The following is a 119,963-nucleotide window of genomic DNA, read 5'->3' as shown; positions in this document are numbered from 1 at the left end:
TCAGTGATCATATCTATGACGGTAATGATAATTATAATGATGATAATGTCAGCGATAATAGTCAGGATGTTTACGATAATCAAAAATAATGATGACTGCATTGAAAATGCCAATACCTATGACAAACAACAACATTTCACTGCTTAAAGTCACACTCCGAGTTCAGCTTTCTGTCATTCTGCTCTTCCTTTAACCACATTAACCCTGGCATTCCTACATTTGGTAAATTGACATACAATATTTATTTTTAAATTCTAAAATAGCTGATCTAAGAGCTCGTAGGTCCGCTATTTTCAGATACAACAGAGTATAGGGCTATAGTGGAAGTTTATCCTTAAATGCGTGGGAGGTCTGATAGTGATGGACGGCCCGTGCTAGAGCTCCGCTAGCCCTTGGCCCAGTGGAGATAAGAAGAAACAGCAACCACACAGCAATCTGTCTGTCATTGATATCGCTGTTATCTACCACCATTCATGGGACAACAACTCTTCCCTTCTAGTAGTCAAGGGACCAGTGATTAACATGATGACAGAAAAGGTCATGCTTACTGCAAGGCATGTATATAGTGGATGCTGTGCGGAAGCCTTGTTGTTACAGTACCTTTCAGATTGAAGATAATCTTAGGGCAGTAGTTCTCAAACATGTTCGTGGCAAGGACCCCCAAATCGATTTAGATTTGGCCGCGGACCCCCATCTGAGAATGTTTTGTGCCAGGGACCCTCAAAAGAGAAGATTTGTGTTAAAAACAATGAATGCAAAATTATTCAATATACAAAAAGAGAGTAACAGGAGAGACATCACAGCACAATAAATTCACCATAGGTCATGAATGATATCTGAACCCACACCACTGTGATTAGGTCCATGTCCATAATAGTGATTGACTGAGGTATTAGAATGTACTGTGCAAATATGCTACTTTTTCCAACAGCTTGCCTTACACCCTACAGCAGGGGTTCTCAATATGGGGGTCGCGACCCCTCGGGGGGATCCCTAAATTATTTTTGGGGGTCCCCAGATTATTAAAAAACAAAAACAAAAAAAACATAGTGCATGCATAAACTTTCCTTAATGATTATATCTGGTTTCAGTATTTATTTATGATGTATTTTCTCTATTATTATAAGGTTATTGTAGCGGTCAATTTGTATTGGGCGTAGGGAGGGGGGCGGGGGTCGCAAGACATTCTGGCCAAAGCATTTCCAGGGATCCCCAGCCAAAAACGTTGAGAACCCCTGGCCTGCCCTACAGTAGCTAATCTAGCTATAATATTTTGTTGACTGATGTCTTCGAGGGTCTTCGAGGCCTTTCTTCCCTATCTTCACCGAACAGAGCTTGTAGCCTTGGCTATTTTCGCCAAATGTTCATCCCTGGAATAAGGAATAGCCTAGGCCAGGGTATCAATTCAAAAATATATAAGGTTATCAGTCAAAGGTTAAGGCGTTTGGTCTATCAACAATATCATGCAATGCAGCTTTAAGAGCTCAAGACCAAATTTAGCAATCTTTGGCATTTGGCTGACTGGCATGATTAGATTCTCCTCTCCATTCAACACATTTTCACTCGGAGTCCCAAATCTATCTAATGCGCGGATGTATTTTACCCCCTGACAATGAAACAGAGTGATGTAGAACCGAACCAGGGGCATCTCCGTGCTGGCTCGGCATGTCATGAGACAAGCGATCATTAACAACAGGCCTCAAATAAATTTTGCCTGGAGAAGGGTACGACAAACACAATTAATGAACTGAAATCTGCAGATTCAGCATTGGCTCTCACAAAGATTTCCACATTTCAGGAAAGTGGGAATGAATGGTAGGCTAATCTTGTAGTGTAGTGTGCAACTCTCTTGAGAAAGAATTTCTAAACTGTCTGATGAAAAGCATGGAGTCACTTGCAGACAAGAACAATCTTCAAGCTAACAAGCTAACATACATAACATATTTTTCTTATTCTTTAAAATTTACATTCATTAAAACTATAAGAGAGACTGGAAAATAATGCTTCATGGAAGAAGAGTGATTCATCTTAACTTACATTGAATGTGAGTTGCTGACATGAGACACCAGTTAGCACCAGCAAGGTGCTACTGGGTGCAACTAGACAGCCCATTCATCCAAACAGAAAAGTCCTATCTAATTGTATTAAACGACAAACTCACCAACATTGCAGCTCTAGCTTCAATTATCCTCTTTCAATCTTATTTATATAAATCTGTAAAGAGTGTCAGAGTTTGGGAGTGCTTGTTGGATATCACTCAACAGCCCTGTTTGGAATTTGCACATAATGCAGGATATTCACACTCGTTTTTACTAAAAACGAGTGCTTCACAAACTCCAATAAGCTTTTCGCACAGCTGCAATGTTGGTGAGTTTGACATTGTTTAATACAATCAGATTCAGATAGGACTTTTGTGTTTGGATGAATGGGCTGTCAATGGGAAGTTTTCAATTTGCACATAGTTAGCACCTTGCTGGCAAGATGGCCGCGGTCTGAATATCGTCAATTAAACCAGAAGGTGTGTATCTCTGACCTCTTGACCTCAATCCTGGAGATAATTACAAGTGCTCCTCCTGCTGGCGGGATCCATAATTAGAATTAACCACATTTAGTTGCCCGTGAACTTCGTGAAGCATCTTAAAATATGTATAATGCATGCAGGGTGATGATGACAGCTTAAACAAAAATTATTCATTGTTCAAGTATTGAACTGAAAACTAAACAACGAACTTGTGAGTGACAGTTAATTAACAGCCTTTGTATTGAGTTTGTGCTTGAAATGTACTGTAATTCTGCAAACTGTTAATACATATTTCAATCAATCAATCAAAACAAAGAAAATGCACAGAAAACACTGAACAAACATGGACGTCACATCACACCATAGCCTCACTGAAGTTGGCGTCCCCATTTGCTAGCACCTGGCTGAGTGACACGACACCCCCAAATCAATCACAATATATATAGTAGGTCTACCATGGCTACACGAACACCATAATTGGCCACAACACGATTCTCTATTATTGAATAGTTCAATTTGGACTCACCTGACCTCAAGTGCTGTTGTGTTAATGAAATATTTCCATAATACATTCTTGAGTCATCATCATAATAACGACTTGACTTGTATTATGCTATGACTATGTGTGTGTGTGTGTGTGTGTGTGTGTGTGTGTGCGTGTGTGCGTGCGTGCGTGCGCGCGCATATCTGTCAAAGTGGTGAGATATGGTAATGGCACAGGGGACATTTGCTTCAAGATAAAACAAGTCAGGTGTGACTGACTCCATATACTTATAGTAGCATTCATCATTGGTTATCGCTGAGAGAGAGAGAGAGAGAGAGAGAGAGAGAGGGAGGGATGACCAAGGATGCACTATTTTATGGCAATGCAATGATAATCATAAACTTCAATATAATAGCCTAATCATCATTCATAAATCATGTAGTAGCCTAGCCTAGCCCAAACCTACTGAACAAACAAACAGGGCTCTCGGGCAAACAAACAAAAAGGCGCGACCTGGCACCACCTGTATGTGTGTGTGTGTGTGTGTGTGTGTGCGCGCGCGTGCGTGTGAGCGCGCGCGCGCGAGAGAGAGAGTGGTTCTGGTGGAAGTGATAGTGATCTAATCCTTCAATTAAACAAAGAGAAGCAGGCAAACGGCCGTTTTGCATTATTTTTTGCACGTCGTTAATCACAGACTGGCATGAGTAACTGGCACAGTAAATATAATACTATATGTTAGATCGATTGCCAAAGTATTAAAAGCATTATCAGCCCGGCCCCCGCTACTTATTTTTATTACATGGCAATGTTGGTGCCATGGTCACGGCAAGCCTCATTAACATTTTAATTGGCATTCTGAGATAAAAATAAATAAATAATAATAATCTAAATCCATGCATGTTTTGGCCTAGTTTTCTCTTAATTGAACAGATCCGATATGGATTTGAGATTATGATAATGGATTACGTAATAGGCATCTAGTGTACTGTAGAGCAGGGGTCTGCGACCTTTTTAAATGAAGTGCCATGTTTTTATTTTCTAGATCGTCAGTGTGCCATATCAACATTAATTAATTTGAATGACACCAGGTGAAAAATTCCAACATATTTTGATTTTCCACAAATATAACGTTTTTCTTTCTTTTTTAAATATTCACGTTGTTATAATGATCATTAGACTCAGAGCAATAACATAGTTCAGTTTTAATGAATGTTTTTGATTGATTGATTGAAAAATGTATTAACAGTTTGCAGAATTACAGTACATTTCAAGCACAAACTCAAATGTAGAATGCAGGATGTAATTTACACACAAATGTGAGGGACTTCATTTATTTGACTGCATTTTTTATGAATAGTTTATTTAAAACCAAAAATACTCTCTCACACACTTGCCAGTGTGCCAGTGATCACCCTCCTTTGTGCCAATGTTGGCACTGGTGCCCACCAGGGCTCCACCGGGCGCGTCAGCGTCGCGTCTCCGTCACCGTCAGGGAATGTTCCCTTTTTAATCAATGAAGGGTGGCTCCCCACTGCCCGCGTTGTGTTGCGTTGCGTGACGCGTGACCCGTGCATTAAAATTGAACCGGTGCGTTTTTTGACGCACGCGACGGAGACGCAACGCGTCCGGTGGAGCCCTGGCGTTTTAGGTTGCCTACCCCTGCTGTAGAGCAGTAGACCTTTTGAATTATATTCAACTCTGCTGTAATGCCAACAGCCAATCAAAACCCTTAGCTGCGTTACGGAGCCAATCAGGATGCACGTTATCTCAAAGCGGGTCCTCCGAAAAAGACGGAAGTAGTAGTGTTGTGTTTTTAGTTGTGTGTTGTTGTGTTGTATACAGCGGTGCTGCCTTGATTCTCCTTTTTCTCGCAATTTATTTGTTGAACTTGTTCTACGGTCTTTCAACTACATCCGCACAGGTATGTTTTAAGTTTGTAATCAGATAACTAAGAACCGAGCTCTAAAAAAACCCACTATTTTATAATGCACAACACACGACAGTAGCTACTAGCCCTAGCCACAGTCTGTATGGAATGGTTTACATAACACAACACCAGCCCCACAGAGCAGAACAACATTCATTCAGTAAATAATCATGACAAACAAACAAACACTATTTAACTTTTTTTGTATTTGGGAACTGAGAAGGCGCCTTCCCAGATACAAACAAGGTATTTATTGATTGATTGATTGATTGATTGAAATATTTAACAGTTTGCAGAATTACAGTACATTTCAAGCACAAACTCAATACAAAGACTGTTAACTGTGAGTGGACGACCCAATTAAGCATTACACTTGTTTACAAGAGGGTCCACCATGTTCAATTCATCAATACATTTAGAGACGTACAAATAGACACTTCTATATAGTCAAAGAACAGAACAGGAATTCATCATAGAGGTAAAAAGGGAAAAGAAACGTATACAGTGAGGGGAAAAGGGGGGGGCGGTGGGAGGATTCAGATTTTTACGGGGGCCAGTTTTGAATTGCAGCCGTCCGTAGGTGCCCTTTGAGAGCGGTTTTGAAGGAGTCAAGGGATTCGCATGTCTTAATGACTGTTGGTAGGGCGTTCCACATTTTGGTGGCATAGGAGCGAAAATAATTTAGTCCCTTGTGTGTGCCGAATCTGGGTTGTAAGGTTCAGACTCGAAAGGAGCTAGACAGTAGCGTACGTACGAGTTGTTACTTGTTCAAATCTGAGATGTTTTGCTTGCTAAATAAATAACAACTTTTTAATTTACAAGTAACTTATATGTGGCTTTATAGTTTATGAGTGAATATATGCAAAACTTTACCTTTTTTATTATTTGTCGGTGCTCAGAATAAGTATTCATTTAACTGGTTTTATTTGATATAGTTATACATGTCCTCCAGATGAGTTTTGTTTTCCTGCTATTAAGATAGTTTTTATTCTTTTACAGCATTCACAACGAGTCCACCCTCATGTGACTCATTCATCAGAAAATCCAAGCTCTAGTCATATTATTTGGAGACAACATGGAGGAGCTGTACACCTTGGAGAGGGAGGTAGGAAGGGGCAGCTATGGGGTGGTCTTTGAGGGCCACATGGCTAAAACAGGAGAGAGGTTGGCTATCAAGCGACTGCCCTGTAGCAACCCCGAGTGCATTGAACTGTACCTACAAGAGCTGTGGGCCATGAGAGTGACCGCCAAGAACCACCCCAATGTCATAGCTCTCCACAGCTGCCTCCTGCAGACAGGACCTAGGACCCTGCAGTCCCTGAGACCAGGGAAGTTGCCTCTGGGCCTGGTTGAGAGTGCGTTGAAGGGAAGTGTGGTTGGTGCGCCCCAAACCGAGGGGGAAATTAACTCCCAGTCTGCCGCACAGCAGCGTGCCAAATCTGTTTTGTCCCGACCTAAACTTCAGGACAGGACTAACACCGGCCCTGCCAGAAGCACGGTTACTACTTATGATGCCAAGACCCCACAGAGACCCCCACAGAGGCCCAAGAAGAGGCCAGCCCAGACGGGAGAAGAGCAGCCGAGACCCCAGCGCTGCCTGGCCCTGTGGCTGTTGATGGAGTACTGTGACGGGGGAGATCTGAACCAGTACCTGCTCTCCAGGCCTCTGGATACTGAACAGAATCACAGCATTGTTCAACAGCTTAGCAGGGCTGTGGCCTTCCTGCACGGCCTAGGGATCAGCCACCGAGACCTGAAGCCTGACAACGTGCTGGTCTGTGTCTCACCAACAGGGCCTGTTGTCAAGGTTAGTCACTCAGGAGACAGACAGCTGTGAAGTCTGTGCCAGTGTCGGGTCCTTTATATTGGCTTGTCACACAGTTTGTCCTATCATTCATTGCTGCTACTTTTGGTTTTATGTTCCCTGCACCATGACCTCAAACCAAATGGTAATTGGTGCAATGTATAGCTATAATACCAAGGTTGCATATGGTGAAATCACACAATTAATTGAATTGAATTCACTGTCATTGTGCACACAGTTGTGCACTGGATTGGAAAATGTATTTAAGACATAGTAGCTCTGCAGTTTAGCCCATGTGAAAAACAAATTGGAGTTATACCATATACACTCCTTTTATGCTGTGCCAAGTGTGTAATGAAATGGTTACGACATTTGTAATCTAGCACCGTTTATGACATTTTTCATTATAATAAAAAAATATTTTCCCTTTCATCCTATAGGTGGCTGACTTTGGTCTGAGCAAGATGAGTGAGGGTCTGTTGGAAGGCACCCAGCCCAGGCAACACTTCTCCTCTACCTGTGGCTCTGACTTTTATATGGCTCCAGAGGTGTGGGGCGGCCTATCTTACACAGCCCAGGCTGACATCTTCTCTCTCGGGGTGATGTTTTGGGCAATCCTGGAGAGAATCACCTTCAAGGAGGAAGGCACCACACAGGAACAGCTGGGCAAGTACTGCATAGCATGATCGTGCGACCATGAGTGGTTAGTGAGCCTACCTGGGCAGCTAGAGGTTGTGGTTGTGGTTGTCGCTGGTTCGAGGCCAGGCCAGCAATGCGTCGAATCCGTCGATTTGATCTTTATTTCATCTTGAACAAATAAAAACTTTACAGTAATCGGTACAGAAAACTCCATACATCAACACAATAATGGAGCACAACCAATTTGTTCATCAATCATAAAAAAGTAACACAATAAATACATCCATAAAGTAAAGAATCAACTGTACAACTGGCCATCATTTTGAAAGAGTGACTGCTTACAGCAGCGCTTGAGCTGTTTAATAACATTGCACATTTTCATATTTTTATCAAGATGTTGAAATGAATAATTGGCTGTTTAAAAATGGTTCTTTCTTAAATCATAATTACCATCTCTCCTTTTAAAAATAACGGGGGTGTGTCCGTCCTTTGTGTATGTGTGGCAGGACTCTAATGCTGCATTCACATGGGGGCAAACCGGAAGTCATTTTAGTGGACGGGAGCAGGACGGTAAACGGAACAGGCCGGCACGGCAGCCAGAACCGGCGACGGTAACGGCAACGGCAGACGGCATCAATGTTAAAATATTTAATCTTTTTACCATTCCGTGCCGTCCAGCAGGTTTTGCCGTTTGCCGTCTACCGCTTGCCTGATTCCATGTGAATGCAGCATTAACCCCTAACTGTGCAGTAGCTGACTGCTCCTAGTAGTTATAGGACAAATAGTAAGTAATAGTAATACTTTTATACTATTGACAAAACACCTCAAGGAGTGGAGACAAAATATGGTAATTATTTTGTAATGCTTTTGCTCATCTTTCATCAACGTCCATTATATAAAATGATACAGTAGTGATGTTAAATAAATCCATAAAATTGAATTAATCGAGGCATGGAGATGGCACTAGAGTCATACTCATAATGAAGTCTTAATGATGCATACATCTACCATCACTCATTGCTGAGAATAACTATTTTACCAAGATGCCTAAAAAAACAACTGATTCGTGATTTTGGTGTTTGATTATAGTTTTATGTTTTCAGTTGTACTTTCTTATTTGACCTTGGTTGAAATCCTTTATAAAACGGGAAGGGTAGAACTTTATGTATGGGCTGACTATAGAGAGTGTGAACTCAATTCACACTGACAACACGAGGGAGCTAGAGTGGCATTCTAATTTAAGATTTGAAAGATCTGCACCCACTACTTGTGATGATGGGAGAGACGGACATTTGTTGGATTCCCAATCCACAGCCTACTGGCAGAACATTAATGGTTGTGATTGAAGTGGGGTCAGAGACCGTCAGACTGGCAGATGCTGGTTTATGGCACATTGCCCTGAAATGAATTAATTGAATGCCACATATTAAAAAATGTCAGATATAATTGAATACATTTGTCACAGCAGTTATGAGTCGAAATGGCATGGGGTTTAATATATATTCATGAAATATGACTTGTGATGCTTCTCTGGTGTTTAAACCATTTCTATGATAATATCTTATGATGCAAAAATGTGCTAATTAAAGGAGCATTCAGTGATTTGGGTGATTTGGAGAAAAAAACAGTCCGCCCTGGTAACAAGATGTGCACATGCACACGCTCTACAGTGAGGGAAGTACAACAGACCAACAGCACACACACCAAGGCCCGCCCCACTCGATCATGATTGGAGGAAGGCCTCTCTCATCCTGATTGGATGAAAGCTTTGCCACCCAAAGCCCAAACCGAAACTAGGGTTTTTTGACCCCAGGGGCTCACTGGGGACAGGGAGGAACTCCTTATATGGTCAGCACACTTTATAGTAGGGAGGATTATCCAAAAAATAAGAAAAAATAAGTGATATTTGAATTAAGTGAAATCACTGAATATACCTTTAATCTAAATTTACTAAGAATTTGATTTGATATAATTTTCAAGCTCCCATTGCCTAAATTGATGATTAAAATTGAGTGATGTTAATTCATAAAAGAGCTTGTCAATTAATTTGATCCAAAGGGCTTGATATTCTTTGTTATGCTCAGTGCTGTGATGTGTTGCTTCTAGATTGGCTATTTTCAGTGCTGCTGTAGCACTGGGCAGATGCTTTCATCTCTATCTTCCACCACACAGCTAGGAACGTCAATGGCACACATTTTATTGAATGATTATTCCTTTGATTTGATTTTCTATTCAATTTTGGACAGAAATGTTGAAAGTAAGAATATTTTCCCTATCTCAAAGTCAAATTTATGGAAATGCTATTACAATTCTTAAATCTGTTACCAATAAATAAACAACTAGTTTTTTAAAAGCCACAAATGAAACGCAGTTTGTTGATTCAAATACCAATAGGGCCACCCGAACATAAGTAAGCCTCACTGAGTCATGAGGCCCATAGGGCAGGAGCCTATCTACTGTTTCTGTAGCGTGAGGCAGCTTGATGTATACCCCCTGGACATGACGTACAAGTATACCCCCTGGACATGATGCTAGTATGTTGCAGAGACAGTGCTTGTGTTGTGTGTGTGATGTAGTGTCTTTCCCATGTTGTTGGTACCCCATGTGGGTTGGAGTTGGCTGGATGAGTCAAGTGGCCCTTTATATATATATTTTTTTAATGTTTATTTTATTTGAAAGTGAAACATCCCTTTAACTTGAAAATAATGCATAACCTCTAGCCAATAGTATTTTGATTGTATTTATTAGATCCCCATTAGCTTGCTGTACATGACAGCAGCTACTCTTCCCGACCATCATCAAAACAATCATGTCTTCATGACATGTCTTTACATACACCATTCATACTATACAATTACAATTTAGGCATTTAGCAGACGCTCTTAATCCAGAGCGATTTACATTAAGCAGTAACAAAAGCATGGCATACATCTCATATATAAAAAGTAGTTATCATGAATCATGCGTAAACTAAGAACGTAACAGTGGAGTATCTATGTAAACTATACATACTATACTATATAATATATTATACATGTGTACTATAAAGTGCTATGACTACATAAAGTGCAATTCTAGAGCTGTCTACGTAATACTACAATACAACACAAAACACCTCATAGCATGTCTAATACATTTGAGAGCTAGCTTCACACTTCAGTCTTCACATTAACATCAAAGCAAATACCATCTTATATCGGGATCTGTATATATATAGCTCATATCTCCGTATAAATAATATACAGTGGGTCATCTCGAATATTGTGTGAGAGTATCCTGCACGGAGACATTAAGCCAATGGCTGTGCAGGGCATGGCACAATGGTGAAGGTTTGCAGAGCAACTCAATATTTTCCATATTATTTCCTGTCAGAATCTGAAAGTGGCAAACAGGACATGTCTTAATGCGTAAGTGCAAGGTTCAGCACCATGCTGTCAGCCAGGCAATAATAGACTATAATACGTTTGTCTGGTTTCATTCACAAAAATAGACCTGAAGGAAGGAGCCAGCACCAACGTTTATGACGTAGATAATGGTTTAGCACCTCAGAATCTCCCTTCCTTCACTGAATACAGTCAGAAAGGATGTATGTCTTCTTTGTTTTTGGTTGATTATTTGGACATTTTATTAATAGAAGAGCAATAATTTTCTAACGTTTTATATAATTGAAAAGTGTAATTTTAGTTTTTTTTTTTTGCTTTTCTGGCTTTGATAGTATCAAGTGAAGATGGACAGGAAAGAGGGGGAGAGTCGTCATGAATGGGACACGAACACGCAACGCGCTGTCAGGCCAAAGCCTATATGTGGCATGCGCTTGGACCACTTGGCCAGCGGGCGCCCCGGTATCTTATATGGAAAAATTGGGCCAACACAACAATTCAAAGCAGGCACCCATTAGCGTCCACTTTGTCCAGGAAAAAATGGAGAGAGGAAGTGGGATGCTTTTCACGGTCTGTTAAAGTTATTTTACTTCAGATCTCCCCCTGACCACTTATTTGACCAGTCACAGGAGAAGAGGTCACACTGACCGTAGGCTAAAATGTCTTGCTATTCCATCGAGTGTTTTGTTTAATCCAGTGCTACTCAACCCGCGGCCCGTGGGCCACATGCGGCCCCTGCTTATGTATCTGCGGCTCGTCATCGTCATAAAAATATAATTCGTTATTGTCTCCACCAGGCCGAAGGCATGGGGAGAGAGTATGGCATGGGGAGAGAGTATGTTTTGCACTCCGTCCGTGTGTCCGTCCTTCCTTCCTTCCGTCCTTCCGTCCGTCTGTGAACAGCTAATCTCCGGCACCGTTAACCCGGGCGATGCCAAACTTTGCACACACACTCCCTGGATGCCAACGATGAACCTCTGCCCCACATTTTCCAGAACGGCCTGTTATAGCGCCACCATGAGGCAGCTTTTCACATTTTGTACCTAAAACTGCACCGATCTGCGTGAAATGTTGCATGCACACTCCCTAGAGGCCAAGGACAAACCTTTTACCTGCATTTTCCGCATCTGCCTTTTATAGCGCCACCAGGAGGCCGACTTTTGTAAAACACATTTTTTGATATTACTCCTCCAGATTCTGTCCAAAAATCTCACAAATCGTTACACAGTATCTCTATGGTCATGTGCTCAAGTCGGATCTGTCTGATATTTCATATTCCATCCTAATTGGCTATAATTGGCTTTCACAGTTTGCAAGATTGCCCCGTTTTGAACAATAGCCTCAAATCATGAACGCAGCATGCAATTTACGTGAAATCTTTCACACATTTTCTTACTAGGCTGAGGAATATATCCCACCCTTTTCACATTGGCCTGTTATAGCGCCACCAACAGGTTGATTTTTGCAAAACACATTTTTGGAACAAACTGCCTCAAATCGGTACACATGATCTCTGTAGTCATGTGATCAAGACGAGTCTGTTGGATTTCTCAGATTGTACACTGATTGGCTAAGATTGCCTTCCAAAGTTTTCAGGAGTGGCCCGTTTTGTACAAAATGCTGCACATGTCCTGCTCATCCAGAATTCTATCCTCAGAGATGCTATGAGTGATCTGGCTCTGCATTTCCTCAACAAAATGAAGGAAAAAAAATCCTCCTAAACATTTTGCCAAACATCACACACACTCCTATCCTCCTGGTGGAGACCTGTGCCCGGAAGGGCACTTTTTCTAGTTTTCATTATTTTGATAAGATTGTAGGTATTGTATGTTGTTTGTTCTACTTGCAGATCTACAAGCTCGCACACAGCTTGTAGAGTTGCATGTGAGCTTGTAGACTGGCTATTTTCGCAGGGCACCATTCCACAATGAAGTATAATCAGAATAATTCATTTAGTAGATTAGTACCAAATGGTATTGGAATAATACGATTTTCTTCATGTCGATTCTCTGGTATATATTCTAAATTATTCAACATACATGAGGTTAAATTAGGTTAAAGATTCCTTTTGTTCAAAGTTTCTTTATTATTTTCCAAATCACGTACGAGTCAATAAAACTATAGCATTCAAATGTTAGTCCTGCCAGCCCCAAACTTCCCACTCCGAAAGTGCCACGACCCTGGTGTTTTGCACCATTAAATAGGTTAAAGGTTCTAAATGTCGGTATATTTTCGGTTAATTGTCCAGCCGTACCCCTTGTCTATTTCTCTCTGTGGCCCTCTGGCTCACTCTTTTCTACTGCACCCCCCCATGTACTCCCCCCTTCAGGTGCCTATGCGTGCAAGCGCCATTGGTTGATCCCCCTGGGCGAGGCGTTGTGGGAGAACCCCAGCCTCCAGCTCAACATCCCTGTGAAGTTTAAGAGGGCACCCCCGCTGCCACCCCCTCCCAGCCAGGCCATGTGCAGCCTGCTGCTGGACATGCTAGCCTCTGACCCGGACGCACGACCCTTTGCCGACCAGCTGGAGGCCCGCGTCCACTCTGCCAATAAAGGAGGACTCCCGCTGACGGAAAACATGCAGTAGGGCTTAAAAGTCAAAAGGACCCTAATGGCCTGTTAGTTGTTGCAGCCAAAACATTGCCCCACAGGCTCATCTGTCTGCACTCGTGACCAAAGTATATGAACACAGTATTAACGGCTGTGATGATGGACCAACTGTGGTGTTTGGCAGGGCCAACCCTAAATATTTACGTTTGGTCTACTTAATACTTGATAATCTTATAAAGAACTTTTTGAAGAACAATTTAAATGCAAAGCGAGTAGCATACATAATGATTAATGAATCTTAGTTGACCCCTGGAGTGGAAAACCAGGCTATGGACCCCCTGACTACATTGTCCTGCAGTTAGCATGTAGTGACATTCATATAGTACTCTTATGTGGAGTTCTACTGGGATCTAGTGAAGTCTTATTTACTGCAAGCATCATGCTGTTTCTGGAAAGCTTGATTTCTTTTAAGTTGAATTCAAAGATGTTTTATGTAATAGCGGGGCGGGTACAAAACCATTGCTTATGTTATGGTATAGAATTTTATGAGTTGCTATTCAAGGGTCTGTGTTGTCTATGAAATATTTTGACTGACAAATTTCAGGTAGCAGTATTTGTCATAGTTTGATAATGTTATTGTAATTTGTAGCTGCAGAGGTTTTATTCATTTTGATTAACAAATTCATTTGAGGTTTATTTATGAGTGTCCAAAAAGAACCAAACTACAGAGGTTCATGTTCCCAGTGGAGTGTATAGTGTACTGTATCTCCACCAGCAAGCGTAGCTTGGTTAGAACATCTATGATGTATGATACCATGATATTTGTACAAGGTTTCAGACTGACCTGACAGCCTTTGCTCTCCTTGATAACAGTGCTTCTCAACATGGTGCCCCCCCCCCCCCACAAATGATTTGCCAAATAGTTAATAATTAGCAAAACCAAGATTTGAATATGAAATTAATATAAAAAATTAATACCAATAAATATCACGTAACATGGCTCCCGTGTTAAGTGGTCAGATGGGTGGGCTGCGAACGCTTTCAATATTTTCAAGCATCCAGAAAAGGTTGAGAACCACTGCTTTATAACACTTTATTGCAGTATGTCATGTGAGGATCAAATCATTTAAAGGCAGGTGCTGAACTTTAAACGACAAAACTTGAAGACAAAATAATAGTTTGCACACTGTAGCTCCCTTTTGCATATTTATTATTGATGCCACCTGAGTGGGATCAGAGCCTTATATTAGACAGTTGTGTCAATGAGGGGGCAGAAAAGGGTGCCGTTCATGTAACAGTGGAAATAGTGACGGATGCGCATAGACTCCAGTGCATTCCGTAAACATCCGGGTCAGGGCTTTGTCACTATTCGCCAGTAGAAGACCTGGCCCGATTAAGTGAACGGAGGTGATGCAACTCTTTAATGGCTCTGAGTGGGCTGAGGCTGGCTGAGCGATGTATCTAGCACACTGTTCGTCTTCAGACTAGAAAACAGTGTGGAAAGATCTTTGCACTGATTAGTAAACCGATAACACAGCAAAAACAAAATGTCTTCCCCCTTTGGCCTGGCGGGGATAATTATAAGTTATAGTTGTGGTAATGGGCTGCCCCGGGGAGTGGAGAGAGCGGACAAAAAAGGTTCACTAGACTACAGCCACAAAGTAAGCTTTGTTTTAACTGTTTATATGTAGAATGTTTAAATCCTACACATTCATTTCAAATCTATCAACAAACTTAAGGTGCAGAGCTTTGGATGAATTTTGCACTGCTATCCATTATTGCACATACTCGCTCCTTGAGACAATAATTGACATGAACTGTACTGTATATTATATACAGTACAATTGTACATGTCATATAGACCAGTAAGACGCCCTGAGACAACAGGTCTGGGAATGCCCATATGGAATTTTTTTTAAACATTTTTTGACGTTTTCGGGCCAGGTAGGGCGTAAAATGTGTCCTAATTATTAAGGCCAGTTGGGGCCTTGGGCCAGCCCAGTTAGGGCCAGCCCAGTTTGGGCCTGATGAGAACTCTAGTTTTCGCCGACTGCCGGGCGCGGCTGCGCTCATGACTTTGGGGTGGGCCCGTCTTGAGTTTGAATGGACAGGTATCAGTCAAAAGGGAGACATCGAAGAGGAAGGACAGGTGCGGAAGGATCAACATATGGAATGTCAGAATAGGTCAGCGCTATATATGGAGATCTAAGCTAAGGGTTTGATGAGGTGAGATCAACATGGTGTCCGTGAAGCCAGATGTAGAGTTGCTGGCCGGCTCCATATATGCAGATCTAGGTGATATTGATCCAGCCTTCTCCATGTAAGGCTATCCAGGGTTTGATGAGGTCAGTGTTGAGATCTTCATATATGGAGACGGCCATATATGGAGCGTGTCATGAGGTGTGACAGACTGACACAAGGCTTGACGGACTGACTCACATGAGAAATGATGAATAACGGGTGTTTTTCTTTTTTTTACATTTTATTGCATGATACCCATAGCCTACAAGACGGGAAGAGAAAATGGTATTTCATCAAGTTAACCCTCGGTCGTATGGCAATATGTATTTTCAATGCACTGCCTTATTTTGTTATAATTTGAAAGCTTATTGAATTGTATGAAATGTGGTAAAATTAAACTTGACTTGAAAAATGCAACAAATACCAGCATATACTTTTTGCCAATACCAAATGGCGGTAAATGTCCGAGATCAAATGTTTTAAACGGGTAAAATATGTTGCCCTAACGCGAAACCAGACGATAAAATTGACAATCTAAACGAGTAATAATAATGCATTTTATTTATATAGCACTTTACATTCTTTCGAATCTCAAAGTGCGTACGAGTTAAAAGCATTGCAAGAAATGGGAATAAAAACAGCATATGCAACAATCAATTTTGTGGGACCCAGCTTGGCTAAACTAGAAGGGTCAAGGGAATGCTTTGTAAAAACTTAGGTTTTTAGTCCATTTTTTTTAAAGCATCAATTTTAACCTACCGGGCCAATGTTGTGTGATAATCTATAACAAGTCGGTTCCAGTCGAACCTACTTTGCCAATGTTGTGGGGTGATACTCTATATCATTAGTCATGGATTGACCAGTGTACTTGAATTTAGAGCTCACTCAGATCAGAATCACAGTTTTAACAAATAAAAGTGGGTGAAATTCATTTTTGTGCATACCGGTAGTTCCCATTGTGTTATTCTTTCAAGAAAAGGGGTTAGGAGATCAAGGCCAGAAAGTGAAAAGACTATTTTAGAGGCTTGTTCCACACACAGCACACTCGTAGGGTATCTTACAGAGATCAGAAGTTCAGAACTAGCTGCAGTATGACCACATGATGACGACAACAGCCGATGCAGAGGTCAGATGACAAGTGTAGGCAGGGGGGGTATTATCAGTGAGCAACACCCTTGCATGACATGATTCAGGCTTCCGTTTATTGTCTGACATCTCGTTGTTGGCTCCCCCGTAACATTAAATGTCAATATCTCAAAGAGATTGATTATTGATCTTGTCCCATGCTTCCACTGGCCAGCCAATAACAGATTGGTCTGGTAGATTTATGCAGATCTAGGTTGTGTGTCATGTACTGTAGGTTCCTCAAGTCAAAACCCTGCATCTCACCATCTTCTCAGGCTCCATGTCAACAGGACAGGACCTGTCTGACTTGCAAAATGCATTTTGGACCAAGTAATTTAATCTTCTGCACCCTGTACAGTCCACTTTGAGCATGGAAGGTAGCCTGGTACAATTACTGAAGTAAATTGTGGAGATTGTCAGACTGGTACAGTACTATCTTACTACCCACAACACACTACATCGTACCACTAGTTTTTACATTTGTAACATTGGTTTTGCAACTAAACAATGTTTGATGTGCTTACTTTTACAAACCTTAATATTTATAGTAAAATATAACAAATCCGAGCTGAAATGGAACGTAAACACAGGCTTAACATTATTAGTAAGGAGTGTATGTGGGTTTGACAATTCCAACAAAATACTTGACTGTTTTATGACTCATACTCATTCACTTGAGTAACCTTCAAGATAAGCACTCTTCCTCTCAGTTTTTTATTTATTTTAATGACTTTATAGTTTAGATAATACTCCCTGCATCAGCACAGACTCAGCCCTCTATGAACAGGGAAAAGTATTTTCAGATTTCACAGCCAATAAGCAGGAGTGAACGAGCGTGGAGAGAAATAGCAAAACTGTACTGGCACATTCCTCAATGCGTCAGTACTGCAACACTACCTCGCAGCGCAGCAGTCACGACACAGCGGCTGCATCCAGGAAATTACGCACAGCCTCAATCATCCTGGGCTGAGTGGGATCTATATGAGACACAGGTCGACATTATGGTGTTTCTCCCTTTTATTGTGGGCCATTTTTCAGATGACAAACCGTTTACAGAAACAGAGTGAGGCCGAACTGAGCATTCAGTCATTGTTCAATAGACAGGTAACTGATGAAGATGTAATTGGATCGGCTGTGTCAAATGAGCCAGTAAAACACTCTCATAGGGCAATCACCAGGGGTCTCCCACAAGGGCTGAGACCCTTGACATTGGAAAATGCATTGTAGGAAGTAGCAGTATTGCAGTAAGCCGAAGAGAATATACACTGTACAGCTTATATTCATGAAAACCTGAAGCTGGATGTTGAAAGCTAAAAAACTAACTGTTAAAACTAAAGCCTAATTTATACTCCGTAGTACGACGGTGTCGCTAGTCGAAATGAACTGATCCTGTTGGAAAGCGACAGCACCGTACTACATACTATAAATTAACCTTTTGAGTTTCATGTACACACACAGTAATCTCATCTTTGTGAAATGCATAATTAAAAATAGAATGTGATCACCTTTTTCTAGCACAAATAGCTCTAATTGAAATATACTTTATTCCTTGAGCGTAAACACAAAGTACGGCAATATATATTTTTTCCATCATCTGAAACCCAGCATTCACAACCCAAAAATGGATGACAGAAAAACAAAAAACGAGAGCATCAAGTCCGTTTTTATAAAGCAAATTATGCAACACTAATATTCAATAACCTGCCCTAAATAAGTTGAATTGTGCGCTTATACAACCGCTGCCCAGAAACGACATTCATACACTGCCAACTGTTAGAGAGATCAATAGCATAAATACAACAAACAGTACTGAAAGTCATAGCTGTAGAATAAAGTTGCGTAATGTGAATCATTCCTAGGGCCTTTAAACATAACTTGTTCTCCCAACCATGAGACAAAAAAGCTAACAGTCTTTTTAGGCCAACTGAAACATCTCATACAGTACATACTGTCAAGTGTGTAGTGAACAAAAGTTATAGGCTTGAGTTTGGTTAAGTATGCTCATTGCTGAGGTATCCCTTAAAGGAGAATTCCATGCTAGAAGGCTTTCTTACATTTCTTTGTAGTCGTTATGTCCCCGGCACCAAAGTGGTCCAAGTGTTTTTTTGTGCAAAAACTCCTTATTGGCTATTTCCCCTACCATAAGCCCTCAATGAATTGCATTGAATTGAATGGGGCTATGGGGTGTTCGCTAATTTCCATCGAAATAAGTAGTAAAGTGTGCCGCTTGGGATATTATTTACATTATGAAGAGAGGATATATACAAAAAAAGAATAATTTTGAGCGATGGAAATAAGCGAATTAGCACAACACCCCATAGCCCCATTCAATTCATTTAGGGCTTATGGTAGAGGAAATAGCCAATAAGGAGCTTTTGCACAAAATAACACCTGGACCTCTTTGGTGGGGACGTAACAACTACAAAGAAAGCCTTTTAGTATGGAATTCTCCTTTAAAGCACACCTTTGACTGAGACTTGAGAGGAACAGAATGGATATATCTCTGTCTGAAATCGAAACCTTCTCTCTGCAATTTATACTGCAGTTGCCTCTCAAATCACTGTAAATTAAGTCGGGAAGACACAATACATAATTTATCTTGCCTGATGTGCAAGTTCAGTGGGTGCAGTTGAGGCAAAACCCTAATTTCAAGATATAATGTAGGGGAAAAAAAGGTTTTAATAGGGGCTAATATTTTGTATGAAATTGTTTGATCATGAATTGAGGGTAAGTGCATATACTACCTCTTTTCAAAAACAGCCATAGTCTCTTCTTATGCACAAGAAAGGAATTTACATCCTGTCCCAATAAATACAATAATTTGTGTGTGAATGAATGCATGAATGAATCTTTATTTCCGTGTCTTGTCGTTAAGACCCATCCCTTACCGGATTATAAGACACCAAAAACATAAATAAACAATATCACATTCACTTCCCACACAGAAGCTACTGTGCGTGTGTGGTTGTGTGCGCGCGAACGCACACACGCTGTGTGCGCAAATTGTCCAAATAAAATAAAAGTGGTACAATAAAAAAAAAGGTCGGGGGTAGTCATGGCTCAGTCCATTCCAGGTTCATAGAGGTCCTTCACCATATACGGCCCCTCCAACTCATAGCCCATCTTCCTGTAATAATTCCTAGTTCCTACCCCTGTAAAATGGAGAATATATGAGTATCACATATTAAGAACAAAACTCAATTCAAACAAAAACAAATCTATGGCCAAAGTATTTAAAATTGATTGCAACAGTGATGTATTTAGCAGCCGACACAGCAGCAATTTCCCGGAATGGGTGGCTATCAAGTGAACTTTGACAACCATACACTAGATCTTTCCACCATTGATACATTTTTTTGATGATGCCTTATGTAGTGGGTCAGTGCTCAGTGGTTTCGACTACTGTGGCGGCTGTGGCTCACGAGGTAGAGCCACAGCCGACCCAGGGATCGTCCAATGATCCCTGGGTCGGCGGTTCGAATCCCGGCTCCTCCTGTCCACATGTCGAACTGTCCTTGGGCAAGACACTGAACCCTACATTGCCTCCAATGAGTCCACTCCAATGTGTGAATGTGGGAAGTGAGGACGCTGGCGTCGACTGTTCGCCGCTTCACCTCCAAATGTATGAATGAATTAACCATTGTAAAGCGCTTTGAGCACTTGGAAAAGCACTATAAAAATGCAATTCATTATTATTATTATTACTGTATCACGATGGGAGAAAATTAAGTTCTCCTATATTATAGACTCACCTGAGATGACGGCCAATTTTACAGAGCCATGCTCCTCCCTGGAAATCCTCTCTGCTTCCTCCATCAGCATCATACCAAAACCCTACACAGAGGGGGAAAACATCAGCATCATACCAAAACCCTACACAGAGGGGGAAAAACATCAGCATCATACCAAAACCCTACACAGAGGGGAAAAACATCAGCATCATACCAAAACCCTACACAGAGGGGGAAAACATCAGCATCATACCAAAACCCTACACAGAGGGGAAAAACATCAGCATCATACCAAAACCCTACACAGAGGGGGAAAAACATCAGCACCATACCAAAACCCTACACAGAGGGGAAAAACATCAGCATCATACCAAACCCCTACACAGAGGGGGAAAACATCAGCATCATACCAAAACCCTACACAGAGGGGGAAACATCAGCATCATACCAAAACCCTACACAGAGGGGGAAAACATCAGCATCATACCAAAACCCTACACAGAGGGGGAAAACATCAGCATCATACCAAAACCCTACACAGAGGGGGAAAACATCAGCACCATACCAAAACCCTACAGAGGGGAAAAACATCAGCATCATACCAAAACCCTACACAGAGGGGGGAAACATCAGCATCATACCAAAACCCTACACAGAGGGGGGAAAACATCAGCATCATACCAAAACCCTACACAGAGGGGAAAAACATCAGCATCATACCAAAACCCTACACAGAGGGGGAAAACATCAGCATCATACCAAAACCCTACACTCTGAACTAACCTTAACACAGTTGCAGCTAATAAAATAATCAGAACTAGATTTAGGTGTTCTAATGTGCAAGCAAGCATTGACAATACTGTTGGCTGCTGTCTATTCTTTCAGCTACAGGGGATGGGAATCAATGTTACGTGGGTGTGTTGGAGGTGCAAACAGGTGTTTATTTGGCTCCTTTTCATGCCTCAGGTCAGGAGCGAGGAAAAACGAATATTTGCATATCCCATATTATTTTTTTTACAAGATGGCGTTTATTGCAGGTCTCTGCAATACAATACAAGACAATTAGGACAGCAAAATATAGCAAGAAACCATATGGTCTTGAGCTTCAGTAGTTAGCTTGTCACAATATTAATTATTTAATATCTGCAGAGTTTAGCTAGTTTGGTTAAATAAACAGACTTTTGATGCGTTTATCACTTGCAATGAACGCTTGTTGTATGATTGCTTTTGCCTTGTGTACCTTGCACTTTGCAAACATAATCTCTTTAGTTACCATGGTCCTGCTGGCTTCGGGTCTATGTAAACAGACAGCCCATCTAAGCATCTGAGTCTTTCTAATGCTCCATTCTTAGTATAATGGACCTGTGTTACTGTACTGTACCTTACTGTACTGTACTGTACTGTACTGTACTGTACTGTACTGTACCGATTATTTCTTCTACACCAATTTTTTACTGTAGATCTACTTTCTAGCAGATCTGCTGTTTTTGGCAAATGTTCTCCTCAGAATATGGATGCTGGGTGTTTAATCCACGGTTGAACCAATTAAATATCTTCTACAGGTGAGGAAAATCATGTGTGCATGGTTGCATGTGTGGATGATGGGCTTATGGGTGTGAGAGCGTTTGTGTGCATGTGTGTATAATCGGTCCTGTGTTTGTTTGTTTATTACTATTAGCCAGATGACTAATAGACTGTAGCACCCACAGATGCATTTGTTTAGTTTGCTATCATTATCCCTAGACGCAAGAACTGATATCATATCAACATTACCAAGATAGTGGATTTTGGACTGATGACAGGGACAAAAGTAACAGACACACAAGGGACTGTCTGACTTGTAAACAAAAACTCCATGCGTCGTGCGTGCAGCAGAGCTACCGTCCCATCGCCTGAAGGCCAAGGGATGCAACGCTTTGATTGGTTCAGAAACTCAGAGCCTGCCGTTTGAGGCTGAAACTTCTAAATAAAATGCCCAAATTAACCATTTCACCCCGTCTTTAAACTGCGTGTTCCCTGGCACCCCTAAGTGAGGGGCATAACAGAATATGTGTTGTTTATGTCAACAACAACGAAAAAAACTAAGAATCCATATTAACCTGGTGCTGGAACTTGCTGGGGTCTCGGCTGCTGACTGGGACCACGCTGCCGTACACGTGCAGTTCGCGCACAATGGACACGCCCCCTTTGAGCTCTGGGCGAAATGACTGGGGCGAGCAGCGACGGAGGCGCAGCAGGCCAATCAGAATGTCCTGTTCCGGGTCCTCGTAGGAGAGGAAGGTCTCCCACCCGCCATTAGCCACGTAGTCCCTGCGCACCAGCTCTACCTGATATCACACACACACACACACACACATTATAATAACTTGTCGTGTTTAGTATTTTAAAGGGTAACGTGAACAAAATAAGAAGTCCCCAGACTCCCTACACTCTTCAGCTGTTGGGATGGTGACTGTACACAGTGTTGCGTTTACCTGATAAGGTCTCACTTTGTGATGAATTTCCTGGATGCCCACTTCTCTGGTCCGCACATCACGGCACTACATATCAAAACACAGAGACAAGAATTGTGGGAATACCAACAATGTCTTCATTTGCTGGAAAAGGTTGCCCCCCACCCTGTGTTATCGAAGGGGAGGCAACTAAGGCATGGCATGGCATGGCATGTTTATTTGTATAGCATATTTCAACAAGGCGATTTAATGTTATTCATTTCACAAAGAAACACACATTATAAAAAAGGACAATTGAATTCAGTAAAGAGGAAGAAGAAATAAACAAAAGCCCTAAAACAGGTGGCCATTCTGTGTGGAGTCTGCATGTTCTCCTCGTGTTTGCGTTGGTTTCCTCCCACACAGCAAGGGCGAAATCCAAAAAGGCCGGCCGGCCCTCCCTCCAAATATATGTTGTATATATGTTGGCATGTATGTTGGGTACTGTGCCATTGCAGTTAGTTAGGATGGTTCAAATGCAATGTCCCTCCATACTCAATGTTTGCGGGACACTTTCACATATTTAGATGACCACATGACCATCGATGCACGTGAAGTCACCTGTTGCTTCTTTTCACCTGACAGTGAGGAGTTTCTCTGGTAAAGAGTACTGCGTGCTAAGCTTCATTAATGTTTTCCTTTGCATTCACCCAGCTCTTGAAACATTTTTTTTTTTCTTCAGAACAAAGCTGATTCAAGCAGAAGTTTCTACAGTATATTACAAGTGAGCCCCCATAATTCCACCTCTGTAATAAACCGCCAACTATAATGTGAAATAATAATAATAATCCTTGGGAAAAAGACTGCATGTGACGTGTATTGTGCATTAAAATCAAGGCTCGTTTTCAATTAGCAATGCAGGTTGACCTGCAAATCGTCTATGCGAAACGCTGGCTGATGTCCAGGCAGCTCATAAACGTGTGTTCGCTGATGCATGTAGGATTTTCTCATTAATATACCACCGTAAAATGACTCATCATGTTGATTGGAAGAATAAAAAGAAATTTGTTAAAAAAAAAAACTCAGTAGTAGTTAGCCTTTTGCTCAACCCGACCCAAAATATATAGTTTAGCAACCTTTGCTATGCTGGGCAAACTTTCATCACCTCATAGCGGTCAGTGTTATTTTGCATGGCTGTGTTGTTGAACACATGCACAGCTTAACGTTGGGAAAGTCAGACGACTCAGCCACCCAGGTGATGGCAATAATACTAATAACTACAGCCTGACCGTGCATTGCGTGGAAACTCGTGTCGTCCGACAGGAGTTAAAGTTGATTGTTGGATAATGTTGCTCCCTCTGTCATTTCCCCGTATTTCTAGTTTATTGAAATAATGTCATGGACATTTATCCAGTGCAAAGCCCGACGTTTGTAATTGTAGCGTTTTGAGCAGTTTGATGTTTCCGGTGCCTTTACATTGATTCCACCCAAATTGGAGCATAGTAGACAATATAAGTGCCTTTTCAGAGCAAAGTTCAAAATGTTGAGCTCCTTTTAAAAAGGCATATAGCAAAATACCATAGCATTGATATTGAAGCCTTTGTATAGTGTACTTTTCTGGATAAGTTATGTCTTTCCTGTTCTTGGAGGTGTCAAACTGTGTCTATTATAGTACAGCAAACACATATCATTGATAACATCCTGGTTGCACTGACTGCAGCACAGCGTTGAGTGTGTTGAGGTCTTTCTCTCAGTCTCTCCCAGCCTTCCTCTGTGCCTCTCTCCATTCTTTTCTCTTGTGTTTATAGATGTTTAAGAACTTGGTCAGTGTCAGTCAACCGTACTGTGCTCCAACCACCACTGTGTCGCGGGGGAGGGTGTAAAATAGATGATGACCACATGCCTCCTCCGAGTCACGAACTTGATTTCCTGCCTCCTCCGAGTCACGAACTTGATTTCCCCCGACAGTGGAGAGTTTTATCAGGACAGAGTAATGTGTGTGGAGCTTCACGCCGTCTCTCTCAGCTCGTCTCCCTTTCATATTACTGCGACCGTTCTACACGGTATACATGGGCACATGGAAGGACTATAGACATTCCAACAATGACAAACTATGCCACAGAAAAAAGAAACACCTTTAACTGAGTGCATCAGCATTCATCCTATCTGCAAGCACCACCACACCAACACTACGGTACCCATTTGGATTGTACCCGGGGAGAATGGTCCGTTGAAAATGCTGATGTGGTTGTTTTTCTAATGTGAAAAGGACTTACCTCAGTGCCCATGTCCTTCATCCTTGCCAGGGCCAACTCTCTCAGGTTCCCATGCTCTACTCCGGAGCTCACCAGAGGCATGGGGATGTCCCTGTTGAGAGTGGAGGGAAGGGAGAGCTTGACTGAATCCACTGATAAAAAAAATCACACCTGTGTGAAATGAGGGGCGCTCTTGTCATCGTACATCAATTTATGTTAGCGGACATTTGACATTGCTACATAAGGTAAAGGTGGTCCCTTATTGGCCAAGCGCTCCCATCAACATCTGATTGGTTAGCCGATTTGCTCGTTTACATATGATGTAAGTTTTCCCTTCAATGTCAATGGCGTTTAATGTTTTGATGTTTAATTTACGTCATATTTAGCGGAATGATCAACTCTTATCATCATACATCATCTCATACTGGCCAATCAGAATGCCTGTTGCCTGTGATTGGTTAGCTGATTTGCTCATTTACATATGACGTACATTTTCCCTTCAATGTCAATGGCATTTAGTGTTTTGATGTTTAATTTACGTCATATTTAGCGGAGTTCTGACGTCATTTCTCCATTCATTGTGAATAGCAAATCGTGAGACGTGTGGGGACAAAAGCTGTTTATAGAAGGGGCTGGCGCCCCTTAAAAAGAGAAACTAGACAATATACAAATGCTTCCATATTACCGTTGCCGACACGCCAGTCTTCCCTTGTGTTATACAGTACCAAAGCCTTATGACAGGCATGCAAATAATGTCAAGTCACCTCTGCACGCGGTAGACGCGTGTCCAGGGAGGCACCAGAGCCAGGATGCGTGCCACCAGGTCCACCAGAGCACTGGGAGTGTAGCTCTTGTAACGCCCCGTCTTCCACAGTTCATACAGACCCGTGCCACGGATCACCAGGGTGGGGTACAACTTTAGACCATCGGGCCTGAAGGCCGGGTTCTCAAAAAACTCCTGTATAGAAGAAAGAATGGATTCTTAATATATGTTGACTCTGCATGTCTGTGAACAATCAGTTTGTTTTTGATGCCCGTCTGGTAAACATTTAAGAATTGAGAATAGTCACCATCATAATCGTCCCAAAATAAAGCAGGGTGCTGCTGGGTGCATACCGTATAATCAGTAGAAAGAAAAGGAATGGTTTGCAGTACCGGAGCAAAACTAAATAAATGACACATTGTTGAAGGCTAGGAAGAAATGTCTTTTGAGTTAAAGTTGATTTTAGCTTACTTGAAGATTTACTGGGCAATGCGGTTATTTTGCTTTTGTCATAGAAAGTAGTGAAGTGAAAAAAGCACAAGAGGTTTGATTGCCTGGCAATCATTATTATGGGTTTCATTCAAAATAATGGGAGGCATGTGTTTGCCCCATATCTTCAAAATGGAAAGAGGGAAATATTGAAGAAAAAGAGGGAGAGAATTTCCAAAATGCCCAGATAAGATTTATTGTTATGTCTTTTGACTGCTTGGTCTGGTGGCACTGAAGAAAAAAAAGACTATTAAAATAGAATGCATTTGCAGAACTGCTGATTCATAAGCTATTAAAGGCTAATCTGAAAAGAAAACCACACCATTTAGAAAAATTGCCATAATTGGACGTTCATTCTTCAATTTCTGTAAAATATAGCAAATCCACTCTATGAAGTTTAATATATTTTGTCATTCCGAAGACCGAAGAAGTTCTACAAATACTGTACTTCAGAAAGAAAAGCACCCTATATATATTGTTTGGAGACATTTGGAGAAATGGCAGATGGAATAAAACTCTTAAACTGTAAAAGCTGTTAAGTAAAAGTCATGCCTAAAAGACATCATTGTAGAAGACAAAGCTCGCTGTCAGGTTCTTTTTAGCATGAAAAGGGAAATCTAATGTGATTTCCTGTCATTCCCCTTAACCATAAAGATTACATTTTTGGAATGAGCGTGTATGTTGGCTGGCCAGGAGAGAGATGTTTTGATCCCTGCTTCTGGTCAGACACGCATTTCCTTTTGGGAAATGTAGACTGATTAGGATTGCATTTGATAGATAGGCAGGAGAGACCAATGGGGAAGGATATGCAGGATATATGTTAACCACATTAACATCTGGGGCAAAAAAAAAAAGTCATAATGTGTTGAAACCTATTTGTTGTAGTTTGTAGTATAGGTATTTGTAGTATAGGTCTACCGTCTAGGACATAAGAAAATAAAGTACTGGAGCAGTGCTGGCTGATCCAATCTGATTAGTGTGGTTGCTATAGGCAACAGTGCAACACACTATTGTTCAGCAAAGTGAACCTGCTTTTTGTTAGATTTTTTGTTCGCTTTTGGTCATGCTTCACACATTGTTGTCGCTGTTTGTGATGTAATGCTTCACATTACAGAATATAAATGGTAAGACGGAATTCAGTTCACAAAGGATTCGTGTCTAATTTTCCAGAATTGCACCTTTCTACTTCCATAATCAGCAAAATCCTGACCCTTATGGGTCCATGTTTGCATGCTCGAGAGTTAAATTAATACTCAGCATTACACTGACTGTGTAGTTGGGGATTCTGCACCTGCTTCCATCTTGAGAATCTTTAATCACTACTCCTGCTGGCTGGCAGAGTGGAACCCCGTTAAGAACCTCCACTCACACACACGGCACAGCGAGTGCCTGTACACAGGAGATAAGTGAGAGAGAATCTTGGTGCTGAGGGGAAGTTATAATAGAATTCCATTATCAGGGCAGTCAACGATGGATGCAGGCAGCATACAAGGTTCTCTGGCAGTTGCTGTTGACTTCATGTTATGTGTTTACTAAATAACCCAAACTTCCACCTGCAGGCCCATTTAGCATACGTTTAACTTACACCAGCATGTGACCAAAACAGCCAGTGGTTCTGAACCATTTAACCACAGAAGCCCTATTTACTTTCAGTGTAGGACAAACAGCTAAAATTGCTGATCTACAAGCTCACAGCGTGACAAATTAGGCACGCCAGGTTGAAAGTGCTGATTCAAAAGTGGAAATAGCAAAAGAACACAAACATCTACGAATGACGCGTTACATAATCTGGTTCTGATGGTGAGACGAGGGGAATGAACATGTCGTTGTCTCCCTGAGCTATAACGGGAAGAGGAGTTACGCGTTAACTTTCCTATTTGGGGTGCGCACGCTTATCCGACACGCCAACGGTCTGACATGCAGTCGAACATGCGCTGCTCCCGTGCTTGCGGTTAGGGTTTGAGGTAGGTTGTCATTCTAATGACAGTCGAACCAATAGTATGTCTAAACTAAAGCCTGTACCCTTCCCATTTAGCTCTGGGACCATTGAGCACATCATTCATAGTAATTCCACTTAATAGTCAAAAAGAAAGAAAATAACCTCCAATGAACTCATATTTTGCTTTGCATTCATTCACCTTGAGAAACTCCACAGTGAGTTCATCAGTCGGCCTCTCTCACAACAAAGCTGATTAAAACGGGAGTTTCTACAGTATATTATGACCCAGATCATTTCACCTCTTTAAGAGACTACTCAACTATTATACGAAATAATGCGTCTCCAGCCAGACTCCACAAGAGGCGGTGAAGAGAGAAGAACATGCATGCAGTCTCACACCAAGTTCAGCATCCCATTGTACTCGCGTAGCGATACAAATATCACTGCATTAGTCTCGTCTCTCTCTCAGTATTTGATTTTTTTCCGCAATGTCCTGCCCCATATTTGAATACTGGACCCTGGTTGGTTATAGCCTGGTTCCAGTGAAAAGAAATTGGGACAGAGGTTCTTCCTTGGTCTCCAGGGGAGAGCCGACAGTTCCAGAGATTAGCTGCTCACAGCCGACATACAGACAGACAGACACCCGGCCATAAACATACAAAACAAACTCGGGCTTCCCACACTCACGCTTTATGATATGAAACCCCCCCGTGTGAAGCGAGGGGCGCTCTTATCATTGTACATCATCATGACGTAAAATAGACACTATGCCTATTTGCTCAGACACTGACGTAACATTCTCCATTCATTGTCAATGGGAATTTAATGTTTGTTTAAGACCAAGTTTGTGGATGGACTAAAAGCTGGATGTAGGAGGGGCCCCTGGATGTAGGAGGGGCCCCTTTACTATTGTGAGTATTGCTACTCACAATAGCAAATGACACTGATCATTCCTTACATCGTCACTTCAAACTCATGCCATGACGAAGATACACAACTTTTAAATGGGAAAAAGTTTGTTTTAGTAGGAGTTTTGTCCCTTCAGCAGGATGCTTTTTGTCTCCACCAGGCCGAAGGCATGGGGAGAGAGTATGTTTTGCACTCCGTCCGTGTGTGTGTGTGTGTGTGTGTGTGTGTGTGTGTCCGTCCGTCCGTCCGTCCTTCCGTCCGTCCGTTACCAGCTAATCTCCGGCACCGTTAACCTGGTCAATGCCAAACTTTGCACACACACTCCCTGGATGCCAACGATGAACCTCTGCCCCGCATTTTCCAGAACGGCCTGTTATAGCGCCACCATGAGGCAGCTTTTCACATGTTTTACCTAAAACTGCACCGATCTGCGTGAAACGTTGCATGCACACTCCCTAGAGACCAAGGACAAACCTTTGACCTGCATTTTCCGCATCTGCCTTTTATAGCGCCACCAGGAGGCCGACTTTTGTAAAACACATTTTTTGATATTACTCCTCCAGATTCTGTCCAAAAATCTCACAAATCGTTACACAGTATCTCTATGGTCATGTGCTCAAGTCGAATCTGTCCGATATTTCATATTCCATCCTAATTGGCTATAATTGGCTTTCACAGTTTGCAAGATTGCCCCGTTTTGAACAAAAGCCTCAAATCATGAACGCAGCATGCAATTTACGTGAAATCTTTCACACATTTTCTTACTAGGCTGAGGAATATATCCCACCCTTTTCACATTGGCCTGTTATAGCGCCACCAACAGGTTGATTTTTGCAAAACACATTTTTGGAACAAAATGCCTCAAGTCATCCAATTGCCATCAAAGGCAAACATGTTTATATTACTCCTAAACATTTTGCCAAACATCTCACACAGTCCTATGCTCCTGGTGGAGACCTGTGCCCAGAAGGGCACTTTTTCTAGTTTGTGTATTGTTTGGAGGGGGACTTGTGTTGTTGTTGTTGTTGTTATGTTGTTTAATGCTATATGGTTATTGGTTAATGTTTTTCTGTTGGAACAGACTGAAGATGAATATCCCTGAGGGTACAATAAAGACAATTATTATTATAGTCTCTGCCATGCCAAGACTGAGACACATGTCTCCTGTGTATTAAGGCTTGTTTGCAATTAGGAATACAGGTAGACCTGCTGTTGGAGAGGCAATTCATCTAAGGGGAACGCTGGCTGCTGTCCGGGCAGCTCATAAATGTGTGTTTGCAGATGCTGCATGTAGGATTTTCTCATTAACACGCCGCTGTGAAATGACTTGTCATGATGACACATTGCAATGTTGGAAGAATAAAGACTTTGGTCTTTTAAAGCCCCCAGCGTTTGTGAGCTGTTTGATGTGTTTGTGTTTTCCAGTACGTGCGCAACAGTTGATTCAGTTTAATCGATTATGAAAGAGAACCAATAATCAATCATTTAATTCAATAATCAAGCCCTCTTTTGAGCATGCCATTATAGACGAGAGAGACGGCCATTACACCCCTAACCCGACTTACTGCTTGACAGTTGGTTATTGTCTGTAAATTGCGTTCTCTTCTGAATTGTTCAACTGCATGCTTCATACGATTTATTGCTGGATGGTATGGTATTTTAAGGGACAGCTATTTAAAAACTGATCGCTCCCACAACATTTGCGTTTGGTACTGCAAAACCCAATCCTAGGGTAGGATGTAGTAGGACAATCCTACTGTCCGACACAATTGTTTATAGTTGTTTATGAACTTTGTTAATACCAACATCATCAGGTGTACTGTGGTCCCTCTCTGTTGCTGCCAACCACCTCAGTTGTGCTGGGGAAGGCCTCCTCCGATACACATGGAGTCAACAACCACTTGTTTGTCATTACTCACTAGTCTAGTGCAATGACAAAGACAATCCCTTGCCGGCTTCGCATCTGCAAACACCGGAAGTTGTTGGAGCGCCCAGCCAAGCCAGAGTCACTGCTGCCGGCAATCAAAACTGGGCCTCTTTAACCACTTAAGCCCTATATAGATCATTGTATGATGGATAACGGAAAAATAGTATCCACAAGCTCACTGCGCTGTGATGTGATGCGTTGTGAGCTTGTAGACTGCCTATCTTTGCTATTTTCGACAACCGTTTACAATTTGTGTCTATAACGAATTACCCCAGATAGGGACTGATTAGGGGCACCAGGTTGAAAGTGGTTTCAGTTGTATTTTATACTATGATATCTGGTATGGCCATTCAAGTAGTTTCTGACATATAGAAGAACAAATAAACTGTGTAAACTTATCAGGATAACAACAGGTCAAATTAATCAACCAAATGTACTTACAATGAACTGCTCCACATCTCTCTCCATGCCGACGTTGGGCAAGTCTGGCATCATGTGAGACACCACCTTAAACCCTGCATCCTTTGACATGTGGAAGGACTCGGTCACTGCTCGTACAGTGTGGCCCCTGAAACATGCAAACATATGGACTTAGGATGCACTCTGCCAAGTGGGAACTTTGTAACTCACTAGGTACAAATTACTCCAGTCCAGTGGTTTACCGAAATTAACCAAGACACACATACGAAAGCTCCTCTAGGTCTTGATTCTTGAACTCCTACGTAGAAAATTCCATGAAGAGGATCCTCTAACGTCTAACCCGTAATTCCTGGTTGGAAACTCAGGGCTTCAGAGTTCAGAATTCTCAGAGGTGACATCACAAGGAGCAACATGGTGACTCTCGTAGAGAAGTGTTCAAACAAGATATAACTGCGTGTTTCTAGTTTTCCTTCATGCAATAACTGAGTGAGATAGGCTTAAATCATATGTTGTGAAAGCAAAGGTGTACAATACAATACAGTCGGAGGTTCCAACTTCAAGTCAGAAACTTCCCAGTTCACACAAAGAGTAATCTAATCACTAATCCAGCCATCAATTCATCTGATTATCATTTCCTAGTCATCTATGCACCCACACATACCTGTGTATCAATCCTCCAACCGCTCTTGTCCGATTAGATTCTAAACGATTTATTTATCCGTCCATTCGTCTGTGCAACATCTTATTGTCCCTTGATCCATCCCATAATCCACTAACTCATCCACCTGTTACTACATACTCAGACACTGTGATCCTAGCTCAGTCATCCATCCACCTTCTACCCACCGTCATCCATACCATTGAGGAAGAAATTATATGGTTGCTTATATCTAACCTTTATATTTTACCATCACTTATGATACTCACTGTATATATAATACTGTACATTGCAATATTTGGTAAGAGCCTAGATGTCTCCACTAGGCTTAATAGCTATTGCTTTGGTACAGTTGAGCCTATCTTGTTATGGTTCAGTTGTTCTTGAAGCAGCCACAGTATAACTATGATTTTCTGCCCTCTAGCAGAACTATCATACCACCGAAATGAGTGTTATTGTACTATCATCATGTTACATAAACCATAACCACCTCCAACTAGAATATATTGTCTCGGCTCCCATTTGCCTCATCGATTGCATCGACATTGCTAATTGATCCAGAATTCCACAACACAATCATTATTTTGTAGCACCTCCACCTGTAGACATCCATTTACCAATTTATTTTTCTATACATTCATTATGACTGTACCATCCATGGCTCCATCCATTCATCTGACCTGTTGGTGTCGCGGGCCACGTCCTCATAGACGCTCTGGACTCCAATCTCCAGGCGGGTGCATCCGTAGCCCAGCATGTCACTGAGGTGTCGCTTGAGGCAGTAGTCGGGTCGCGTCTCGATAGTGATGCCCACACACTTCGTGTTGCTGCGCTCCGAGTACCTGCAGGCCCCAAAACACCTTTAATTAAAGTGCTTCTTTTCATAATGAGATTTGACCTTTTTTTGTTTCTTGGTTTTCAGCACTATATTTAAAATCACACCTGTGTGAAGTGAGCGGTGCAATTGTACCGCGTGGGGGTCCCCGCAACATCCAGACCCCCAGGAACCTGGGGGCCCAGTTCCGGCGAGCCACCTCGCATCCAAAACGGCCGAGAAATGAGTTATCGTGTTGCAGCTTTCCGTGCTGGGATGCGTACGCGTACACATACATATACATAGGGACACACATAACTCCGTAATGGAGCGGAGGCACCGCTCATTAATATAGAATGTGAAATGATTGCCGGGCCAGACAATTATGAGTCCATATTGTTTACTGACTGAGAGAGAAGAGGAGAGGGAATCGACACTATATTCTCACAATGTGCCAATTGGGGCCATAGCTGAATGGCTAGGTTCAATTTCCGATCCTATCTAGGGGTCGACGTGTAACACCCACCAAGCACTCAATATTATATGACCACCTGTGCAGCCATCAGCTGAAGATATATATATATATTCATTATATGATCTTTACTGTGTTTTGTCAGTGACAGATGGCTTAATACAGTAACCTCGGCTTCTACACAGAGAGCTCAGTGTCCAAACAGCTTAACATCAAATCTCAGCATTCAGTGTCTGACATAAGCTAGATGAAGCTCTGAAACCCATCCAGGTACAAACCTGGGTCATAAAGTGAAAATCATAAAACCTATGGCACAACAGACTCGTTACCACCCCTGTCAGACCACCCTGTCAAGCTGTTATTTTCGCCGCTCCATCACCTCTGATGACCACTGCGGACGCCGACTCTGGCTCATATTCCCCACGATTTAGTATCTCATGGCAATAAATGTCCACGTTTTACAGTCTGCTGGCTGATTTATACCAATTACAGGACTTTATGCTCCAGAGAGGTTGATCACATTGTCTGAATTGAATCAATAAAAAGTCTATTATCTAAGGCAAGTATCCCCAGGTAGCAAGGCACGATAGGTATGATCATATGTGGGCATATTGTGGACTAGGAGAACCATAAAGATGTGTTCACTGGACCACAGATATGCGCAGGTGAACACGATTAAATGTTACACACAGAACACACACACACCAATGATGATTGTTCTATCTGAGACACAGAAGCACACGAATGTGCACGCACACACGAATGTGCACGCACACACGAATGTGCACGCACACACGAATGTGCACGCACACACGAATGTCTCCCTCTGATGATGTCTTCATCGTACGACGGGAGTTGAACATAGTAGATCTACGAGCTCACAGGCTTGTAGATTGGCTACTTTCGCTCCATTGCATGACAAATCAGGCTTCGGACGCAACACACACACGCACGCGCGGAAATGCACGCGCACACACACACACACACACACACACAGGCACGCACATACAGATAAGAGCTGAGTTGAAGTCTATTGCCAGTGCTAGCCCTCGTCTCAAACTGATTAGCAGCCCACCCACAGCCTCTCTAATCACAGCATCTTAATAAACCCTACTGATAACAAATCCTACAAACACCTCTTACACACACAAACACTCTGACATTCTCACACACACACACACACACACACACACACACACACACACACACACACACACACACACACACACACACACACACACACACACACACACACACACACACACACACACACACACACACACACACACACACACACACACACACTAGACAGCGTCACAGTCAGAGAACCATAGAAACAAACTTGCACGGACATACATGTGCTCGCTCACACACAAACACAGATATAGGAATGCAGATACAGATATGGAGGGCACACTGAACACAGGCCTTAGGGAAGTCGAAGTCCTGTGGAAAAAGCAATTATATGGTTCAATCATTTGTATGACATTCAGCCAACCGTTCTACAAATAGGCATTTCCTCCTTGGATCTCAGAGTCCTCTGACTCATACACTCTAGATCAAGCAGGGGCACACTTTATATTACAGCCCAAACTTTATATTTGAGGTTTCATAGAAGTAATTAAGGAGCCTAGTTAATGTTCTCAAATTCAGTAAATTAATTGAGTCTAATCACTTATCTCAAATTTGCTAAATTAATTACGATGCGGTGCATCGCATGATCACACATTGCTTTCATTAAATATAATTTTTTGTTAGTTTATTCACGTATTGGGCTTACATCTTGCAGTCGGCATTACTTTTGCTTCCAGTTTGGTGCTTTATGCGTGTAATGTTCAGAGCTCATCGTTTCATTTTTGTGGTCCACCGTCTGAGGTCAAAATGCACTTCAATTATCCACAGAAGAGTGCATTCATCGCAAACATATTGGCAATGCCTTAGGCATTGCCAATATAAGTAGGGACTAATGCTTAAGGACTCATTACTTTTGAAGCAGCAATACGATTCATAATCTATTACTGGTGGTCGGTGCCAAGTTTCCAGTAACTATTAGGGGGACATAATGGGACTTTTCATGAAATGATAGCATAGCTCCATCTAGTGGAGTCTTACTTCTCAGAAATTGCAGAATGAATACAGGCTTGCCTTGTGCATGCACGTGCACACACACACACACACACACACACACACACACACACACACACACACACACACACACACACACACACACACACACACACAAGTGTCCATAAGCAGGGCCTGTGGGAGAATTGTTCATACCTGACGGCCTCAGCTACATTGTTAGAGGTGTGTCCAGACAGGGCATCATGGAGGTTCCTGATGAAATAGTCTCTGTACTCCTCAGACAGAGCCATGAATGTCCCTCCCATCACAATGAACTCCACTTTGTCCACACTGTGACCCAGCTGCTTCAGCTGTGGTGGGACAGACAGATTGAGTCATTTTTTACGTTAATATTATCAGGATTTCACACAGCACTTTATAGTCATGGAAATCCGCCTTAGCAAAGATTGTCAGCCTCCCTGACTGAGAAATTAACTTTCACTTGAGTTTAAAAGTTGGAATTTAGTGATTAACCGAGATATCCGCTGCCACTACAGTAGTAGACCGTTAATGAATGGAGCAGCAGTGTCTGTCCACACCATGAATATGAAAATACTGAGGGATAATAAAACAAAGCTGACTGCCGTTAAATTATGGAGCTGGTGCCCTCTTATTCATAGCATGTGCTTAACCCAGTCTGGGCCGGAACCCCTTTTGGTGTTATAACCCTTCTGGACGGGAACCCCTCTTGGGGTTCTGTATCTGTACAGTATGTACAGTATTCAAAAATTTAAAATATTTGATACTGCTATATAAATATTTGAAGTTTTTCAGAAAACTTAGGTCAGGATTTAGAAGGCATTTTAGAATCGGCGTCAGGCCAAAATGGGTTAAACTGTCACGAAATGACCACTTCATGAAAGTTCAAGCTTTAAATTATTTATTCCAGTTCTTTACATATTATCCAGTTCTCAGTCTAAAAGCACTTTGTATGTTTGTTTTCGAAAAGGCCTATATAATGCCAGGAAGCTTTATTATTATAGCAACCAAACATAATAACATGTCAAGCCATTACATTAAATATGATTTTGTGTAATAGTGGGACATTTGCAGAACCTAAGGGCAAAACAACATCACGTGTACAGTCACAGTGTAGAGAGTTACTGACCTGCTCTGCCCTGTGTCTGGTCTGAAGGTAGGGGTCATAACGCGCTCTGATGGCCCTCATGGAGGTTGGCTTGTAGAGGGATGGACACACACACACACACACACACGGATATTGCAGTTACTCACAATAAATATAAACCCTTTCAGTGGTTGCTGCTGTATATCATAATGTTGAAGCTCACCTCATAGCCAGTATAGGACTGTGTGGAATACTCAAAGTCTGAGTCAGGACCACCTGGACAATAGCTGCCAGATAACAAAAAGATAATCAAATTGTTGAAGAAATAATCATGTACAGAAAATGCAGTATGATAGTGAAAATTAAACTGTATTTTCATTGTAGTTGTAATATTAAACTTAAGAGCTTTAGGGTTGTCTTCTACTCTACAGTACATGTACAAGCTCTCAAAGCCTCTCATAGTGGCCGTTTTTGTTCATTTCCGATGTTCTGTTCCGTTGTTTTGTTGGTTCACATAAACATTAGCTGCTGTTGCCACTCGCAAAAAAAAGTCCTCATGGTCAACACAACACAGATGCTGGATCCAGTGATGCTGGAAGGAACAGCACTTGAGGAAGTAAAAACCTTCACATACTTAGGCAGTGTCATAGACAAGTCAGGGTGGCACAAATGCTGACGTCAAGAGACAGAATCGGTAAGGCAAGATCTGCATTCATCCAACAAGACCATTTGGAGCTCTAAATTAAACAAATCAGCAAGCGGACAAAGCTCAGACTCTTCAGCTCAAATGTCAAGCCAGTACTATTGTACGGATCAGAGACGTGGATGACAACAAATGCAACAACAATGAAGGTGCAAACATTCATCAGCGGCTGCCTGAGGAGCAGAGACAAGGGTTCAAGATTGCTCAGGCACCCGAGAAATTCAAAGCACTAAATAACACCCTTGAGCGGACACAAGCCCCCCTCCCCTATTGATCGTTGCTTGCTCCCTTTTACGTTCTCAGTTCAGGCATTCAAATGCAAATGTAGTGCCTTTTGTTTTCACTTGCCAGGTGAAAAGAGACTCAAAATCAATTTGCGATCCACAAGGGGCAAGCAAGACTCATTACCTTGCTCTGTTAAACAATAAGCACGAGGATCACAAGGATATGGTAAAGAACCAAATGGTGACTAAGAAAGGAAAGAGGCCGCACAGCTCGTAGTCACGATGCCATAAACTTTATTTTTCCAACGTTTCAGCCAACAGGTTGCCTTCTTCAGGTTATCAAAGAACAAAATGGTAAAGCACAAAAGTGGACCTGGGTGTCATAGTCAACAACTTCATCACCCGCTCATCTGTAAGGAGAAGCACCTTCGTCATGCAATGAATGGCAGGCCTACGTGAATAACCAAGGGTGGGAGCGACCGCCACAATTGTGCTAAAATAGACGTTCATTAATTTTTTACTTTACGGTTGATCATTCATTACTGTTGATATGGTGCTGAAATGTTGAAACAAGGTGCTGAAACAAGTCATGAGTGAATCATTTGTGAAATCGTACCACTGTCTCTGCTATTAGCAAACTGTAAATAAAGTACCCAACAAACTCCTTTTTCAGGAGGATGCTGAGCATCCGCCAGACACCATCAGCAAGAACGATCTTTGGCAAAGAGCAGGTCTACCACCAGTGGAAGAGGAGATTAAGAGAAGATGGTGGGGATGGATCTGCCCACGCTCTGGAAGCCAAATACCAGGCCAGCATCACAAGACAAGCCCTCAGATGGAACCCGCAAGGCACAAGAAAGAGAAGGAGGCTGAAGAACACCTGGCGCAGGGACCTTGAGACTGATATCAAGCAGTGTGGACCGACATGGAAATAAGCATAAGTAAGTAAGCCACTCGCTCCGGGTTGCGGCTTTCAGAGTATGGGTTTTTATAGCTCTGGTCCATAGCTCTAATGCGTTGCATTTAGAGCTATGTTACTCTCGGCTTCCATCACTCGCATGAATGCAGACCAGCCTATCGTCTTTAGCGTAAATAAAAATTACGTTTTTGCTACTCACCAAAACAAAGGCGGGTTGTGTCATTAGAAAGCCTACTTTCCTTAGTGGAAGCATTCTGAGCACACATACCTGTATAAACGGTACTTTTTGGCCAGAAAGGGATTAGAGAAAGGGATAGAGAAAGATATTCTCTATGAGGAAATTATCTGGGCAATATCGGTAGAAGGCGCAGTGGAGTAACTAAAAGTAAAATCCCCTTTTGGCCCAAAAGTACCGTTTATACGTGTGGTGGGGGCCCGGGGGCTCAGAGTGCTCCCACTAAGGAAAGTACAAGCTGAAAATTACAAAATGCTCAGAATAGGGACAGCTTGTTAATGTGACAATATTCAAAGAAAGTCTGAAAAATATTTTTTCTTTGCTGAAGGAAAATACTGTATATCTACCTACTGTACCGGCTTATCTACATTCTACAGTATATCCATTCTTGTTTTGATGTAATGTTGTGTAACAGTAGGACAGACATGTCACTTACACATAGGACCCTAACGATTACGACATTTTACATGAAAATGAATTATTTCTATTTGTCACATATAGAAATAAACAACATATTTAATAGCTTTATACTAGCTTTAAAAAAGAAAAGAAAAGGTGAGAGCTTGTAGATCTGCTATTTTTGAAAATGTTTGAAAATATAGATCACCGTTTTGTTTCTATATTATTAGTATGTATTACTATTGTTTTAGTTGATTGATGTAGTTGTTATTTAGCATTATTTGGTAGTTAGATTACTTTATTGGATTATTTCTGGGTACCAAGGGCACGCCTCCCCAGGCCTAATTTATTGACAGCAAGGGCATATGTAGGGGTGGGTGATTGAGGAACGGCATGCACCTGGGTGGTTTTTAGCAGCACAGAGAGAACAATGCCATAAGGAACTGAGAAGCTGTTTGTACCAATGCACTTTAAATCGATGAAGTTAAGTAAAATATGCAAACCAAAATGATATTCAACAATGTGTTCTTTATGCCTGCGTACAACTACAAGTCTGGGTGCATCAGCGTACTTACACACAGATGTTCCCTGTGAAACTGATATGAGGACAGCGATGGGGCTTGCACATCACAGCAACAACGGCAATCTGCAGATGACAAGCGCAACGTTTGTTATTGTTCTTTGGGTTTTACTAAAGACTAACTGACCAGACAGAGCTAAATATACTAAACTGTATGCTGTACCAAATCAGATAATTCAGAATTTATTATCCATTGTACACTAGACATGATAACCTTTCCACAACATCAGCTTTCACGTTGAGTTTTTCAGACTGAGAATATTGCAGGTTGAGTTTCTGATGGGACTAACTCCATACTATTTAGTAGCCGCAATTTGCAACTCTAGATTTTTTTATAATGGGATGAATCTAGAGTTGCAATACCCTCCATTGACTCCCCACTCATCATTTTGCGTTTGCGATCTGCTTGTCTTAAACGACGTTAAACTCACCAACATTGCAGCTGCAGTCCAAGCTTGAATTATTCTCTTTCAATCTGCAAAGCTTGTTTTTCATGAAAATCCCCCGTAGACATGTTATGAGCTACTTTCTGTCAAGAAATTCTGTGCAAGTGATTCTTTTTCTAAGTGCTGGAGTTTGGAAGCGCTCGTCGTAAGTCACTGAACGTCCCTGCATGCATCTGTTTCGCATTTGCACATAATGCAGGAGGCAGCAGCGCGACCCCTTAATACAAACGAGTGCTTCCAAACTCCAACATTTCTTCTTCTTGACAGAAAGTAGCTCATAACATGTCTACGGGGGAGTTTCATGAAAAACAAGCTTTGCAGATTGAAAGAGAATAATTCAAGCTTGGACTACAGCTGCAATGTTGGTGAGTTTAACGTCGTTTAAGACAAGCAGATCGCAAACGCAAAATGATGAGTGGGGAGTCAATGGAGGGTATTGCAACTCTAGATTCATCCCATTATAAAAAAATCTAGAGTTGCAAATTGCGGCTAACTATTTAGTTGACATGATGTAGCTGAAAGTGAGCCCAGGGCGAGAGTCTCTCTCGGTCTCTCTCCACATACCCCACTAGCCGTACGGATAGGCTTGGCCTTCAGTTTAGGCACCAGGGCACGACGGTAATGCTGTGGGACGGCAGCGATGATGTCCACCAGGCGAGGTTGGGATGAAAGACCATATTTGGCCGAAGTCTGCGTCTTCACTCTGTGAAAACATAAAGCAGTCAGAACGGAGAGAACAGCGTTAAGTGGTACTAGTTGATATATGACAGACAGTGATAGTTCAGTTTCAGTCAGACATATGACATATTGACACACACGTCACTCGCTGGAAAAGCAAGCGTCATATTACAGAGCATACATTGGGCTACACGCTACAGGGACAATACAACATGTGCCATTCTGTCTGTTGGAAACAAAACAGAAAACGTACTTGTTGAGGTTAATGTCTTTTCCTTCCTCATGGGCCTCAACCAGTTGATTGATGACATCAGCAATGGTCATCATCATCAGCTCAGCCCGGCTGAGATCACCTGGGAAAATACATGCTTGTTGAAATACTGTACACCTTGTTGGACCCTCCAAGGCTGTCTATTTTATCTAGTCTGACAATTGCATAAACATTCAGGACTCTGTAAAATACATTTCTTACAGTCAGTCTTGACTCTTGGACCAAGGCTAGCTCTAGTCTAGACCAAGCAAGGCTACTGACACTAGCCCTGAAACATGACTGTCATAATCATGAAGTACAAGCGTCATGTGAACCATGGCTACTAGCCCTGATACATGACTGTCAAATATGTATTGGGACTGCCCTAGCCCGTCTCCGGACCCCCCGGGTTGAGCTCCTTTGGACCCCTACCCCGTAGGGTCCGGTATCACCGGCTTCAAGCGACATGGGATGCAATCTGATTTACCCTGATTTACCCCTGTGCTGCGCTGTGGGTGTCACGCTGACATATTCCAAAAGAAGCATATAATTTCTATAGGATACAACGAACCCTCTCAACCCCCCCCCCCAACGGCTCAGAAGCCGTTAAGTATTTTTAATGTTTGTACGACCGTTTTGGCAGCTCTCTTCCTTCCTTCCTTGACTTCCCTATTGACAGCCTATTGTACCGCCTCCATCACTGTGGCTGGCTACCTGCGACAGAGCGCCGGAACTGGCTATCTGCGCGTTCCTGCCTCTGTCGCAGGTAGCCAGCCACAGTGATGGAGGCGGTACAATAGGCTGTCAATAAGGAAGTCAAGGAAGGAAGGAAGAGAGCTGCCAAAACGGTTAAAAACATTAAAAATACTTAACGGCTTCTGAGCCGTTCGCGGGGGGGGGGTGAGAGGGTTCGTTGTCTCCTATAGCGTTCATATGCTTCTTTTGGAATATGTCAGCGTCATAGCCACACCGCAGCACAGGGGTAAGTCAGGGTAAATCAGATTGCATCCCATGTCGCTTGAAGTCGATGATAAGGAACCCTACGTAAAGTCATCAAAATGTCAGAAACTTTAACGTAGGGTTCCAAAAGAAGCTAGGACTGCCCATAACTCCGACATCCCATTAGTCATGACAGTTGACCGTCTTGTGATCCATGGCCATGTAGAACCCATACAGTGAATTACCACAAATCTTAAACTATTAAAGTAAGAAATATCTCTCCAATATCACAATACTGGTAATTCCAATCCCACGTTAACTTATCTTTAGAAGAAACATCATGCCAGCCACACAGGTGTCTGTCTACTCCTTAGAGCTAGCATTAGCAAATCGCTAAAGTTATATTGACATATATATATATATATATATATATATTGACGTGGCAGCGGTGGCCGAACGGATAGCGGCGCGGTCTAGATACCGGAAGGTTCCCAGTTCGAATCAGCCGTCCGACACGTTAAAATTACCACCGCTGAAATGCCCTTGAACAAGGCATCAACCACTACGATGAAATGTGTTCTATGAGCAGGGCCTGGCTGGAAACAAGTTCTTGAGCTTAGCCCAGATACCCTGGGTAAATATAGATTTCATTTCATTTCATTTCACATATTTCAGACAATTAAAATACTCCTATTTACTCACTCTTTTTCTTTGGCTTCCCCATCGTCGTCTAGTAAGCAAACAGTGCAATCCGTGGTGTGACTGGTGGGCACCTGTCAGAGGCTCAACATCTGTTTACTTCAGAACATAAGGGATAAAAAAAAACTATAAACAAACGCCACGCTGCGACGACACACGGCTTCTGCCGTAGTGCCGTACGACAACGCAAACTGTCGTAAAATAACGTAAAATACACTTATTGCGTTGAAAATTCCAACAAAATGAAATTCTGATCTACATTTTTTCCTGATAATGTATAATATTAACGTAAATCATAATTATTTAAAACGAGGGTGGTGGTGGTAATGATTTATTTTGTGTCACTTTTATTGCCTGGATTTCTTTTTTCCCATGGGGAAAAATAATCACAGATACCCAAAGCTTGTGGATCGCCACCACTCCGTCCGCCATTCACGCCGGTAACTTGTAGATCTGTTCTTTTTTTACCCCCACCGGCACGCGCGACACCGACGTACAGGAGTTACAACCACACACACACTAATCCCCTTAGCAGCTCTCCCCAAGTTGACATGAGTGATCTCTACGGGTAGTTTCAGGAAATGCAACAGGTGGAATATCTGACCTGAGAAGAGAGAGAAGAATGAGCTAAACTAAAAGTCTGTCGTCACTCGTCAGTACAGGAGTAAGTTTGACAATTCTGCGGCATTTGACGCACATGTATGTTCTGTGCATATGCATGATTTGATACTACTGAGTGATATTGTTATTGTGATGAATGAACCCATGGTGGAAGGAACCCGACTCTGTGTTTTTGTAGCGTGACACTAGCGTCTAGAGTAGTCGTCAAGGTGGCTGGTGGATATCGGACCCGGGGAGCTAGGAAGCTTGCTGGAGTGGGACAGTCGGTGAGTCACAGGACTCGGGAGCCAGGACGACGGACGGCCCGGGGGAAATAGCTGCGCACTCGTCTCGCACTGGTCAGTTGACAGTTGATCAGTTGACCCTGTTTTTTATTATGTGTATATATAAGTAAGATAGAGATCACATGAAAATTCCTAAAGCTCCTCGTGAAATTTCGTGGTCGCTCTCTCTCTGGTCTGGTGCCGATCGAGTGGCTGGCTGTACGTGGCTCTGTTTCATTGTCTTATTATTGGGTTTATTTATAGGGACACAGTGACACTTGTGTGTGTGTGTCTCTCTCTCTCCCACACACATAATGGAATGGAGGAGTGGCTTGTTAGTAATGTGAGAAGAATGAGAAAGACCTGTAAAATGAGAGGACAAACAAATCATTTCTTCACAATTTCTGCACAATAGATAATAATAATCGGTCACATATTTTACATAGTACATGCTTCCAAGAACAAAACCCAAGTAATTGGTTCATTCATTTTAGATCAGCCCGGCGGCGCTATGGATGACAGCAGCCTGAACGACTCCAATGTAAAGGTCGCAGTTCGGGTCCGACCAATGAATAGGAGAGGTGAGTGACTTGACAGAGACCTTGTGACAGTCATTTATTCCGTTTCACGAACTTCCAGTTCCAGCCACTTATTACGTTTTCTACCTAACGCTGAACGCACAGACAGATGCCAATTCTACGTTTTATAGCTTCTTTATTTGTAGGCTATTTAGTAAGTTTGGCCCTGGTCCTGGAATGTTTCCTTGTGCATCAATGTGGAAATGTCACTTGGCAGGCGCATGTGTGAATGCAAGTGTAAACATGTGGAATAGTCAGTGACATCACTCCCAGAAAATAAGCATTATGCAAGCATGCACACACAGTGCTGACACTGACTGACATGACATGTTTTATACCACTTTAAACCATTCAGATTTCAAGTGTAAAACAACTGTGAGTTTTAGTTTAAAACCTGCTTTTAACTGAGGGAATTCTCACTGTGCATGTGACTGGATGTGGAATACAGCCACTTCCTTAACTTCCCGTTTAGATGGGAATGTGGAACAGAACTTTGGTGAAGGTCTGACCTTGCTCTTGAGTGTTCCCAACTGATAGGTTTGGTTGGGGGAGAAGAGGATCTGTATGTTTGTACAGGCCAGGCACGAATGATTCAGCAACAACAAAACTGTTTCCTGGCTGCAGTTCGATCTGTGTTATGGTTGTTATTTAGTTAATGACGTGTTGATGAAACAAGGAACTGGCACACAGACGGTATATGCCACCTAGCTGTTTTGTCTGAGATTGTGTTAAAGTGACCAATGACCATACATTATATAGTTGACTGAACAATGCCATTTGAAAACTCACTTCTATTAGTTTAAGCATTTAGTTTAAGCATTTAGTTCACTCTTATGTCTAAAATCTACATACAGTAGGCTAATTGCAGGTGCAGGTTTATATTAGAAGTCAGAGATCCCATAATTATCATTTGCTAATAGGCTTCATATTTTTCGTGTAAAAATTCTCCTGGGCTGTTGTTTATCAGAGAAAGACCTGAAGACAAAATGTGTGGTCGAGATGGAGGGGAACCAGACAGTGCTGCATCCAGCCAGCATCAACCTAAGCAAAGGAGACCCCAGGTAGGGACCGTGGGTTTGAATTCCGTCTGTCTGTTTACTCTGTACTATCTTGCATTTTTCAGCTTTTTTTGTGGCTGTAGTTTTGTGTTTTACAGTGTGTTATCAAGCACTTGACTTGACAAAACATTTTGTGTGAAAGATTTGATCAAAACAGTTAAATGGAAAAATTGGAGTTTATCAGATATATTTATTCATTTGTGTGTAGCCATAGCCATGCAGTCCCAGGAGTGCATTTTTAATTGGTCCCAGTAGGAAATGAATGTCAGCCAGTGTTCATGCTGCTCCACTTTAAGCAGGGCCAATGTTATGTTGCTCATATTAATCTTTAAAGGTTATTTTAGTGTTGCATCAAGTGCAGTATAGTGATAAGTTTACCTAATTTCCACCTGAAGTCCCTGACCAACATAGTTTCATACAGACTACACCTTGAAAAACAAACATTAACAGGGGCACGGTGGCACAGTCGGTAGTGCTGTCGCCTCACAGCTAGAAGGTTCTGGGTTCGATTCCCGCTGGGGACACTGTGGGCGCTGGGAGCGTGCTATCTCCTCCACGTCATCAGTGCCCATACCCGAGGCGGGGTTTGCGAAAGGGCCTTTCTGTGTGGAGTTTGCATGTTCTCCCCGTGTCCCCTAGGGTAGGTACCCTCACAAAAACATGCAGTAATCCTAGTCTCTAAACTACCTCCCCCTGGCCAGCGGGGCGCTTGATGGAGGAGAAAGGAACTGGTCAGAATAACGTGTTCCTTCCACGCGCTTGAGGTCAGTCCGTTGCCCCCCAGGTTGGCAGAGGAAGTGTAGCACCCAGGATTACATTAGATAATTGACACTGGGTGAAAAACATTTTTAAACCTTAAATCTTTTTGTTGTTTGTACTGTTCATTCCTTTGCATAAGTCTATGTGTGAATGGATTCTTCAAGGTTCATGTAATCAGAATAAGCCAGCACACTGACACATTCCCATTACATGGGACTGTTATGCTGGCTTCTCGCACCCCGTCCAAAGGCAAGAGCACAAACTTTTATTATTCTCTTCGAGGTTAAGACAGAACACTGCAATTCAGTAGATGTGGGTTCTAACCAGCCGGTCTCAGTGACCAGCAGCTAGCATGAAGAAGGCTCAAATCCAAACCTCACTTCTCCTAACTTCCACACCCTAACTTTCACTCTGCCTCCCAGCTGTTTTCCTTCTCCAACCTCCTCTGCTTCTTGCGCCATGTCTTTCTTTACAAAGGGTGTGTCTGTTCATGCTCATTCCTGCTCAGGTAGTCAGCCTGGAAGTTAAAACAGTAGTAGTATCGGAAATTAAAGAGTCACCACCACTTCATTGCCTGTTAAATATATTATCGCTACACAAAAGTATTAAAACGTGCAATGAATTGCAAGAAAGGAAGGTCATTGTAAATGTTTTGCATGGTAATGTAGTTGTCATGCCTCTCAGAATTGATGGTGTTCAGCAAGACTTTTTTTTAACCACTTGAACCCTGTAATTAGCTGACCAGAGTCCCCCAGGGCTTCGTAATAGCCACTTTTCCTGCTTTTCATTCAACACTAAATATCTTCGCCGAAAATAGCCGATTGTCAACGCATCGCATTGCGAAGTAGCGAGTGCATTCCGACATGTGTTCCCTGTTAGGTTAGGGTTTGACACATGCGTAGCCAGTTAAAACTCACCCGTGCTTCCCTGTGAGCTTAGGGTTTGGGCTAGCTAGGGTGTCGGACAAATGCGGAAAAACTGTTGGCGGCAGTTGGCGGCGATGTCACGTCTGACGCCGCTGCCGGAGAATGCCCTCTCTCTTGTGTTGTGAGCTTGTAGATCTGATATTTCTGCCAAATGTGTGCCCTGGAATAGGGAAGCTAGGTTAAACAATCTATACAGTATATTTTAAAGTAGGTGGGTAGTGTAGTATGTGTGTGAGTAGGCTTATGCCAATGTCCCTGATCTTGACTGGTGTGGTGACATCATAAAGTCCCTCTGTCTGCTCCTAGCAGTTTAGCCAGGTACTGAGAGGCTGGCTAAGTAACAACACAGAGGGGGCCAAGTACACTGCAAAATCCAGTGTTAATTTAACACATAAATAGCTGAGCCTTCCATGTTTTTCTGCCCTGGGTCAGGTATCTATCAAGGTCAGGCATCTTAGGCATCTTACTTTTGTGCCAGATCTTCAGATCAACATTGTGTTGCAGGTCACCCTGTACCAGATACAAACTCTTCACAATGACCTAATGCAGATTACCAGTGATCTGCGTCTGTCTACTCTGTATCTATCTTTGTTTCTCAGCTTTTTTGTGGCTGTATAGTTTTCAGTGGGTTATCAAGCACTTGACTTATTTTGTGTGAAAGATTTTATCTACTAGTCCTTACCCGTTCTGAATATATGAACAGCAAATGATGTTCAGTGTGGGTAATGCAATGTAATAGATCACATTACCGATAGGGGGGGAATTGTTTTACAGATGGTTTAACAACAACAGGGTTTAAGTCCACCCGGCCTTGGCAACAGTTACAATCCTGTGCACTTTTATATCTGTTGGATGATCATAACATTATGAATACTTGTGATGGTGATGTTCATTGTGTCACGCAGTCACGCTGGGTGCGCACAGGGCTGTAACCTGTCGTAGTCAGTGTCCAGGCTTTCAGCGTGCATGTAGCCTATGGCACGGTGGTTGAGGAGGGAGCGGACAGTGTGGTGTCGAAACAGCACGTGTGTTCACGTTAACATGCCCCCGTCCAACTGTCAGAGCTGGCTTTCAGGTGCCTGTGATGCTTCCCCAAAGAAGAAGTTCTGTCGACTGACGCAAAAGTAGCTAGTAGTATCAGGGTCTGAGTTGTTTTCCCTGTGTGGGTCTGTTACGCGGAAAAGTGTGTCCCAGTATTAATCTGTGTCCGTCCCAACATGCATTTCACTGGTGACCCGGAAGTGGACAGACAGACAGACAGACAGACAGACAGCGATCGGTCCATTTAGTAATGATAAAGTGAAATGGAAAGATTGGAGCTCAGGGGAGTTTTGTGTTTAGCAGGTATAAAAACAATACAAACATTCCTTCTATTTCAATTTATTTTAAACAGTAAGACCCCTTGTCTGACCCATAACAAATTCATTATGAAAATGTTCATTTTTCAAGTTATATTTTGAACATGGATACTTTTGAACTTGGATATTAAATAAGAAAAGGCTATGCCCAATAGGTACAAAACATTACATTTTCTTTCTGAAATCCACCCGGCAATTTACCCTTTTTCTGGGATATGGATACTTCTGAATTGTTGGATCGAGGTAGCAACTAAAAACATATTTGAACAATATACTGAAGGTTTGATCCAGTTAAAAACCAAGACTGGATTACCTAATCTAATTCACTTTCAGAATACTTTGTATTTTGAACAACCCATTTTCAAGATTGGATCATCCAATCCTATCAAATTCCTTCTGAACAACTGGGCACTGGATTTGACTGTGTACTGTAGTGTAGACTGTAGAAGATGCTCCCAAGAGGTTTTGGCTCCTGCTCAGGTGGCCTGATTCAGCAGACATCCTTTAGGTCAAACTCCTTTTGCCAGGAAATGAATCCCTGCCTTTGTTCAACAGGGGATCTCACATTTCACTATTTCTTCGCCCCTGTGTAATTTAGCTAGAGTCTGCCTTGGCATTCTGTAGTATGTGGGGTTGGCTTCTGAACTGTGTGTGCACGGTATGTATGTACAGTAGTATGTTACATTGGTGTGTGTATTCTGCCCTAACATGCTCATTGTAAGTGTTCAGCCATGGTACGTTCCCTTGTGGGGATCAGTATGAACAGGTTTTACAGGCTCCAGGATTCCTTTTCTCTAAATACATGCAGATAGAAGAAGAAGGAAATGGAAATAGACAGATGGATAACTGCCAAAACAAGGCAGACTACTTTTAGGTGTAATTATTACTGAAGGGGGGAAATTTGCCCCACTAAGCACATAATATAGTAAACATGTTATGGCTGCTCTTCTGTGATTGGGTGCCATGTTGTCTAGTGGGTCACCATACATGCAAGTACAATCTGTGGTCTCTTTGTTGTTTTTGTGAGGCGGACTTATTTGATTACTCAGTCCTCCTACAGCGTTTCTGCTTTGCCAGCCTGTTGGCTGAATGGCCGACAAGATTGACAACAATTAATCACTGAATGAAACTCAGCAAATGCAGAAATTATATTATGGCTTTTTGGCTTGTTTGCAAAATGGCAGGCTTGGGCTTGTGAAACTTTTAATCGGTACAGGGCAGGTTTATCAGATACCTTCGTCCTCCAATTGACATTAGTATGTGTTGTTATTCATACAGACTTGCATGGTAAACTGGCTTGCCCACCATACTCCTCCCCGAGTCCCTCCCTCATCGCACTCCACTAGTGACTCCTTGGAGCTGTGAGGCTCTGCCAGTTATCTCAGGAATGTCCTGGCTAACCAGCCCAGGACAGGACAGGAGAGAGAGGGCTTAATGTTGCTCTTTCATGGACATATAGGCGCCAAGTTGTACACAGTGAGGCCTTGTTCCATAAGGGCTGACCCTGTGTTTGGTCAGGACTAAATTTGAAATATATATATATATTGTGGAAGACAGAATGTGTTACTAGTGAAGTTTCATTGGGAACAACCGCAAGGCAATTTATTTATATAAAATATATTTAGTTGGAAGTTTTTTAGAGAGGACACTGAAGGAAAATATGTGACACGTTCAAAGAATCAAACCAGTGACATTGTAATCATCATGCAGTATTCAGTGAGATAATGGTGTACCGCACATAAGTAATTTGTAAGTAAACAAACAGCCATCTGTTTTTTGACATGGCAGTTTTGAGATAATCTTAGTTAGCTAATCTTCAGCACCTCTTGGAGCTTGTTGCTATGTGTCCTTGATCAGAGGGCAAAGTTGATAGAGGGGGCAGTCTTTGCATTAACCACTTAAACCCTATTATACTTCAATGACTGGAGTTCCAAAGGGTTCATTCTTAGTTACCTCTAGTCTACACCAATTCTCTTCACTGAACATCTACAAACGTACACGTCACAATGAAACACGTGGCGTCACATGATGTTGCATCACAATGCAAAGTGTGACACGACACTTGACCTTGTAGATCTATTTTCGCCAGATGTTATGCAGGCCTATTATGACATGCTCACAATATAGAAGCATGTCACCGTGTCAGTGACATGGTGACACTGACACCATGTCAGTGTCACTCAATTATCACTAGACATGATGAGCGTTGTGACTGAGTGTGTTATGCAGATATTAGGTTCTTAGCTTGCTTATGATTCTTGATGACCATATGTATTTGATGTATTACCATGTGTTCTTGCTTATTGTAAATAGCTCTGGATTAAGAGCGTCTGCTAAATGCCTAAATTGTAATTGTAGTGTAGTGTATCTAGTAACTACTGTGTTGTGGGGATGTGTCACAACTGAATTATTGTCTTGTTGTTGTTTCACTTAATGGGCATAGAGAAGGAGAGTATAGTTAAGAATTAAATGTGATGGTGGCAACATACAGTATTCATCCTTTCTTGTAGGAATGCTTTTAGTCAGCGTGGGTGATTAAAATGATAATACCATGAGATCACACTGCAGTATTATAAAGCTGATGATAAAATTACACATGCTCTTGCTGTGTAGCTGGCATCACATATGTAGAATATTGGTCTGTCTTGGGACACACTTGAGACACCATGTACTGTTTTGAACATGATCTTGCACTGTGTTTCTCAACTCTATTTCTGGGGCTCATATTACTGGTAGTTTCCCCCACATGAAGTAATTTGTATTCACATGGTGTCCCAGCAGGTCTAAATTAATCTCTAATTTGATGGCTAGATTAAAAAAATACAAATTGTCGCTCTGCTATGGAGTGGAGAATCTCTTCCCTTGCACGAATGTTGAAATAGTGGCCTGTCTCACGGACACACGGTGGTTACAAGGTTCTTAATGTCACAGAAGGTTACATTCTCCCCTTGATTCGCAGCAAAGAGGATTAGTGACCTAGAAGACCATGTTTTAAGCTTTTTTTTCTTTATAATGTAGTAAGAGTAAGAACGCTGAGAAGGAGATGGTTTAAGTGGAGGTATGTAGTGAGAGGACAGGACTCTCAGGATTCAGTCCAAGGCTGAATCCAAGGGGGAACTGCAGAGATTATGCCATCCCTTGGTGTAGTCATTATCTGTCTAAGATGGGTTTTCTCCAATGCACATGAGTAGATAGAATGAAGATGAGTCAGCAGGTGTTCAGTGCTAAATGAAACTTAAACATTTCTACGATATTGACGGACACATTAGGGTCGATGCCTGTCTGTCAACAACTAGGCCAGATGATGGCGTCGTTGCTGATTTAGGCCTATTCATAGTATGTTATTAAAGCTCTATTAACACATTTTGTGCCCAAAACGTCTGTGGATGTCTTGGGTATTACCGCACGTGCATAGCCCAAGACGTCTGTGGACGTCTTTGAAAATATATATATATATATATATATATATTTATTTTATTTATTTTTATTTTTATTAAAAAAAAATCACAAAAATCAAAACCATTTTATTTATTTATTTTATACGTGGTGCCAAAGTTTGTGTTTTCGCCATTGAGAATGCATTTGGCGTTTAAATTAAATAACTCAGAAACTATAAAACATTTCAAAGTAAAAAGTTCCAGCATGTGTCTCCACAGTCAGCTGAATTATAAAAAATGTGAATGGATTTTCTAGGTGAAAGTGATTTTGGGCAGTTTTGCGTGGGCTCTCAATGTGTTAACAGAAATGTTGTCATACAACAGAAACCTGTAAGTGACAGATCATATTCCAGCTTTATGAGCTTTCTTCCACTCTGTACAGGTTTCCACTAACAGCTGAAACAGGACTTTGTCATCATGTCATTAATTGTCCCTCAAAACATCCTTTTTGGCATCTAACTCCCTACAGCGATGCATTTTAGTTGTGCTAGATCAAATAACCAAGTGATGCCGCATCACTCCCGGCATCACTCCCGGCATCACTCCCGATCTTCCGCCGTAGTTTGAAAACCCACCTTTTCAGACTCCACCATGGCCCATAGCACTTACCCTACCCCCTTAGACAGCACTTTTTTAGACTTAGATTTGAAACAGACTTATAGCATGTCATGTAGACAGCACAATAACAGTACAGCATAGTATAATATATATGTATAGCTTATATGTATAGTGTCATTATATATAGATATGTTCTAGTTACGTTCTTAGCTTACGCATGTTTCTTGATAAATGCTGTTTATATATGTGATGTATTCCCATGCTTTTTGTTCTTGCTTAATGTAAATCGCTCTGGATTAAGAGCGTCTGCTAAATGCCTAAATTGTAAATTGTAAATTGATGCCATTGTTTTGGTATTCATTTAAAAGTAAATGTCTCGCAAGTTGTAACTTGTTTCCTAAGACACTTATTGGGGTGATTATAATAGCCATTATATAAATGCTGACTCATAACTGTGGTTATTATGTCTTTTCCATGTGCTGTGGCCAGGAGTCAACCAAAGGTAAGTTAAATCTAAAGTTGAATCAGCGTGTTAAATTGAAATTATACATAGTTTGTTTATTAGCATACAATCTCTTCCTAACTCTGTTGCATTTTTGTCAACATTTTATAATATGCACAGATTGTACTGTATATCATCGGTTTTGTGTTGTTAAACAATGCTTTTTAATGTATTAACTTGTCTTCAGGTTTTTGCTTATGACTACTGTTTTTGGTCCATGGATGAATCTCAAAAAGACAAGTTTGCAGGTTAGTAGCCTACATTTTGCTTGTGTCAGCATTTTGTTTTCAACACTGCTTGAATCATGTGTGTTTAGCACACAAGAAACTCTGCCGGCTGTTGGGTTATTCATTAATGTTATCTGCAGGGATATATGTTTCCTGGTATTCAGAACATTGTATGGAGTTGAAACAACTTTGTGAGAGAGAGCTGTGGTGTATTGTTTCGCACAGCGAAAATCTTGATCTACAAGCTCACAGCCCATTGAAATGTTGTGAGCTTGTAGCTCTATTTTATTTTATATATGGAATATTTATATGTAAACCAATTAATTGTCAGGGGAGTATTAGAGTTTATCTGCCCAACAGCACCCTTATTAAATGTAACTCTGTAGGAGTCTTTCCTAGAATGTGAAAATAGCTGTTTGTTGTGATTGACTGCCCACAGGACCCTGATCCTGTCCAATCAGAATAATGGCTGTGAAATGTTTCTGTTTTCTGATGCCCTTAAGTTGTCTCACCTTCTGTTGTGGGGGATTGGTCTATACTGTAAGTCACTAAGGTGCTTCCAGTCCTCCCTGTACAATACTTTGTTCATGTACCTAGCCTATGGGCATTTCTGTTTTGACAGGTCAAGATATTGTGTTCCAGTGCCTTGGAGAGAGTCTCCTGGACAATGCGTTCATGGGCTACAATGCCTGCATCTTTGCATATGGACAGACAGGTGACATGCCCATAAACATTGAGAATCAGATTTGTTTTTAGCACTCTCCCTTGTTGCGGGTGCCCTGTATCACAAAGCACCCTCTCGAAAACGACAAAAGTCATCCATAATTGTATAATTAAAAAAACGTTTATTTGACACATTTTCTGTTGACTATTCGATTAATCGTTTCACTCCTAGTTCTAGTATTCTGTAGCTTAACCTTGATTGATTGTTTTTCTGTGGTTCAGTCCATTCTTTTCGCTCCTATGCCACCAAAATGTGGAACGCCCTACCAACAGTCATTAAGACATGTGAATCCCTTGACTCCTTCAAAACCGCTCTCAAAGGGCACCTACGGATGGCTGCAATTCGAAACTGGCCCCCGTAAAATCTGAATCCCCCCCCTCTTTCCCTCACTGTATATGTTTCTTTTCCCTTTTTACCTCCATTATGATGAATTCCTGTCCTGTTCTTTGTCTATATAGAAGTGTCTATTTTATTTTGTACGTCTCTAAATGTTTTGATTGAAACATTTTAAACAAGTGTAATGCTTAATTGGGTCGTCCACTCACAGTTAACAGCCTTTGTATTGAGTTTGTGCTTGAAATGTACTGTAATTCTGCAAACTGTTAATACATATTTCAATCAATCAATCAATTGTTGATCTGTGTGGTTCTCCTCAGGTTCTGGTAAATCATACACTATGATGGGGTCGGTGGAGAATCCTGGGTTGAGCCCTCGGCTGTGCAGCTCTCTGTTCAGCAGGATACAAAAGGAGGTGGGGGAGGGAGAGAGCTTCACCGTGGAGGTGTCCTACATGGAGATCTACAACGAGAAGGTCCGAGACCTCCTCGATCCCAAAGGGTGAGTGATTCGGGAATCCGTCTTACAGCAGGTTCAAACTAAAGCCAGATTTATACTTAGTTGCATGACGCCACGTGCGTGCAACCAACGGAATATTTCAATCCGTTAATAAAATATGTAAATTAAGTTAACCACTAGTGTGTGTGGTGCGTGTTGGTAGCTGACCACGTGATCACAAAATCCCCTTTCGATTCTGAATGGAGACCTGTGTTGCACGTCGTTCCCAGCCTCTCAGCCCCAAGCTTCCTGTCTGTCCACTCTCCTGTGTGTGGGTCCACGTCAGTATGCTGACGAGCCGGTGTTCCGAAGGGCCGGTGGCCTATTGTCCCGATGGCTCGCTGTTCCGACGGCTTGCTGTTCAGGCGCACGCCGGGGGCCACTTTAACTCTTTGGCAACATTCAATTTTGAGTAGACCTATCAATCACTCATTAAAATAATTCTGATTCTAGTTGAGTCGAAAACAAAGTAGCCTAGTATAATAGTAGGCTATAGCTCCAGCAAACTCTCTATCTCACACTCTCATACAGCAAAGCTGACACTTTCAACAGTGGAACGTTGTCAAGCCTTGCTTTGTGATGTATACCTTTTCATTTTCAATGGGGCTATGCGATGCAGTCCGTTGAGTGCGGCACGTCGAGGTTGCGGATGATTTCTCGTATCTGATGGACTGTCACGGACAGATCGCATTTGAATAAAGTTTGCCTGGCCCTCAACCAACTTTATTCTAATTTGGTCCATCAGTTGGATCCGTTCAGCAAATGAAAGCAGCCCTCCTGTGGTGTGATGTGGCTGGGAAATAATTAAGTAAATTATCCAAACAGCGTGATTATTAAACAACAATGGATGAACAATTATAGCTGTAGTGTCCACTATCTATATGATGCCAGCATGCCACACCACAGGAACACAGCCATGTCGGACTGGTGTCGTACAGTTTTGGGTTAGATGCGTGATATGTGCGATTTTGTCGGACCCTGTGTGAATGCGCTTAATGAACACACAAGCAAACCAACCTGGGTGTGCGTGTGTGGCTACGAGCGTTGGAACAGTGGCCCGGGCGTTGCAGACTCCGTCGGACCCCGGCCATGGGAAAGACCGGAACACCGGCCCCTTGGAACATTGGATCATCTTCTGGTCACTGAAAATGCTCTCCTCTCCAACTTCCATAGATACTCACAATAAATACCTGTATACAACTGAAATTCAGTGCAGGTGTGTTATAAATGATACGTAGCTTGCGGAGTTAGTTCAGTCAGATATACTTGAGGGGTTTCATGCTATGCTCATGGGCGCATACATGCATATTACAATGGTACTACACTGTTCATTCGTTACATGCCAATCGTGCTGACGTGTCAGCTGACCAATTGCCAGGTTATTTAAGCTCACCTCAGTCTCTGTTCTTCCTGCTGTCAATAGTCCCTGGACTGTTGGTATGTGCCTGTTTGCTCCCACCGCCTCCCCAGCACCACCAGTGGGCTCTGCTATTTGTTTGTTCCCCATGGGGGGTTGTTATTGTATATCTATCTCCCTGCTCTTTATGTTTTATGATGGTGTTTAATTGTGCTGTGCAGGGAGAAAATGTAGCAGAGCCGAATGCCAAGATAAAATATTGTATGCATATTTGTATTCATTCTTAATAAATATTGGTTGAATCTATTCGTGAGTTATCTCACTGAACTTGAAAATGGCTGCATGTAGGAACACAACTCTTTGTTCATACTGAAATGCATTGAAATTGGTTTAATAGAGAATGGAGTTACTTGAGAAAAACATTTTCTCTCTCTCTGTCTCTCCCCTCTTCCCTTCCCTCCATCCAGGAGTCGACAGGCTCTGAGAGTGAGAGAACACAAAGTATTAGGGCCATATGTTGATGGCCTGTCACGACTAGCTGTGGCTAGCTATAAGGTACAGTGAGATCAATGTAATCTAAATATATATAAATAGCCTAAATAGGCCTAATTGAACTGGATGGCGATACCACTTCTTGTCTGCTGTCCTAATTGCCTGTGTAGCCCTACATCAGGGGTTCTCAACGTTTTTGCCTGGGGACCCCCGGAAATGCTTTGGCCATGTCTCGCGACCGACCGCCCCGCCCCCCTCCCTATCCCCAATACAAATTGACCGCTACAATAACCTTAATTATAGAGAAAATACATCATATAAATACTGAAATCACATATAATCATTAAGGAAGTTTATGCATGCATTATGTGTAGCCTACTATGTAAACTCTCAATTTCCATTTTCCAGCCATTCAGTTGCAAAAAAAAATATCTTTTTTGGAAATTATTTTGGGGGGTCCCCCAAAATAATGTCGGGACCCCCCGAGGGGTCGCGACCCACAGGTTGAGAACCCATGCCATACATGAACGAACGCACTAATCTAAATGTCCATATTAATAGTGATCACCCTATGGGATAAATAGTTTATAATCGGTTTTTATTGTTTGTTATTGTTTTTGTCATCATTGATGTTCTGTACTTTACATGTAATGCCACTTATCCCCAACAGGACATTGAGTCTCTGATGTCGGAGGGGAATAAGTCTCGGACCGTAGCAGCCACCAACATGAACGAAGAGAGCAGCAGGTCCCATGCTGTGTTCAACATCATCCTCACACACACACTCACTGACATGCAGTCTGGGGTGAGACGAGACGCATGCTTACTTGCTTATCGACAATCTCGACTGACTTTTGTTCACTTAAAACCCTTGGGACTTTGAGCGGACATTATTATTGAGTGGTGCAACCACTCCGTGTTAACCTATGTATGTGACTGTTACTGAGTACCAGTAGGGGCAAAAGTGGCGCTGTTGTGCCAGAGAGAGAGAGAGATACTGCTGCACTGTTGCCTGCTAATGAGAGAGAGAGGGGGGGGGGGGAGTTGCACCACTCAGTTCACACGGGTGTGATTTTATTACATACGCTCAATTTTCTTTCTTTTTATTTAGCCAGTATAGTTATGTATGGTGTAACATTACCTTATTTGTCAGTCAGCCCATTTAGCACAAACCTTTAAGGCATGGGGAGAGAGTATGTTTTGCACTCCGTCCGTGTGTGTCCCCGTCCTTCCGTCCGTCTGTTACCAGCTAATCTCCGCCACCGTTAACCCGGTCGATGCCAAACTTTGCACACACACTCCCTGGATGCCAACGATGAACCTCTGCCCCACATTTTCCAGAACAGCCTGTTATAGCGCCACCATGAGGCAGCTTTTCACATTTTCTACCTAAAACTGCACCGATCTGCGTGAAACGTTGCATGCACACTCCCTAGAGGCCAAGGACAAACCTTTGACCTGCATTTTCCGTATCTGCCTTTTATAGCCTTTTATAGTTTTATTGTAAAACACATTTTGTGATATTACTCCTCCAGATTATGTCAAAAAATCTCACAAATCGTTACACAGTATCTCTATGGTCATGTGCTCAAATTGGATCTGTCCGATATTTCATATTCCATCCTAATTGGCTATAATTGGCTTTCACAGTTTGCAAGATTGCCCCGTTTTGAACAAAAGCCTCAAATCATGAACGCAGCATGCAATTTATGTGAAATCTTACTAGGCTGAGGAATCCATATCCCACCCTTTTCACATTGGCCTGTTATAGCGCCACCAACAGGTTGATTTTTGCAAAACACATTTTTGGAACAAAATGCTTCGAATCATCGATATGAAGAAATGGTAATCGGTACACATGATCTCTGTAGTCATGTGATCAAGACGAGTCTGTTGGATTTCTCAGATTGTACACTGATTGGCTAAGATTGCCTTCCAAAGTTTTCAGGAGTGGCCCGTTTTGTACAAAATGCTGCACATGTCCTGCTCATCCAGAATTCTATCCTCAGAGATGCTATGAGTGATCTGGCTCTGCATTTCCTCAACAAAATGAAGAAAATTGTTGCAAAAACAAAACAAAAAAAACATCCTCCTAAACATTTTGCCAAACATCACACACACTCCTATCCTCCTGGTGGAGACCTGTGCCCGGAAGGGCACTTTTTCTAGTTTAGTATTGAAGTTATACAATATCAATTATTTTGCTGCTTTTGCACCACAGGTAGCTACAGTATATATGTATGAAATCATACATGCTTATACACATGTAAATATATTATACATGTAGATATGTAGATATATTATACAATTGTTTTGGTTTTTAAGTGTACAGTTCTACAAGTTTTCTGAGACGCATGTACAAACAGACATGCATACATATATTTATAAGTCCCTTCGTTTTTTTTTATCCAAGCTGTACAGTAAGTGTAGGTGTAAGACTTGTGCACACTTGTGGTGATACCAAACGATGCTCGTATTATGTTAGGTACTGTATAGACTTGCCAGCTCAGGAAAAGAACAGCTTTTTTTTCTTTTTCCTTTTTTTTTATCCTTAGGGAAGCTGAAATGAGAAGAAGCCCCCATCAGTTACTGAAAGATTTTAACTTAATGAGTACAGCGACCTTTTAGGAGATTGAATATAAGAGGAACTAGAAAAGATTTTGGGGGGGCGATTATGGGGTGTTTTTGAGAAAACATTTATCAATACATCATTAGATTTTTTTCTTTTCTTTTTTCTGTTTGTATTTTAAAAAAGGAAACACACTTACACCAACAATGTCAACTGTATGCCGATGAATAAATATGCAATTATTCATTATTGATTTTTCAATTGATAAAAAAGTAAGGGATAGAATAATCGCTAAGAAAATAATCCATAGATGCAGGCATGCAGCCTTATGTATAATAGATAATTAACATTGTGTATCATGAATGTGTGGTTTTGTGTGTGTTGCTACAGACGAGTGGAGAGAAGGTGAGTAAGCTGAGTCTGGTGGACCTGGCGGGCAGTGAGAGAGCAAATAAGACCGGAGCAGCAGGAGAGAGGCTGAAGGAAGGCAGCAACATCAATAAGTAAGTATCAAATACAATATTATTATTGTTTTTCATTGTCAGTTTTTATTACCCAAGTCTTAAAAACTTGGGTAACTTAAATTCTATCCCTCTTTTGTAGCTGAGTCAGTAGCAATAATTTGTTATTTCCTATCAGTGTTACATGATAGAGCATGGAGCAGTGAACTTCTTATATGGGTGATTTATACTTGCGTTGTGCACCGAAGATCTACAATCTCACACACAGTGTGTCACACTTTATGGATCTTTTCGGTGTGTGACACAGCACGCAACAAAGCATAAATGAGGAATTTGTTTACTTGAACACATTGCAATACACAGTATTTGACAAGTTCCATAGACAGAACAGACGAGCAGCTATTAGTAAGCAATTCCTTTACCATCCTTTTGAAGACCCCTAGTGAAATCAGTGAGGACAGTTTGACCTTAGTTTGGAGATCATTCCAAGCCCATGGCTCAATGTAAAATGCCAGCCTCTGTTCGCAGAGGAGGCACAACATAGCGGCCAAGCTTTTGATCTAAGGTTGAGTGAGTTGTTGATCAAAACAAACTTAGAGCAGATATAAGTGGGGAGGCATCCAAGTATGTCTTTGTAGATGGGGTACTGAGTGCTGAAGACGAGCAAGAGATGACCACTCAACTAGAGTATACAAGGTTCAATGATGCGTCCTGAAAGCAGAGTTTGACATGTCTCTCAGGGCAGCATGGTAGGGGAAGGGCTCCAATTTGGCCAAGACAGTCGGACAAGCAAATCTATTCATGGTGTCACCGTAATCAAGCTCAAGTCTCAAAACAGGCCCAAGATTAACTCAATGGTCGCCAAGGACTTATTTAACTTCTTTTTCATGATGTCCTGGAGCACCAAGGACGTTTTTTAATAAAAATATATAAAATAAAATAAAAGATATATGGTGGCGGTCTGGGACCTTTGGCGCCCCCTGGTGGCGGTGAATGATTAACTGCTTGCGTGCATGAAGGGGAAAAACACGATTTCATTCTATCCCTCTCTACATTTTTCCATCCCTTTCTTCCTTCCGTCTTCCCTCTCTTCCCCTTTCTTTCCCTCTCTTTCTTTCTTTCTTTTCCACTCTGCCATCCTTTCTTTTCCACTCCTTGCCATCCTTCCTGCAGGTCTCTGAGCACCCTGGGTCTGGTTATCTCTGCGTTGGCTGATCAGGGAGCAGGGAAGAACAAAAGCAAGTTTGTTCCTTATCGAGACTCTGTTCTCACCTGGCTACTTAAGGTACACACACACACACACACACACACACACACACACACACACACACACACACACACACACACACACACACACACACACACACACTTTACAATTTAAATCCAGTGACAAACCTTGGGTATTGAGTGTAATGCCTCTCTTCCTTGTACTGTACGTTCAGGACAGCCTGGGCGGGAACAGTCGCACAGTCATGGTTGCAGCGGTGAGCCCTTCGGCGGACAACTACGACGAGACCCTGTCCACGCTGCGCTACGCCGACAGGGCCAAGAGCATCGTCAACCACGCGGTGGTGAACGAGGACCCCAATGCCAGGATCATCAGGGAGCTCCGAGAGGAGGTGGAGAAGCTGCGGGACCAGCTCACAGAGGCAGAGGTACCGCTGATACTTACTTTAACCCATTTAGGCCTGACCTCGAAATTTAAAAAAAATCTTCTAAATCCTCCAGTTTTCTGAAATAAATATTTTCACGATTTTTCAAAAATAGCAGACCTACAAGCACTTAGCGCGCCACTCGGTGGCGCGCTATGAGCTTGTAGATCTGCTATTTTTCAATAGCTAAATTATAACATAATAATGTTTAAAACACCAAAAGGGGTTCCCGCTAGAGACTGACATTTTGTCGGGACTCCCGCGGGTCACGGGATTCCCGCGGGATTCCCGCGGGATGGGATTAATATTTGTATTAATCCCGTGATCGTGACGGGACGGGAATGAAAATCAACAGGAGCGTGCAGGAGCGGGATTGACATCGATGTAGTCATCTTTCTGTGAGCCAACTACATTACCCATAATCCAGCAGTGCTAGTGCTTCCACAACACAAACAGTCAAACACCTCCTCCAATTGCAAACCAGTCGGGCTGGACGTCTTATAAAGTTTTATATGAAGACATCGTAATGCGGCCGTGTATGATTCTGCATCGCGCCGGTGCCGTGATTTAATCGATTATTTATAGCCAGATCATCCTGATGCATTTGTTTCCCCTGGCAGTGGCAACGTTGCAACTTTCAATTGTGATGCTATGTTAGCTACATGCTAACGCTGTTACAGCTCTCTGAACAGCTGTTCTATTCTGAGCGAATGTTCTACAATACATCGTCTCCTTTCTTTCTCCCAACCGAGTCGCATACACCAGTGGTTCCCAAACATTTTCATGTCAAGGACCCCTAAATTGACATTTATTAGCCCGCAGACCCCCATTTGAAAAGATGCCAGGGGCATAAGAGAAGATTTGTATTACGGTTCTAGCTGTGATTCTCAACCATTTTATTTTCAAGGACCCCCAGTTTGACATGCATTAGTCTATGGACCCCCATTGAATGGCATTTTTATCGCTGGGACCCCCAATTTATATTGTAAAATCAATGTTAATTTAACTCTGAGTGTACAAATGGAACAACATTTGGTTCCATTTGTACACTCCCATAACATAATTTGTTACAGACCCATAATGGTCCATTTGGTTCCAAACTATTAATTAGCTGGGGACCCCCTGGAACTCTCTCAAGGACCCCTGGGGACCACTGCCATACACATAGACTTGTACACTGAATAATTAATCATATAGAGTTAAATTGACACTGAGGTTTTTTTTTATCTTAATTGACAAAGCACTTGTTAACTGTTAAGCTTTAAGTTCTGTTCAGGGAAAAACCGTATAGGACTTAAATGAAGTGTCAGAACTGTATTTGGTAGTCAAAGTTAAATCCAACATTGCCCACTTTATTTATTTTAATTTTATTGGTAGGCTATCTGTCTTGAGAAGCCAGAAGTGATAGATAGATAGGCCTATAGATAGATAGATGGATAGATGGATCGATCAATCAATTGCCTTTCCTAATGACTAACATAAAAAAAAAAAAAAAAAAAAACAGGAGCGGGATGGGAGCGGGAGTAATTTCGAGTGGGAGCGGGATGGGATCAGGAGTCATTCTACAGGAGTGGGACAGGACAGGATTTTTTTTTAAACTCTGGCCCAGGATTGGGACAGGACAGGATTTTTTCTGTGGGAGTGGGACAGGACAGGAGTGAAAATCCACTCCCGTGTCAGTCTCTAGTTCCCGCCCAAAATGGGATAAACAACCAACAGATGTGTGGAAATAGCAGCACTGTGTTCAAAATTATAATGCGAGATTAGCTCAGGTTCACTATTTTGTATTTCCCTACATCAAGCTGCTAACACATTTCGGCATAGAGCCTTCACCAGAGCACCATACAAACATGGTCATTGTTGCACCATAATATTAAATTCAAGTATACTGCAATTACATAAATAGAGAAAATATCCTTGAAAAATGAGATTTATTACATTATCTAGGCACAAGGGGTGACAGACCATATTACACATATACAATGTACTGTAGTGTTTCTAGGCCTGTTATGTTTGAGGTACAGTACATAGGAAATAGAAAGAGTACAATAGATTCGACATAAAACAATTAGTAAATGCCATACATACACACATACCCAAGACAACAGGAACTGGCTACTCTTGTTTATAAGAATGGTCGGTATAAAAGGTTATGAAATGCCTGTAGATGATGTTATTTAATTGGCGTATCCAAAATGTCTCACTTTGGGACAACAACTTGGGGAGGTTACCCCCTCTAGGGGCAGTAACCTGTTCTACACCAACCAAACACCTTTTTGTTTGTCCAATGTATGCCAATGTAAACAGGGAGGCTTTTTTGACTGGGGGGGCAACTGCCTGTCATAATTTCACCCCCTCTAAGTATTGGACAGTATTAGGATGTTATTATTCATTTTGTATTCATCCTTAGGGCCCCAAATCACACCTTAGAAAGCATGACTGTCTGTTCTGTTGCTACCTGTGGTTGTAATGTGGTTGCTATCTCTGTCATTGTAGTGTATCAGTGTGGTTTCTGTCTCTGTCAGTGTAGTGTATCAGTGTGGTTTCTGTCTCTGTCAGTGTAGTGTATCAGTGTGGTTTCTGTCTCTGTCAGTGTGGTTTATCGATGTGATTGTTCTCTCTCTCAGTCTATGAAGGCTCCTGAGTTGAAAGAACGGCTGGAGGAGTCAGAGAAACTGATCCAGGAAATGACCGTCACCTGGGAGGATAAACTCAGGAAGACGGTGTCTGTCGCCCAGGTAACCCAACACACACACACACACACACACACACACACACACACACACACACACACACACACACACACACACACACACACACACTCACACACAGTATATTTACAGTATGTACAAAGAAGTTCAGCACGGCTCGTCAGTGCTCAACAGGAACAACTTGAATCAAAGAGAATAATACCTGGCCACTTTAGTAGAGACTACCCATATAAATACTGGAGCTCTTGACTGGTCTGCATCTGCACGTGACATATTTATATGGATAACTATGGAATCGTGTGTTTTTTTTGTCCGTCAGTGTATCACTCAAAATCCCCATATATTGTGCCCAGGTCTCGTGACATCACTATGACATCATCAGGGATGATAGTAAATTAGGGATCATAGTAAATGCGACCTGCTGTCGCAATTAAGCCCATATATGGAGATCCCTCTTGCCCTTGTTGCCCTCAGGCGTCTCCCTCAGGCGTCTTACTGGTTATTTTGCAGGGGTGACTGACACTTCCTTCAATGTAATTATTGATTACTTGATGTGTGGTGTACTAATGCAGGAGCGTCAGAAGCAGCTGGAGAGCCTGGGGATCTCTCTTCAGTCGTCTGGGATCAGAGTGGTGAATGACAAGTGCTTCCTGGTCAATCTGAACGCTGACCCCGCCCTCAACGAGCTGCTGGTGTACTATCTGAAGGTACCGCACAGTGCACACACACACAGGGGCTGGGCAATACGACTTCAAATCAATATTTCTAACATTTGCCATTCGGTTAATGAACGATTATTATCATACTGAAATATGGTGATCGTGTTTGTGTGCGTGTGCCCGTGTGTGTGTGTGTGTGTGTGTGTGTGTGCGTGTGTGTGTGCGCGCGTACGTACAGGAGCACACACGTGTGGGCTCGGCCAACTCCCAGGACATCCAGCTGTGTGGGATGGCCATCCACGCTGAGCACTGTGTCATCGACATCACAGACAACGGCGTTGTGCTCACTCCTCGCCGCAATGCTCGGTACGATGGTAGCACGAGTTCAAGCTATTTATTTAACCCTCTTCTGGGCAGTCGATGAAAATAGCATATCGTTGCTGTAGGGCCGAAACCTCCTGTATCTCCTAAATCTCTGTCCATAATACAGCGTCACACAAAAAGTGACTGAGTCAAAAGTAACTGTTCCACAAGCTCGAAACGTGGCGTGAAGAGCTTGAGGATCTTGCACACAAGATATGCACACAGAATAACTCTTCGTACTTCCGGGCCGGCGTTACCAATGATACTAATTAAGGCTCTGTTCCATTTTTTAATTAGTGTGCAGTGGTTCTCAAACTTTTTAATTTCAAGAACCCCCATAACTCTGGAAGTGTACACTCTCAGAGTTACACACCCGTACAAGACTACAAGTAAGTAAGTAAGTAAAGTACAAGGCCATTTGGAACCCACTCAAGGACACTTTGAGACCCACTGGTGTAGCAGAGTGTTTCCAGTGAGCCAACATGCACAATATCGGCACCCTGACTCTGTTGGACCAGAATGGAACAGAGCCTTCATTAGTATCAGCGGTAACACCTGTGAAGGAAGTAGGGAAGGGGCCCAGGTTCTTTCCAAAATGGCGTGTTCTTTCCAAAATGCCCATTAATGAAATTTGCTAATTCATCCAGGCAGACTGGGATTTAATTTGTAGCCTTCAGAAATATGTTCCCTCTTATCCTGGCGTTTTCCTAAGATGCTGCGTGTGTCGCCCCCTGCAGGACATGTGTGAACGGTGCTGCAGTCATCAGCCCAGTGCAGCTCCAACACGGAGACAGAATACTGTGGGGAAACAACCACTTCTTCAGGTCTGTTACATGCACACACACACACACACACACACACACACACACACACACACACACACACACACACACACACACACACACACACACACACACACACACACACACACACACAGCTACAGTCTTTATTTCTGCCAGTATTTACACTGGCAGACATGAACCCCCTTACAATTTACAATTTAGGCATTTAGCAGACGCTCTTAATCCAGAGCGACTTACATTAAGCAAGAACAAAAAAGCATGGGAATACATCACATATATAAAATGCATTTATCAAGAAACATGCGTAAGCTAAGAACGTAACCAGAACATATCTATGTAATGACACTATACATATACACTGACTATAGTATACATCGTGCCAAGGTACAAGCTGCGGTTCTACCTTCAATGTCGCTTTCTTTAACATTTGTTTTCATCTCACTCACGCATGCATACATGTACACACCTACTGTACATAACCACAACACACACACACACACACACAGGATCAACCTGCCGAAGCACTTGGCCCACGCAGGGACTGAGGAAGAGGACGGAGGCGGTTTGACGAAGGCCAGTCTGAGCAGTGACCGACTGGAGGTGGAGCAGGACGCGTCCAGCGACGTGTCCAGCGAGGTCAGCTTCGGTTACGAGTTCGCCCAGACGGAGGTGATGATGAAAGGCATGGGAAACGACGGTGAGTGGGAATGGAAGAATGGTTGGTGGATGGTTTCGGCGGGACATAGTTTGCCATGATTATCGTGGTGTTGTTCTGTGACAATGCCACACTACACAGGGAAAATCTAGAGGACGTTGTCCTTGTGTGTGTGTGTGTGTGTGTGTGGTGTGACGGTCTCTATACTCTGACAAAACATTTGAAAATAATCTCTCTTCCTGTCCTTTCCATTCCCCACCTCCACTTCTCTCTCTCGCCCCGGGTCTTTTGATTGACCTGGTGTCACGTTATGTGCCCTTAGGCCCTTATAGGCCCTTAGGTCTGCAGAACAGGGTCTGTTAGACCAAACTAAAAACCAAAGGTGACAAAGCTTTTCAGGCTGTTTTCAGGCTTTTCAAGCTTTTCAGTACTTTGGTATGCTCTTCCACTAGCTCTGAGATTTGCACCACTCTGTGGACATTTTAAAAAAAACACCCTAAAACGTTCCTCTTTGAACAAGCATTTGTGGATGGTTCAACCTGAATTTGCTGATTTATCTTATATTTAATGATTCATCATGCTTGTATTGTCATTTGTTTGAGTTGAATTGTACAGCAATTTGTATCTGCTTTGTTTTCCTTGTCTTGTATTTTATTGCATGTAAAGCACTTTGTGAGTCCTCTCTGTGAAAGGTGCTACAGTATATAAATAAAATGTACTTACTTACAGTACTTACTCTCTCCCACCCACTTTCCCTCCCTCTCTCTCTCTCTCCTCCCTCTGCTGTCTCTCTCCCCTCTCTCTCCCTTCACTCCCCTCACTCTCTATATCACTCCCCCTCTCTTCATGTGCTGGGTCTCTCCATTCCTCCAGACCCCATGCAGTGTGTGTTGCAGACGTTGGAGCGGCAGCACGAGGAGGAGAAGCGCTGTGCGCTGGAGCGTCAGAGGCAGATGTACGAGCGCGAGCTGCAGCAGCTGCGCAGCCGGCTGCATCCAGACCAGTCTCCCTCCTCCTTCAACATCCTGGATGCCGTGGGGTCGCCGGGGGCCTCCGGGAACACGGGGCCCTCCCACTCCTCGGCGGTGTCTCCCGGTGCCCACAACCGCATGCGGCGCTGGAGCGAGGACAGGTGAGTTGGACATGGGCAAGCCTTCGGTCTCAACGCTGCTTTACACTCTGTTCAGCTGTTCACATCCCTTTGTTCATTTTGGGAAACGTTAAAGTGATACTTCACTCAGATATCTGTTTACTCATCGTGTGGAGGATTATACAACATATATAAAAACATCACACCCATGTGAAGTGAGGGGCGCTCTTACCATCATACATCATCTCATTCCGGCCAATCACAATTTGCGTCCTCACTTTTGTCTTCAATGTTTGTGTTACACAAACACTCATAAATGGCCATTCATTTTCAATGGCATTTAATGTTTGTGTTAGGACAATGTTTGTGTTGTTTACACACAATCACACATAGAGTAAAACCATGTACATGGCTAGTACATTGGTTAGCAGTTGAAGAGTTATTAGTTTGAAAAGTCTGTCACTGATAGACATCTATTTCTGCTACAGTACATCTGAGCAAAGACACTGACCTACAGTATGAACTGAGCACTTGCTGTTATATACATTCTGCATTACTCTAGTCCAGCGGTCCCCAAACCTTTTTGGCCGTGCACACCCTGTTACCTCTTGACCTAGCTGACGCACCCCCCAACACTAAGTCTTGTTGCATTTGGCCGAAAATGAATTTTGAATTTTAATATGTTTATGGCAAATAATCACAGCATGTCACCGCAGCTGCTCTATGCATCTCTGTACAACAGTGGTTTACCAGATTTTGTGTGTCTTTCTTTCTTTCTATGCTACAGAGAGGCGATGATTACTCGCAGCCTTCGGCGTCTGAGGGAGCAGATAGTGCGGACCAACCTGTTGGTGCAGGAGGCCGGCTTCATATCCGAGGAGCTCAACAAGAGAACAGAGTACCGGGTCACTCTACAGATACCAGCCACCAACCTGGATGCCAACAAGAAGGTACCGGAAGATGTCTCTCTTTCTGTCTCTCTGTCGCTGTCTCTCTCTCTTTCTGTCTCTCTGTCGCTGTGTCTCTCTGTCCTTGTCTCTCTCTCTTTCTGTCTCTCTGTCGCTGTCTCTCTCTGTCCTTGTCTCTCTCTCTTTCTGTCTCTCTGTAGTATCTATGCATGTGCGTGTGAAAGACCACAGTTCTAAATCGGGACAGCAGCACATCACTATCACACTGGCATTTGTTTGATGTCATGTTTATCAAAGGTGCTTTTTTTGCAGTGTCACACCATCAAACGAAGAAGTATAAATCAATAATTAAGTGACTAAAAGGTGTCTTTCTTCATTGTGCATTCTCTCTCTCTCTCTCCACCTCCTTTTTATCCCTTCATAGCGTGATTGAGTTCCCTGAGGTGCTTTTCATGCAAACATGAATGTCCTCCTGATGTGGTTCAGTGATTGGTATTTCCTGTTCCACCCTTATCACATCTCTCTCTCTCTCTCTCTCTCTCTCTCTCTCTCTCTCTCTCTCTCTCTCTCTCTCTCCCCCCCCCCCCCCATGTCCCTCTCATACTCACCCTCCATTTCCCTCTCTCTCTGACTCGCCACATGATATTCCTAAACAACGTTTATGATTGTAAAGTTCAGGTCATCAGCAGCTCACACACTGTGTATTGCGGTATTACTTAATCCTCACTGTTGTCCTGGGGAGGGAGGGGTGTACACCACCACATGTGTCCTCTGACACACCAGCTGCTTATATTCACCTCCAAGTGAGCAGTTTCTTTGGGAAAGCATGAAGGTTTGAGATGATTATATCCTCCCCAGATCCCCTTCCTGCTGAGCAGGGGTGCCCTGACTGACCAGCAGGGGTCTCTAGTGCACCATCAATTAATTAACCCATAATCCCACCTGTGAACAACAAATAATTATTTTTGAGAGTTCAGATAAGCCGAAGATAGTGGGCGAGTGTCCTCTACAACAGTGGTTCCCAAACTTTTTCATGTCAAGGACCCCCAAATTGACACTAATTGGCCCACGAACCACCATTTGAAGAGATATCCCAGGGACCCTCATAATAGAAGAATTTACGGCTCTAGCAGTGATTCTTAACCCGTTTAATTTCAAGGACCCCCAGGTTTGACATGCATTAGTCTACGGACCCCCATTTAATGGCATTTCTATCTCTTGGACCCCCAATTTATATTGTAAAATCAATGTTAATTGAACTGTAATGGAACCAAATGGACCCGTTAGGGTCCATTTGTACACTCTCAGAGTTACAGACCCATAAGGGTCCATTTGGTTCCTAACTATCATGTAGCTGGGGACCCCCTGGAACTCCCTCAGGTACCCCTGGGGGTCCCCGGACCCCACTTTGGGAACCACTGCTCTACAACACTCGGATGCCTCCTCCATCTCTCTATATGTTTTGAGTTATATTTTGAATATTTGGGGAGAAACTGTGTGTGTGTGTGTGTGTGTGTGTGTGTGTGTGTGTGTGTGTGTGTGTGTGTGTGTGTGTGTGTGTGTGTGTGTGTGTGTGTGTGTGTGTGTGTGTGTGTGTGTGTGTGTGTGTGTGTGTGTGTGTGTGTGTGTGTGTGTGTGTGTGTGTGTGTGTGTGTGTGTGTGTGTGTGTGTGTGTGTGTGTGTGTGTGTGTGTTGAATAAAATGTGGCTTTTGACATCAATCAACTAATATAACCTGGACATCCTGCATCTCTCTCTCTCTCTCCATAGCGTGATGTGGTGCTGAGTGAGCCAGCGGTCCAGGTGCGTCGTAAGGGCAAAGGGAAGCAGATCTGGGCTCTGGAGAAGATGGAGAATAGGCTGGTGGACATGAAGGAGCTCTACCAGGAGTGGAAGGACTTTGATGAAGACAACCCTGTGAGTGAAGGATCATTTAGTTTGCATCTAGTATAATTTATACAGCTCAAGGTGCCTTGCAGTACTAGAAAGAATTCAATATAAACCAATGCACAAGTAGTTATGACCAGATATTCTGTTACAGCTTCTTTTTTTTTGTCAAATAGGTTTTTATTGAGAACAGATTATAAATTGTTGTAATTAAACATTGTGATACGAATTACATTTTTCTTTTATAGAAAACAAAAAAAAAGAAAAAATACAAGGACAAAAAAGAGAAAGACAACCCTCCCACCCATACTGCTCAGTGACACCGCATACTATAGAATAAAATAGTAATTTGAAAAATGGAAAACATCTGAAAGAAAATGTCGTACAGTCAACCACATCAGTGGTATCCTGTCTATGAATTGTTTCTACTCAAGTAATGGACAAGGGGCAGCCAAACCTTATCAAATTGTTTCTCCCTGTTTCTCAGGAAATACCTTATTCTCTCAAGATGAAGCGTACTACGGTAGTCATTTCTTGTTACAGCTTTTAAAGCTACTTGCTACTTGCCTACTTACAACTTCAGTTGGAACAATGTGTTTAATTATGCATGGGTTTGCAATGCATGCTCCTGAGAGGTCAGAAGGTTATATCATATTTTGGCTTGGGTTGGACCAGGGATAACCCTACATAGAAGGGAAAAAAAGTCATACATTTCCTGATATTTTCATCTTTTGAGTGGAGAGATTTCAGTTTTGTGTTTGCCTTGCATCCGCTGGGGCCTGGGCATGATCACAGTGAACACTGATCTAAATCGGTGGTTTTCAACCCTTTTTGTATCAAAGGCCCATTATTTATTCAGCATTTGAGCCACGGACCACCATTTGATGAGATTTAGCCTCTTAAAAACTTTAAAAACTTTGAATATTTTGTTGTCGTTGGATAATATTTTGTCCACATTTCCATGCTGTATTGATATTGGTAGCATAGGAGAGATAATTCTCTAATTGTGTAGACTTCTTCTAAATTAAGTAATGCAGATGTTTAACAATGATTTTACTCTTGAGAGCGTAACATGAAACCAAATGGACTGGACCCCTTACGGGTCCATTTGGTTTCATTTTACGCTCTCAAGAGTTAAAGATCTATAATAAGGATCCATTTGGTTACCAACTCTCCATCATTTACCGTAGCTGGGGACCACCTGGATCCCCCTCAAGGACTGGTGGTCCCCGGCCCGTACCACTGGTTGAACACCACTGATCTAAATGAAAGGAACATCATTATGATGGCAGCGTTCTCTCTGTCATGTCAGGTGATGCGTTCCTACTTCAAGCGTGCCGACCCGTTCTTCGATGAGCAGGAGAACCACAGTCTGATCGGCGTGGCCAATGTCTTCCTGGCCTGTCTCTTCTATGACGTCAAGCTGCAGTATGCTGTTCCCATTATCAACCAGAAGGGGGAGGTACTGTACTGCAAACTACAGTTGTCATTTCTTCATTATTGTCTCCAGCAGGCCGAAGGCATGGGGAGAGAGTATGTTTTGCACTCCGTCCGTGTGTGTGTCCGTCCGTCCGTCCTTCCTTCCTTCCGTCCGTCTGTTACCAGCTAATCTCCGGCACCATTGGCCCGATCCATGCCAAACTTTGCACACACACTGTCTGGATGCCAACGACGAACCTCTGCCCCAAATATTCCTCAACGGCCTGTTATAGCGCCACCATGAGGCCGATTTAGGCAAAACACATTTCTGTAGATTACTCGTACACATTTTATCCATACATCACACAATTCGGTATACACTATCTCTATAGTCATGTGATCAACACGGATCTGCACCATTTCCCATCTTCCTTCCTGATTGGCTAAGATTCGCTTCCAAAGCTCACATGATTGGTCCGTTTCGAACAAAATGCCACAAATCACAAACACAGTGTGCAATTTCCGTGAAATTATACACGCACATTTCCACTAGGCTGAGGACGACATGACACAATTTCTTTTCCAAACCAGCCTCATGGTGGTGCTATAACAGGGCAATTCCTGTTTTTACCTATAACTGCATCGATCTGTGTACAACTTTGTATGCGCACTCCCTAGAGGCCATGGAAAAACATTTTCCCTGCATCCCTCCACATCTGCCGGTTATAGCGCCATCATGAGGCCGATTTCTGCAAAACACATTGTTTATATTAGTCTCACAGATTTCATCCAAATCTCATGCAAATCGGTATACATGATCTCTGTAGTCATGTGATCAAGACGAGTCTGTTTGATTTCTCAGATTCTACACTGATTGGCTAAGATTGCCTTCCAAAGTCTTCAGGAGTGGCCCGTTTTGTACAAAATGCTGCACATGTCCTGCTCATCCAGAATTCTATCCTCAGAGATGCTATGAGTGATCTGGCTCTGCATTTCCTCAACAAAATGAAGAAAATTGTTTAACATGTTTATATCACTCCTAAACATTTTGCCAAACATCACACACACTCCTATCCTCCTGGTGGAGACCTGTGCCCAGAAGGGCACTTTTTCTGGTTATGGTTTGGTTCCTTGAAGCCTGTCTTTATCCTCCTAAAACATGCTTGAATGTTAGTAAATTAAGTAGATAAGCTTTGTAAAGGTGCGTTCAGACTTGAATTTAAATATTCGCCTCGGTTCGTCCCGTTTGTGGTGCGCCAGGTCGGGCCGCCCCCGTTCGCGGCACTCGTGCAACTTCTGGTCTTTGCATTGACTTTGTATGTAATCGCGCCGCTCTAACCATCCAAGTCTGAACGCACCTTTACTCTCCACAGGAGAATGTGGACTCTAATGTGTTCTTCCCACGACACTAATAATTTACTACAAAAAGGCCTTTTATTCCCTTAAAACCTCAGTTTATATTAATCTGTATGGCACTTGCTCGATTTATTCATTCAAGTTTTGTTTATTCTCGAAATTTCACTGAGTAATTATTGTTGTTGTCATTGCCTTGTTGCTCTGTTTTTGACATTGTTTTGTGTGTGTGTGTGTGTGTGTGTGTGTGTGTGTGTGTGTGTGTGTGTGTGTGTGTGTGCGCGCGCGTGTGTCAGGTGTCAGGTCGTCTGCATGTGGAGGTGTGGCGTGGGACAGAGGGGGATGAGGAAGGCTCCCAGCAGGAGAGCAGCATGGACGGTGAAACACAGGACAGGAAGATGCACTGTGTGGTAAGACAGTGGAGTGGTTCCCAAAGTGGGGTCCGGGGACCCCCAGGGGTCCTTGAGGGAAATCTACAAGCTCACGGTGCCGTGCTATGAGCTTGTACATCTGCTATTTGTTAATAGCTAAAGTATAAAATAATCATGGTTAAAGTGGTTAAAAGCTAAAGCGACACAGATGCGTTCCAGTTAATGGGTTCATTGAAGACGGTTATTTCTCCCTCGCTCAGGTGAAGATCCTCCAGGCCACGGGCCTTCCTCGCCACCTGTCCAACTTTGTCTTCTGCCAGTACCACTTCTGGGACCAGGATGAGCTTGTGTTCATCGCCCCAGAGATGGATCCCCCCAATTCGTCGTCAGACCCCAAAGATCCCAACTGCACCGTGGTGTTCGACAGCATCAAGGTACCATTTATTAGGCCTCATTTACACTGGCAGCCAAATCTAGCCTGAATCAGATCTGTGCCACATCCAGATTGGAATCTGATTTGTTTAAATCAGTCTAAATGCAGACAGGTCACACACATTTTTTCCAATGTGACATTAGCCACATTCAGAGGTTGTTACTTTCTTTCTACTTTCTGTTTTAACTCTAAAGATGGATGAATTTGATGGAAACCTTGGCTGTATTGAGGCATTCGTTTTCATCTTTTTCAGACATTATAGACATTATAGTCTTCAAACTCAGTAAATGGAGACAGCTTTCACATTTTATCATCAGATATTGTAATTACATTAACAGTTACAGCCTTGTCTTGTCATCTTATAGGCCAAATCCTTCAACTTTTAACTTTTTAAATTATTATGTCCTTTGTGTTCAGGAGTTATCTGTCGGTGCGTCTGAGGACTTTGTGGAGTTTTTATCTGAAGGGGCGGTAGCCATCGAGGTTTACGGCCACAAGATGGCCAACCATCGCAGGAACCTGGCACTGTGGGACTTGGGGGTCATTCAGGCCAAGACCAGATCCCTCAGAGAGCGGTATGGAGTGGACTTGTGTACACACACACACATACACACACACACACACACACACACACACACACACACAATGCTGCTCATATAATAGAACATGGTTTTGTGTGTGTGTGTGTGTGTGTGTGTGTGTGTGCGTGCATGCGTGTGTGCGCATGTGTGTAGGTGGAGTGAGGTAACTCGCAGACTGGAGCTGTGGGTGCAGCTGATGGAGCTGAACGAATCGGGAGAGTTCATACCTGTAGAAGTACTTCCTGTAAAGGGCATAAGCACCGGTGGCATCTATCAGCTCAGACAGGTAGGGTGTGTGTGTGTGTGTGTGTGTGTGTGTGTGTGTGTGTGTGTGTCTCATCCATCTGATCTAACATCATTTAGGAAGGACCAAGGTTCTTATGTACAGATACATAAGAGTAATTATCAGTGGGGGGAAGAGCTTTTACATCCCATCCTCATCACTAGGTATAACTGAAGTTTGTTCAGTTGAATGTATTCTTCTGTTCCAGGGTCAGTCGCGGCGTGTTCAGGTGGAGGTGCGTTCAGTGCCGGACTCGGGCACCATGCCCCTCATCACCCTCTCTATTCTCTCCATGTCCATCGGAGATGTCAAGATTCAAAACACACGACCCTCCAAGGGCAGCGAATCACAATGGGTGAGTGGACGATAAGCTTTGTTCCAAATGGTTGGCGAAATACTTGAGTAGCCAAGCTTCATGTCTCTGTCAGGTTTGATGAACGTTTGACTGTAGTAACATGAATTCATTTTTGGTTGCGTTTACTGTATATTCCAGGGTGGAGATGAGGAAATGGACAGCTACCAAGTAAGTAATGATATTAACCATTGTGCGATTTGAATACTCAAAAAACTCATCTTTACTCACCAATACAGGGCAGGCTATGAAATCCCTAATAATGTGTGTGCGTCTCTCTGTGTGTGCGTGCGTGTGCTTAGGAGATGGACTTGGAAAGGATGAGGGAACAGTGGTTGGCCATTCTCACTAAGAGACAGGAGTACCTGGACCAACACCTTCAGAAGATCGTTTCCAAGCCAGGTACAACTGACATGAAGGTTCCCCCTGGCTATGTTAGTGATATAGATATAAGCCGTTTGGTAAAATAAAAGTTGCCTGGACTGCTGGCGTAGACGTCAGGGCACCTAGGCTGCTAAACAGCGGGTCGTCATACGGGTCACCATACTGTACACTATCAAATAAAGGAAGAAAAAGCCCCCAAAAATATGTAAATAAGTAAAAAAGATGTGTTTTCCAGCCGGAGCCACGTGCTGTATGTCTTTCCCCTCTCTGCTATCTACTTCCTGTCTCTACAGACTGCTACCGAAACAAAGCAGTAACAACATAACTAAACTGTGTGTGTGTGTGTGTGTGTGCGTGTGTGTGTGTGTGTGTGTGTGTGTGTGTGTGTGTGTGTGTGTGTGTGTGTGTGTGTGTGTGTGTGTGTGCATGTGTGTGTGCACGCGTGTGCGTGCGCAGATAAGTCAGAAGATGATGTTGAAAGGGAGTCTCAGTTGTTGGAATGTCGACTAACTCTGACTGAAGAACGCAATGCTGTCCAGGTCCCTTCAGCCGGCAGTGGAATCCCTGGAGCCCCTGTAGAGAGGTAGTGTGTGTATGCGTGTAAAACAATATGATGAGCTTCAGTGTCAGTCTGCCCATCCAGTTTTTTGTGCTAGCCCCTCCTATGCCCAGCAGCTTTGTGTGTGTGTGTGCGTGTGTACGCCATAGCGATGATTTGATTGGCTGAGGGCTTAAAAAGTGAAGATAAAATGTGAGGACGGAACAGTGAGGACGCCAAAAGTGATTGGTGTGATTTTTGTTTTGCCACTGTCAATCAATGTAGATACAGTATGCTATTTGTGCTATTTTTGACCTTGTCCTTGTTATGTTTTGAAATGTGTTGCCTATAGTGACTTGCCCAGAATAGGGGCACCATGGTGAAAGCGGTTAAATTGCTCAAATTGCTCAAGGGGCAGCCACTGTCCCGACAACCTAAAATTATGTTGTTTATGTCTGATTTCTGCTGAATGTTTATGCAGGGTTCCTGTCCCTGGAATGGAAACACACATACCTGTCCTGTTCCTGGACCTCAGCGGTATGTTCTTATGTCTTATAATCAATGCAGCTGTTATGATTAGTATTAAAAAAAAGAATAAAAAACTCATGTCAAAATGTTCTCAACGGTTATCTCACAGCTTGCATGTCATGCTCCTGTTCTTGTCTTCTGCCATCATCTTCTTCCGTTTCATTCGTTTCTTACATTTCTTTCTCAACAGCGGATGACTTCCAGGACAACCTGTCAGCGCCCCTGGCAGGGGGCTTGGATGCTCTACTGGCTGAGGAAGACGAGGATGACTTCTTTGACCTTCACGTTGTCAAACATTATGACAATGAGGTGGGGAAAAGATAAGGAGAAAACATTACTGTTTTCAAATTCATATTGGCCAGTCAGTGTGTGTTTCTAAAAGAAATGTGTGTGAAACCTGGGCATGTGCAGTGCTTGTGCAATATGTACAGCAGGGGTGCCCACACATTTATGACATGAGATCTACTTTCAAAATGACCAGCTCAACAAGATCTACCCACTGAAAAAATAAGTGTACCATTGCTGAAAATAGGGGGGCTTTGGAATAGGGAGAAATTATGACAGGCAGTTTCTGCTGTCAAAATATGTCCCCCCCGTATTTAACTTAAACGCCCAATGCATTCTCAATGGCAATATCACAAACTTTGGCATGCTGCTAGTCCTACATACTTACACCTAGAAACCCCATTCAAACCTATTTAGGTTCATCTTACGGATGTTTGCCTGAAAAGGAATCTTTGAAATGTTTCATAGTTTTAGAAATATAGTGCTTTCAAATTTGATACATTTATAATGGGGCTCAATGGCAGCTCTATGGCACGTCAAAAAATCACTTTCACCTAGAAACTCCATTCACACATTTTATAATTCAGCTTACTGTGAAGACAAATGCTGGAACCTTTTACTTTGAAATGATTTGTAGTTTCTGAGTTATTTAACTTAAACGGATTCAGTTTTTCATTAGCAGAGGTACTGCTATTCTTCTATCCCAGCCTCATCCTCTCACCCACTCAACTGGTGCATCTTTTAAAGTGTGATATTCAGTGATTATACCGTTTGTCCCACCTACCCGCCCACTTCTCTCCTTCCAGGTGAAGGCAGAGGCGTCCTGGGACTCCACGGTCCACGGGTGTCCCGAGTTGACCCGCGGAGCAGTGGCTGACCAGAGGGTCTATTTGACGGTGCGTGCCGTGGTCCTGCTCAGCCACCCGGCCCACATGCAGCTGGTTCTTAGGAAACGCATCTGTGTGAACCTCGCTGGGAGACAGGTAGGAGGCAGCGGGGCATGCACGTTGCACTGTACACGCAGGCTAATATTATGACGGCATGATTAGATGCTTGTCTCCTAATTCCTTTGTCATTTTCTCAATTCATTACACATCAGAGTTTTATAATCTGTATTGATTTTCATTGGACCACAACAAGTGCACGATTACACTTCACGTAATGGCATTTAAAGCATGAAAAAACACATTCCCTCACTATGTCAATCACTGTCATTCTAAAGCATGTTCAATCTAGATGTATTGATAAGTATTCATGTGCTGAAATGGTATTGTGTGTTTGTATAAACAGGGTTTTGCTCAGAGTCTGTTTAAGAGGATGTCCCATCGTAGCACCATTCCTGGCTGTGGAGTCACATTCGAGATCATCTCCAACATCCCCGGGGTGAGGCTTGATTCTTTGATGTTATTAATCAGAACAATGAAACATATTTACGCCATTTGAAGTTTTAAACAAAAAATATGTTTGTTGTTGTTTAACCCACTACTATTCTATCATTGTGTTCCGCTTTTGACGGTTCCAATTGAAAGAGTTGAGCATTTTCTTTTGTAGTCTTTGTAATTATTGTGGGTCTGTCTATACGGGAAAATATCGGTGGTTCATTATGGTCTGAATTATTATAAATAAATAAAAAATACATTAATGCTGCACTATACCATTCTGCATAATTATGCCCCGTGTGTTTTTACATTGTGGTATTGCTATTAAAAACGCCTAACCCCAGGACATCCAGGGACCAGAAGACAGAGAGATGCTGGCCAGGTTAGCAGCCAGCGCTGAGGACGGAGGCCAGTCTGCAGACAGCGAGGCAGCCATAGAGAAATACCTCCGTAGTGTCCTGGCTGTGGAGAACATCCTCACCCTGGACAGACTCCGACAGGTGCTGTGAACCAGTGGTTGTCATACGTTTTCATTTCCAGGACCCCCCGGTTTGGTATGCATTAGGCCCCCATTATTCTGAGAGTGCACAAAATGGAACTGAATGGACCCTTACAGGACTGTAACTTCTATAATGTAGCTGGGAATCCCCGTGGAACCCCCTCAGGGACCCCTGGGGGTCCCCAGACCCCACTTTGAGTTCCAGTGCTGTAAACACACATTATGTCACACATATTATTATCTTTGTTATAGTCTTTAAGTCATAGTTGATTTGATTAATAGCGGAACATATAAATCGCATTCCTTCTTCGTCCATATTTTTATAAACAGTGTCGTTACATTCACAGCTTCGTCTGTATATTGTACATGAAAATAGACTTTGCCTTTGTTTACATTTTGTCCAAAGTTATTAGACTGTCATAAGTAACAGACTTAATAGACTTACGTTTTTCCTATTATTCCAAAATCAATTATTTTAAATCAACTAAATTTGACAAGAAATAAGAAGAACACAATTTTTGAATTTCCTATCTCAAGCAAATTCCAATAGGTTTTCATACCACACTTACAATGGAATACAATGGCTTCCTTGAAAATCAAACAAACCGCGATAAGCTTTGGGAAATACATGTGAGTCATAGTCAATGGCCTAAAGTTAACAGTATGGCCATTTTTAAGTGAACTCTTGATTTGTGTGTGAATGCGTTCATGGATGCGTTCATGTATGTGTGCACATTTGTTTGTCTAGGAGGTGGCAGTGAAGGAGCAATTGGTCAAAGCGAGGACCCCCAGGCGTTGCCTCAGCTCTCCTAATGTCCACAGAGTAAGTCAGTGCAAACAAAAACAAAAAACAATGTTGAGTCCAAATCAAATCACAGGTTATTGTTGACTTATTGTAAGTTGGATTCTTGTACAAGTCCTGGTCTCTGGAGATCTACGGTGTACACTGCTGCTAACCCCCAGCATAATAAGTTCTAACTTCTAACTCAGCATTCAAAACAACTCTTATCTTCATGTGTTACATTTTCCCGTGGTCTTGGCAAAGGTGTGTTTTCATCTAACTGCAATGTGAATACTTAGTTAACCATCTTTCACCACCACTAACCAGGGAATGTGATGGCTTTGTTTTTATTGCTGCTTGAAGTGTTTCCATTATTAACCAGTCTTCCTAACATTAACTTCCTCTAACCACACCCCCAGCTATCAGCCAGCAGTCTAGATCTAAGCTCTTCTAGTCTCAGGCTGAATGACTTCAAGGTGAGACTGCCCTAATATCACTTAGATATAAAGCATGTCTCTACCACTCTGTGCATTCATCTGTCTGTCTGTCTGTCTGTCTGTCTGTCTGTCTGTCTGTCTGTCTGTCTGTCTGTCTGTCTGTCTGTCTGTCTGTCTGTCTGTCTGTCTGTCTGTCTGTCTGTCTGTCTGTCTGTCTGTCTGTCTGTCTGTCTGTCTGTCTGTCTGTCTGTCTGTCTGTCTGTCTGTCTGTCCGTTTATTCATCCATCCATACTCAATATTGCTCCAATGCTCCAAAGTCTTACTTTTAGGATGAGACATTCTGTTGTGTGTGTTCTGTGTGCAGGGCTGGGAGAGCAACCTGGACTTGTCTATAGTGTCTCCAGTATCCAGACGTACACTGCCCAGCTCAGTGTCCCACAACCTGCACCCTGAAACGGGTATGAAAGAAAACCTACCAAACAACATTGCATGAACCTTCCTAAGGCCCCTTGCTTTGACCTTGAATTCTCCTTCCCTTTTTACTGTCCCCCAGTGATGATGATGACTCTGTTTTTATACTTGGTGACAAACTGCAACTGTCCTCTACTTGTTACTATCATGCAGACTTATCTCTGGATCTGCTTTGCTAACATGCTTAATTTCTGCCTATATGTCTTTTCCTTCCTTCCTTCTCTCCTTCCTGCTTTGCCCTAAACCCATTATCTCTTCCTCCCACTGTTCCACGCCTCGTGTTTCTTCTTCTTTTGGTTCCTCCTCTTTCGCCTGAATCGCCATCCCTCTGTTTCTGGACTCTTGTCCTCCCCCTCCTCTCTTCTCCTCCATCACTTCGTCCTCCGTCCATCCCATAAGTACGTTCAGGCTTTGCTGCATCTTATCTCTCTCCAGTGAAGGCCATGCCCAAGCTACTGAAATCCCTGTTTCCTGTTGGGAAGGAGGACAGGAGAGACCAGAAGCCTGTCCACCAGCAGGTACTCTCATACCAGTCAGTTGATTAAACACAGCGGTCATAATGATGATTGATCCTGGGGGGGGGGGGGGGGGTTAAGATATATTGTTGGGGCTTTTTCTGTGTACAGTATGGTGACAGGAAATGTGGAGAGAGATGGGGGGTGACACGCGGCAAAGGTCGTCGGGATCGGGAGTCGAACCCGCGACACGCCGTCAGGGTGGCTTAGCAGCCTAGGTGCCCGGACCGCTACACTAGCCGCCCGGGCCCCATATTCTGTTCTGCGTCATCGTTTAGGCTGTTTGAGACATCACATAAAACATACGTACCACAAATAGGTCAAATATACTAGTAGACCACTGTTTTGCTGACGACATTGGGAAGCTTCCTCTCTGTTAACTCAATGGTCGCCAAGGACTTATTTAACTTCTTTTTCATGATGTCCTGGAGCGCCAAGGACGTGTTTTTCGTGTTTTATAACATGGTAAAAAAAAAATATATATATATATATATTTTTTTTTTGGTTTTTTTTTTTTGACTTTTTTTTTTGAAAAAAATAAAAATATATAAAATAAAATAAAATATATATGGTGGCGGTCTGGGCCTTTTGGCGCCCCCTAGTGGCGATGAATGAGTTTTAACTTACTACAGTGCCATGTGACAACCTTCCTATTTTGCCTATAGTCCTTTGGATGTAACCTTTAGAATAAATGTAATTTAAACAAAACATATTGTCTATTTTAAAAAATGGGGAAAAGATTGCCAGTGTGTGTTATGACATCAATCTTGGGCAGTATCCGTCTTTATGCACCATGCTGTGTTGGATTGCAGGTGTCCTGTGCTGCTGCTGAGCCCAAAGGGGAGACAGTAGCTATGTTTGACCTACTATCTATGGGTAGCCCTGGAGTCCATGTACCTGTACGTGTAGGTCCTGCTGCTCAAAGGAACTGCACAATGTGACCTGAATCACACTGCTTGATTTCACAATCTGAAGATGGAAGCATGAAAACCTCTTGTTGAATGTGAAGCCAGGAATGCATGATAATGACAAATCAATCACAAGGATCAAGTCATTGATTGTTAAAGAACATCCTTCATCCTTCTTAATCTACTTTGTCAATATATCGGATCGGATTTGGCCTTTTTCTGCCTCTTGTGTTTAAGCACTACTCTGAACATAATAACAGGTCCATTTAGAAATATTCATGTTCAAAAAGTAGAAACTAATATCAAAACTACTATGTAAACAATCAGTTAATTAATTTGGAAATAAGTTGAGGAGGGATTGTTATCTGAGCTTATCAGTTACCTGTGAGGCCTGATAAAAACCAGGGTTCTGCCGCATTGATCACTTGATGTACAATAATCCATCTCTTTCATTTCTGGAGACATTTTTGTTTGCAGTTCTTTCATATTATCGTCTCAAAATTCTCTTTTCATCTTGGTGGTTAATGTCCACTACACCCCTGAAAATGTATATGATCTCCAGGTTGAAATGGTTCTGAGAGATGCCAAAACATTTGTCAAAATCTACCTAAAAATGTCTTGATAAATTAGACTCAACTTGTCATTCCCTTCCTGTCTCAGAGTTTGCCTCGCATCATGGTCCAGTCTGCCAGTGTTGAAGAGGGCATGAACACACAACTGCAGCCAGTAAGTCAGTGGAAATACAGTTCAGTCTAAGGGCCGATTCATACTCCTATTTTACCGCTGTTTCGGCGCTGTAGTGTCGAAATGATTTCGGCTCGTCAGAAATTTTCAGTAGCACCGAAGAGCCGACTTTAGGACGGTACCCGTCCCCCCGAACCTCAAATGACGTCACATTGTAGGCTCTACAGAGCCGAACCGACTTTTATTCGGCTCTAAAATAGGAGTATGAATCGGCCCTTGGATTGTAGAATAGAGTATGTGCACGGCAGCCATTTTGGAAAGAACTCTTCTTACTTCTGGGCCCCTTCCCTACTCGCTGTGTTACCGATGATATTCATTTAGGCTCTGTTCCATTTAGTGTACAGCGGTAAAGCAATTTGCGATTTCAAGGACCCTCTGAGAGCGTACAAATCAAACCAAATGGACGGGCCACAGGGGTCCATTTGGTTCTGTTTGTACACTCCCACAGTTACACACCCAGTGGTGAGCTGGCGGTAGGGCTGTCCAGGGCGCCGCCCCGGTAGTTCAGACACCGCACGCACCGTTGCACGCCCCCCCACATGCAATTCAAATGAGCTTTATGCACACATAAAAATACAGAGCACACCACTGTACACACCCGTACGGGGCCGTTTGGAACCCACTCAAGGACACTTTGAGACCCACTGGTGTAGCGGACTGTTTCCAGTGAACCAACATGCACCCTGACTCTGACCAGGATGGAACGGAGCCTTAATTCGTATCATCGGTAACACCTGTGAAGGCAGTAGGGAAGAGGCCCGGAAATGGGAGTTATTCTGTGTGCATATACCCTATTGTGTGCAACTCACAGGGTGGGACGGTCCTGTGATATGACATTTAGATATCTTTTCCATTTAACCACTAATGATATTCTCTTTTTAGACTCTATCGTTATCAGCTATTTGGTTTTAAGATTAGTCTCAGTCCTCCTGTTACTTGATGCTGAATCCGTCAAATAACTTTTCTAATTATTCAGTAACCTTACACGTTCTCCGTAGTCATCAAAACCACTGTTTGCGAGAGTCAGCATTCCGTATCTGGCAACATTTCATTCAGCGCTGCACTCTGTCTCATACGTTGCGATATTTGACTTAATATGTACTGGATTTGATTTATCTTGAAATCAAATGGCCTTGGAGTTGTTCTTTTGAAATTCAGGTGTAATCCAGCTAGGGCTGCAACTATCGATTATTTTCTCGGTGATTATTCTATCAATTATGTTTTCCATTAAGAATATATTTAAACTGTAAACAGGAAGTGGGCCTATAAACAGGAAGCAGGTGTACAAGCCATATTGCGTATTACATTTTTGTCGGACCACAGAATAATGTTATAACCCACCCAGCCTAATTAGAATGATTTAAAAAAGTATATATATTTAAAAGATGGTTTTATTCATATTATATATATATATATATATATATATATATATATATACTTCTTTTTTTTTAGAGGGCTGTGGGAGTGCACAGTACATCATTTTATTGGGGCTATAAACAGTGGCAGGTATAGTGTCTGTCTCTGAGGTATCGCGAGATTTCGTTGTTATTTGTAATGCTCCAGCACTTCCAGTCACTAACAAGCCCCCCCCCCCCCCCCCCCCCCCCCCCCCCCCCCCCCCCCCCACTCCAGGTTCCCATGGAGGAAATCGTCCTTCAGGAGGTGGAATCAGAGAGCCCCAGGTGTGTGCCCCTCCCGCCGTCAATCATCCCAGAGACGGAGGTCTCCACCCCTAGCCCGGTGAGCGAGGCCTCCAGTGGGTACATATCCACCAGCGTTTCCACGGCAACGCTGTCCGACATGTACACGCTGAGCTGGGACCTCCCTCCACTGTCCAATAACATATCAGAGGGCTCTGAGGCAGTGGACCTCCCTCCACTGTCCAGCAGTAACAGATCAGAGGGCTCTGAGGCAGTGGACCTCCCTCCACTGTCCAGCAGTAACAGATCAGAGGGCTCTGAGGCAGTGGACCTCCCTCCACTGTCCAGCAGTAACAGATCAGAGGACTCTGAGGCAGTGGACCTCCCTCCACTGTCCAGCAGTAACAGATCAGAGGGCTCTGAGGCAGTGGACCTCCCTCCACTGTCCAGTAACAGATCAGAGGGCTCTGAGGCAGTGGACCTCCCTCCACTGTCCAGTAACAGATCAGAGGGCAGATCAGAGGGCTCTGAGGCAGTGGACCTCCCTCCACTGTCCAGTAACAGATCAGAGGGCTCTGAGGCAGTGGACCTCCCTCCAGTGTCCGGCAGTAACAGATCAGAGGGCTCTGAGGCAGTGGACCTCCCTCCACTGTCCAGTAACAGATCAGAGGGCTCTGAGGCAGTGGACCTCCCTCCACTGTCCAGTAACAGATCAGAGGGCTCTGAGGCAGTGGACCTCCCTCCAGTGTCCAGTAACAGATCAGAGGGCAGATCAGAGGGCTCTGAGGCAGTGGACCTCCATCCAGTGTCCAGCAGTAACAGATCAGAGGGCTCTGAGGCAGTGGACCTCCCTCCAGTGTCCAGCAGTAACAGATCAGAGGGCTCTGAGGCAGTGGACCTCCATCCAGTGTCCAGCAGTAACAGATCAGAGGGCTCTGAGGCAGTGGACCTCCCTCCACTGTCCAGTAACAGATCAGAGGGCTCTGAGGCAGTGGACCTCCCTCCAGTGTCCAGCAGTAACAGATCAGAGGGCTCTGAGGCAGTGGACCTCCCTCCAGTGTCCAGCAGTAACAGGTCAGAGGGCTCTGAGGCAGTGGACCTCCCTCCAGTGTCCAGCAGTAACAGATCAGAGGGCTCTGAGGCAGTGGACCTCCCTCCAGTGTCCAGCAGTAACAGATCAGAGGACTCTGAGGCAGAGGACCTCCCTCCAGTGTCCAGCAGTAACAGATCAGAGGGCTCTGAGGCAGAGGACCTCCCTTCAGTGTCCAGCAGTAACAGGTCAGAGGGCTCGGAGGCAGCGGTCAGTGAGGATGCTCAGGACACTGAAGACACGAGCAAAATCCCCTCCGATCTCTCCATGGCCACAGAAGAGGAGTCTGTGCCTGCTGATCAGTCAGAGCCTCAGATCAGACCTGTTATGAATGACGAAGGGGCTCCGGAGAGGACAGAGCCACTCCTAACAGAACCTCCTCCCCAGTCCGAACCACCCTCGGCAGAACCAAGCTCCGCTCCGTCAGACTCTGGCGGCGAAGGAGACGAACCACAGAGCCAGCTTCCCACAACATCACAAGAACACCTGCTGCATCCGGACCAGTTCATGGACAATAAAATATACGCAGAGGATAATCTGTCCGTGTCAGATCAAGAGGACCTGGTTCAGTCTGCATTGGTTGAGTCGGCAGAACCAGAAGAACAACCCAGCCATGGTGTGGCATCAGAACCAGCTGGCTCGATCGAACAAGAGTCAGAGGTAATAGCTGACGAGTCTGATTCAGAACAATTATGCAATACAGAAGTCCATAAAGAGACATTAATAGTTCTAGAGAAGGAGTCAGAACCACCAGTTCCAACTGAATCAGCATCAACAGACTCCAAACCACAACTCTCTCAGACAGAACTGGAGCAGGCTGAAACTGAAATGAGTGGATTGGAAGCAACACTACTCCCAGCCCATCTGGAAAGTGAAGCAGGTTCAAGTCTGTTGAAAACACCCGTAAATCTTCCACCACTACTGGAGCTAGAACAAGACCAACCATCAAAACATACTGAACCATCGGCCCAGCAAGACTGGTCTGATCCAGGCTTGGCCCAGACCACAGCAGTGACCCTGATGCCTTCTGAAGACCCGGCTGTTATCCCTGCCTTTTCTGTAGATTCTCCCCCAGAAGAGGCAGAACCAGCCCAATACCTCCAAGTAACTCCTCCATCTCCAGAACCATCTACTGCCAACACTTCAGCCCAAAATGTCGCCTGCACTCCAGTTTCAACCTCAACCCCAATCTCAACCCCAGCTACAGATACAGTCCCACCTCAAACCACTGCCTCTGTCCCTGCCCGCATTAGTGCACCTTTAACACCATTTAAGCCTGCAGTGAGTCCCTTCAAGATCCAGAAGGTGAAGTCGTCCGACCTCAAGTCCTTCCATCGCATCATGGGCGAAGAAGGTGAGGAGAAGCCGGGGCTGATGGGTAGGGCCAGCAGCCTGGGTGTGGGTCTCAACGTACCTGACCCGATGGAGAGGCTGGAAATCATCTCCGACTCAGAGGACGGAGGAGGCGGAGCCGCTTCTACTGTCATTCCTGACTGGTTGAAGGAAGGGGAGTTTGTGACTGTGGGAGCCAATAAGAGTGGCTGCGTGCGTTACGTGGGACCTACAGACTTTGCAGAGGGCATCTGGGTAGGAGTGGAACTGGAGGTGCCAGCAGGTGAGCCACGTAGTGCTTCATCCTCTCCACCCTGACACATTTTCATTTGAATGGCTTTGATTTGCTTTTTTTACATGATCCAATCTCATCTTCACTAACATATTTTGCATAAAGGTAGTCATTTTGGTAACCATTATTTGGTCTTACATTGATCTTATTACCTGTTTTGTCCCATCTCGTTGTTTTCTCTCTAGGAAAGAATGATGGGTCTGTAGGCGGCAAGCATTACTTCCACTGTAACCCTGGTTACGGGGTGCTGGTGAAGCCTGATAGGGTTACCCGGGGTGGAGTCAAACGGCGTCGTCAGCAACAGAAACGCCATACCGTCAACCTATCAGGATCCACCGTCAACCTATCAGGATCCAGTCCAAACCTAGCCGCTCTCACGGCATTGGCCAAGGGGGAGGGGGGATCATCCAGCCGCAATAAGGGAGAGAACCGGAAGTCTTGGAACAACTGAAGCATGGTTCTCTTCCTCACCTTCTCAGTACAGACTCTGTGCCCACTCAGCTGTCATTCATACACCTCCGCAGAGTGGAGTCTCTTGGAGATGCGTTGTTTGATGAATTTCAGCTTGTGCCAGCATAGCTGAATATAAAGTAGTAAGTATAGGTTCCCAGCCTTCCCCGTTTCTGTGAGGACAATGACATGCTTGACCTATCAGAAACATTCTGGGGCACAATATACCCGGTAATCGTGATTTAAATGCATATTTCAAGGTCTGGAGAAAGAAAATCACTTGTTTCTCATTTTATAACATGGTATCATGGTTGTCTCAATTTGGTATTGAATTTTACATTTGGGCAAATACAAAAATGTATTTGGCTTTGGCTCGGCCACCTGAGACAAATGGGATAAACCACACTTAGCACTTATACAAGTGCAAACAAAGCCTTTATTGTGGTATTATTCTATACTGACAAAGAATTATGATGTATTACTGTGTTGCTGCTCTTGATTTCAGCACTGTCACTGACATAGCTTAAAAATATGTGAGCTGAGCTACTTAGTGTTTTGTTTGATTTATCGTCTAAGCCTCAAACGCTGACACCTCAACTGTACATCATTTTACAATTTTATGAACTGTATATCAGCAGATGATTTTGCACCGGTGTGGAGTCTGAAAGAGCTGAACAGCTCAACACCCACCCAGCTGTCATTCACATTTTCACAGGTTCAAACTGGATGGTGATTATATTCTTGTGCCTTGGCTGTTCTGCAATTGCGCCTTTGTAGTATAAAGCCTGTGTTGCACGCTATGTCACGCACTGACAATACCAGAGCTACAAGCTCAAAACGCATCGTACTGTGACGTGTGTTGTGGGCTTATAGACTGGCAATGTTTTGGTGCAAGACACGGCCACCCGACTACTGTAAGTCCAAATCACCCGTAACAGTTCATTGTACTGGTACTGTGCATTGAACAATATGTGCGGGAACTTGTCCCGGGGCAGATGTTTGGAGGTATGAATATGTACGGTTTATCTGCTGCCGTTTTGGAAACGAACAATATTTTACACTCTTTTGTGGAAAGATAATTACCAATCGTGAGGTTAGTAAGGGGAACTCCATTTCTACAGAGTGGTGTGTACTTTGGATAAAGGGCTATTGTTTTATCTATGTGATGGATGTGAGGATAATTGGGGGGCTTTGGGATTTCAATAGTAAAATTGCATTGATGTTTGTTAATTTATGTCTAGCACATTTTTTTTACTTCAAGTTGATTGATTTGACTGCCTGAATGTTTATTTATTTTAAAATGGAGACAGAATATTGTTAATGAAATGAAGAAAATGAAATTCACCTGTTTTATATAAATGATGTTTAATAAACTTTATTCTGCTCTTGTCAGCCATGTTGTCACTTGCTTGGCAATCTTAAAAGAATGTGAACCATGTGCCTTGATGCTTGCAAGAAGTAGCATCATCACTCCCAATCTTCCGCCGTAGTCTGAAGACCCACCTTTTCAGACTCCATCATGGCCCATAGCACTTATCCTACCCCCTTAGATAGCACTTTTTAGACTTAGATAGCATTTGAAACAGACTTATAGCATGTCTTGTAGACAGCACAATAATTGCATTGTATGTAGTCATAGCACATCATAGTACATATGTATAGCATAGTATAGTATATATGTATATTTAATATGTATAGTGTCATTATATAGATATGTTCTAGTTACGTTCTTAGCTTACGCATGTTTCTTGATAAATGCATTTTATATATGTGATGTATTCCCATACTTTTGTTCTTGCCTAATGTAAGTCGCTCTGGATTAAGAGCGTCTGCTAAATGCCTAAATTGTAAATTGTAAATTGTAAGTAGGCTAGTTGGCTAGAATTGATTCTGTGTTTTTAACAGATCAGAGAGCCCTCTGATCTGTTACTGACATAGAAATCAATTCTATGTCTAGGTTTCCATACGGCAAGACTGTGGAAGGGATCTTGGAATGTTAGGTATCACATTTATTATTAAAGAGATTAGATTCATGAATTTGATGCTGTGTAGTGTTCTCTCTAGGTTGTCCTCAGAGTAGACGAGCCCTCCATCGTCACTTCCAGTCCTCCCGGTTCTCCATCTGGCCAGCTCATTGGTGCTTTGCGCTCCTGCGTCTTTCCTGAGAAATTGACACCAGCTACCTTACAGCATTGTTTTGAAGGTATATGTTCAGTACATGGGCTAGAATGCATGAAAAACAGTAAATAGGATAGTTTGTTCAGTAACATCCCTGTCTCTTCAGTGGTAGTCTAGTAAAACTGAAAATATATTTTCAGGTTGGGATACTATGCCAATGGATTAACCATTCAGGAGAGACAACTCATACAGGACAAACCAGTGAAATTAGAAGTGATGCCTATATTGGAATATATTTTACAATACTAAATATGTGTATTTTAAACTCAAGTGAAATAATGTATGACACAAGTCACACGACTACATCCGATGATTGTTGGATGAGTGGGTAGGTAGGCTATATGATTCATTATATTGTATATCGGACGGGATGGTTTATCTTAGCCATCGCCACTGAATGGGATTCCGTTTTCGTATTGGTATGGGGGTGTATTGCACAATGTTTGAAGTGGGCTAACTCCATTTCACATTATGTAGTTACGTTGATTGTCCACCAGGTTGTGCACCTGCCTTGATAAGCCATTTCCCCAGCCAGGAATGTTTTGAGAAAGCAATATAGTTAGTTTAGTCAATCCACTTAATAGTTTCACATGTGAAAGATTAACTTCTACCAAAGAAAGAATAATAAAAAAGGTTTCTGCTACTACTCGATGCTTGTTCTGTCAACACATTTTAACATCTCTAATGTGGAGCCTACAAGAACACATACACTACCAGACACAATTTCACTGATATAGCTTTATTCTCTTGTACAGTATATATCATACTAAAATAAACACAAGTTAAAAAAATGAACAAAGAAACTGTACAAAAAATGTATATTATACTACATCTTAATTACAGAACAGTCTACTGTCCAAAAAAGGCACTAAATTCTGAAATGGGCAACACAGTAAATTGAGAACGCAACTAGATTTGAGATCAATAACAACAGCATTCAGTCTTCTTATTCTGAGCTATAATGAGGATGAAACTGATGGGTGGTGTTTTTCACTGGAGATACAGGACATGTAGACATCTCAACCCTGGCAAAACCACAAGTAGACACCCTTTCAGAGTAAAAGCACGGCCACTGCAGTAAGCACATCAGGTAGGGGAACAAAATTAAGTTTCTTTAGGTTCGTCTTGCTCAAGGAGGTTTCAGTCCATTATTTCAGAGTAGTCTATTCGTTTTCTTTAGTGTAAATAGAAGAATCTTACAGTTCACTTTTTTTTTGAACAAATAATGGTGATCTTTTCCCCCTGATCCCAAATCAGTTCCTCAGTCACACAAAAGCCCAGATACAGTAAAATACTACTGGAACAAACTTCCACACTAAAATCGCCAGTGTCAGTTTAACCCATTGATGCCTGGTGCAACCTATACGTTGTTCTACCCTTGATGCCGGCGCTCTCTCTATGTCTCATCAGCTATTGTTATAATTTAGCTATTGAAAAATAGCAGATCTACAAGCTCATAGCGCGCCACCGAGTGGCGCGCTATGAACTTGTAGGTCTGCTATTTTTGAAAAAACATAACTATTTAAAAAAATAATGAATCAAAATTTGAAGGTTTTCAGAAACCTTAGGTCAGGCCCTAGAAGGTGTTCCCAGATTCAGCCTCAGGTATCAATGGGTTAACTCAAGAGAGTGTACAAATGTAATTCGCTTACATGTGTACACTCTGAATGAACACTGCGGATTTGACTGTGGAATGCTCCATTAACGTCTCTGATTTTGAAGGCAATGAGCATTTTAGATTTTAGCTATACAGTATACCGGTATAGCAACATAACGTTTTTTTAAGAGAACCGTTGGCCTCAAGTCTAAATGGATGAATACACCAACTTCCATGATACTGTGGGAGTAGGCAGCACCTCCAGTAAATCCACTCCGTACTACTCATTCCTTTCAATTCATGATGTGAATATAATATAAACTCCACTGCTTTTTAGTAGAGTGTCTGAACTACTGGCTGTTTCAGGGAGCACAATGACGGACGGTTGAAGACTACTTTATGCTTTGGTGAAAAACTGTCACCTGACACACTTCTCTTTTTTTTTCTTCCTATTTTTCTTGTTTTGCAGAAGCATAAATTAGGCTTTACACTTCAAACTCGGCCAACGGAGATCATTATTTTCAATAAGGTGCATTATCTTTCATCATTACACAGAATAGCCTGCTACCTCAGAAGCAAACAACAGGGGAGACTCTTGTTCAGTCGACAAAAAGGGATAACACACACAAAAATAGTGGAATTGATAATACAAAAATAAAAGGTGGAAATAAAACTTAAAAGGCAAGATTAACTTAACAATAAAAGTATGTTTCATTTAAAAACATAATATCGTCATTCTTTTTGCACAATACCTTAAAAAACAGAGTATAAATACAGAGTTTGTCTTTTTTTTTTGATTTTTTTTGTTTAGTTATTTTGTTATAATCTTTCAACTCTTTCTTTTTGCAACACAGATCCCAATACTGGGTCACTGCATCAGAGCGTCGTACACACTGAAGCAACAGAATTCAACTTAACCACATAAGCCCTATATTTTCTAAATCTTTCAAAATTTTGGCAAATTCTTCAAAAGATTTAGAACATTTTCACCACCACCACAACATTCCCAAAATAGGTATGCCAGGGTTAAAGTGGTTAATAGCTTCACTACAGACTAGGGACAGGGAGGTATTTCAACAAGCAGCGGGCTAATTATTTTTAAGACAGATAGTAATATAGAATTGTGTGAATTAACATCTCAAATGTTATTCACAATCGGAGATCCTGCTTAGTTTGACAAATTCAAAGTACATGAGACTTTGAATGACTTTGTCATTCTTTTTCCTATTCTTTTTCCTATTTTTACCAGGATGATTCTGCTTAATGAAATATCCCCCTAGCTTTCCAAAACCATCATTGAAGCCTACTTTATACTCCATATAGTCCTCGGTGAAAATGACAGTTCTTTTTGGCAAGCAACAGTCCTGCGATTATGGAGTATAAATGAAGCTTAAGGCAGGGGGGTTTCTTAAACTCAACCTGGGACCTCAGTGTAAGAATTGTATTCTCGTACTGGGGCCTAAGCTGCTGAAAACATTACCAGCAACAGGCACCCCATAAATTGAAGATCCTTTCTGTCTAATTAGCGTACAATATGACAGATTATCTCCGACCAAAAATGTTTTTTTGGAAACTGCCTGGGGCAAAATGCGTACAGGAAGTAAACATAAAACCTTAAGGTGTGTTTGATTCTGTTTCATGTGGTGCGTCTCTAACTTTGAGGCTGTTTTTGATTGCCATGGCAAATTAAAACAAGCTTACCCCAAGTTATTTTTCTATTCTTCCAGTAGACATTATGCCTCGTTTTATACCAGTTTGATTAAAAACAAATCCTCTGAAAGCACATTCTTTAGGCTATTATAAGAGGCAGCGTCATAGAACAAGTAGTAGTAAATAGCTTAGGAGGGGGTTCAATATAATTCTGTCTGCTATACCTATTGGTAAAGAACACAGGCCGGCTGTAGTGTCAAGCCACAAACAACGCCACACTGGATCCAAGAGGCTTCAATGAACGTGAATGGGGAAAAAAATAAATAAACTATGCCTAAAGGAGTTTGTAGAATTCCCCTTGGATACACCAGAACACCTCATTGGAAGAAAACAGGGTTCTGAGACTGGCCTGTGGCGTTCAGGTCTGCGGCTGATTTGTCTTTTGCCTCAACATGGTCTAGAAACCGGTCTAGAATCGGCCACAAATTATGAGCATCGTGATTTTACTTAAAGCATATTTTCCTATATTATTTCCATATTCTATTTTCCTTTGGCATTAACACAAGTCATTTTGTTTTAGAAAGCTTCATATCAGATAGCTTAAGTCTGAGTAATTATCACATTGACCCAAATACATTTTTAGCCTGCAGGAATTAATACAGTGTCACTGGGATGCTAAATAGAAAGCCATAATGGCTGCATTAGCCATCTGGGCTCACAGTTTAAGAGCGTAAAGTAACTTATGTGTGAGGAAAAGAAATAAAAACAAAGCTGCTATCGAATGAATACCTTACAACTCCAAATTTGTTTATAATTTTTTCAGTCAAATTGAAAGTTCACGTGGTCCTCTACACGTCCAGCATGTTTCCTGATCCTTTGGACCCTGAAACCCATCAAAACCCATTCCATGGCTTAAAAGTCTGTTTTTCTTGGTTCCAGAAAAGTTGAATTTGAAAGGGCTTCATACGACAGCAGTACAATGTGGTTTTTAAAAAAAAGTTCCAAAAAGGAATGATAGTTCTAAGGAGAGGGTGACTGAACTGGCCGATCCATCCATATGTTATAGTTCTTTGTCCCCAAGCGGGGTCTCTCCATCCATTCATTCATCCGTCCGTCCGTCCGTCCATCCATCCATCCATATGTCCATCTCTCTTCCTCTAATATATCCATCTTTCATGATCTGATGGCTGGAGGTCCTTGCTGCTATATTGATGATTTACACAATGACGGTGGGGTTGGGGTGATGGGGGTGGTAGGGTAGCACACCATGAGGGAGTGTGGTTGAGAACCGTAAGAACCATAGATTTATATACAGTATAGATTAAACTTGAGGTTGAAGTTGCGGTGAGATCGACTGAGGACTGGCTCAGACCGTCAGGCTGGAAAGGGTGAGGAGGTAAGGAGGTAAGGAGGGAGAGGAGCAGGAGGAAGAGCGTGACTAAGGAGGAAGTGGGGTAGGAGGAGGAGCGCAAGCAGACAGGAGCCACAGTTGGGGGGCACGAAGGTCGTCTACTTCTCGCCGTGGAGCATTTTCGGAGGTGAGATAGTATGAGGGCGGCTGTCAGCCATGTGGTCGAGGGTACGATTGGACAAACAGTGCAGTTGGGAGGGGCTCAGAGATGAAGGGGCCAGTCACCAGGAGTGACCGCATGAAAGAAATCAAATAGATGACCGATAAGAATTTACTAAGTATAATTTTGCCCCCCCCAGTTCCGTTACTTCTCCGTTAGTCTTCTCTCCTTCCCGTCCTCCTCTCGTACGTTCCCACTTCGCCGTCTCCTGTCTCCCGCTCTCGTCCTCCGCCCCGGTTCCTGTGCAGTTCATTCGTCCTCCAGGGACTCGATTTTGATGTCGCCGGGCAACCCTCCTGTTCTGGACAGAGCCAGGATGGTGTGATTGACGGCTGCCATCTCCACGGCCAGGGAGATGGGGTCCTGGTGTTCAACAGGCCCTGTGCCGTCATCCTGGGGCGAGAAGAGGAAGGGGAACGGAGAGACTGATCAGAGATGGTGTAGAATCTGAATGCATGGAGTAAAGAAAAACAACACTAGAGCACTTATGCTCAGACCTCTGCCACGGTATCAGCAGTTCTGTCTGAACACATTAGAAACCTTTTTTTTTTAAAGTATTGCAGGCTTGCAGTGTTATGTTTCTGCTGTAGAAATTCCCCATGGGTTTCTAACTTTATGATCTTTATATTATTATTATTATGAAATCTTTATTTATCTTAGTTGACTTATTATGTTGATGTTAGCGCTTGCATTTCGCTGCTTGTACCTAGTGCCACTATCACTAGTGACCATTAAACCTTGATTCTTGTTCAGAAGTTAACTGCATTTTTGTGACAGGCCACACCTACTGCCATGCCCCCTTTTGTTAATCAGTTCCACTACATTTTATGCAAATCTGGTCTTAACTGCTGAAGATATCCTGCTAAAACAGAGGGACAAAACACTACCGCTTTGGCGCAATGTCGTACGAAGATGTGCGAAAACAGCCAGATCTACAAGCTCACATACTGTATCACAATTTGTTTTCACCTGCATACAGCCATAGAGCTGTGGACTCTTGATTGTTCTCTTTGTCATTGGTCCCATAGTCCAGCGGTTCCCAAAGTGGGGTCCGCGGACCCCTAGGGGCAGTGGCGTGCACAGATAGACACTAGGGGGTGCTAGAGCACCCCCTGCCCTTTTGGCAATGTGCCCTTTTGAAAAAAAGGAAAAAAACGTTGTTTTCCTTTTTTTTGTACAGTGTACACTGTACAGTATGTGGACCATGGTGACATTGATCAATTCTTGATAAAAAAATTCTAATATATTATTTATGCCCCAAAATCTATAAATCTCACACTATTAAGGCAACCGCCCGGTTCCACGCGCTGCACAAGGTGCCCTTTTTTCACTTGAGCACCTGTCCCTTTAAATGTCTGTGCACGCCACTGCCTAGGGGTACGCAACGCATAGCCAGGGGGTACCCGAAATAATTCCCAGATTTTTTTAACATTAAAATTATGTTTATCTACGTGGTCATTTCTGCCAAGTTGCGCAATAAACGTATTTTTTGTGTTGTTCATTGTGTTTCTCCCATGTTTGCTTTGGGCCAATAGCTGACATGATTACTAAAACTACAACATCAGTCAACCTGTCGTGACCCCAAACAGTAACAGCAGGACGCATGCTGCAGAAACAACAAAAAGACTCAGGACACTTGCAAGGTTTCTGCGGCCGCTTCAGATGAGGGGGTACCTGGAAAAATGTCTACCCCAAAAGGGGTACCTGGTCCAAAAAAGTTTGGGAACCCCTGCCATAGTCACTTCAAATACGGTCACCTTCTTGCTTTTCTCAGTTTTCAACTAATTCAAGTAAATAATTGAGTCTCCCAGTCCAGATACATACTGTATGTATGTATGTATGTGTGCATGTTACAGTGAGTGTGGAGGTGTACCTGTGTGGGGGAGGTGGGCTCCAGCCGGTAGAAGCCAAACGGTCGATTTAGAGGTCTCTTTTCGAAGTAGGGCAGGTCACAGGCCTGGAGAGGTTTCAACAAGCATGATCAAACAGTTCATGCTCCATTTATGGCTGACCAACCAAAATTCAGAACCAATTAACTTAAATCTTGCTCATGTATATTAATAGAATAATCAAGAAGCATGTTTCTTTACTGTGTTTATCAGAAAGCATGGTGAATGGGAAATAACTGCTCAAACCTGTAAAATATACTTTGGTGTCACAAACCTTCTTTGATCGGAGAAGGTCAGCTCATATCCAACTAAACACAACTGATAATATTTAATACCTGTATTATACTTTATTGTACAATGGGTGCCACCAGTTACATCCTTTTATTTGTTTTGCCAGGTGAAATATTTTCATATGAGCTTTTTAACTGCACATAGAGCTGGGCATCACAGCATGTTGTGACTGAGCTTGTAGATCATCTATTTTCTATGCGAGACTGGAAACTAAAATCAAGTTGACAGCTAGCTCACTGCGTCTTTTTTGACCTGGTCTAAGTGAATTCCAAATATTAAAGCCAATCAAAAGAAAGAAATACAATAGATAAGTGGACAACGCTAGTAAATAAAGATGATAATCACTGGGTTATCGTTTATATTGCTCATATAAACGTCTATCTTCGTTTTCTAATGTGCAGAGCTTCAGTTTGTAAAGCAGAGAGGGAGGCATGTTGTAGGAGAATGAATAAAACAGTAGCTGGACTTGAAGGGAGCCTGGGTACTGTACTGTACTGTACTGTATGTGTATTGTGTTGATTTAGTACAAACCGAGTTTCTAAAATCAATAAAGGCCACTGATGCACCATGGAAGACATTTCTTACTCAGGCAAAAGACTGCAATGTCCACAAAATGAATTCTGCTTTGTAGTTTTAATAATCCATTCGTGAACAAACGGCTTCACCTCTCTTGGCTATGGTTTTAAAACATTCAACCCACGTCTGTCCTTTTCCTCAATTACCTGTAGTACATACCACTTACAAAGCTTATAAAGTCAGCCAATACCATGTTTTCCCAATGCAATCTTACCGGAGCAGTTACCGAAGCAGTACTGTACAGGGGGTTGACTGGCCACAGGATGACTACATATGCAATTTAAGCCTGATTTAAGCAGTTACTTGTTTCACCCCTGTCTAAAAATGTTACGTTCCTGTACTAAGTTTATCATCTGTAGCTAGCCAGAACTATCTTTAGTTTTTGGAAACTATACTGCGCCCATTCTACATCCGATGCAGGGATACCTCTATACGGAACCTCTCCTCTGAGCTAAGGGCGTGGAGTGAGGTTCCAAACGGAGCTAGGGGTGGCCCTATTGCCCAAAAGCAATAAAACAAAAGAAAACATACTAATATCATCATAATAATTATTATTATTATTATACTGAGCAAATACATTTCCGGTCGATTTGACATAATGGCTCAAGTGCGTACAGTCAAAACTGTGGGAGGAGTAGTGCGTCAAAATAAGTCACTCTATAAATAATAATAATAAAGTGTTACAATTACAATAGTCTGGTTGCCCTGTTAGGGCAGGGGGCCCTGTTAGGGCAACCACACTAATAACATAATGTATCCCTCGCAAAAAGGCTACAGACTCTGTCATGAATGCAGCTCTTTGAGTAACACAATCCTGCAGTGGGTGAGGTTTTACAATTGAGTTTTGCTCGTCTGCAACATTGACATTGACAATGACATTAAATCTTATGTTCTACTGCCAAAAGTGAGTGCTTGAAGTGCCAGTGTTTTAGTTAAAGTGTGAGCTCTCTCTCCCTCTCTCACAAAAGCCCACTGGAGGAGCTGACATCAGCCATTAATAGTTACGTCTCTGAAGTGCCTGCAAGTTTCTCTCACTCTCTCTTTCTCTGTCTGTCTGTCTGTCTGTCTGTCTGTCTGTCTGTCTCTCTCTCTTCTCTCTGCACTGAGATCTTGGTCTCATCTTTCCTACACATCCTGCCACAGATTCAACTGAAACAGGTGATCAGGCCTGACTAGTGACTACCACCGATTGTGCATAACATGATATGAAATTATATGATTTTCCTGTACAGACGGCAATCGAGTGTGTTGGAGCCAAAATGCTTTTCTGTTTCTTTTGTTTTGTTTTATTTAAAGTAATTGTTTGGCCTTGATGATGCCTTTCATGTCATTCTCATACATATTCCACTGTTACGTTCTTAGCTTACGCACGTTTCATGATAAATGCTTTTTATATATGTGATGTATTCCCATGCTTTTTTTGTTCTTGCTTAACCCATTTTGGGGGCGGGAACCCCTTTTGGTGTTAGCATTATGTTATGCTTTAGCTATTGAAAAATAGCAGATCTTTATTGAACCTTTGGCGCAATGGATCAGACAGAATAATTCAATTAAAGGTATACTAATGCCAGCAGGTGAACAAAAATTGGCCCTTTTCGCGGATGATATTCTTGTGTATCTTTCGAGCCCAACGGAGTCATTGCCTGCGCTGATGTCTGTGTTGGAAGAATATGGATCATACTCAGGCTATAAAATAAATGAACAAAAAACACAAGCTCTCAACATGTATTACAATCCCCCTCACTGTCTTCGCTCTAGGTACAAAATTCGGTGGGACAAACAATCTGTGAAATATCTAGGTATTCTATTACCGACAGATTTATCCAAATTAGAAGAGTTAAATTATGACCCTCTCAGGAGGGGTATAATGGCTGATATTGATAGATGGAATTTAATTCCATATTTAAATCTGAGTTCACGCATAGAATCTGTAAAGATGAATGTATTACCAAGGCTTTTATATTTGTTTTTGTCAGTCCCTATCTCAAAACCAGAACAGTTCTTCTCTGACTGGGATAAAGTTATATCCAGATTTATTTGGGCAGGGAAAAAACCTAGAGTGAGGCTCAAGACATTACAACTACCAAAGGAAAGAGGGGGATTGGCCCTTCCATGTTTGAGAGATTATTATAGAGCAGCTCAAATCCGACCATTGATTGGATGGTGTAAGCCAAGTTACAAATCAAGATGGAAAGATATAGAGGGTTCAATGGGAAGGGGTCTACCTATTAACATGTTGGTGGGAGACCCATCCTTGGTCAAACACTTGTCGGATCCTCAGAATGTGATGATAACAGGTTCATTGAAGGTGTGGTGTGAAATAATTAGGAGATATAAACTGAAGGACAAGATTGGAATTCTCAAATGGTTTGCATATGATTCAGACTTCAGACCTAGTACACATGACATGAGGTTTAGAGGTTGGATTGGGAATGGCCTCTCTGCATATTGTACTCTTTTAAAACAGGGTAATGTGATGAGCTTCCAGGACCTGAAAGACAAATTTAATTTACAGAATCAGGACCTTTTTAGGTACCTACAAATCAGAGACTTTATAAATAGAAGGCTATTAAGAAGAGAAGATGCAACAGGAGTAGAGATCATTAAGGTTTTCCAAAATGCGTATGCAGGCTCTACTTATCAAAAGATAGTTTCAAATGTATATGTAGTGCTTCAAAACATGAAAGGAGATAATACTCTGAATATTAAAGCAAGATGGGAAGCAGAGGGCAACCTTACTATATCAGCAGAAGAATGGGAAAGAATATGTAAACATCAGTGGAAAATGAGTAGTTCCCCCACATGGAGAGAATTCAGCTGGAAAAATGTGAGTCGTTTCTTTTGCACTCCAGCCCAGAAAAGACATTACACGTATCAGTCGGACTGTTGGAGACTCTGTGGGGAAACATTGGCAAATCATTTTCATGTGTTCTGGAGTTGCCCTTCTGTGGTTCCATTTTGGAGAAGTGTCCACAGTGTCCTGGAAGCAGTTTTTGGGGTTGACATTCCTTTTGAGTTTAAAACCATGTATCTTGCAGATCTGGAGGGACTTCAATTTGTAAAGCAGGATCAGTATCTATTGAGGGTATTGCTGGTGGCATCCAAAAAAGCCTTAACAAAAAAGTGGCTTACAAATGTAATACCAACTATAAATGAATGGATTGATTTAATCTATAGTATATTTATTATGGAGAGAATTACATTCAGCTTCAGAGGTCAAGTTGAAGTCTTCACAGATAACTGGTTTAGATGGATTGCTCATGTTTCTACCATAAGACCTGATTTTGTATAGTTTCAGTTAGACCTGTTTAACCTGTATATGCACCTGTTTGAGGTACTTATGTATTATGAATGATCATCGATCGAGAAGAGAGGCAGACATCTCCCCTTGTGTGTATTGTTCGTATATTGTCTTGTTTTGTTTTCGGTTGTATGTATTGTCAATTGTCAGTCGTTTCGTTGTCATGTATGTTTGATTAAAATTCAATAAAACGTAAATTGAAAAAAAAAAAGAAAAATAGCAGATCTACAAGCTCATAGCGCGCCACCGAGTGGCGCGCTACGAGCTTGTAGATCTGCTATTTTTCAGAAAACTGTCAGGATGTAGAAGACATTTTTAGAATCTGATCTCAGGTCAAAATGGGTTAATGTAAATCGCTCTGGATTAAGAGCGTCTGCTAAATGCCTAAATTGTAGGTGTGGCATTATTACTCACCATGGCAACCACCACAGGGGGGGTGGTTACTTATGTATACTTAGTGAGTGATGTTACCCAGGTGTGCAAGGGGACAAGCCACACAGTTTTTGACCGTGATCTTGATGCCGTGCAGGTCGGCGTTCAATGCCTTTCGTTTGAGTTTCTTGTATTATCATTTTGACTGATATGTACAATAAATGGATTGACATTATCCCACATGATACAGTTCTCTGGACATTGAATTACTCAAGCATAATGTCTAAACCCGACTCCGCCCAGTGTCTAGCTACAGGTAAAGGCTCTACAGAGTGTGTCAAGTGTGTAATAATGGCCTTAAATTATGTAGTGTTCATTTAAGTCAGATGGTGTACAAATTAACATTGAGGATTTTACTGTGGCCTGCAATGCAGTATCTATGTAACAAAGATTAAAATGTTTACACTCTTCAAACGCTACATGCCATTGTTGCGTACAAGAGGCAACAATAATGCATGTATCTAGTCAATGAAAAATGGGTGTTGCTCATGAACAGACATTCAAGTACTTGATGAATGTGTCTGGCTGTGTGAACAATGGCTGTTATACATGTAAAAATAAATAATAGTAAAATGTGCATGATGCCATACAACACCACATTCAACACCTTTTGTTTTTTGTGTTTAGGTGCAAAGTGTCACAGAGCACAGTGTCAGGAAAGCTTGCACACATGAAGGTGTGGAAACGTCAAACCAAGCCTTACCTGCTCTGAGAAGTCATTTCCATCGATGTCGTCGCTGTTTGAATGTCCTCCAGGACTCTGCACGTCGATCCCATGACTCTCTAGGATTGTGGCTTCTTAGAGGAAGAGACAGGCAGTCAGAACAACCCTGTCAACTTACAGTAAGTTTCCTGTCCTGATTATACTGTTCGTTGTGACTGGTCCACAATCTTTCTGACCTCACTTATCCATAAATGTCATTATAAATTAACTGTTTTCATATTATGCAAGTACAGCTACAGGTGTAGCACTGGATAAGTCACGACAGGGGGTTGGAATACATTTTACATTGTGCCTACTCCAGATAATACGTTCTAGTCTCTGCCCCAAGCCCATATTACCAATATTAGCCCTGCCCCAAGCCCACATTACCAATAATATTGGTGCTATTAGCTATTAGCTAATATTATTAGCCCTTCCCCAAGCCCACCTTACCAATATTAGCCCTGCCCCAAGCCCACATTACCAATGTTAGCCCTGCCCCAAGCCCACATTACCAATATTAGCCCTGCCCCAAGCCCACCGTACCAATATTAGCCCTGCCCCAAGCCCACTGTACCAATATTAGCCCTGACCCAAGCCCACATTACCAATATTAGCCCTGACCCAAGCCCACATTACCAATATTAGCCCTGCCCCAAGCCCACCTTACCAATATTAGCCCTGCCCCAAGCCCACCTTACCAATATTAGCCCTGCCCCAAGCCCACTGTACCAATATTAGCCCTGCCCCAAGCCCACCTTACCAATATTAGCCCTGCCCCAAGCCCACTGTACCAATATTAGCCCTGCCCCAAGCCCACGTTACCAATATTAGCCCTGCCCCAAGCCCACTGTACCAATATTAGCCCTGCCCCAAGCCCACTGTACCAATATTAGCACTACTCCAAGCCCACTGTACCAATATTAGCCCTGCCCCAAGCCCACCTTACCAATGTTAGCCCGTCTCTTGATCTCTTTGCGTCGGTTAGCAAACCAGTTGTAAACTTTGAGGGAGGTCACTCTCTCCAGATCAGACAGCTTCTTCCCTGCAATAGACACGTTACACAATCATCAATTGAGTGAAAAAGCACAGAGAAAATATGTTATGGACACGCAACGTGTAGGCTTGTAGATCTGCAATTTCCAAATGTTTGCCTATTTTTGGGATGCTAGGGTCCATGTGGTTAAGGGTCTCTTCTGGGTTACCTGGTTTTTGGATGACTGCATTGCATGCATTTGCGATCTCCTCTCTCTTGGCCTCATCTGGGTACTGGTTGTCATTGAAGTAGCTGTAAATATCACAAGAGAAGAAGACACAAGTTCATTCAATGTCATTTAACGCATTTTGACCTGAGATCAGATTCCAAAAATGTCTTCTACATCCTGACAGTTTTCTGAAAAAGCTATGTTTCTATGTCAGTCGTTCTTCGATTTTTCAAATCGCAGACCTACAAGCTCGTAGCACGCCACTCGGTGGCGCGCTATGAGCTTGTAGATCTGCTATTTTTCAATAGCTAAAGCATAACATAATGCTAACACCAAAAGGGGTTCCCGCCCAAAATGGGTTAACAACATGGGGACAACATCAACAAATTAAGAGTTGTGGTAATTTAAACTGTGGTACTGTGGACTTTACTTTGGACAGGCCAACTCGCCTTTCACTCTATTTTTGGGAGATTTGAGTGACATTAATGTCACAAAGCATTGTGAAGACTGTGAAGGATAGGGACCCGAGGCAACAGTGCACTTGCATACAGTTGTTTGACAACAAACTAGTTTAACATCCAAACCGAGTTCTACATGAACAATGGTGGCTCTATTTTTCACCTATACAGTAAACAAAAACGGTTTCTGATAACATATTAGTAGAAATGTTTTGCTTATTATTTATTTATTTTCAATGTCTAGTTTAAAAGTTCTATAATATTCACAAGTTGGTGTGGGTACGTGCCGTGCATGGGTTCTATAGCCTATTGTCGTGCCAGGAGTGAAGTTAATGATAATTGTGTCTTTTATAATGTGACGAGCCCGTCCTTACACATCGTGGTTTTGTTTCTTTTGTTAAATGTGGGAATGTAACGGTAAGTAAATTAGACTTAGGCAATACGGTTCCACCGTGAGTTTAGTTTTTTAACGTTTTTAACCAATGAAGGTAAAATGTGTTTTATATTGTAACGCTTACTCATTACATCTGTACACAAGAGAACAATTCGCTTTTCTTTCTTTCTTTTACTGAATCACTCTCTTTTGTGTGTGGGTTTGAAGGCACACATCTCATCATGTGACTCCAGTGGAGTCAACACCCGTAAAACACACAGTATGTTGAAGATGGTTTTGTTGCTTTTATTGTTGAGCTGCCATTCAGTGTAAACTTTACTCAATTCCTCATGGAAGTGAGAGAGACGATGACTCCCCCCCTGTGCCTCTTCTGTGACCCCTCCCCTGGCATCCATTGTTCCTCACCTCTCCATCACGGCGAGGCACTCTTTCCTCCAGGTGAACCGGCTTCCTCTCCGCAGGCGGAAGGTTCCAGGGGCAGTGGTGATGGGGGGTGGGGTTTGCCTCCACTCCATTTCCTCAAGAGCCAATGGCGCGGGTCGCATGTTTAGGGTGGCACCTAGGACCGGAAGTAACAGCATTTTGAAGATTCAAGCATTTACTGTTGCATTCAGGACATGTCTTAGGGCAGATGTTGACTTAACGATAATGAGCCATGAAACGTGCACGTAGTTCATATTTTGTTGTTTCGTTGGAAACGGTTTATATCTAATCAGATATGTTCTGATTAGATATGTCTAAATCAACCTCCAGTTATGAAGGTTAATTAAAACATCAGGATCGAAAAAAACAGAGGTGACCGAACATGACCCGAGTTATACTTAGATGTGTGCGAGTGTCACGCACCACAAATAGCCAATCTCACTCTCAAAGTAGCCACGAGCTCACAACAACTCGTCACGGTTTGTGAACTTGTAGATCGGCTATTTTCGTTACGCGACACCCAACGGGCAACTAAGTATAAATCAGGCCTAACTGGATCAAGCTTGTTTTGGTAGAGTTTTGTGAGGCTGGTGTGAACGGGGCATCAGTTTCTCCGCAGCAGCGGTGATGTAGTCTTGTAAGGGGACTTGGATAGGGATTAGAGGGCTGGGCACAGTCTGGCCATAAATAGCATAGAGCTGACGATACTTGGCAGAGGTCCACCCAGAAACATGCCGCAGAGGACAGAGAGAGAGATGTTGGCTATCTGGTTATAAGCCTGTCATAAACCACAGACAGAAAGAGAAGTTCACTTTTCATCCATGTACAGCAAGGTACAGTATACATTCAACATTAACCCATTTTGGGCGGGAACCCCTTTTGGTGTTAGCATCATGTCATGCTTTAGCTATTGAAAAATAGCAGATCTACAAGCATAGCGCGCCACTTGGTGGCGCGCTACGAGCTTGTAGGTCTGCTATTTTTGAAAAATCGAAGAAAACTGTCAGGATATAAAGACATTTTTAGAATCTGATCTCAGGTCAAAATGGGTTAACCCATTCAGGCCTGACGTAGGAAAAAAAAAAAAAAAAGTTTTCTAAATCATGACAATTTTCGGAAAGATTTGAGGCACATTTTAACGATTTTTCAAAAATAGCAGATCTACAAGTTCATAGCGCGCCACTCGGTGGCGCGCTATGAGCTTGTAGATCTGCTGTTTTTCAATAGCTAAATTATAACAATGTTTAAAACACCAAAAGGGGTTCCCGCCCCAAAATGGGTTAATGGTTAATGTGGTTAAACGCTAACGTGACATGGATGCGTTCCAGGTCTCAATGGGTTAAAGGACCACCATACCGGCGGGCTGTCATGTTTAGCCCACTGACTGCAACTCACCACATACGGGGGGGCCATTTGACAAAGCATGCTGTGGTTTGATTAAATTCCAGTGAAGCCATTAGATTCCATTCATTTTAGTATGGATATTAACCCATTTTGACCTGAGATCAGATTCTAAAAATGTCTTCTACATCCTGACAGTCGTTCTTCGATTTTTCAAAAAATAGCAGACCTACAAGCTCGTAGATCTGCTGTGGTGGTGTCTCCACCTTGTGGAGACACCACCACAGCAGATAGCAGACCTATGAGCTTGTAGATCTGCTGTTTTTGTAGATCTGCTGTTTTTCAATAGCTAAAGCATAACATAATGCTAACAGCAAAAGGGTTTCCCGCCCAAAATGGGTTAAACTTGCAGAGACTTGAAACTTGCTTGAGATAGGTGATCCAAAAGTGACCGTATCATTGTATTTTAAATTAGTTGAAAGTGCAGATTGATTTGGAGAAAAGACTGATTGATTAGCGAACACACCTATGACCGCCTCACACAAGCCCCTCTGAATACAAAAGCTATTTCCACTCTTCGATAAAAACAAAACATAATCCCTAATTAAGAATAATCGGTTGAGTAAAACACACTGAAATCATGCAATTTATGGTACTTCCTCTTCTATGCTCAGTCTATGAAATGAGAGTTCTTCATAAGGGTCAATCCCAGCACAGCTGTTAAGGGTGAATTATAATTAGTTGTGCGCACGCCGAAAATAGCAGATTGGGCTATTTTCGGTACGTGACACCCTTAGGCCCAAACTGCACCAATGCAACTCCTTGCAACTCCTTGCAACAAAACAGTTTTCAGGACATGTCACACCATTGCACTTCCTTGCAACTGCCATTGGGGATAATGGTTTCATGCAACTACATGCAACCGTTTTGGTTGCAAGGAGTTGCCTGGCGAATCATTGGTGCGGTTTGGGCCTTACACAACTAAATATAACCCAGACTTTAGGCCAAAGATGGCAGCCCTAGGGGAAGGGGTGCATGTGTGTTGTTTAACCCAGACTTTAGGCCAAAGATGGCAGCCCTAGGGGAAGGGGTGCATGTGTGTTGTTTAACCCAGACTTTAGGCCAAAGATGGCAGCCCTAGGGGAAGGGGTGCATGTGTGTTGTTTAACCCAGACTTTAGGCCAAAGATGGCAGCCCAAGGGGAAGGGGTGCATGTGTGTTGTTTAACCCAGACTTTAGGCCAAAGATGGCAGCCCTAGGGGAAGGGGTGCATGTGTGTTGTTTAACCCAGACTTTAGGCCAAAGATGGCAGCCCTAGGGGAAGGGGTGCATGTGTGTTGTTTAACCCAGACTTTAGGCCAAAGATGGCAGCCCTAGGGGAAGGGGTGCATGTGTGTTGTTTAACCCAGACTTTAGGCCAAAGATGGCAGCCCTAGGGGAAGGGGTGCATGTGTGTTGTTTAACCCAGACTTTAGGCCAAAGATGGCAGCCCAAGGGGAAGGGGTGCGTGTGTGTTGTTTAACCCAGACTTTAGGCCAAAAACGGCAGCCCTAGGGGAAGGGGTGCATGTGTGTTGTTTAACCCAGACTTTAGGCCAAAGATGGCAGCCCAAGGGGAAGGGGTGCATGTGTGTTGTTTAACCCAGACTTTAGGCCAAAGATGGCAGCCCTAGGGGAAGGGGTGCATGTGTGTTGTTTAACCCAGACTTTAGGCCAAAGATGGCAGCCCTAGGGGAAGGGGTGCATGTGTGTTGTTTAACCCAGACTTTAGGCCAAAGATGGCAGCCCTAGGGGAAGGGGTGCATGTGTGTTGTTTAACCCAGACTTTAGGCCAAAGATGGCAGCCCTAGGGGAAGGGGTGCATGTGTGTTGTTTAACCCAGACTTTAGGCCAAAGATGGCAGCCCTAGGGGAAGGGGTGCATGTGTGTTGTTTAACCCAGACTTTAGGCCAAAGATGGCAGCCCTAGGGGAAGGGGTGCATGTGTGTTGTTTAACCCAGACTTTAGGCCAAAGATGGCAGCCCTAGGGGAAGGGGTGCGTGTGTGTTGTTTAACCCAGACTTTAGGCCAAAAACGGCAGCCCTAGGGGAAGGGGTGCATGTGTGGTGTTTGGCATCCGTGTGTTGTACCTGGGGTGGTTTTCTCCAGCGTGTACCAGCGGTAGAAGGCCCTCTTCTTCTGTTCGCTCAGGTCGGAGCCATGCTGGAGCAGCCAATGAGAGATCCTGCTCTGGCTAATAGCTGAAATGACAACCAAGAGATTAATAACATCTTTGCCCAACACGTTTCAAAGACAAACTATTGGCAGGAACACTGGTCTGCTGTGGTTTATATGTACTGTACACGAGCGAACAAAGTTGAGGTGGTAATGTGAGAGAACGGTTCAATTAAAGAGTGACAGCTGTGCGTGCGTGCGTGCGTGCGTGCGTGTGTGTCACTAACCAGTGACTTGTGCCACCACTGCTTGAGAGATCCTCCTGTTCCCCAGAAAGGCTTTGATTTCCTCCTTCACCATACTGCTGTCCCTCCTGCAAAAACACCAGCATTCATTATGGGGTTTGCACATTTGTTTGATTTTTTTTTAAAAACTTCACAGTTTTGTTTATTCAAGATTTCAGGGTATACAGTAAATCAAATAATGACAATATATGTGACACACCCATACGGAACATATCAAAGAGATAACATGTACATATATAAATGTTGTGACCACCATATGCAAAATATTGTGGTAGCATAAAATAAACATTTGATAGTACCGTGGACAGTGAGATAGCAGAGAGCGAGACAGAAAGAAGGGCTTTAACATGTGACACGGGTTTCAAGACAGATTCTAACTGGGTTACGTGACATCGCTAATATGTGGTAATCGAGCTTTAAATAATAGAGTAATCGAGTTTTAAATAAACTTTTTCCCTTCTGTTATGGATTATTGGTTTATACCCAGTTCCAATCGGACATAGTTATCTTACTTAATAACTTACACTTAATTTGGTGGAGCTTTAATAAATACTTTCATAAACACATAAACATACAGGGATGTGTGTCTGCATAAAGACTATCTTGTATCTGGCCTTAATCCAAAGTGCCTGGGTGTATGGAGGACTGTGGCTGTCTGTTATAAGTCATGCGCTGTCCTCTTGCACTGAATCTGTGATTGATTCTGTAGCTTGGACCCCAAAACTATCTGGGCTAGAGTCCCAGTTGTTGTACCACCAGTTTCATGGGGGTCAATTCCCCCTGATATTGTAGGTTTGAGCCGCCTCATATCTTTATTTCTCTTTAATTTGTTAAATGTTTATGCATTATATGATTGGATTGGATCCACAAACAGTCAGCAGTCCACACTGTGATTAGCCAGTGGTCAGATCGGATTTGTGTATACACTGACACCACGCTAGACAGGAACGCCCAAAAACGATCACATCCGGTTTTAGCCTGGGGTAAGAATTTTCTATGGCTGCCAATGCAACTTGGTCCAATCCTTAATCACATACGGACAAACATCTATGCCGATGCTATCTAACTTGCGGAGGTAGCGTGCCTTGTCCACGGGCAACAGATCTTTCAACGTATGGCATTGCAAATACGTTTGATAATCGCTACTCTGCTCAATATTGTTTTGAAAATGCCGCAAATTGCATTGCAGTGAACGAGCGGAAATCACAACTTCCCCAGGGGGTGGGCGGAGTCACAGTTTGAGGCACTGATTACGCGCCGTGGTGTCAGTCTATTCAGACATCGTTGACCTACAGTATCTGCATTACGCTCTGTCGTGCAACAGTGTCGCTCGCTGGCAATGTGACCTGTTGTGTTGTGAGTTACTCTTCGCGAGCAACATCATTAATTTCCAAGTATAAATCAGGCAGATTTGAATTGCATTCCAAAGCACCTGGAAATGTGGTTCAAATCTGATTGGCAAAACCTTGAATGACTGGAATGCCAGGCTAGGAATCTAATGATTCCAATCTGAATAGGCCTGAGGCCAAAAATCGGATTTGGGATGCCAGTCTGAACATGGCCTCAACCTAATACAGCAATCGGAAATGCTGTGTGGACTAGTAGAGTGCATTACATATTCAGTATAGACTGATCCTGCAGGGATGGCACTGCCCCCTGATCTCTGTAGAGTTGTCATGCTCAAAGCACAAAGCCACATGCAATCCACAGCATCTATTGAAATTTAAACAATTGTATCCCCGACATGTGCAGTGGAACGGCAAATGCACCAAAGTCATAAGCTCTCTCTCTCTCTTCTCATTGGCAAATCTCTGAGATGAAAATGCGTCACAGCTCTTGACATCCAGCATCAATATCCTCCACACCAGCCTCCGAGACACGGCTAAAATTAGACCCTCAAAAAACGCTGCTTGTATCGACACCACTAAATCAATGTAGCACAAGCTGCTGTACAAGACCGGGGGGAGAGATAGAGAGAGAGAGAGAAGTGGAGGAGAAGAAAGAAGGAAGAAGAGGTGAAAGGAGGGGGAGGAGGGGAGCGTGGTGGGTGGGTGCCAACCAAAAAAGCTAACCCCTGCAGAGAGGGAGATGTGTGCTTTCAAAAGAGACGGGATCAGAGGGACATCGTGGGATAGCTGACAAGCAGCGACTGTGTGGTTCCACCCCCTCCTCCCACCTGCCCACACACACACACACACACACACACACACACACACACACACACACACACACACACACACACACACACACACACACACACACACACACACACACACACACACACACACACACACACACACACACACACACACACAGCCCTGGAAAGAGAGATGTTTGAGAGCCCGGCCTGCGTGGCAGACCAGGGCTGCTGAACACTACTTAACTTCTCTGCCTTTCTAAAAAGGACACGCAATATAGACAGTGCATGGTGAGAGCAGATGAGCAGATGAGCCAGCTATAGTACAAGGCTGAAGATAGATTTCTGAGCTATAAATGCCCCCTCTTGTTCCCACTGTACGTATGTCCCGCTCCAGGGGCAGCTGACTGAAAGTATAGGCATGCACACAACCATAATATTTCCTTTCAAATGTGTTGTTCATTATCCACTTAAGTCCTGTATACTTGTCATATGACAAACACCAGAAATAGCCCATCAAGCTCACGGCACGATAGTAAAGCCTTGCCAAGCCATGAGGCCCATAGGGCCCTATCTCCTGTTTCTGTAGTGTGAGGGGACATGATGTACAAGTACACCCCCTGGACATGATGTACAAGTACACCCCCTGGACATGATGTACAAGTACACCCCCTGGACATGATGTACAAGTACACCCCCTGGACATGATGTACAAGTACACCCCCTGGACATGATGTACAAGTACACCCCCTGGACATGACGCTAGTATGTCGCAGGGACTTACCCCAATCCGGCCCTTGATGATGAGTGCCAAGCAGGGAGGCATTGGGTCCCAGTCTTTGGTATGACCTTAGAGTATATATGAATAGAGACGGCACCCGGAGGAAACCCTGAGGCGCAATGGACATAGTGGCCGAATTTGGTATTTCAGCGATGGGCCAAGAACATGAACACGCTGGTCCGTTGACTATCATTGCGCACGTTCATGATGACACGTGAACGCGGTTTCAGTGCAATGGCAGCGCGTTCATGTCTTTGGCCCAATCAATCCCAGAATGCACTCTGTTCCTAACCGGAAGGAGGAGTGAAATCGCCTCATGCGCTTCTGAGCAACTTAATGCAAGTGGATGGAAGGAGAACTCGGGTGCCGTCTCTATTCATATATACTCTAAGGGTATGACCCAGCCGGAGATCAAACTCTGACCCCCCAATCCCAGGGCGTACACTCTAGTCTAATAACCACGAGGCCACTGAGCTGTTTTCACGTCACGACTCACGATGGAACGCATAAAATAATACAATTATTAATACCTGGGGGACCCAAAATAGGAATGTTGGTATATTCAAATACATTTTGGAACCCAGAAATAGATATTGAACATAGACTATATTTTGGTCACTGAAACTACACGGTCTGCCATGCAATAATAACCATACAAATTTGACCATTTTCAAAGATAAGAGCACTGTACCGATAAATATATGGCCTAAGTAGGCATTTGTAGCATGTGGTAGGGAATGTGATGAGTTATAATGTAATAGAATGTAATGTAGTCAATGGTAATCATGTGATTCTGAACTCTTCTTTCTTTCCCTGTGTGTGTGTGTGTGTGTGTGTGTGTGTGTGTGTGTGTGTGTGTGTGTGTGTGTGTGTGTGTGTGTGTGTGTGTGTGTGTGTGTGTGTGTGTGTGTGTGTGTGTGTGTGTGTGTGTGTGTGTGTGTGTGTGTGTGTGTGTGTGTGTGTGTGTGTGTGTGTGTGTGTGTGTGTGTGTGTGTGTGCACTCGCGCTTCTGGAACCCTATAGACATACGCCTGGTCGTTCAGGGTTAGACTGGTAGAATGACAAGGACACGATTCAATTAAGAGGAGAGTAGGATAGAAGGCCATCAGTAGCCAGAGGTTCCTGAGGACCATGGTTGGGATTATTGTTCCTCCATCCAGGGGCGAATAGTTCTTATAACTGTCAGGGGTCTCTCCTTATAGCTGAGTGGGTGATGAAGCCACCATATTAACATTTGAAATAGGCTACCTGTTCTGTGAACAGGGAACGGGCAATGTGCACCCCCCCCCAGTGGCCCCAGCCCCCACCACCCCCGTAAGGTGTGAGTCGTGTGACTACGTGATAAAACCCCAGTCATGGGGGAGGGAGGGTTAGCTCAGGGGTGCTATTTTGTGTTCCTATTTTCTTCAGGGGTGCTCCAGCTACCAGGCACCCCCGCAGTCGTCGCCGCTGCCTCCATCTCAGACATTTGATTTGTAAACATTCTCATCAAACATACACCCCCAAAAGCCATGGGCAGAAACAGGTGTGTGACGTCATAGTTTATCTGAAGGTGGGGGTGGGATGAGCGTGGGGAGGGGATTTGCGTGCATTCGCATAATAATGCATCGCGGACATCCAAGCGGAAAAAATAAACAAAAACAGCCAGTCAAAGTGGGGGGGATCACAGGGGACATCACAGATCTGTGAGAGTGGGGTTGTCGCGTCGTACTCACTGTATATGGGTGTGACGCATGGGCAGAAATCCCATTTAGAGTCCGATCACTTTCCATTTCAATAGATCGAACAAAGACGCAAAAGGCTATTTGCAAGTGTTAATCTTAAACTCTTTTTCAGAGCGAAGTAGATTTTTTTTGTGTGCCAGATTACTGATCCACTCAGAAAGTCCTTTTTGTGAGTGAATAATTATCACCTGACCATGGCACAAATTATGTCATGATTTGATGTTACAGTATAATAATGAAGTGAACATTATAATAATAATGTAGACCTGATTAATCCCAAAGGGAAATTCAGTTTCAACTTCACCCAGCTGATGGCTGTTCTCACTGAGCAGACAGTCATAATTTAGCGGGGAGCAGTTAGAAGTTACGTGTCGGGAATCAAACCTGGGCCCATCTGTTTACCATACCCATTCAACTATGGTCGGCCAAACATATTAAGAATAAAGATGGAGAACAGACTTCAAAATAACACCCGTGTGAAGTGAGGGGCGCTCTTATCTAGGGGTGGGTCCCGAACCTCGGGACCAAGCATCTACCGAACCGAACGTGATAACATGATAAGAGTCTTATCATCATACATCATCTCATTCTGGCCAATCACAACTTGCGTCCACACTTTTGTCTTCAATGTTTGTGTTACAGTTTTTGTTGAGTGGTGTAAACCACTCCTACAACTGGCTTTTTGAGTGGTGTAAACCACTCCTATAACTGGCTTTGTTAGTTTACGTGTCTGTCCGTTTACGTGTCTGTCCGTACCAAAAAAATCACACCCGTGTGAACTGAGTGGTGTAAGGTCGTATATAGCCTGTCTGACGTAATGAAATCATGTCTGACGTAATGAAATCACACCCGGGTGAACAGGGTGAACATAGCAACCATGCTAATTTTTTCTGCACAGACTAACAAAGCCAGTTGTAGGAGTGGTTTACACCACTCAAAAATCATGTCTGACGTAATGAAATCACACCCGGGTGAACAGGGTGAACATAGCAACCATGCTCATTTTTTCTGCACTAACAAAGCCAGTTGTAGGAGTGGTTTACACCACTCAAAAATGAGCATGGTTGCTATGGTCATCCATCATTGTTAGTTTACGTGTCTGTTCGTACCGAAAAATGAGCATGGTTGCTATGGTCACCCAGTTCACACAGGTGTGATTTCATTACGTCAGGCATTACGTCAGATCACAGCTGATCAGGCTATATAATACCTTACACCACTCAGTTCACACAGGTGTGATTTTTTTTACACAAACACTCAAAACTAGTCATAGGTGGTGGTAGCAAAACAATGTTTGTGTTTACACAAACCCTCATAGCTGGCTAGCGCCCCTCAAAAACAAACAACACAGGATAGACCCAATCTTATGCCTGATAGTTGCAACAAGATGCACAACCAAGTATAAAGCGAGCACAAACGTGACTGAAAAGGTCTTCGAAGCTTCCCAAATGATAAAAACTATTTGACCCTAACCTTGACCTTAGCTATAGTGTATTTTTCAGTACTATTACTGACCTCATGAGTTCCTCCACCTTATCGTCTATATCCAGATCCTCATCAGTGGCTTCGAACCCAAAGGCGCGTGCGGCCGCCGCGCTGTTCACCGGGTACCGCGGCGGGGACAGCTTCCCATTGGGCGTGGCCGCCAGGCTGTCGCGGCCATTCTGCGCCAGGGCCGCCAGCGACACAGGCGAGGGCAGGATGGCCAAGGGCGGGGGAGGGCCCGGCGGAGGGGAGTTGTTGTAGATGTTGCTGGGTGACGGCGAGAGCCCCCTGCCTCCGCCTCCGCGGAACTGCGTCTGCGTGGCGGTGGACACTTTGGCGGTCAGGGCGCAGGAAGAAGAGGAGCTGGCGGTGGCGGTGGCAGAGCGGCTGGCGGTGCCGTTGGTGCTCTCGCTCCCGTTGCAGGCGGTGACCGAGGAGGATGAGGAGGTGGCGACGAGCGCTGAGGCAGTGGTGTTGCTGTTGAACGACGCGGCCGCGGCCACGGCCACGGCGTTGGAGGCGGAGCTGTGGTTGTTGTTGTTGTTGCAGCTGTTGGCCCCGCCTCCTCCTCCTCCTCCCCCGTAGGAGGACGAGGAGGAGGAGGAGGAGGAGGTGCGGCGGCCGAACTTGTCGCCGTGCTCCCTGTCCAGTCGGTCCAGCGTGTCGAGCGCGTGCAGGATCTCTTGCTTGGTCATGCCGGTGCGACGCAGCCGCTGCAGCAGGTCGATCTGCTCGATGGTGAAGCGCGGCTCCTCGCTGAACTCAGACATCCTGCTGCTGGACGGGAGGCGAGATGGGATGGAACGAGGTGAGACGGGACGGGACAGGACGGGGAGGAGAGGAGAGGAGAGGAGACAGGACGGGGAGGAGAGGAGACAAAGAGGGAGTGAGAGCAGGAAAAGCAGGCGTGAGTTCAGAAGAGGGAGGGGAGGGAGAGAGGAAGAAAGTGTGGGATGCACAGGGGGGGTGGAAGGAGAGAGAAAGTGGAAGCAAATGGGAGGTGCAAAGAGGAGGGCAGGAGTGATCGGCGGGATGGGGAAGATGGACAGAGTGATGAGGAGGAGGGACGGAGGAGGCACAAGGGGAGGAGGAAATTGGAGAAAGGAGGAAAGAGAGTGATTGAGAAGGCAGGAAGAAAGTGTGTTGGGATGCAGATGTTGCAAGCGAGGGTAAAAGAGACAGAGAGACAGAGGAGTGAGCGTGCGTGCATGCGCACGTGTGTTTGTGGGAGGGGGGGGGGGGGAGGAGAGGGGGGTGTGTGGGAAAGAAATGACAAGATGAAAATAAAGAGCAGCAGATGAGAGAGGACGACAGAAGCCAGACGTGGTGAAGAAGTGTGAAAGCGAAAGGGAACGGGGAGCGAGGATGGGGGGGGGGGGGAGCAGGGAGAGAGGGAATATAAAAATCAGCTATTTTTGGGAGCCGGCAGGCAACACACGCAGAGTGCCAAGAGTCACCTTGACAGCTGATGCTATCTTAGCATTCTGACTGCTGTTCTTTGAGAGCCACAACATCTCCTCTCTCCTTTAAGCACCACCCACGCTGTATGTTTTTCACAAGCACTTTGCTGCGCTCAAAATCAATGCCACTGAAATCAGACTGCGGCAGATTTGCCATCTTCTGTACCTACTGGGCTCATTCCGGTAATGTTACATGGTTTAAAAGGGTTCAATACCCCACCCCTCCCCTCCCACACACACACACAAACACACACACACACACACACACACACACACACACACACACACACACACTCTATCTCTTCTACAGATGTACTTAGCTATTATGCCTCAGGAGCTGCATGCACACCCTTTAATATGAACTGGTAGACAAGTGATATGACTACTAAGCCTGGACTAATATGGTTATAATGAATATGTAGCCTTACAGCTACAGCTAAACTAGAGCATGGATGAAGTTTGATTTTGCTATGTTTTATGTCTAAACCCTCTGGCAGTATGAAATGCATAAAAGAACATTCACTACTAAAGTTCCCCTTGCCTCGAGATCATCCTTATAAGTACATAGTTAGGAATACCCAATTCTTACAGAACACCTATATTTTAGCACTGGCTGGCAGTGAATCTTTTTCAAGCACAATTCCATTGGAAAATTGTTGCACCTCAAAACTAAGCATTAATCAACCTACAATGCAGGAATGGAGGTAAACTATACTATAGAATGCATAATTATACTGTCCTGACTGCAGCCAATTTCTTGTTTTGTTTTATGTGCAGCATGCAGGCAAATACCATCCATTGTAAGAAATCATTACACATACAGTTAAACTAGCTGGTCAACGATTTACTCTGTTAACTATTCGATTTGCTCTGTTAACTATTCACTACAGTACAAGTGAATGGTGACTGAGGCAAGTGCTGTTATTAAAACACATGCAGGGCTATATGAAGGAGTGACAAGTTATAGCCTTTGCAGGCATATAAGTTTAAACTTATATGTTTAAATGTTACCATGTTGTGAACTTGAGAAGTAGTAATAACGTATTTATTACGAATACATACATTCCGTTTTTTGGGTGGGAGAAAAGGGGCGGGGTCCTACCTACCGATGGAATGGCACATACAGTAGCGTTATCCAGACCTCGAGCAATACGCCCACTCTTCTATTGCGATACTTTAAACAACCCCACATGCTTGACTTCAACACTGAGAAAATATTTGCATTATTGCTGTTTGACTGTTGACGTGTATAGCAAGTTACTCTTACAAGCTGCAAATGAATGCAACAAAAATACGGCTAAATGCATGCACTCTTTGTGCACATTGCACAACAGTTTCACCAATTTTCTCAAACGGGCTTAAATATACTTATAGTCTTCTGCAAAACACCAAACTGTCCGAGCAGGTTTCTCCACAACTATCTATGCGATCATCTAATGTATCAGACAGTGTTAATATATAAGTTATATAAGGGGCCTATACAGGGCAGCATAACAGCTGGCCAGCGTTATGCACTGTAGCTCAATGGTTATAAAGCATAAGTAAGCCATGCAATTGGCACTGCCAGCCTTTCACGCCCTTTGCCCAAAAAGCTAACACGAGCTAATGTTCACTATCAAAGACGACGTGTGGCGTTTAAGTTTGCAAATCAAAGAGCTTCTTTTTCCATTGCAGCTTTGGCACAGAAAATGTTGGTTTTAATGCATTTATTGCAGCGCCGCAGTGGGGTCTATCTATCGATCAGCATCACTGACACGTTAGCAACTCAACATTAGCCAATTATATGATCCATAGTCCCTGATTATTAGCATGGCATGCTAGCCCTGCCAACATTGTTAGTAGCTGATGTTAGCCATCGTCGCTAGCCAGTCAAATGTTAGTTATTAATAACATCACATTCACGGTCGCACAGAGCAAGAATAAGATGACTTACCTCGGTTCAAATCGTCCCCTTATTAAACCATTTAAATTTGGAAATCTAACAGAGACCTATTGTGTTTTGCTGCAGTCGAACAATGGAGCAATTTTTACAATTGTGCCCCTGTCGACCCTTTTGTGAGGAATTCTAATCAGAGGCGAATTATTTGCCTCTCTGCTTTGTCTGTCTGACAACAGCCATATTGACAACTAACACCTCCGACTAGGTCTGAGGGAACTGTAGTTTGGCTTCGACAAAGGCCGCTGCCGGGCGCAGATCTTTTTACACTAAAAACTACATGTCCCTGACACTACAGCGGAGCTCCGAGCGGATGGCTCACTGATCTACAGTTGTAGTCGCAGGCGGCGCTGCGGTTTGTGATGTGACCACAGCGGGTCACTGTTCTCCACGTTGGGTACTGGATGGTCAATTTTACTGGTTTGTGTGTGTGCAGTACAGTACACTACAGTATATATTCTGCACACAGCCATACCTGATTGATTGATTGATTGATTGATAAATTGATACACATGTAAATCATTGCATAGGCCTACCTGTAAAATGCATAGAATAATAACTATAAAGTATACATTAATTCTAATGTTGGTCCTCATAAAAAAAATCTAAGCGGTATGGCAACAGTAAAAACAGACCAAAATGTTAACACTTTGATTGCTACAGAATCTACCCAGGCCTATTCTGATGTTGCTACCGTTTAACATTGCACGAACGCCTTGTTCGGGGGCCCACAGCAAAATGTTCTCTTATAGCGAGAATCACATGCATACATCAAAAGAAAGCTGAACTTGTCCACTTCAATTTAAAAAATACATTCTGATTTTACCATGTTCCATTCTGGAGATATTGACCTTTTTGCAACACCTGCTTTTGCCTGGAAGTGGTTCTCTTGAACAGCGAGCAGAGTTATGGATGGTTTAAAGTCAGAGACATTGACAGGCAGATATATAAATAAACACAATAAATATGCTATACATCCTATACACCGAATGAAAGCCCTGAATGTGTACTTTTACGAGGAAAAGAGTAAACATTGATCCCATGTACAGTTTGTCATAAATTGGTTACTGAATGCACCTTGCGCCCACCAGATATAACTGCAGAGAAGACATGGACCCGAACTCAAGATTCACAAAATAAGGCCTATTGCGACATATAAATACTATATACCGTATGAAACAGAAGACTCTCTGCTTTCATAAGAAAAAAACTTCTACTGTAGTAATAATAAAAATCACACCCCTGTGAAGTGAGTGGTGCAACTCTGTCCCATATTCTGTTCTCTGCTTATTCAATACAGCTCGCTATATACGGACTGAGGCAGAAAGTCATGTAAACCTTTTATTTACAGTTTGGTCTGTAAACTTCTACTGTAATAATAAAAATCACACCCCTGTGAAGTGAGCGGTGCAACTGTTCTGTACTTATTCACTACAGCTCGCTATATAGTATATACGGACTGAGACAGAAAGTCATGTAAACCTTTTATTTACAGTTTGGTCTGTAAACTTCTACTGTAATAATAAAAATCACACCCCTGTGAAGTGAGCGGTGCAACTGTTCTCTACAGTTGCGCGGTGCAACAGTTAAATCCTTTAAAGTTTTCCAAGTTCACTGGAGTTTACGGTTCAGTATTTAATTGGGTAATTATAAGGTCAGAGCAGGTGACAAAATCAAGGTCGGTGTCAACTTTATGGAGGACCCTATTCTGGTTTTATGCTCTTTTAGCAGATTTTGTATTGACCTGTACTTTCCTGAAACTGTAGTCTGTACCCAATCTACAAACTGTTAATACATTTTTCAATCAATCAATCAATCAATCAATCAATCAATCAATCAATCAACTCAGTTACTCAGCGTCCACAGACCCCAAACATATGTCGGACGCCACCAGTCACAGAGAATCAACAAGTGAAGATGAATCTACGGGGGGATTACGATTACGAACCAAACCCTGGGTTGCGACTGGATTGCGCTCGTCGCCACATCTGATAGTACTCCTATGTTCACTGATACGTGTGCTAACGAGGGGCTCTGCTAGTTGTGCCAACAGGGGCACTTGATAAGATAAACGACAAAAGTGCAGGTAGAAGAAAACACGGTAATGATTATGAACTTCTCATCAGAACCTCTTACCGAGGTGGCGGTCTCTGCCCTGAATGAGGGGCTATCCTTCTCTCCTACTACTACAACCAATGACTATCTCTACTGACAATTTCGTCAACAAATAAAAATGTTAGGAAGGGACTAGTGGACAAGAGATCCAGTACAAGTCATTTTACAATTAGTTGCATGCTGAAAATAGACGATCTACAAGCTCACAAGTTGTGGGCTTGTAGATCGGCTATTTTCAGCAAGTTATGCATCAAGGCCTGCCAAAATACATTTTGTTCGACTAAATCAACTGTAGTTCTAGTCGACTAAAATATTATATTTAGTCGACTAAAACTAGACTAACACATTCCGGGTGACTAAAATGTGACTAAAACTACATGAAAACTATTCAAGAGACTATGACTAAAATTAACTGAAATCAAAATTTGCTGTCAAAAACAACACTGACGCAAACACATTTCTGGCCACTTTAAATTATTATCTTTGAGAATCTTTGAGAAGTGGTGAAGTGGTCCTTTAACAAACTGATTTGGACCAAACCCAGTTTCATCACAAACACTTTATTGATGATAATAATAATAATAAAAATTATTTATATAG

The 119,963-nt window shown here is 43.0% G+C and overlaps 4 protein-coding genes and 1 long non-coding RNA gene across 8 annotated transcripts; 3 read left to right on the top strand and 2 right to left on the bottom strand.

Annotated features, from left to right (window-relative positions):
* Window positions 1-4,634: 4,634 nt before the first annotated feature.
* LOC306941262 (serine/threonine-protein kinase pdik1l-B) lies at window positions 4,635-14,294 on the top strand. The gene is given in 5 exon segments (XM_079526608.1): window positions 4,635-4,926; window positions 5,932-6,739; window positions 7,177-7,402; window positions 13,085-13,302; window positions 13,304-14,294. Coding segments are annotated over 4 exon segments (1,197 nt in total). The 5' UTR covers window positions 4,635-4,926; window positions 5,932-6,007; the 3' UTR covers window positions 13,325-14,294.
* Window positions 14,295-18,114: 3,820 nt separating this feature from the next.
* Window positions 18,115-43,542, bottom strand: elp3 (elongator acetyltransferase complex subunit 3). The gene is made up of 16 exons (XM_079526913.1): window positions 43,346-43,542; window positions 42,745-42,840; window positions 41,107-41,206; window positions 40,740-40,878; window positions 39,725-39,795; window positions 36,893-36,956; window positions 36,712-36,780; window positions 35,760-35,914; window positions 32,874-33,035; window positions 31,557-31,683; window positions 25,853-26,046; window positions 25,110-25,200; window positions 22,876-22,941; window positions 22,501-22,728; window positions 20,423-20,504; window positions 18,115-19,822 (listed from the first exon to the last, which is right to left on the bottom strand). The coding sequence occupies exons 2-16, from the start codon at window positions 42,764-42,766 to the stop codon at window positions 19,731-19,733; spliced, it is 1,662 nt and encodes a 553-aa protein (XP_079383039.1). The 5' UTR covers window positions 42,767-42,840; window positions 43,346-43,542; the 3' UTR covers window positions 18,115-19,730.
* Window positions 43,543-43,561: 19 nt separating this feature from the next.
* Window positions 43,562-88,650, top strand: LOC306941443 (kinesin-like protein KIF13B). Its single transcript, XM_079526922.1, has 41 exons — window positions 43,562-43,700; window positions 44,120-44,206; window positions 45,171-45,264; window positions 52,789-52,801; window positions 52,989-53,049; window positions 53,651-53,743; window positions 54,409-54,589; window positions 56,411-56,498; window positions 57,106-57,240; window positions 59,395-59,507; window positions 60,639-60,750; window positions 60,908-61,120; window positions 63,745-63,855; window positions 64,401-64,535; window positions 64,726-64,853; window positions 65,588-65,674; window positions 66,160-66,350; window positions 67,182-67,440; window positions 68,186-68,348; window positions 70,076-70,222; window positions 71,505-71,654; window positions 73,261-73,374; window positions 73,596-73,769; window positions 74,186-74,343; window positions 74,503-74,635; window positions 74,841-74,987; window positions 75,126-75,155; window positions 75,287-75,386; window positions 75,825-75,951; window positions 76,388-76,443; window positions 76,625-76,743; window positions 77,526-77,702; window positions 78,010-78,102; window positions 78,443-78,598; window positions 79,346-79,420; window positions 79,798-79,854; window positions 80,181-80,274; window positions 80,723-80,805; window positions 82,371-82,436; window positions 84,087-86,799; window positions 86,994-88,650. Exons 2-41 carry the CDS (start codon window positions 44,137-44,139, stop codon window positions 87,257-87,259), a joined length of 7,482 nt encoding a protein of 2,493 aa, XP_079383048.1. The 5' UTR covers window positions 43,562-43,700; window positions 44,120-44,136; the 3' UTR covers window positions 87,260-88,650.
* Window positions 88,651-91,058: 2,408 nt separating this feature from the next.
* On the bottom strand, window positions 91,059-117,366 carry hmbox1b (homeobox containing 1 b). Of its 4 annotated transcripts, none has more exons than XM_079526914.1 (10): window positions 117,246-117,366; window positions 113,883-114,629; window positions 107,708-107,793; window positions 107,396-107,506; window positions 103,909-104,062; window positions 102,652-102,734; window positions 102,396-102,491; window positions 101,447-101,541; window positions 96,128-96,211; window positions 91,059-94,647 (listed from the first exon to the last, which is right to left on the bottom strand). In XM_079526914.1, exons 2-10 carry the CDS (start codon window positions 114,620-114,622, stop codon window positions 94,504-94,506), a joined length of 1,593 nt encoding a protein of 530 aa, XP_079383040.1. In that variant the 5' UTR covers window positions 114,623-114,629; window positions 117,246-117,366; the 3' UTR covers window positions 91,059-94,503. The 4 variants fall into 4 exon arrangements, with proteins under 4 accessions (XP_079383040.1, XP_079383042.1, XP_079383041.1 ...); XM_079526916.1 differs by having other exon boundaries at window positions 101,447-101,538; XM_079526915.1 differs by having other exon boundaries at window positions 113,883-114,626; window positions 117,246-117,359.
* On the top strand, window positions 100,815-114,038 carry LOC306941444. The gene is made up of 3 exons (XR_013792144.1): window positions 100,815-100,999; window positions 101,371-101,586; window positions 113,918-114,038. It is a non-coding gene; the product is annotated as an uncharacterized lncRNA (long non-coding RNA).
* Window positions 117,367-119,963: the final 2,597 nt, after the last annotated feature.

Source organism: Electrona antarctica (genome assembly GCF_951216825.1).
Source record: "Electrona antarctica genome assembly, chromosome: 17".
Taxonomy (NCBI): domain Eukaryota; kingdom Metazoa; phylum Chordata; class Actinopteri; order Myctophiformes; family Myctophidae; genus Electrona; species Electrona antarctica.
Note: the sequence above shows the minus strand (reverse complement) of the source record. Positions and strands in the feature narration are given on the sequence as shown.

Bases quoted from the DNA above. Each gene is read 5' to 3' on its own strand.
- elp3 (XM_079526913.1), bottom strand. From the start codon at position 42,766: ATGGGGAAGCCAAAGAAAAAGA. The intron at 41,207-42,744 runs GTGAGTAAATAG...GTATTTTCCCAG, and splicing joins GGGGAAGCCAAAGAAAAAGA to GTGATCTCAGCCGGGCTGAG. The intron at 20,505-22,500 runs GTTAATATGGAT...CCCTCTGTGTAG, and splicing joins CCAGCAAGTTCCAGCACCAG to GGTTTTGGTATGATGCTGAT.
- LOC306941443 (XM_079526922.1), top strand. From the start codon at position 44,137: ATGGATGACAGCAGCCTGAACGACTCCAATGTAAAGGTCGCAGTTCGG. The intron at 74,988-75,125 runs GTGAGTGGACGA...TGTATATTCCAG, and splicing joins AGGGCAGCGAATCACAATGG to GGTGGAGATGAGGAAATGGA. The intron at 75,952-76,387 runs GTAGTGTGTGTA...ATGTTTATGCAG, and splicing joins CCTGGAGCCCCTGTAGAGAG to GGTTCCTGTCCCTGGAATGG.
- hmbox1b (XM_079526914.1), bottom strand. From the start codon at position 114,622: ATGTCTGAGTTCAGCGAGGAGCCGCGCTTCACCATCGAGCAGATCGAC. The intron at 107,794-113,882 runs GTCAGTAATAGT...GTGTTTTTGCAG, and splicing joins AAGGTGGAGGAACTCATGAG to GAGGGACAGCAGTATGGTGA. The intron at 107,507-107,707 runs GTTAGTGACACA...TTGTCATTTCAG, and splicing joins AGTGGTGGCACAAGTCACTG to CTATTAGCCAGAGCAGGATC.